At 44.8% G+C, this 144179-nt stretch overlaps 1 protein-coding gene across 5 annotated transcripts; it reads right to left on the bottom strand.

Moving 5' to 3' along the window:
* Positions 1–5366: 5366 nt before the first annotated feature.
* On the bottom strand, positions 5367–107260 carry LOC146354924 (clathrin heavy chain 2-like). 5 transcript variants are annotated; one of them, XM_084832488.1, is made up of 9 exons: positions 13710–13810; positions 13373–13442; positions 9560–9791; positions 8474–8620; positions 7888–8006; positions 7616–7780; positions 7368–7481; positions 6226–6402; positions 5367–6086 (listed from the first exon to the last, which is right to left on the bottom strand). In XM_084832488.1, the coding sequence occupies exons 2-9, from the start codon at positions 13418–13420 to the stop codon at positions 5946–5948; spliced, it is 1143 nt and encodes a 380-aa protein (XP_084688614.1). In that variant the 5' UTR covers positions 13421–13442; positions 13710–13810; the 3' UTR covers positions 5367–5945. The 5 variants fall into 5 exon arrangements, with proteins under 5 accessions (XP_084688614.1, XP_084688611.1, XP_084688610.1 ...); XM_084832485.1 differs by having other exon boundaries at positions 8474–8623; XM_084832484.1 differs by having other exon boundaries at positions 5368–6086; positions 8474–8623; positions 13658–13810.
* Positions 107261–144179: the final 36919 nt, after the last annotated feature.

Consider the following 144179-nt stretch of genomic DNA (forward strand, 5'->3'; position numbering starts at 1 on the left):
ATATATACTGAACAAATTCATCAGTGCTTGCATAAACTAGAGGAGACTGAATCAAAACATTCTTTTTCATAATTTGTTGAAGAATTTTATTTTATTAATGTTCTACCTTTCTTCCAAGGCACTCAATGCCATTTCAATAATTTTCTCTGCACCACCACCACCCATTTTATCCTCACAATAAGACTGTGAGGTAAATTATTTTTATTTATTTCTATTAATTTATTATATTTCTATACCACCCAATAGCCAAAGTACTTAGATAAGGCTGAAAGAGAGTGACTGGCTTAAGGTCACTGAGTGAGCATCAAAGTGGAGTTTGGTTTTGAACCTGGATCTTCCCAGTCCAAGTCTTGGTGCTCTGACCACTACTCCACACTGGTACACCTCAGGAACAGCTTTTCTACACGAGGCTGTTAATTGGCTGACAATCGACTACTTTTGGTTTCATCACAGAATTGAGGTCTGGGCACTACACAAGGAGGGTTTCCTTTCCTGCTTTTCCACTACATAACCTCTAGGTGGCACTGTGATATGGCAGAATAATGCAAATACACAAGAGGAAATCATACTTGCTTTCACTTCTGCAATTTAAATGCTGCATTGCCCCTGCTTGAAAAAAAAAACTCGCTGAAAGTGCTGGTTAGACACAGAAGCAAAAGTGGAGGGTCAGAATGTCATCTAAAGAACCTGTAAACAACTGTGATTAGGGAATGACGAGTGCACAATAACTGCTTTGCGTAGAAAAGCCCAAAGAACATATTTCTTCAAAAAGCACTGGGAAATCTAGAAACCAGTTTGGCAGTCACTCTTTCTTGCACCGATTGTTGTTTGCTTTATTCAATCATTCTGCTGTGCAGCCCCTTCTTCTCACTGCAACATGGACTTTTGCTCCAAGCAATTCATAATTCACACCGGACAATAATGTATCAGTGATCCCTTCCCGCCATCAAACTCCAGTCCATTCACTTCTCTCACTTTCACCCACCTATGATGGCCATCCACAGCTTATAGAACAAAACAAGGAAAATGATGGCTGTATAGTGGTGACAGAACTCCATGTTTGGAGAGGCAAGGGAGAAGCATCTTGGGTATCTAATCGAAGCAGACATATTGAGGTCAAATGCTTCTTGCATTCAACAAACATCAGGGGAAGAAAAGTGGGGTGGGGGAGCCACAGAGACAAGAGGAGGTGGCAAATGCCTGTAAGGTCCCTGTCCTCCCTCTTACCCCATAGGGATATGGTCACGGGCCTGTGTCCAGCTAAACCAAAACAGCTGAGAACTCACAGCACAAGCAACAGCCCTCTGAGGGCAACTGTGCCTAAGATATTTGAAGCAGCACGTGTGCATATTCTACAGGAGTTGCCTTTTCTTGCATTCTAAATCCCTCCAGTCAATTTGATACTCATTTTTTCCCCAAAGGCCAAGCCAAGGTGGTCACTGTCAGGTCTGGGGTGGGATTCTGAAGGATCAGACTTGCCATGGCCTGTAGCTTTTCCGATCTTTCCAGTGGAAGGAACTATACCTGATTGTTCAGTACTACCCTGAGGTGCTGCAGTTCCCTGGAAGGGCAAAACTGACTTTTTCTGACATTCACCAGGAAAACATGACTGAAGGCATGCTGACATCCTGCAGACATCCAGCATTCACAGTTGGAGTGAGGGAGACTTGATTAGAATGTTGCTGAGGTGAAGATAGAAGTGAATCTACTGCCTTCTCAGGTGTACTATCAATAATACCAAGATGCTTGTGAAGACCCTGGGGGCAGAAGAGAGACTGAATGGGTGGGCTCTGTATTGATATTTCCCTGATAGGCAAACCACAAATATTGTCTGTAAGCTGCATGAATTGGGACATGAAAGTATGCTTCTGTGAGTTCTAGAGATGCCAGAAAATCTCTGGTCTGGAAAGATTCTAGAATGGTACAAAGTATCTCCATCCAAGGCTTTGGATCTTTCTCTCGCTCTCTCTTTGAACCAACTCACCCATTTCAGGTACAACATTGCCCTCCATCCCTGGTCTTTTTGGGGACAATGAAGAATATTGAGTAGAGGCCTATGACAGCACTGGCTTGATCCCGCCGATGTTGATGAGGTAAGACATGGCCTGCAGGACGAGGTGGTGCTTCTCCAATTTCCTGGACTTTGGGAAGATGAAAAAGTCATGAGGAGTTTGAAGAAAGTCCAATTCGTAGCCCTCTCTGATCATGCATAGTACCCATGATCTGAGGTGGAGACTTCCCATTGATGATAAAAGGTCTGAAACCTCCTTCCCACTGGGGGAGCTGGACAGACCTGCTTATTGCTGTCTCTGTTGCCCCTTAGGGACTGCATTAGCAGAGGGGTCTGTTGAACCCCTGGATCTGCTGTTACCTGGGTAGGGATCCCACCCCAGGAGAACCTGAATCCTGTGCTGTTGCAGGATCTATAACTGGGGCAGAAGGAATTAAAAGAAGGACTCTGCCCCCCAAGGGCTTACGCTCTTTTTTCTTAGAGGGCAGGGCTTCTTTCTCGTCCTTTGTTTCAACAATAACTTCTTCCAAAGAGTTCCCAAACAGCTTATTGCCCTCAGAGGCATCCAGGACCAAACTGGATTTTGAATGTGCAGATGTGTTCCAATTTTTAAACCATTTTTGGTGCCCAACGGACACAGCTGCCTCCTGGGGTCTGGCAGTGAATTGGCTGGCATCCAAGCTGGCATCGGCCTTGAAGTCCACTGACTTCAGCAGTTAATTAACTCCCTGGTGGAGCTTGATATTCTTCGCTGGAAAATCTTTTAGAATGTCCTTCACCCATATATAGGAGGCCCTGGCCATAATTGATAGTGTTGATGAAGCCCTCATAGCTTATGGGGCAGCCTCAAGAGCCTTATACAGGCCTAGTTTCCCCTTTCTGTCCTCTAGGTTCTTGAGGGTATTGTCCCCATCCTTTGAATGTAGGGCACCAGAAACAAGGGCCTCCACCAGGGGCACCTGTAATTTGTTCATCACTTTTTTAGGCAAATTATAGAACTTTTTTTGTAAAGGAGTTATTTGGTCTGGATGAGCCTGGTTTATCTGATTCTGTCTTTGTCACTTCCATAAAGGTGCTGGGGAAGGGAACAACAGAGGAAGAGTGTGTGGTTGGTTACGTAAAATTTCTGCCACCCCTTCCAGAAGATCAGAGTCCTGCTTCTTTTCCTGTCCCCCCTCCTCTCAGAATTCCAGTCCAGGGTCTTAGCAACCTTATTTAAGAAGACTGGGAAATTCTCCGTCTGAGAAAGCCTTTCTGAGACTGGGTTTTGAGTAGGAACTTCCTCTGCTGAAAGGTCTCCCTGTTCTCTCTCAGACAGGAGTGGAGAAACGCTGCCTCTGAATCCAATGATCTGGGAGCAGGACTTTGTCCTTCTTTCGGGTAAAGGAGAAGAATCCCCTTCCTCTGTAGACTTGTTTTTGCTGCCCCTTGCAGAATAGGCTAGGCTTGGAGGTTGGGGGGGTGAGAGCAACTTCTTCATCCTGCATGGTCTGTCCAAAATGGCAGCTGCACCGAAAAAGGCAGGAACAAAAATGGTGGTGGTGCTCCAGCAGCAGAACAACCTGAATGCCTGACTGGGACAAAATGAGAGGAGAAAAGGACAATTCCCTCGCCTGGTCCGTTATCTCTCCAGTGTTTGTGCCCAATTGGCTGTGAGGATGGCCAAAGGACTTATCCCAGGTGCCAACTTGCTGCGGGGGGGGGGGTATCTGGTGGACTCCCTCCCTTGCAATGATTTGCTGGATCCATTGGCAGAACTCTGGGTTAATCGCTTGGCCGTCGATGATTGGCAGTGGGGACAAATTGGGGGCAGTTGGCTGGAATACGGGCCTCCGTCTGAGTCCTCCTTGGATTGTTCCCAGTCCCTGGGCAGGGTCAGGATACAATGCTGCGTCAGGCCCGCCTTGCTCCTACTAGGCCCACCTGCACTGAGGACAGACTCTGCTTTGGCTTGTAGCTGGATGATGCCAGAAGGCATCTTACCTCCCCACGAAACTCGCTCCTGGAGGCCCCCGAGGCCTCTTCTTTAGGTTCTAGAAAGAAGTCTCCCAACATTCCAGGGCTCTCTATCTCCAAGGTGAAAACAGGCCTGGTCACCACTGCAATTAGAAGCGCTCCTAACTCTAAAAAGAGGGGGAAAGGTTTTGTTTTTTGAAACTAAGGGAGAAGGTAGCGAAGGAAGAAAGAAGTGAGGCTAACTGTAGCTATAAAGGGCTGGAGTGCTTGAGGAGCTACTCCAGCAACCTGCTTGGAGCTGAGGCAGGAAACGAAACTGGAAGTGGGTTGCTCTCCCATGTGAGAGGGCAATTCAGTTAATTTGCATGTTCCCACCTCTCAGAGCGAGTGGGAGGAGCAACCCATATAAGGATACCCTCTTGGCCTGCAGGAAAAGTGGTTCTTGGTTGCAGCAAGGGGTATCAAAGAAGCAAGAGCTGCTTCCATCAGATTCAGCTTTCTCCAGGACTGAGGCAACATCATAAATAGCCATTAGAAGAAGTATTCTAACTTGCTACCTCAAATATTTGCCACTTGGGGCTTGTCCACAAGTTTCATTTTCTGACTGACGACTGTGTACTTCTCATGCCACTACCAACGTGCCTGCCTGCCCTCCAGTTCACACTGCCATTGCTGGAAACTCAGCTCTCCCACTTGATCTGGAGATTAGTGGTCACACCTATGCCAAATTGCTATTGAGCTTATATGTAATACAATTTGATGACACACAGACACCTAGCAAAGCATGGCCATGACATCATTTAATGACAAAGACTTTGGCCCAGTGCAATCTTTTGCTTTGAAAAAACAGCTCATTACGCTTTTAATTTAACGGCACTTTCCAGGCTCTTGTATTCAGTAATATAGGGACTTAATATAGCTTTTAAGAGAGCACTTCCATGTTCCCTAGACAGTGTCCAGGGGAGATAGGGTTGTTCAGTTTCCCAACTACAAGCTCGTAGCTGGGGAAACTGTGCTCAGTGCTCCCCGCCAGCCGGGGTGGAGAGAACTGGGGCAACTGCCCCTCTGTGCCTGACCGTGCTTGTATCATGGAGCACAGACAGGGCAAGAAGGGGGTGTCTCACCCCCTCCCCAAAGCCACGCTTAAGACGCCAGAAATCTGGCATCTAAGGAAAACTGAAGGGCAGCCAGAGCATGGAAGGAATCCTCTCCTCCGTGCTTCAGCTGCCCTGCAGTGGAGAGGAAGTCAGAGGCAACTGTCTATCTCAATAGGATTGTGCCCTGCGAGACAGAGAGAGAGAGAGAGCGCATGTACAGCCAGGTAATACAGAAACACTGGAAGTTTGGGCTTTCTAGCTCACCACATGAAAGAGGAACAGGTGAAAAAACAACAACCAAACACCCCATTCCATTTCTGTTTATTTTTCAAAACAGTGGTAAGGTAGCAGGTCATGATGGAAAGGGCAGAGCTGCAGCTAGAAACTCTTTTGTCTCTACCAGTGACCCAGCATTCCTTGCAGGCAAAAGACACAGCTGACATCCACTGGGCACCCTTTTCTCAAAGGGAAGCCGGGACAGGGAGCCAGAAAATAGGGTGCATAGAGAACATCACCTCCAGAGATACACGTTTGCAACTTCTTACAGCATAAATATCACCTCATGCAGGTACCCTTTTCTGCCCATGAAATCTCCCCAACGTACAAAAAATAATGGTCAAATTTATATTTACAAGAGTCCTTTCTCCGAAGTGTTATCCAGCCTTTCTTCCCTAGTTCCACATTCCACACACCAGCTCAGCAGAGCTGGTGAGCGGACATTACCCCACACTGCCCCTTGCTGCTGCTGCTGCGGACAGTAACCCCACCCACGCTCAGCCTTGAGTGGTTCTCCCTTTCCCCATACTCTATGAGGTCCCCATCAGAAAGATGACCATTTTCGTGACACTGCAGCATTCCACCCTCACTCTTTGGGTCACAAGTCACTCCACGGGAATGGCTTTCGTCCGTGGAGCAGGAATCGGTCGCACCAGTTGCAGTACTCGTTGGGAAAGGTAGAGGCTGGTAGGACGGCGGGACAGATACTGGCAAAGTGCATAGGGGCAGACAGAGATAGAGAGTACCTGGGAGGAGGAAAAAGAGAGAGAGAGAGAGAATGTTTAGGTAACCTAAGAATAGCAGCTCCTGTCCCCACATATCCTCATCCAGCTCATTTTTATCCTATCACTGAACTCCTCTTATTCTACCCCACCCACAACTCACCTTGCCACTGCGGCAGACCCCCAGCAGGCTGTGGGGCCTATCATCATCAGGTATGGTGGCAAAAAGGATATCCCAGGCCAAGTGGATGCGATGAATGGTTTGTGCCGTCTCGACATCAGCAAGGAAGAGGAAGGCATGTTTGGTAAGAATCACCACCACACCCAATTGGGGGAGGAACTAAAGAATAGAAAAATAGGGAGGTAGACATAGGAAGCCTAGAATCAGCTCCCTCTCCACATCATACCAGTACCCTAAAAATAAAGATCTCTCTCCTCCCTACACCCTGAAACCCAAGAACAGCAAGGTAAACATGGCCACTAGCTGTGGACCAAAGTGGTAGGAAAACCCCCCAAACAGCCATAGAGTTAGATGGGGAAAGCTACCAAGATCATCATTAACTGTATGGGAAAGACATTGGCCTGCTCATGTTTAGGGCTAAAGGGGGGTGGGGGGACGTGGGTGTGCACATCAGACCTGGAAGACTTGGGGGCAGGGCTTAAGAGGGCTGTGCAAGCATGTTCAACCGAACACGTTTACAATTCCTGCAACTGCAAACCCTGCCTCACTGGGGTTTCTGTTCATGGGAACTATGCAAGTGCATTCAGCTGAAAGTGCTTACAAGCTCTCTTCAGACCTTTGCACTCAATGTGCAGAAGTCTAACTAGAAGCTGGGGATGGGACTCATGCGCACACCCATGTCCATCTGCACACTTCAGCCCGACACAATCACATTACAAAACTGTGGAATGCTGTGGCACAGAAATGACTGAAGACGTGTGGGCAGCCCCTGGTGAAGTTTCAGGGGGCGTCGAGCAGAGAGGGATTTCCAGTAGTTGGTAACGGGGCTACAACATTTACAGGGCTTCCTGTCATGTCAAGCGGAAGCAGAATTACGCCAAATACAATTCATATAATTTATTTAGCCTCCAGTATTTGACTTTTCTTGGTGCATACTTTCCACACCTACTAGAATTTTAAGCGTTTCCAAGGGGGCAGCAGCATTCGGCTGTTGTAGCAAAACCAATGGAAGTGTCCCGTGGCACTTCAAGGACAAACCAAATTATTCTGGACTAGGCTGAATGGTTGGTCTCTAGACACAGGATATCCATGAGGAGCCTGCCTGAGGTTGCAAGAAAACTCACCTGTGCAGCACTGGGGAAGTCCCCCACTGAAGACCCCTTGAAGGGCAAGGTGCCACGGGCACTAAGCAGGGCTGCATTCCCTGGCTGGTGTGGGCCAAGCTCTACCACATGGAACTGGAAGCACAAGAGGGGGGCATGCTTAGAGATGCCAGGCATATTGGCTCTCCCCCACCTCCCACCATTCAGCAGACGTCCACTACCCTGGACCCAAGCTTCCTCTTCTCTTGCCCTCACCATGACCCGCTCACCTGTCCAGTCCGTTCCTTGCCTCTCCGTGCAGCAGCCAGGAGGGCTGTCGAAGGGTTTGGATTCCTGGAAAATCTGTGCTGGGGCAAAGCCACTGCTTGGGCTTCTATTACCTGAGACAGTGGCCCCCCTCGCCAATAGAGCTGGGTCAGACCCACAACCTGGCCCTGTGAGAAGGGAAGGGGAGAGGAGAGATTAAGCTACAACATGCCAGGGAAGTGATGGGATTAGGAACAGAACAGGTTTATTCCCATGGAGTCAAAGGATTATGCACCTGCTCGAGTCCTAGAGCCAAGAGAGCCATCCACATATGACTGGCATCCTGTTGATATCCTGTCACCTCCATGCCACAGAGCCGTTCATGCCGGCTAAACTGCCACCTTGGTCTGGTACCTTGAAGTCAGAATGTAGACAAGAAATGCAATCAAGGTCTCCTTAAGCTCCATGCAATCGATACCCAAAACTACCCATTTGCCTTTAAAAGTTTCATCTCAGTGTAATCCTAGGCAAAGCCAGTGCAAAACTTTCCTGTTGATTCGTTCCTACACATTTGTTGAACCAATTTACCCATGTATAAAAACTTCTATCCAGTGTATCCCAATTCCTGCTTATCCAGACCAACTCATAAACTAGACAGCCTATCCTTCCCACAATGCTTCTGTCCTCTTCCAAACTGCTCCAGTCCCTTCCCTTACTCCCAACTATATCCATCAAGTGTCTGGTTTCACCACCTCACTCTAATAATCCATCCATCATTTCACCTAAAACCTACCCCAAGCTCTCAAATCACCCATACTTTCCGAGGATTCTTTGTCTCGCCTACCCCACATTGTATTCCCTCCCATCCCTCCAATACTCACGTTTCATGGCCCAGTGGAAGACATCCTCCTCCGTCACTACTGCCAGAGTGTCTGCATTTAGCCATACCCAGTGCTCAATAGCGTGGTCAGATCTCCATTGGTACCTTAAGGAACGCTGATCAACATCATAGACCTGGGCCAGCTGCCCTGCTAGAAGGAAGAGCATAGAATGTTAGGAAGGAGCTTCAGTTAAAGGTGACGTTATTTCCGGACAATCAAGGCCCAACAATGTCTAAACATAGACAATCAAATATATTTTAGGTAATTTCTGGTGCAGATGAATGAGCGCTGCCAAAAGCCAAGTTCTTATCTGTAGTTCTCCTATACGTTTTTAAAAAATTGGGTTATGGGTGCTTCTTTTTCAGTTTAGCAGATGCAAGAGGTGGCACACATCTACCTAAAATATACTGAACTGTCCATGTTTAGAAATGTTGTCCTGAGACAGAGTCCAGAGAACAAATACTCCAACTTCGCCAGCTTTGGAACATCAAGTCAAACAATGCCGTCATCCTAAACTCTGCTGCCACCCTCCTTCTAACACAGGAGTGTTGAACCTCTTTCAACCGAGGGCTGAATTCCATTTCAGAGAAGCTCTCGGGCTGCATTCCAGTGGTGGGCAGGGCAAAGGCAAAAGGGCCAGGGCCCAAATGCCAGCATATTTTAGCTTAGAACTCTTGCTGCCAGTATCTAAGCCTTAGCGCTGGCATTTTAACCTTTAGAAAGGTGGGGGAGGTGGCTATGCAAAAGCCAGGAAACCACCAAACAATAAGCACTTGGGGAAAGGGGTGTGGCAATCTGGGGACCCCAGAGGATTGGACCTGGCCACTAGGCCTGAGGTTCTGCACCCCTGCTGTGACAGATCAGCTGCAACTAAGTCCCAGCTCCTACAGAAAGAAGCCTCATTTCAGGTTGATGACCTCACTGTAATGATAGGATCTGTCTCCCTTCCCTCCTCCATACTGAGCTGCCCCCCAGCATATGCCTCCTTGGAATCTCTGTGCCCCTCTCTTCCCTCCTACTGGTTCTTACTTCCTCTCCTTCTCTCAGCCCTACTATCCAATAACTAGACTTTCTTCCGCCAAGTACCTCTAACAGCCAGCAGTGGGCGACTGGGATTAGCCAGCGCCCCTTGCACTTGGTGTAAAGTCCAACTTGGGGGAGCTTGATCCTCCTTAGGAGATGCCCGGGGATCCAACAGGGTAAGGGAGTGGTGGGAGGAGTCCCCAGGAGGGCTGTGGCGGACACACAGGCGCGAGGCAGAGGCGAGGGTCACACGGGGGTAGGTGATGTATTCTGGTACAATGCCATAGGCTTGAAGCTGCAGAGATTGGGAGAAAGGATTAGTGGAGCTTTTGCTCCAGAGGAGGGTTTCAATGCCTAAAAAACTGGCTTATCACTTAATAATAGACTTCATAGGAGAGGAGCTGCAGTCAAGCACCAGGCTCTAGGCCAGGCCTACAGAAATTGTGACCCATCAATCAACCACCAATCTGGTGGGCTTACTTTTTGCTTACAGGCCAATTAACATAACAGCAAAGTAGGTCCTGCAAGCCTGAAGCTTGCCTATACCTGCCTTACAAGATGCTCAAGCACTGTGCCAGCGCAAACTCTCATGTTCCTTCAAGGCGCTCTCAGGCATGAGGCCCACATCCCAATTATATTCGTATGTATTGGTCTGGGGACATCCATGTGTGGAAGTCTCACGTAAAAATGAAGTTTGGAGCCAGACATGATGCTAGGGAATGGTGTCCCAGTAGCCGAGGTGTAGGACTGGGGTGGTCTAAGTGGTGGTAGTGGGGAAATGGTAGCGTACGGGTGTGGAGATGTCTGCTCCTTGTTCATGCTGCTCATCCACTATTCTTTTGAATAAGGAACTGGGAGCCAGGAAGAATGACATCAGCCCCCCTATGAACAGATGTCCTTCATCTGTAATACATCCAGTGGCCATTTCAGACCAGCAAGGTTAGAAACCTAACAAAGCATCCATTTCCATCAGCCCTCATCTGAATGCAGTAATTCATCCAATATATAACACACACACAGTACAGAACTGTGTATCAATCGACTTCTGACAGTGTATTGACTGTTGTGGAGGATAATATTGGTTTTAATTGTTGTGAAATATATTATTGGTTTTTCAGATCTCATTACTTACCCATCACATTTGTATCCTACATGTCCTCTCCAAAGAGCTCAGGATTACATACATTATTGTTCCATTTTATCCTCAAAACAATTCAAGGTAGGCTGGGCTGAGAGATTTACCTTTAGGCTGTAATACTATACACACTTACCCAAAGTAAAGTCCAATTAATCACAATGGGACTTATTTCCAAGTAGACATGCATAGGATTGCAATGTAGATGAACTCCAGGGCTGAGTGGGGATTTGAACCCAGATCTCCCCTCTCGAAATTGGCCACTTTATTCATTACTCCCACATACCACACCACCATTATTCTCTTTGTATGCCTTTTCAGCCGTTTTCTTGATCAGGCCTGACCTGCTCATTAGGAAATTAACTGCAGCAAGAATAATTGTGGAAAACTGGAAGAAGTAGCAAGCACACACTATTGCTGACTGGTTTTAAAAAGTTAGTATGAAAATGAATACATTGACAAGTTTAAAAAATGGTTTTATGAGGACCTAGTTTTAAGATATTTCTGTCAGGACAGTACTGGGGAATTTCATGTTCTACACTGTAAATCTAAGACACAAATCAACATTTGCAATATGCTGTAAATTCACAAACAATGTAGATCAACAATAAACATGTATATTGCAACCACCACCACCACCACCAACTAGACAGCTCAGATAGAATTACTGATAGCCAATTAGAAAAAAATCTAGGAGTTAAAGTAGAGCAGTACCATTAGTATGACCCGCTAAAAAAAACATTTACAAAGCCGTGAGCAAATTTTTGAGTTGCTTAAAACTCTTCTGTCGGACTGGATGTTAAGTAACCCTACCCTAGAAAACAAAATGAAACAGGCGGGAAAGAGAAAAGGATGTTGCTGGGCACGATGAAGCCCAGTATTTTGGAATAGATTCTAAACTGGAAGAGAGTCTAAATTGGAAAATTGTTACACTGATGTCTGCTCAGAAGTAACATGCACAGCATTGCACCATAAATGCCACTTTTTTCCTTGCATAGGGCTGCAGCCTTAATCAGGGCTTACTTCTGAGTAGACATGTACAGAACTGCACTGCACATTAATTAAGGCCGGAATGCCTTAATTAATTATGCACAGTTACTTGCAAGTTAAGACCCATTGATCACTGTAGGACATGCTGCTTAGTAAACATGCATAAGATTGCACTGCAAAGAGATCTCAGGTTGCCCCAAAGGTTACAGGGACAGAGAGGCATGCCTGCTTACCCTTTTATATTTTCAAGGTATGCAGGTATTTTAATCCTGTCCTTCAGAATGTAAGAGCAGCCCTGCTGGATCAAACCAAAGGTCTATTACCTTCAGCATCCCATTTCCAACAGAGGACAGCCAGATGTTTCCAGAAAGCTCACAAGTTTAAGGAAAAAACCCTCCTTGATTACCCCTGGCCCCAGAATATATATATTTTTGAATAGCTAACACTGCCTCTGGAGGTTCCATAGGGGTAAGAGCCGCTGAGTGACCTACCACAGTCCATGAATTTGTGTAATTCACAGAACAGTCTTTTGACATCCTTCCCCAACCTGGCGCCCTCCAGATATTTTCGAGTTCAACCCCCATCAGCCCCATCCAGCACGTACAGTGGTCAGGAATTATGCAAGTTGTAGCCCAAAACATCTGGAGCACACCACATTGCCTTACTGGATTTCTGCTATTCCCTTTTGTGATCATTACCCATCTCAAGGATGGGAATAAATGCTGAGCTTCTTTCATTTTACTGCTCCATGGCAGTCTTTGCCCAGCCCTTGCCCCTGCCCCAGCAATCAGCCAGGCTTCCCCCTTCTTGGCATAGGCCAAGAGGAATCCCATACATACCTACCTAGAAATAAGCCCCATGGAGTTCAATGGGATTTACTCCCAGTAAGTGTGGACAGGGATGTAATGGCTGTGTTAACACAGGACCAATGTCTATTTTCTGTAGACCTTTCTCCCACACCAGGGCAGAAGTGAGAGCTGACTGTAGAAACCCAGAATTTTCCAGGAGCTGTGATTGGGCAGCAATCCGCTTTCCAAAAAAACAAAGGCAAAGACAGGCATTCATGCTCGCTTTTTAAAAAAAGTTAATTTGTTTCGAGCTTCTAAAATTTTAGAAGTGGAACATCACATATATGCATGCAAATCAATAGAACACAAGGTTTCTGCATGCAATTGAGTGCTAGATTTGGGCTGGGGGGGGCTAAGGTAACTAGACTGAGCTTGACTGCAATTCGAGGGCCATTCTGTAAGGGGGTTGGAAATCTAAGCTGGCATCAGCCTGACACCCAGCCTATAATATTAGTAGTAGACTACACCACAGGGCTGTCATAAGCCACTTTCTCTCAGCCTCTCCCCTTAACCCAAACCAAGGTAGGATACAAAAGGGATAGGTAGGTAATGGGATCTGAAAAACCAGTAATATATTTCACAAGCATGATAATCAATAATATCCTCCCCAACTTGTTGCATGCTGGCCACCCATCACAGCTACCCTAAAAGTGTGGATTTTCCCCTGATTTCTATGGGCAGCTCTCACTGGCTTCCAGTGAAAATCCAGAAGTAGGGTTTTCAAGTCAAGACCAAATGGGGCACTGAAACCATTTTCTGTCTCTATGGCTGTAGGCTACTGCAAAATAAGCCAACCCGCAATCTGACCAACTCCAAATACCCACCCACCCAATCATCTAGAGAACAACAATTTGTTCCTTCACAGTTCTTAATGCCGTCCTAAGCGCAAGGACACCTACTAACCTGGGTCAAAACCTCCACGCGAACAGGAGACACAAGTTCGCTCATCATTAACTTGATGCTCCAAGCCAGCCTACAAGAAAAACAAAAAACAAAACAGGAGCAAATGGTGTTTAAAAAAAAAAAAGTGGGGGGCGCGCGCATGACTGAATTCCTTCAAAGGAATTTTCAGAAGGATTTATCGAGTCAGGAACGATAAGCCAAAGCAGTAGACACGGCTACTTAAAGCAAGCGCTGCAATAACAGATAACCCGGGAGGGGGAGAGCACCCATATCTTTAAAACTTACACCACCGCAGCAGTTCAAGGCGCCTATTAATATTTCACTCCGAGGTTCCTACCCTTTGACTTTCCCAGGTGTACTTTATATTGCTTCCAAAGTTGATCCAATTAGCACTAGGAGCAGGGAGGATCCCTCTGCCATTTTGGCACCGGGAGAGGCGAGTGTCCTTCCGGTTTTCAGGACTGACTGCTGTCCCGCCGGCTCGTCCAATCCCGACCCAGTGGCCTAGGTGAGAGAGGGAGAGGGTTTTTTTTTTTAAAAAAAAGGCAGGCAGAGGTGGGTCAAAGGGATTGTGGAAGGCGGAACCGATTTTGTGTGGGTTATACCCTCCACGACACAGATCTCGGGAGATGCACGCTTTGCACTTGTGTCTACACGTGCTAGGTAAAAAAAAACACGTTTCTGGCTAATGTAATGTCAGATGTAAGCTACTTTAGACCAGCCTTCCCCGGCTCCCCCCGCCCCCCGATGTTTTCGACTGCAACTCCGAGCATTAGCCATGCTGGCTGGGAGTTGAAGTCCCAAACATGTGGAGGGCAACCCAGGTTGGGCAAGGCTGGTTTAAGCATACCAGGAAGAGTTGTAACTAGTAGAAGATATAGATTGCAGAGCAAAGGAATCCAAATCATGCTTGCTGGCCTGTACCTTCAAGCCAAGTGTCTGAGAGTGCAAACGACTTAAAAGTCAAAACGGTTCGACAGTGGACTCTTCCTAACCATATTTTGCTCGGAGTAAGTCCAATTAGGGCGCAATGCTATGCAGGTTTAGACAGAAAAAGTATTCTGTCTAAACCTGCGTAGGATTGCGTCCTTAATTTCAAAAGTGCTCCCCCCCTCCCCAGGCCTAGTTTTCCCTAAGGTGCCTGGGTTGTACCACTTCAGTCTGCAGGTGTGGATTTCAAGTCATTGAATTCACGCCTGTACAAAAAACAACCAGCATGCACAAAGAAAACTAGGTGCCAGGAAGACATCTAAGACAGTATCTTTCCCCTGATATGCCGATTTTCTGTGTGGAGGAGATCTGTGTGTATTAAATAACATTCCATCATGGGAGCCCCTTCTGCAGTTTGAAATGGTACAGTTCAAAGATTGGTTTAGTCGGTGGGAACTAGGCCCAAGTACTAGCCTGAGCCTTTTCAGAAGCCTTGCCGCAGTCAGCAGTATTTACTCTCGAGGAAGTATGCCCTTGATGGAGCCTCAATCCTATGAATTCTTCAGAGCAAGGCCTAGCGAAATGAGAGATTGGCTTTTGAATAAACATGGATAGGACCAGTTTGCATGTACGTTTAAAAAGGAAAAGAGTACAAGTTGATCTACATAGATCCTAAACAGGCGTACTTAGAATTCATTCCCACATATTTCAGTGGTACTTATTTCATGGAAGTTTTTAACATTACGGCTGTAATTAAACTCCAGGCAGCACAATCCACATGGCGGGGGGGAGGACACACCTGTCAACAATCTTAGGGATTGTTGATTTAGAAAGGTCTGTATTGCTTGGACAAAAATCTAAATCTTGTAAAGATTGACATACTTCTCTCTCTCTCTCTCTCAACAATATTAATCCTAATTTCCAATCTTAACTGTCCTCAACTCCAAAATCTGTTAATCACTTCCATCTTTTGTTTAAACAGTTTCCTTTTTTTTTTCCTACTCCAGGGCTCTACCCTAGTGTAGCCTGATCGTATGCATGTTGAATTGGAAACAAGTCCCAGTGGGGTTTACTTTAAAGCATGCATGCATGCATGCATGCTCACATAGAATTGCAGTTGTATAGTTACACAAAGGAAGATTTTTCTAGAGCCCAGATTCTGCCCCATCATTTTTTTTAAAGGTTCTAGTTCAATTAGGAATACTATGTCTTCATTACAGAGTAATGTGTTTAAGGGCGCAATCCTATGCATGTTTAGACTGAAAAGAGTTGTACAACTCCTTGCATTACCCAGCCCAGTCTTGGGCCTCCTGCAACCTTTGAATTTCTTTTCTAGATCTATTTCCCAGATTGTAAACTTTCTCTAGTCAAGTTAGAACTTCCATTTTCCTGCTGAGATCTTGTGCTTCAGTGCAGGGGTTACTGTACTGTCAATTTTTATGATCTAGAATTTTAAAACAAACACTGATGAAATTGTTGTTAAAATCTCTCTCTCCCTTTCTCTGAACTTCCTTTTAAAACATATATTTGCCTAATGTATTCAGTAGCTCATCAGTTGGTTTTACAGTGCAATCCCAGGTATGTCTGCTCAGAAGTAGGCGCTATTGAGTTCAATAATACTTACTCCCAGGTAAGTGTTATTGGATTGCAGCCTCTGCCTTAGTGACTGATTTACTGCTTCCAGAATTCCTGTTATTCTAGCTCCCACCTTTGAAGCTTCTTTGTTTTCATTTTTGTTTTTACTCCCTCATGTTACTTGCTCATCTCTCAGCCCTGTACTGTAATTTAAACCACTTCTGAGGTTCTTATTTCTCTTAGGGAAGATTTCAGGCATTGTGGAATCTACTTCCTTTTTCTTTTTTACTAGAACCCTGAGATCCACCAACTGGACCCTGGAGCATTAGACATTAATTTAGAATTAAAGAATTCTGAGACAGGGAATTGGTTTTGAGTACCAGAACTGAATGGAATTCACACCCCTTCTGCACAAAAATCACCCCTAGTTAACCTAAGCTTTCTTCATTTCAGTAGTATAATTTAGTTTCGTCTATTGTCAGACATCTTGCTGATCTACTACAAATCACCCTGAGATCTACCAGTACAACCAGATCTACCTTCTTTGCACCCCTGTCTTAGTGTACCTGCCAGTCTGGAGCCCCAAAATAATTAGGTTTGTTGGAAATGTTATGGGGTTTGCCAGCTGGGATCACTGTAGTGGATCTAGGCATCCATCCTAGCAAATGAGGTTATCCTCTGTATCCCTCACCTCTAGGACAGCCTTATCTTGTTAAGAGATGTACCTTCCAGAACATCAAGAGCCATGGAATGCATTCTCTCACAATCAGATCAAGGCCTCATCATTCTTTTTCTCTCAAAGATGTAGGGCATGGGGGGCGGGATTAGTGTCTTCCAGATGTTTTTTGACTATGACTCCCATCTTCCTCAACCATTAGGTATGCTGGCTGGGGCTGATGGGAGAAGGTCTTGAGGGCCACAGGTTCCCCATCCCTGCTCTAGGGGTGTGACTGTGTAGTGGCAGTGTTTCCCCACCCCTCCCCCCAAAGCTGCCCATTGAGATTACTTTGTAAATTGGTCCAGGGAAGAATATGGTGGGATATGAAGAACTGTGTAGTAGAGGTAGAAGTTGTGATGAGATCCAAGGGACAGGTTTGAAGAGGATGAATGGCAAATGTCAGGGTTTTCCAGGGAAGTTGTGACGCTAGCCATAGCTTTGTAGGACGTGTGGGGTGGAGTGGGGGCTACTAAGGGTGTTCATTGAAATAAGGGATGTGTGGGAATTGAGGAAGGTATATGGGGTAATATAGAACAATAAACCCTACACATTCCAGAGATTATGGCAATAAAGGTGACATGGCTTTCTGCTATAACAGAGTCCAACTTTTTATTTATTGAGTGTGTGAGGTTTAAGTTTTGGCTGGAAGGATATTCTGGGAGGGAATGAGTGAGCCCTGGGGAGCCTTAACTCTGTGTTAATGAAGTTTGTTTGTTTATGTATGGGCCAATAAATTTCACTGAGTTACTTAAAAGTTAGATTGAATGGGGTTCCCTGTGGTGTGATTATATGGGTGTCATGCAGTTGGATATGGCTGCAGTGTAGCAATATACTTTTCTGTCACACCCATTTAATTCAAACTTCATACTGGCTTTTTTTTTTTTAGTGTTCTGTTGCTGCCAGTGCCAGAGTTTTCTTCTGTTGTAGGGAAGATGGTGCTTGATAGTTCCCCAATAGACTGAATTGTTGAAAAAGGGCCGCTAGCATCAGGGCCCCTGGATGGAGACAGAGTTCCCAGGTCCCGACCCTAAGTGGGCTTCTCCATCTTTAGCTGCAGATAACTAAAAATTCTATAAACTCGCGCTCTTCCCATTGTATTGCAGTGCTGACAGGAGAATGGAATGTCAGCAGTTACAATCCTAAACATGCATACTGTGGGATTTGCTGTCTTGTAAGGCTACAATCCCATGCATGTAAGTACTGTTAAATTTAGTGGTTGGTTAACTTATTTCTGAGTAAAATGCTTAAGATCAGGTTGCAAGAATCCTCTTGTGCTCTGGAGGAACATAGAAATCTTATCTGAGAATTTGAAGGGAGGTTCGTAATAAGTGTGCTCTCACTCACAGTGTGCTCACCCTAAAAATTCCTGGTTCTGGAACTGGATTTTTGGTGATCAGAATTAATAACTTCGCTTTGCTGTATTTGATTCTTTCTTTAAGTGCTTTTTATTACTTCTTACAATCAAGGACTTGGGAAGGAAGAAGTTGATGGATATTCCCCTCTGCAAATGGCCTGGGGAAATTGTTCAAGGCCACTCACATAGCTAGGCAGGGACTTGAACCCAGGTTTCCTTGGTTCAAGTCCAACAGTTTGCACACAAGACCTATTAGCAGAAAATGTCTCTGTAAAGGAAGTACAGGATAAGTTTTGTGTTCAAGGGCATGTTTGATTATTTGTGATGCCAGCAATTTCCAGTTAAGGTAGACTGTGGACATGGATTGTTCTGTGCTATCTGCACATTCAGGCATATAGGGAAGTAGCAATGCTTGAACTTTAGGTGGGACCATTGTTTACAAGTGGGCATTAGACTGTGTCTATCTCCAAAATACATTGCCGAAATTAGTTACTCCAGGGTGCTACTTTCTTTAACTTTCCCCAACACTCTGATGAAGCAAAGGATTTTGCAAACAAACAAAATCTCCCTAGTATCTCATCATGGATCTCACAATGCTTTGGAAGTTCCCAGTGGGTGATGCTTGATTGAGGCGGCAATCCTGTACATACTTACCTGGGAGCAAGTCCCATTGATCTTAGTGGGGTTCTGTATTCTGGGGCCTGATCTATTCAGGTCTGGTTTGACTGGGACCTGAGTAGATCAGGCCCCAGAAGTAATACAGGTTCACGTCTGAGTAGATGGATATAGGATTGCACTGTGAAGAACTGAGTTTGCGTCATAATCATAAGGCTATTATGTGAGGGATTCGGTTTTATGTATCTTGGCAAAAGCCTCTAGTTGAAATAGTCAGAGAGCATGAAATCTATTTGATTTTTCCCAAAAAATGTTAGCCCGAAGTCTCCTTTAATTGCAGTCTTAATTTAAATACTCTTTATGTACAACTACATTTGGAGTTTAGGGAGATGAGTGCTTGAGAATAGCCTGATTTCATTAGGCTAATGGTCTCATACCCCTCCCTCCTATGTCTGAAAGTGGCTACTTCTGGGTAACATTGTAAAGCAACAGTAAAGGAATTTATTCCCCCTTGTTGACTATCAGATAGTTACAGCCTAATTTAGGAATCTTTAGCATGAGGATGCATCTTTGAACAGGGAAGAGCCAGGAAGCAGAGGAGTTGCTATTGCTAATCTCTGCAATTCAGTTGGGTATTAGATGAACAAGGCAGGAAGGGGAGTGATGGTTGCAGAAAGATCTCTTCCCCACCATCACGCCTCTTCCTGCCTTGTTTATCTTCTAATACATACAGACAAAATGTAAGCAACACTGATAGTCCCAGGGCATAGTCTGAAGGCACATGACGCAGCCACCTTGCTGAAGCTAAGCAGGCTTGGGTCTAGTCAATGCTTGGAGGGGAGACCACCTGGGAACCACATGTAGCCACCCTGCGTTCCATGATGGATGAAAGGTGGGATATAAATGTAATAAATAAACAGCACACTATTGATGCTACATAACATTGAAGAGGAGAAGGAGTAACTGTTCTGATATTTTACCATTACTGCATCCTCCGAAAACATTGATTTATTTTCTACAGCCCAGTTGTATGCTGTATGGGGGAAAAATCTCCCCAAATGCTTTTTGTACTGAGTTTTATATCATCTACTTTCTATACTAAGCTTTTTTCTCTGTATTTTCTTAAACTTGTTGAATCAGAAGATTTGGGACGAGGAAGCAATCCTCTTTCATCACTGATCTTTTTAAAGTGGGGATTCGCTGATTTTCCACATAAGGAGAGGATGTATATCCAAAAAGTTTCATATTGCTGATAATTTGATTTTGTTATGCCTTTTTAAAGTGCTGCAAAACCGGAATGATGTACATTCAAGGTGTGAAAATGCATGATCAATTTTTATTATGGTATTTTGGGTTTAATTTGCTATCCATTTTCTTTAGTGGCCCTAACACTGATCCTGTGTATTTGGTTATGTAACTCAAAAGCTCAGGTAGGATTCTGAAGTTACTCCAAATAAATGGCAATTGCTTCTAGTAACCTAAAGCCTTGTTTAGATGTATTCTAATGTAATTTTACTGTCACTGCTGCCAACACAAAGCCAGTTCACAGTAGCAGGGTAACAACTTTCAGAGGGCTGGTTGTGGTAGTCTGTTGCAGCAAAAACAACGAAGAATCTTGTGGCTTCCTAAAGATGAACAGATTAGAAGCTTCTGTGGACTAGAGTCTACTTCATCAGATACATGAAGTGTTATCCTCAGTCAGGTAATATACACATATGGTTATATAGGAAAATCAATTGTAAATAGTGGTGTCAAATGGAAATGAAATGCCAAAAGTACAAACTGTGACAATTCAATTAAAACTTAAATGGATTCAAAATATAGTAATTGGTGGTAACACAAATGTCCTGGCATCGCTAAGTTCATTAACAGGACACTGTTGTCTCTGTTCTCTGTTACCTATGTTGCCTGGAGAGCTTAGACTACAGGGAGACTCATAAATGGAATGAGTTTAAAGCTCCTTTGTTGAAGAATGGCAGCAATATAAGGATGTTGACCTCATCAAGTCATTATGTATATAATTGTGTTCTGTTTATCCATGTGCTATCTATATTTCATTTGGTACAGGTCTGAGTGATGTGATCCACTGTAAGGCCACCACTGTATTCCTCCGTAGAAGGACATTAAAAGATAGTGGATTCATAGGGTGACCAGTGGCAAAAGAAGACTGGGTTCCTATCTCTTTTAAAGAGCTGGAGAAGGAATTTCAGGATTTTCTAACTACATCTACTGAAGTTTTCTTTCCTACTCAGCTGATAGGCACAGAATTCTATCCTCTTGTGTCTGATTATTGTAGGATTAACACTTGTGACTGACCCCCAGCCACACACACACCTAGTTTGAAGTGGCGCCACCCAAAATTCTACCAGTTCATTCCTTGTAATGCTTAGATGAACTCTTAACTGTGAAGTTTAGGTATTCTAAAGAAAGTCCCTATCTTGCAGCCTAGCCTACTTCCAACTGTTACTGCGTGGTTATGAGGCTAAAACAGAATAAGCTTGTATGTAAAATACATCCACCACATCACTGCATGCATCTGAAATAGGCTATTTTATTAAAGCTCATATTAGAGTAAGGCTGGAATAAAACTCATTGAACAGACCTGGACTTACTTCTTCACACGGCGCATACTTAACTATGGAATTCGCTACCACAGGATGTAGTGATGGCTACCATTTTGGATGACTTTAAAAGGGGATTGGACAAATTCCTGGCGGAAAAGGCTGTCAATGGTTACTAGTCCTGATGGCAATGTGCTACCTCCAGTACCATAGGCAGTGAGCAGTACCATATACCAGTTGCTGGGGGACATGGGTGGGAGGGTGCTGTTGCGCTCATGCCCTGCTTGTGGGTTCCCAGTCAACAGCTGGTTGGCCACTGTGTGAACAGAATGCTGGACTAGATGGATCCTTGGTCTGATCCAGCATGGCTCTTCTTATGTTCTGAGTAGGCATGCATAGGAACTGGCTGCAAATTGGGTTCTGAAGTGCTTGCACAGTGTACCCCTTGTCTTTTTGTTAGTAAGGAAAATATTATTGTTTTGCCAGTCTTAAAGGTAGGGGCCTGAGGTTGAATTAATTGTCCATGACTGCACTAGGATTTGAACCTAGATCCATGTCTAAAACCCACTAAAGTACTTTGGATTATTCAATATGTAATATATAACGGTAGTGGTAAAACTTTACTATTTTGTTAATATTCTAGCATGATGAACTGAACTGTGTGGACTCCGGGAATTTATACACACGTATGTGTATGCGTGTATGAGTGAAATCGTTCCCTCTTCCTATATGAATGGAACAGAAGCAGACTGGATCACTTATAGTTTTGTTAAAGGTGGATGCTTTTATAATGTGCATTCCTCCTATTAGCTGTGTGCAGATGTGGGATTTGATTTAGCCAATAGGCACAGGCTGACTGCTTTAATGTTTTTACCAAAATTGTCAAAAATATATTTTCCTTCTCTTAGATGGAAGCTTGAATATTTATGGTAGCAATTGAAATACTTTGATATTTTGTCAAAATGTTGATGTTTTCTTAAAATCTTCAACGTTAGTCTCGCTAAATAATTTTTTCCTACTCCCCCAACCAGCTCTAGTGTGAATCAAGAAGCCATATGTGTTTTATCAAGAAGTGGCACCAGATCTGTGCTGCTGGGATGCAGATGAGAGAGGTGTGAATTCTAGGATTTTGGATCAGGTCCATCTAGTTCCACACTGGTGTCCCAATATTGTAGTAGTGATGTACACAAAATTACTTTAACAGTTCTAATTCTGCTCGATTCAGGGGTAATTGGAGGAACAATCCTGGACTTGAAGGTTTGTTTGTCATCTGTTTGGTATTCAGTAAGGCAGAGTTTGTACCAGCTGATGTGTTTCAAGAGGACAAGGAGAGACAAACTTTTGTAGCTTCTTCTTCCTTGTCTTGGGACTGCAAAACAAAGCACACAATTTGGTTGGGATTTGGGAGTCAGTTCTGGGAGGGTGCTGGGGGTGCTTTCTTCATAGAATCATAGAATCATAGAATAGTAGGGTTGGAAGGGGCCTACAAGACCATCGAGTCCAACCTCCTGTTCATTCTTAACAAGGACCTCCGCTATCTGTCTGATCCAGTTCATTGGAAGCCTTCCTTGCAAGCAGATCCACTGGTGAGAAGAGGTTTCTGGCCTACTGATTCACACTACAGAGCCCTTCCCAGATAGTGGATCTGTTCATGAGGGGGAAGGCTCCTTGGCATGGTAGGCTAATGTGAAGCTGTCCTTTTTGCACATTGATCTGCTTGTGGTTAGGCACATACTAACTTGCTATCTGAAACACAGGGAATCCTGGTCTGTTGTTCCTTGTGGTGGACACAAGGAATACTTTGATGAGTTACTGCTCCTAGCAAGCTAATTTGGAAGTGGAGACTTAACTGTGGACATCATTAGGGTTGTGATGTGAACTGCACTAGGTAGACCAGGACAAAACTGCTGGTATGGATGCTCCCTAAGGATGTGCCAAGATTACCACTATTTTAGGAAAGGAGGGTGATATTTCTGACTCTGCAGCCCAGATGGATGGGCCATGTCATTCCTGCCTCCCCTTTGATTCGCAAGGTTTGTAGATTGGTGCTGGTATCAGTGTGGATAGTGCAGACGTGCTAGCCTCCACTGAGAGAAGAGGTGCCTGCCTTTCCTTAGGGTGCTTCCTGCATTTCCAGATGTGTTCTGTAACACTGAATCGGGAATAAAGGAAGCTGCAACCTGGATAAATCGTATGATGTCCTTGGTCCTTACAAATTTGCTAATGCAGTTTGCCTGCTCCTGTGTTGTGAATAATCAGAAGCTGGGATATAAGTTACTTCATATATTATTCCAAAATAATAATGTATCTGTATATTCAGACATTGGTGTAATTGTGTAATTGATTCTAGCCATTCTGGCTCTGATTCCGTGAAGATGGTGCAGAACAGAATGGGGTTGGCGTTGACAATTCTTATTCTAGGAAGCCACAGGAATTGAGCTCTTTCCCACATCCCACAGCTTCCAGACATTTAATTTCTTTTATTAAGAATACATGATTTAAAACCTACTGATGATGCCAGCTAAATTTTTCTTCCCTCTTCTCCTTGTAACTATTTCCTCCAATCCCCAGAAGGTAGCCATCAGCTCCTTCTCTGTGCACTCCTATCTCTGCCTTACAGCTCTTCCAGAAGCTGTTCTGAGAGTTTGTGTGTGTGTGTGTGTGTGTGGGGGGGGGATGTGTTTGCCACCATACCTGTTTGGTAACCGCCATTTTTGGTCGCATACTGTCAGCATCTACTGCTCTTTGAGCCTCCTAGGATGCCCTGGAGAAAACATGAGCAGATTTATTTATTTTCTAGAACAGCCTCTGACACACCAACTCATGTGGAGTATATCCTGTCTGCTTGCTCTTTCATAAACCACCGATGTGAAGTTACATTTTCTTCTTGTTACAGTTTTAATCTGGCATAAATGTATATTGGGTTGGGGAGGAGTAAATGTGGTGCCCAGTAGCATCTTTATTTTTTTCTTGTTGGCACTGTTGGTAAACTGATTGGTTTTGAAAGGTTGATCTTCTGTTCCCTTCTCCTAAATGGTTGGTGTGTGTTTCTAGTCAATGCCCATTCCTTCTCTCTTCTTGCCTCCATCAGCTTGTAGCTCAAAGATAAACATCTGGATTAATTAATAGATGCTGGCTACAGAGGCTGGAAGTAGGTGGGAGCTGATATCAGTTCCTACAATGATCCTGTTCTTTGCACAGATGCCAGGGTATAATCCAAGGAGATGCAATCTTCAAAGACATGGAAATGTACACTCTGCATCATCAGCTCCACACAGGGATTTAATACGGCTGAAACAGCTTGATGGTATGGCTTATCACTGGCTCGGAAGAGGGTCTGTTTGAAAGTACTCTGCAAACATTGGCTTTGCCTTCCAGAGATGCTGTGAGATGTTGTTATTCTTGTGAGGATACCGAGGCATAATAAACAGAGTCTATGTGCCCGGTGCTCCTTACAAATATTCAAAGAATTAATTTTTAATAGAGGATCTGAGTTCAGATGTAAGGTGCAATATTGTCTTCCTTTGGGTTGGTACTTGGGAAGATCCTGAGGGGTGAGAAATGATTAGTTATTAAAACCCCTCTGTTCTTACAAGGCTAAGATTCTAGCTGAATGTTACATTATTGCAAAGGTACGTAACAAACCCTTGATGAGACTTTTTTTTTAAAAAGGAGAAAATCTACTTCAGGAGGGGGCGATTTGGAACAGAGAAGTGGGTAGGGCTGCTTAACCCTTTCTCTGTTCCAAATCACTCCCCTCCTTCCTGCTTTTCAGCTTCCAGTGTTCCAATCTCTGTGTGTATAAGCATATGTAGTCTGTTCCCTAAATCAATGGCTGTTGGAGTAATTTGTGAGCCTTCTCTCTCTCCAGGGGCAGAACTACTGCATTATCACACAGGTTTTCTGTAACAGTGTTTTTCAGAGCCTCCATAATCCTCTCCCTCTCCAACCAATTGCCTGGCTTTTGGATGGCTGCTCAGAAATGTATAGCTTCATCTCCAGTAAGTGATAAGGACCACCACCACAAAGTGGACTATGTGAGAAGATTCTTAATGCGGTCCGGTATGTAGGGAGGAATTAAGCGGTTCTTTATTGGTATTCCTGCTCTGATACTCTCCCTTTTTGTCTGTGGAGGGGTACCTGGGTAGGGAGCACATATCCTCTCAAGGAAAGGTATGTCTCTTTTGTTCACTGCTAGAAATGTGAAAATCGACAGCTCTGCATACTGATGCCTGCATTGTTAATTTTGTTTGCCTCACAAAACTCTCTCCAAACCAACAACATACCAAAATCATTAATACGATAGGATGCTGGAGATTTTTCTTGACATAATACTAAGTGCTGCTTGTGGGGAAACTTGAAAGGGAGAATTTTTGTTCTACTTGACTGAAACATTTCCCTTGGTTACATACTGATCTGATTGCATGTGTGTCCTGAGTCACACTGGGTTGTTGTTGCTGTGTGCTCTTCTTGAGCAGTGGGTTATGTGTACTGCCTTGTTAATGTAAGTTATCTCTAAACCGTTGAGTTAAGAACATAAGAAAAGCCCTGCAGGATCAGCCCAACAGTCTGATCCGTCCTGCAACCTGTTTCCAAACAATTGTTTTTAAATTTAAAGCATCTGTGAGTCACTTGTTTTTCTATCAATGTACCTAAAGCAGCATCCATCCATAAAAAGAAACTACATCCCAATAAACATTAAGAAATTAAAATGCTCAGAATATTAATGAATGAATAAAACAAGCCATAATAGCAGTCAATAAGGAGCAAATAAAAACCAAGAAACTTGGGTAGTCTGCAAGAAGCCTCCTGGAAATCTGCAAGGAGGTCATGATGGCAGCAGGCCTCCCCTGTGTTAATCCTCAGCACCTGACATTTTGCTTCTGCTTCTGCAGATGGATGTTTTATTTAGCTATTGTGGCTAATACCTATTGCATATAGTGGTGTTTATAGCAGCATCTTATGCTTAAAGCAGGAGTGTTCAACCTCAGACTCGCGAGACAGTTCCAGGCTGCCAGAGGTCCCAATCTGGTCTCCAGGGTTCCCCAGAGGGCCACGCTGCTTCCCCTGGCCCCACCCATTTTCTCTGAGGCTGATTGTTTTATAGTTTCCCAGCTTTTGTGCAGTCCCCCCCGCCCACCCTGAAATGGCTATCCTGAGGTATAGTTCAGGGGTGGGAAACGTCCAGAGGCTTGCCCCCAAAGCCCCAGAGGTCATATCCCTGTACTGTGCCACCGAATATGCTGCTGAAATTTGATGGCATGGCAGCAGCAGAGAAAAAAAGTCTTTTAAAAAGTAGAGATTTGTGGTTTGCTTTGAAATACCCTCTTTTGGCCACTGCTGACAAACCACAATTTTCTGCTTTTAAATGGAGCTTTCCCTGAATTTCAGCAGCTTGGTGGTCACAGAAAAGGTTGGGGGAGGTACATGTTGTTGCCCAGCCCTGAGTTAGTTACTGGCAGTAGCTTAAAGCTAAAATGAGTTTATTATTTATGTATTTATTAAATTTATTAATCGCCCATCTGGCTGGTCACCCAGTTGTATGTTTTGGTATTTTGGCCCTGCCCCCTTTGCCTTTGGCCCTGCCCACCCTTGAGACTCCCGAGAGCTTCTCCGAAATGGAATTCGGCCTTCAGGCTGAAAGAGGTTCACTCCTGGCTTAAAGTCACAAGTCGGTCCAGTTTGGGTTGCATGAAAGTATTTCGATGGTCTCTCTGTTTCCAAGCCAACCTGGCTTCTGTATATGGCCAAAGCAACAGTGAAAGAAGCAAGCGTTACTATTTTTGCCTCATCTACCTCTTATATATGGGATAGGCTGCCAGTATGAACTTGGTGCCATGTGGCTGAGCTGGCTCCATCCCCCCATCATTCCAAAAAGGTTATGAACATTCTTACCATAGCTCAGTCTCATTTAGACACAAGCTTCCAAGGGTAGATTATGAAAAGCAGCTGAAACTGTTATTGCTTTAACTTGGCCCTCATTTCTATAATATACAGCGCTCTCGTGTGCACGCTCTCTCTCTCTCTCTCTCTCTCTCTCTCTCTCTCCCTCTCCCTCTCCCTCTCTCTCTCTCTCCCTCTCCCTCTCCCTCTCCCTCCCCTTCTTGCAAAAACAAGTGAATCAAGAATTAGCTGCAAATAATGAATTGCTATATAATAAGAAGGAAACCTTATCATTCTACATATGCCTTCCTCTGGTTTGGTATTCTGCAGTCACCTCATCAGATGAGAGATTAAGTTGTAAAACTGAATTTGACTTCAGTCTCTTATATAAGCACACACAAGTGAGGGTTTTTGTTTGGAGAAAGCTACACTTGACTCCAGGATAAAGGCCGGAGTTGTTGGGGATGGTGTTGTAATATATCACAACTAGCCAATAGTCTTTAAAGCCCTAAGTTAGGGGTGCACAACCTTTTTGGCCCGGGGGTTGTATTGGCTATGTGCTGGGGTCAGGGGGGGGGGCACATATGTGCACATGCACGCACATTCACATGCCCCACACACCCTCATACACTGGGGGTTCTGGGGGAGGGAGGAAACTCCAGCCTATGTACCAACCAGCCCAACCCAATTGCTGCTTTACTGGGATTTTTAGCCTGGAAGAAAATGCTCTAAGAACAGGCTGTATGGTTCCTGCCATAGAAACCTAGAATGTCCTAGGAAGCAGGCAGGAGCCTTTAAACACTGTTTTCTAGGATCTCTGGGATGCTCTAGGAATGACATTTCTATGGCAGGAGTCATAGAGCCAATTCCTAGAGTGTTTTTCTCTCTTTAGAGGGAAAAAAAGGTTTTTTTTGGCAGCAGTTGGATGTTGGGGGTCACCAGACAGGACTTGTGGGGTGCCTGCACTTTTTTCACCCCTGGGATATCTTAGGGAGTGCTATATGTATCCCTCTCTGTGAATTAAGATAATCTGGGGAAACACTGCTTCGGGTGCTGCCTGCCACCATCTGCAGGGAGGCTGTTCTCTACCAGAAATGGGCCTTTTTCTGTGGTGGCACCAGGAACTGGGAAATGTGCCAGGCTCACTTCACGGAAATGTTTGGGTAGATTAATAATAGTAATAATAATAACATACCCGTTCCACCAGGCCTGAATTTCCGGAGTTCATTCTTTGTAAAATAAATAAAAATACAAAAAAACTGAATGGATTTTTATCATCAGGATGCAGTGTTTGTTGTTGTTAGTCTTAGGAGTGCATAGAACGACGTTTTCCCTATTGATTTTAGGTAACATTTTTACCACGTCAACACGTTTTATTGTGAGCTTCTCCGAGGAGGCTGCCCACAATACCTCGGCTCAATTTACAACTCTAGCCTTGCCTCCTTCCATTCAGGAGCTGTGTTCAGATCAGCAACTTGTTTAGAAACGTAGGTCATGAGCTCCTCTAAAGGTCAGTTAGGTTTTTAAAAAATTCTTGTGCCCTCTAAAAGGTTAGCCTGGGCGTGGGGAGGGGGCTATAAAACTGAATTGTGCCTCCAATTTTAATTTGTCTGGAAGTGTGTGCTCCAGCTATTTCAACTGTATTAGATTGCAAGGATCTCTTGCCCAGTTTGCCAGTTTCTGTCTTTGCTTCCTTTGGAATTTGTGTTTTTTGGCCTTTTCCTTACCAGGCTGTTCATTGTTTAGCAAGAGCCCCTTTTCGTGACAGTTGTCTGAGATGGTAGATGCTGGGCACTGCTGACTGAAGTGAGCTTGCTGAGAGACTCCAGCCTTGTTGGACCCCACTTCCATCTAAACCAGCAGAGCAGAGAAATTGCCTGTTACCTTGGGTCGATTTTTCATGCACTCTTAAATTGCTTTGTATTGACACGCTGTCAGAAATAGATTGTCACATTAACCCACTGAGCCAGGCCTGGGTTCTTGAGCATGTGCAGTTGGAATGATGCCCTTCCAGGCTTAGGACAGAAGTATGGTGGCTTTTTCTATTTCTGTTCTCTCCCGCCTGGTTTTGTCCATCTCTTTTGCTCCAAAGCATCATTGTTTATTTGCTATATTTGTATATCACTGTTTTGGGGTGGGTGGCTGGGCGGGTAAGGGAGGGATCAAGTATGTGGCAGAACACATATTTTGTATGTGAAAGACTCCAGCTTCAATCCCTGGCATCTCCAGTTAAAATGATCTGGTGGCAGGTGATGGGAAAGATGTCTGTCTCAAACTCGGGAGAGTCACTGCCAGACAGAGTACACACTACTGAGCTAAATGGACGAATAGTCTGATCTAATATAAGGCAGCTTCCTAGGTTTTCAACCACAGTGGGTCTCGAAGTGGTTCACAATAATAATAAAGCAATCACAATTAAAATATTGGTTAAAACTACAATTGGCAAAAACAAGGGAGATGGTAAATGAAAGAATAGCACCAAGTCAGAGCTCCAAACTCTTCAGGTAAAAATCAGATAGGAAAGGTATAATGAAATAGGTCCGTGTTCCATTTGGAAAAGAAGGGGGGAATTCCCCAGCTTTGGAGCCACCACCGAAAAAGCCTACTTCTCATTCATGATCTAATTTCCCTAATTGTTGGGATGTGGAGCAAGGCCTGCAGAACAGATTGTAATGTTTTTTGGGGGTGGGAGGGCTCATATGGAAGAAGATCTCCTTGAGAAGTTTGGGATCTTTAAATGCATGTTGATTGTACAGAGGAAAGACTAGATTAGCCTTCTCCAACCTGGTGCCCTCTAGATGTTTTGGACAGCAACTTCTGTCATCCCTGACCACTGGCCATGCTGGCTAGAGCTGTTGGGAATTGTACTCCAGAACATCTGGAGAGCATCAGGTTGGGAAAAGCTGGACTATAGATGCAAGTGTGCTGTAGTGCATGGATTCCGTTGCAGGAGCTATTTAAAATATGGGAATGATTGATAGGGCTGAGAATGGAAGGGCGAATGACATGGTACTTGGAGGAGAGTCTTTTGAGGCCTGCTTCATGTGAAGAGCAGTAGAGGCTATATAAAATGACATCCACATCATAGTCAACTCCGCGTGCACTAGTTTGCAACACCAGTCGGCCCTCCAAGCAGTATTCTCCATGCTGCCAGAATCCACTGACAGGACAGTTATGTAGCAACATGGGTGCAAATGCTGCAGCAAGAGGCAGTCCAAGTGGTGAACTTCTATCCATTTTGTTCTTCTAAAGTAGACCTTGGAGCTCATAAGTTCTTTTTCTGGGTACCAAATGGTATTGCAGATAAATGGAGAATAAGTAATAAGTAGCTTGAGGCTTTGGATTTTTCGTTTTTGTTGTTGATTCAACCCCTGAACACAGCTTCTGACAGCACTCCATGACCAAGCAGGTTGTGCAGTGCTAAGAGAAAGCTGGAAGTGGGCTTTCTCTATGTGGCTTCCCGCACTGTGGTGCTTCGTTCATGGGCTGTTGTGTGAACTGAGGCGAGTCTGTGCAAAGTGAGTTCATTTCTCTGTACCTTTTCATGTCCCCCTCTTACTCTCCATTATTTCCTTTAAAAAAAAAAAAAAATCATTAGATCTTGTAGATTTTGCTGGCAGTCCAAGTGCTGTGTTTCTTGACCTCTCCTTATCTCCCTAGTCATGTTCTCATTTCAGGAAGTAAAGGGAGAGGATTGTGTTTTTTAAAAAAGGAGGAGATGCTTATTTAAACAAGAGTGAAGGGTCAGACAGCTTTATGGATTGCTGCCAAATAAATGAAGGAAATAAAAATGTAACACAGATCATATCACCTGAAGATATGATTGTAAAGATTGTGAATTGGGAGTAATAGTGCTTTACCAGGATATGTAAATCAAGGGTAGGCAATGTACATTAGATGTTCATCTCCTGTGATTCTGCATAGAGAGAGAGAGAGTACTGCAGAATTTTGGCATGTGGTGCAGAATATAAGAAAGGTACAGATTTCTGAGAATCTCAGCTTTCAATTTTTTAAAAATGCAAAATTTCTAGATATGCATGAAGACCCGCAAGCAGTCTGTGGAAGGATTCAGTGTTTATAGCATCAAGGTTGTAAGCTGTGAATTTGTATTTGATTTCTGATCATGTCTCCCTACACTAGGAGTGCAGAACTTCAGGCCAGATCCAACCCTCTCAGTGTCATGGCCCCGGGTGTCATGGTCCCAGGTGTCATGCCGCCACTGGAGTCATCTTCAGAGGAGGGGCCAGAACTGTCAGAGCCAGTTGGCCCCTCAGGAGACCCTGGTACGAGCCAAGAAACTCTGGGACCCTCAGGAGTGATGCCCTTGAATCTGCCTCCTAGAGAGGCAGGGAGTTCAGCTTCTGAGTCCGAGAAAGATGTTGGGCCAACACCTAGCTCCCGAGAATGCCAGCGCCTTAAGTTCCATGATTGGATGGTTGCCACACGAAGGAGTGCTCACTTACTGAAGAGGACTGCTCATGAGTTGGGCTCCCCTCATGAGGAGTACGTCTGATAAACCTCTAACAGGAAGCAGCTGAGCTGTCATATTCCTACGTCCTCTCCCTTCTCAATCAACACTCCAGGAAACAAGGCTTAGGCTAACTCTACTTTATTGTAGTAGAGTAAATAACTCTACTTTATTGTAGACAATGGAACCAATTACCTAGGGAGGTGGTGGGCTCTCCCACACTGGAGGCATTCAAGTCGAGGCTGGACAGCCATCTGTCAGGGATGCTGTGACGGATTCCTGCATTGAGCAGGGGGTTGGACTCGATGGCCTTGTAGGCCCCTTCCAACCCTACTATTCTATGATTCTTCTATGATTATTAGTTAATGACTAGCTTCTTTACAAATGCAGGTTCTAGGAAACTCAGACTGCATAGAAACAGGTAATCCACACATCTACGACTATCAATAGAGGAGATGAGGTGGAAGTTAGAGACCTTGCCAGCAGTCTCAGCATGAACTTCTCTAGTTCTCTAGGCCAAACTTGCTTAGCGGGGATGCCCCTCCCTTAGGGTGGCTCCCTCCTACTTCGGCTTCCATGAGTGGCCAACCTGGTGGAGCGTCTGAGCCCCGCCCCTAACTTTTCCCGCTTCGCTCTGTGAAGGACCCTAGCGTCCCTCAAGTCACGCCCCTCGCCCTCCTCCTTCTCGACTTGAGTTCTCATGGTGGAGGAATGGGGGAGCCATTCAGGCTGGGCCCTCTGTGTGTCAAGGTCTTGGGCAAAAAGTCTCGTCGTATCTGGGCTCACTAGGGAGGCTGCCTCTCTCTGTTCTTGCTGTTCCCATTCCGATTCTGAATCTGAGCTGCCAGGCATCTCCACACGCTCAGTTTCATTCCTGAGATGAGCACTGGGTGGGGCTCTAGTAGCTTTAGCTATATCAGCTCTCACTGGAAACAGCACCTCTGCTAGCTCCAGTATCTGCTACCTTGCCTCCTGTGCTTTGCCCTGTGATTGATGCTCCGTGCTGCCAACCCTTGGACTGTCTCTTAACCCTGCTTCTGTACTGAGTAACGTACCTGACTGATTACTGTGTTTGACCTCTTGTTACCTTGACCACTGCTGCTGTTGCCTGGTCCTCGTTGTCTGACTGCGTTCTGACTTCTGCCTGAATTTTGACCACTTTTGCCTTCGCCTAAGCCCCACTGGACTGTAAACTGTGTGCTTGACCATTTGCTTGACAAATTGACTGTTCTGTTACATACCTCCCTATATTTGCTTGCAAAGAGCCAGGACTCAGTCTAGAGGAGGACACCAGGAGTCCCAGCCTTGCCCTCCAGGGTTTTTCAGATATCCATGCCCCTGCCTGCCCCCTTTTCCTGCAGCAGAGGAGGATATCCTTATATGGGTTACTCCTGCCCCTCACTGCAATAGGCAGGAACGTGCAAATTAACTGAATTGCCCTCTCATGTGGGAGAGCAACCTATTTCCAGTTTCATTTCTTGCCTCAGCTCTGAGTAGGTTGTTGGAATAGTTCCTCAAGCCCTCCAGCCCTTTATAGCTATAGTTTGCCTCACGTCTTTTCTCTTTCTTCCTTTTCTGCCCTTCTCTACCTTCCCCCTTTTAGAAACAAACCAACTTTCCTCTCTCCTTTTTAGAGATAGGAGTTTCTCTAATTGCAGTAGTGACCAAGACTGCACCCACAATGCCTGGTTTCACCTCAGAGATAGACAGCCCTGGAATGTTGGGGGGGGGGGCTCTTTGTGGAACCTATAAGAGGGGCCATGGGGGGGACTCCGAGAGCAAGTCTGGCCAGCTGGATAAGACTCTGCCCAGCACCATCCAAACACGGGCTGAAGCAGAGCCTGTTCTCATAAGTGCTGGTGGGTCTAGTAGGAGCAAGTCCCACCTTCACCCAGGAACTGGGAATGATCCAAGGAGGACTCAGGTGGGGTAGGTCCCAAGGGGCCCCTGTCCCAGCCAACTGCCCCCAATTCCCCCCCCCCCCGGTCATTGGTGGCCAAGTGCTTCAAACGGAATTCTGCTGATGGATCCGGCAGATCATCACAAGGGAGGCAGTCTATGCCCCCGCCCCCGCCCCCACCCCGCAGCAAGTCAGAACCTGGGACAAGTCCTCCTGCCTCCCCTCAGAACCGACTGGGTGCAAGCATTGGAGAGAGAACAGGGCCCAGGGGAAGGAATCTTCTCCTCCTCCCTCTTTCCCCCCAGTCAGGCACTGCTGCCTTTTTCATTCCTGTCCTTCTCAGCGTGGCCACCATTTTGAGCGAGCCGCATGGGAAAAACTGGCCACTCCCCTCCACACCTCCTTCTGCGTCGGCCTGTTCTGCAAGGGCAGCAAGTGCAAGTTCACAGAGGGAGAGGATCCTTCCCCTTTGCCCAAAAATAGGATAAGAAATGCCCATCCTGCTCCCAGATCATCAGATTCAGAGGGATCCATTTCCCCACACCTGTCTGAGGGAGAATGGGGAGACCTTTCAGCAGAGGAAGCCCAACCTCAGAAAGGCTTTATCAGACTGAGGATGTCCCAGTCTTATTAAACAAGGCCATGAAGACCCTGGCCCTAAATTTTGAAGGGGGGCAGGAAAAAAGGACTGATCTTCCAGAGGCAATGACAGAAGTTTTTTCTAAGCACTCCCCATCCTCCTCTGCTTTTCCCTCCCCAGGCGCCTTTATGTAAGTAATGCAGGCAGAATTGGATAAACCAGGCTCATCTAGGCCCAGTAGCTCTTTAACAAAAGAGTTCTATAATTTGCCAAAACAGGTGCTGAGCGAATTGCAGATGCCCCTAGTGCATGCCCCCAAGGCTGCCCTAGTTTCTGGTTCCCTATATTGAAAGGATGGGGATGATACCCCCAAGAACCCAGAGGACAGAAAGGGGGTGGGCCTTGGTAAGGCTCATGAGGCCCCATCACTAGCCATACAGGCCTCCTCCATAGTGTTGTTCATGGCCAGGGCCTTCTGTCTTTGGGTGAAGGACATTCTAAAAGATATTCTAGGGAATAATATTAAATTCTGCCAGAGTGTTAATAAACTGCTTAAGTCAGTGGCCTTCATGGCTGATGCCAGCTTAGATGTTGTCCAATTTACTGCCAGAGCCCAGGCAGCAGCCGTGTCAGTCAGATGCCAAATATGGCTTAAAAATTGGAATGCAGATGCACATTCAAAATCCAACTTGGTCCTGGGTCCCTTTGGGGACAATAAGCTGTTTAGGGATTCCTTGGAAAAAGTCCTTATTGAAACAAAGGATAAGGGAAAAAAGCCCTATCCTCTACCTATAAGAAAGAGGAGTGTAAGCCTTTTTGTCAGAGGTGGGTCTTCCTTTCGTTCCTTTTGCCCAGACTTTAGATCCTGAGACAGCAGAGGGTTCAGGTCCTCCTGGGGTGGGTGGAGATCCCTATCCAGGCAACAGCAGAACCAGGGGATCAACAGTCTCTCCTCTGCCACCAAGGTCTTCCCAAAGGTCTTGGTAGCATTAGTGGCACATCTGCAGAGGCAGCGGATTCACGTCTATCCTTACCTCGATGACATTCTAATCAGGTCTCCCTCACTTCAACAGGGAATTCTGGATGTCTACAGGGTGTTAGCATGTCTTTGGTTACACGGTTTCCTGGTGAATTTCACATAAAGTCAGCTCTGCCCTTCCAAGGAACTGCAGCACCTTGGGGTGGTCCTGAACACGCAAGCAGGTATAGTCCGACTTCCGCCAGAGAGATCGGAAATGCTCCAGACCACAGTAAGACTGATCCTTCAGAATCCCACCCCAGACCTGATAGCCCTAGCACAGTTGCAGGAGTTAATGATCGCTACCATAGATTATGTGCTGTGGGCCAGGAAACACACCAGGCCCCTCAGTGGCTTATCCTCCCATTCCATAGGTGCTCAGAGACACATACCAGTACAGTTATCTGTGGAGGCGAGACAGTCTTTGACCTGGTGGCCCTCCCCTACAATCCTCAGGGGCCGATCCTTCAGAGAGAGCCCCTCAGTCCAAATTACAACAGATGCCAGCCTTCGGGGTTGGGGAGCCCACTGTGGATATGCGATGACCCAGGGGAAATGGGACCCAGAGGAAACGTTGCACAGCATCAACTGGCTGGAGTTGAGGGCAATCTGTTTGGCTCTCCTAACCTTCAGCCACCTGATCCAACACAAGGTGGTGCTTGTGAGAACAGGCAACAAAGATAGCCAAGGTGTATTCAAATCACCTGGGAGGGACCAGGTCATGTTCTCTCATGGGACCACCTCCTACAGTGGCCGGAGTCAAATCCCTTATGCCTGTCAGCCAAGTGCGTTCAACGGGCTTTAAACACCACCGTAGACTGGCTGAGCAGACAGGACATCAACCAGACAGAATGGAACCTCAACCCGGTGGTCTTTCAGGTCATAGTTCAATGTTTCAGCAGACCAGTCGTAAACTTGTTTGTGTCTCCTGAGAACCACAAGGTGAGGCGATTCCTTCCAGGTATGTGATAAAGGGTGTGGAAGACATAGATGCCATGTCCACTCCTTGGCCTACAGGCAATCTGTATGCTTTTCCTCCAGCCTCCATGATAGCTCAGCTCCTGCACAGAATCCAGACAAAGCGGGTGGACGTGATCCTAGTGGCGCCAAACTGGCTGAGAAGGGCCTGGTACTCTGACCTTCTTCACCTCCCATTGGCATCATGGCCTCCAGACCTTCTGTGTTAAGGAAAAATCTTCCATTCATACCACGGCTGGTTACAACTTCATGCCTGGCTTTTGAAAGGTTAGCACCAGAACACAGGGGTTACAATGCAAAAGTTATATCAACTATCTTATCTTCCTGCAAAGACTCCACAAATAGGACATATGAGATCACACGGAGAGCCTTTTGCAGGTGGTGCGGGAGGAAAGGACAGAATCCTATCACAGCTAACATCAGTGTGGGCCTGGCCTTTCTGCAAAATGGGTTGGACCAAGGACTTCGGCCTAGTACTCTCAAAAGATAGATCACAGCCTTATCCTCTGTGCTATCTGAGTCTTCTCATAGATCCCTGGCAGCACCCCCCCACTATAAAACATTTCCTGAGGGGGGGCTTCCTTAATGAAGCCACCACCTATACACAGATATCCTACCTGGGATCTCCAATAAGGTTCTCAAAGCTCTTACCAACCCCCTCTTTGAGCCTCTACGAAAGGTTTCACTGAATTTTCTATTCTGGAAGGTCTTTTTTCTTGTAGCTATCACTTTGGCCCTGCAGGATATCAAGAGTTGGAAGCCCTATCCACTAGAAAGGAACTATGTGTTTTCCAACAGGATGCGGTCACACTTTACCTGGATCTGACCTTCATTCCAAAAATCAGCTGTTTTCCACAGGGCACAGGAGATCATTCTTGTTTGTTTATTTCATTTCTATACCGCCCAGTAGCCGAAGCTCTCTGGGCGGTTCACAAAAATAGTTGAGGACAGGCTGATCTCCCTCTAACATTCTTGCATTTTAAAAGTTCTGCAACTGATTCTGCCATCTTTTTGTCCTAGGCCACATCAGCCTCTAGAGAAAGAATGGCACATGTTGGACATTAAATGTGTGATTAAGCTCTATCTTAAAAGGACTAAAGTTTTTTTGTCTCTGAATCTCTTTTAATTTCTTTTCAGACTTCCACCATAGGCAAGAAGGTATCTAAGTCAACGTTGGTGCGGTGGATTAAGGCCTGCGTTTTCCTTTGTTATGATACTTCTGGTTCCCTGGGAGATCCCTGGAGGGATCTCTGCTCACTCTCCATGGAGCACAGCCACCTCTGCTGCCTTTGGGACCAATTCCCCCTTGTTGACATATGCAAGGCCGCAACATGGACATCTTTGTCTTCCTTTGTGAGGCATTATAAGTTGGATGCCTTTGCTTCAGCCGAAGCATCTTTTGGCCAGAGGGTGCTTCAACAGGTGTTTTTGGTTTGATTATTAGGGTTAGTGGTGACTTACCCTCCCAGTTTAGGCACTACTGTTAGACGTCCCAAGATATCCTCCTCCCCTGCAGGAAAAAGGAACATTGGTACTTACTGTGATACATTCATTTTCTGCAGAGGATGGAAGATATCCTGCCCACTCAGCAGTATTCTGTCGCTGCTGGGGTGTTTTTTTTTTCCTTAATTAGTTTTCTTCTTCTGGAGGTTTTTGTTTTTAATAATAAAGTTACTGAAACTTTTGAGGCTGAGACATCTTCTGAACTGGAAGTAGGTTGCTCTCCCATGTGAAAGGGCAATTCAGTTAATTTGCATGGTTGGAGCGAGTGGGAGGAGCAACCCATATATGGGTATCCTCCATCCACTGCAGAAAATGAACGTATCACGGTAAGTACCAATGTCCCTTTTCCCGCAGCTGTTGTCAGTTTGATTGTTTCGAAGCCTTTGCACATTTTTGTCCCAATTCCAAAAGCATCTCCTAAAGCTTAGTTACTGACAGTAAGAGCTTTAAGCTAAAATATGCTGCTGTTTTTTGTATTTTGGCTCCTCCTCCATTGCCTTCAGCCCCGCCCACCATGAAAGGTGGCCCCAAGAGCTTCTCTGAGATTGAATTGGCTCTTGGGTTGAAAGAGGTTCAACACCTCTGCCCTGGACACACTCATACAGCCTCTGACAATCCTTTCTTGCTGCTATCAAACTGATCCTTGCCCCACCCCCATCCACCACATAATAAAACAATTCAAACTAAAACATTCAAGCGGAGATTTGTTTTAACAATATTTGTGTTGGCTATGTTCAGAGAAAGGGGAGGAGTGAGGAAGCATAGGTCCACTGCAAGGAGAAGATGGAGAAATGTTTGTGGGCGATAGAGAGGAGGTAGAACCGCTCAACTCCTACTTTGCCTCAGTTTTCTTCCACAAGAGACCGGGCAAAAATAGGGCAAAAATAGATCCAAAGATGAAGAGGAGTTGTGGCCCAAGACAGGTAAAGAAGTAGTATTGGAGTACCTAGGCACTCTAAGCAAAGTCAAGTCTTCAGGGTCTGACAAATTGCATCTTAGGATACTAAAAGGCACTTGCAGGTCTGACTAATATTAAAGCATCTGATTAATTTGTATTGTGGTATTTTTATTGTGATATTTATTGTTTTTATGCAATTGTATTTTATGTTCGCTGCTTTGATACCTTTGTGGAAAACAGTATGTAAAATTTAATAATAATATAATTTTTGAAAATTCTTGGAGAACAGGTGAAGTGCCATGAAACTCAAGATGGGCCATCTTCAAAAAAGGGGGGAAAGAGAGGATCCAGGCAACTGCTGACTAGTCAGGTTGGTGTTGATACCTGGAAAGGTACTAGAACAAATAATTAAGCAGTCTGTCTCTGAGCATTTTGAAAGAATACTGTGACTACAAAGAGCCAGTGTGGGTTTCTCAAGAACAAATCATGCTAGACTAAACCCATCTTCTTCAACAGAGTTACTAGCCTGGTAGATCAGGGGAATACTGTGGATGTAGTATATCTTGATTTCAGCAAGGCTGATATTCTTTTTGGCAAGCTAATAAAATATGGGCTAGAGAATGCTGTGATTTGGTGAATTTGTAGCTGGTTAATAAAGAGTTCTCATCAATGTCTCCTTGTCAACCTGGAGAGAAGTCACAAATTGGATACTGCAGGCTTCTGTCCAGGCCCAGTGTTGTGTATAAATGACTTAGATGAAGGAGTAGAAGGGATGCTCATCAAATTTGCACACAACACCAAACTGGTTGTGGTAGCTAATACCCTTGAAGGCAAAAACAGGATTCAAGATTATCTTGACGAGATGGAGAACTGGGCCAAAACTAACAAAATGAATTTCAGCAGAGACCTTTGTCATGCAAATATGTTCAATGCATGTAACTAAAGAGTAAATGGTTCAAGGCTATTACCCGAAGGCCAGCAATGTAGTCCTGGCAGGTCTCACCGGGTCGTTGTCCTTGTACTTTTTTTGAAGCCAGGTCCTAGCTGGGTCACAGGGAGGAAGGAATTCCGCATCCTAAGAAGGGATGCTGAAGTCACCTGGTGGGGGTGGCAAGAGCTGTTGGGGAGTGCCTGCGTGTTGAGGGTCGCTCTGCTCTCCCCCCCCCCACCCTGTGGCTGACCCGGAGGGTGGCGCTGCCAGTGGCTTGCCTCGTGGGGGCTCACTCGCTGCCTGTTTTACTCCACACCTCAACAGTGGCAGCGGCTAGTCCAGTAAGGGAGCACAGGCGCCTCCCCAGCACTTGGCAGGCAAACGTGGAGTGGGGAAGGAGCAAAAAGGGTGGAGGGTGTGAAGAGATTTCCTATGAGGAAGGGAAAGGCAAGGCGGTTCCCTCTTTGTGGTGCGGTTCCTGTTACCTCGCAAGGCTGGGCAAGTGACCCCCGGTGTGTCTTCTGATGACTTCATCTCCTTAGGGAGACTCAGAGCTACAATAGTTCTTCTTTTTTTTTTAAAGTGTTCTGGGGCTCAAGGGTTCCTAGGAGCCCCACCCACTGAACTTGGCAGCCGCCTTGACCCCTACGCTCTGATTCATGAGATTCTTGCATTGGGAGCCTTTTTCTCCCTTTATTCACGTGCTTGGAGCTGCTGGCGCTGAGCTCTGGGGGTCTTGAAGCCCCTTCACTCCCCTCCCCCGTCCCGCTGTCCTCCTCTTCCTCCACTCCCATATGCAGAACTACTCGGGAGCCTAGCTGTTATCGTTGCACACCAATTTGCCTGTTCCCTGCCTTGGAGTAAGAAGAATGGGGAGTGGGAAGCACTGTGTATAAACCATGCTGACCGGCTCCTTCTGTCTGTCATGGGGAGATTAAAGAGGACTGCTAATCTTGCGGGCAGGTTGTGTTTGTTTCTCTTGGTTGTGTTTGTTTCTCTTGCTGTTGTGCAGCGGAGAAGAGAGAGATAAAATGAAATGTAAGAAGAGCGGAAGAATTCAGTCCAGGTGGAGTGGAATGGGTGTGTTTATTTGGGGGAGGAGGGGAGTGTTAAAGTGGAACAAACATTACTTCAATATGTTCATTTATTTAAGGTGTTAGCTGCGTAGTTGTGTGGAAAATAATTCGGATATGTAGGCACCACCATCAGCATTTGAGTTCACTTGGCTGCACCTTGAATTTCTCCAGCCACTGTTGCGGGTTTTAATTTTCTAAAATGAGAGATGGTTGTTGTTGTTCAGTCATTCAGTTGTGTCCGACTCATCGTGACCCCATGGACCATAGCACGCCAGGCCTTCCTGTCCTGCGCTCTCTCCCGGAGTGTACTCAAGTTCATATTCATTGCATCGGTGATGCTATCTAGCCATCTCATCCTCTGCCATCCCTTTCTCCTTTGGCCTTCAGTCTTTCCCAGCATCAGGGTCTTTTCCAGAGAGGTTTCTCTTCGCATTAGGTGGCCAAAATATTTGAGCTTCAGCTTCAGTATCAGTCCTTCCAATGAGCACTCAGGCTTGATTTCCTTTAGGATTGACTGATTTGACCTCCTTGCAGTCCAGGGGACTCGTAAGAGTCTTCTCCAGCACCACAGTTCGAAAGCATCAATTCTTCGGCGCTCAGCCTTTCTTATAGTCCAGCTCTCACAGCCATACATTACTACTGGGAAAACCATAGCTTTGATTAGACAGACCTTTGTCGGCAAGGTGATGTCTCTGCTTCTTACTATGCTGTCTAGGTTTGCATAGCTTTCCTCCCAAGGAGCAAGCGTCTTTTAATTTCATGGCTACAGTCACCATCTGCTGTGATCTTGGAGCCCAAGAAAATAAAATCTGTCACTGCTTCCATTTCTTCCCCTTCTATATGCCAGGAAGTGATAGGGCCAGATGCCATGATCTTAGTTTTTGTAATGTTGAGTTTCAAACCAGCTTTTGCACTCTCCTCTTTCACCCTCAACAAGAGGCTCTTGAGATCCTCTTCGCTTTCTGCCATTAGGGTGGTATCGTCTGCATATCGGAGGTTGTTGATAATTCTCCCGGCAATCTTAATTCCAACCTGTGATTCATCCAACCCGGCGTTTCTCATGATGTACTCTGCATATAAGTTAAATAAGCAGGGTGACAATATGCAGCCTTGTCGTACTCCTTTCCCAATTTTGAACCACTCGGTTGTTCCATGTCTGGTTCTTACTGTTGCTTCTTGACCCTCGTACAGGTTTCTCAGGAGACAGGTAAGGTGGTCTGGTACTCCCATCACTTTAAGAATTTGCCACAGTTTGTTGCGATCCACACAATCAAAGGCTTTAGCGTAGTCAATGAAGCAGAAATAGACGTTTTTCTGGAATTCTCTTGCTTTCTCCATGATGCAGCGAATGTTGGCGATTTGATCTCTAGTTCCTCTGCCTCTTCGAAACCCAGCTTGTACTTCCGGTAGTTCTCGGTTCGCATACTGCTGAAGCCTAGCTTGTAGGATTTTGAGCATCACCTTGCTGGCATGTGAAATGAGCACAATTGTGCGGTAGTTTGAACACTCTTTGGCATTGCCCTTCTTTGGAATTGGAATGTAAACTGACCTTTTCCAGTCTTGCAGCCATTGTTGAGTGTTCCAAATTTGTTGGTATATTGAGTGCAGCACTATAACAGCATCATCTTTTAGGATTTTAAATAGCTCAGCTGGAAGACTGTCATCTCCGCTAGCTTTGTTGTTAGTAATGCTTCCTAAGGCCCACTTGACTTCACTCTCGAGGATGTCCGGCTCAAGTTCAGTGACCGCACTATCATGGCTATCAGGGACATTCAGATCTTTCCTGTATAGTTCTTCTGTGTATTCTTGCCACCTGTTCTTAATCTCATCTGCTTCTGTTAGGTCCCTGCCTTCTTTGTCCTTTATCATGCCCGTCTTTGCACAAAACGTTCCCTTGAGATCTCCGATTTTCTTGAAGAGATCTCTAATCTTTCCCATTCTGTTGTTTTCCTCGATTTCTTTGCATTGTTCATTTAAGAAGGCCTTCTTGTCTCTCCTTGCTATTCTCTGGAACTCTGCATTCAGTTGGATATATCTTCCCCTTTCTCCCTTGCTTTTCGCTTCCCTTCTTTCCTCAGCAACTTGTAAAGCCTCATCAGACAGCCACTTTGTTTTCTTGCATTTCTTTTTCTTTGGGATGGATTGAGTTGCTGCCTCCTGAACAATGTTACGGACCTCCGTCCATAGTTCCTCAGGCACTCTGTCTATCAGGTCTAATCCCTTAAATCTTTTCCTCACCTCCACTGTATATTCATAAGGGATATGATTGAGGTCATACCTGAATGGTTTAGTGGTTTTCCCTACGTTCTTCAATTTCAGCCGAAATTTTGCAACAAGAAGCTCATGATCTGAGCCACAGTCAGCTCCAGGTCTTGTTTTGACTGACTGTATAGAGCTTCTCCATCTTTGGCTGCAAAGGACATAATCAGTCTGATTTCGATATTGACCATCTGGTAATGTCCATGCGTAAAGTCATCTCTTGTGCTGTTGAAAAAGAGTGTTTGCTATGATCAGCGTGTTCTCTTGGCAAAACTCTATTAGCTTTTGTCCTGCTTCATTTTGTACACCAAGGCCATGCCTGCCTGTTATCCTGGTGATTTCTTGACTTCCTACTTTAGCATTCCAATCCCCTATGATGAAGAGGACATCTTTTTTTGGTGTTAGTTCTAGAAGGTGTTGTAGGTCTTCATAGAACCGATCAACCTCAGCTTCTTCGGCCTCAGTGGTTGGGGCATAGACTTGAATTACTGTGATGTTGAATGGTTTGCCTTGGATTCGTACTGAGATCATTCTATCATTTTTAAGATTGTACCCCAGTACTGCTTTTTCCACCCTTTTGTTGACTATGAGTGCTACTCCATTTCTTCTCAGGGATTCTTGCCCACAATAGTAGATATGATGGTCACCTGAATTAAATTCGCCCATGCCTGTCCATTTTAGTTCGCTGATTCCCAAGATGTCGATGTTCAGTCTTGCCATCTCATGTTTGACCACCTCCAGCTTACCTTGATTCATTGATCTGACATTCCAGGTTCCTAAACAATACTGTTCTTTACAGCATCGGACTTTCTTTTCACCACCAGACACATCCACAGCTGAGTGTCCTTTCGGCTTTGGCCCAGCTGCTTCACTCTTTCTGGTGCTACTTGGAAATACCCTCTGCTCTTTCCCAGTAGTATATTGGACACCTTCCGACCTGAGGGGCTCATCTTCCGGCGTCATATTGTGATACGTTCCATGGGGTTTTCTTGGCAAGAATACTGGAGTGGGTTGCCATTTCCTTCTCCAGTGGACCACATTTTGTCAGAACTCTCCGCCATGACCTGTCCGTCTTGGGTGGCCCTGCACGGCATAGCTTATGGCTTCACTGAGTTACGCAAACCCCTTCGCCACAACAAGGCAGTGATCCATGAAGGGGAAAATGAGAGATACAAGAGCTCAAATGTCCTCGGAAGTGAACCTGTCTGAACTAAAAGCTGTTTCCCTGCTGGGAAAAGGTGTGAAGGAAAAGGTGCTTTGTACATGCTCAGAGTCATATGACTGAAGTTAGTTCCCAGTTGAGTCACATTAACCCTGCAGTTCCAAAATAGCCTTCGAACCACCTCAAATTGTATATCCAAACCACCAAGTTTCTATATACTCTGTACCCTACAAGTTTCTGTATGCTGCTGCCCAATCCAAAATCCAAACTTCTACCATTTCTCACACACTTTTCCTCAGATTTTTTTAAACTAGTTTTTTTTTAAACGGGAAAGCAGGCAGGCTGCAAAGTGAAGTGCTGTCCTCCAGTGCCATTTTTATTGGGTTCTCAGATCCTACCCCTGCCTTAGTTCTTGGGCAAGTTACTTTTCTTTTAGTTTCACCAGTTTGCCTTCTGGGAAATGAGTGTTTTGTGACCAGCCATGCCCACCATGGCAGTCATTTTATGAATGGACAACTCCCCCCCTGCATTGCAGCCATTTTATGAGCGTGTCCATAACATACACTCAAAATTCCACATGTTCCCCACTGACCCGAGAAGTTTGGGGACCCCTGTGACCTACAGTGTACCTCAGCTTGTTCATACCACTCAGTGTCTCAGGTTGGACATAGAGAACATGACCCACAATAATGTATGGTTTTATGAGAAACATGAGGCAGCTGTTTCAGATGTAGTCTAGAGCAGCACAGCCAATAAAAACATTGCCAGGTTACCCCTCTGTCTTTCTGAACACTTGATTGTCCAGTGCCATGATGTTTTCTGCGGTAACTTGTTTTATGTGAGTTGAAGTGCTGTTGCAGACATGCACTGTCTGCTAGAAATGGCTTAGGGTGCAATCCTATCCGGGCGTGGCTGTGAGGGGGTGTGGCTGTGACTCATGAAGGGACCCTGCACTTCTGACTTTGCCACTACACTACTGCCAAAGGCACACGATCCAAGAACATTGCTGAAATTAAGCAGGTTTTGGTCTACTCAGTGCATGGATGGAATACTGGCTCTGTATATGCTGTCTTGAATTCCATGGTGGAATAAAGATCGGATGTAAGAGTAGTGAGTAAATTGTTGCTGTAGCCTCATGAAATCATGATATATTCCCAAGAAGATGGAATATTCTTGTAAACACTTGGCATTTCAGAAATAAAAGATTATATGTAAGGATAAAAGGTGATACAACCTTGGTATATTTAATTTCCTTCTTTTTCAGTTATCTAGTAGCACTCCTGAAATCTCTGCCAGAACCATTATCCATGTAAGCATCTCCTTGTCTAAAACACAAATCCTGGTTTTGTTTCTTGAAGTGAAAACATAACACTTGGCACTGATATAGTGCAGGGTTGTTGAACTTCTTTCAATGTGAGGGCTGAATTTCTATTTCATTAGAAGCTCTCGGGGGCCGCATTCCAGTAGTGGATGAGGCCAGAGGCAAAAGGTGCAGGGCCAGAAATACCAGTATAATTTTTTTAGAGCTGTTACAGTTGATAATGAAGCCTTAGGAGAGGAATTTCAGTTTTTTAGAATGGGGGAAAACACTGTACAAAATGATCACTGATAGGGGAAATGGGGATGTGGCCCTCTGGAGAACCTTTGAGGGCTGGATTTGGCCCCCAAGCCTGAGGCTCTGCACCCCTGATATAGTGCATTTCAAGTATTCATAGTGCTCTAATATACATTATCACGGCAATTCTTAGAGCAGCTATGTAAGGTAGGCAGATACTATCTCCGTATTGCAGATGGGTGGGTGGAACTAAGACAGTAGAGTGGATTGACTAGAGACACTTACAGCCTGATCTTAAACATGTTTACTTGATGTCAGTCCCCCTAAGTTCAGTAGGGCTTCCATGTAAGTGTACATAGGATTGCAGTCTTTGTGAATTCATAGCACACATGAGATTTGAACCAGGGACTTTCTGGTTCATCTGGCACCACAAACTGGCAGTTGGTATTAAAAACCTGCTTTCTAAAAATGTGATCATGTAAGTAGGTAGAGGTCAAGGGATCATATATTTGGACTGACAGTGCTATCTATTAAAGCAAAATAAAATGGGTGGGATTGCCTTTTCTCTCACGTGGTCCTTTACACATTGTCCAGAATCCATCAAACTTTAAAACTTTCCCATGTTGATCCTCACAGCATTTTTTATTTAGTCTAACAAGTTACCACCTCAAAGATTATGGAATGTTCCCTGACATCTAATAGTAATACTCCTCACATAAACAAGGAAAATTGTCACAGCAGCAGCTGTAACAAAAATAAAAATGAATCTCATTGTAATGAGATTTTGGTCTCCTCATAAAAGTTTTGACAAATGGGATTAATTTTCCTTGCACTCTATTTATGTTATGTCTATTACTTTTGCATCCCATCCTTTCTCCAAAGAATTCGACAGTGGTATACATGATCTCTCACCTAGCTGACGGCAGCCCCAAACCTACTTAGCTTCTTCGATGCAACTATACCAGGAGCCTTCAAGATAGTTTAGTGTTTTTTCAGCATCGTGCGTGAAGGTAGCAGGTCACATGCAGCCCCCCACCAGGCCGTGTGTGTCCAGCCCGCCTGTGGTGCCCCATCTGCTTTTCCCCACAGGGAAAAGGCCGCTGTTCTAGCACTGGTAATAGCGATGCCGGAACAACAATCCCAACTGGAGTTTGGGTGAGGGGAGGCTAAGCCTTGCCTCTCCCCAGCGACCCAGAAACAGCTGGGATCGCTGCTTTCTTGCTGCTAATGGCATGAAAGCAGCAGTTCAGACCAGGGGGTTGCTGGGGCCCCGAAGCTGTCAGGATCTCTGCTTTCCTGTCACTACCTCTGGCAAGGAAGCAGCACTCCTGTTCAGGGGCGCTGCAGTGATTCCACTCTGCCTTGGTAACCCCAATGCAGCCCATCCCGTGTGTGTGCGTGCATGCGCTCATATAAATGTGCAGCCCTCTACCAACACTAGTTTTGAGGTTTGAGGCCGAGAAGGTCGTTTAGTCCTGCAGGAGATGGGACAGGAAAGGAGATAGGAGAAGAGGACTGCATAAGAACATCCTAAGTGCCCTGCTGGATCAGACCAGAGGTCCCACAGTGGCCAAGTAGATGTCTTTGGGAAGGCTGCAAGCAGGGCTTGAAGGCAACGCCCCTTTCCTGCTGTTGTTACTCCCCTGCAGCCAATATTCAGAGGCCCTGGGCATGGAGATTGCATATAGATTCAAACTGGGAGCCATGGATCTCTCACTCCTTTATACATAAAACTAAAATCCAGCCCACTGGGTTCCATCTGTGTCTGGTTTTCCCAGTAACATTCCTGGTGTCTGATTATTATAAAGCTTTAAAGAATTATTTTGAAAGGCAAAAGGTGATTGCTACATGGAATATTTGACATACACCTGTTTTATCTTCTCTAATTTCCTTGTTCAGATGCTTCTGCTGGTTCCTGTGGTTCTCTTTCTCCCCTCCCCACAAATCCATCATAATTCTTCTCAGATGTGATGTGTTGTGACTGGGCTTGATTGACAGCATTTCATGTCTGCCACACTGCTTAGCTGTGCAGCCAAGGATCTGCATTTGAGAGCAAAGCTGGATTGTGAAGTGCCGTGTGGGAGTTTCTTAGAGGGAAGAAGGAGAGTCAAAACAGTGTCAAGCTGCTTCTCTTTGCCAAGAACGGCAGAAATGTCACCTGGTGTCACTTTGTGGTGGTGAAGTTTCAGCAAGGAAAAGTTCAAGAGTAGGACGGAATGGGTGTAACATGTCTTCCTTGCTTGTCTCATGAGCGATTCCAAGGGCTGGAGGTTCTACACCGGTTGATCTTTACATCGCATTACTGCACAAGAAGGCAAAAGCTTCAGTTTCTGGGTCTCTCCGGTAGCTACTTTCAACTGTTGGCTTTAGTGAATATGGCAGCAGCTTAGACAAAAATGCTTTATGGGCTGGCGAGGTTTCATTCTAAGGATCGTAAATCTTTGCCGTAGCTTAGTTCAGGATTGTGAAGAAATCGACCTTGTGTCAGATTGGGAATTTGCCGCTGTCCTCCCCACCCACCGTGGTAGACTACTTTGCTTCCCCTCCCCTCTTCACCTTTTCAGTCTTATCAATAACAAATCAGGAAAATCATTAGCAGATCCCATTACTATAAAAATAATTATAGAATATCAAGGCGATCATATTATCTGTATTTTGCTTTGATCAGTTGCTGCCCTTTCATCCCATTAAATGCTGGTCTGCTCACTTCCCCCTCCCCGCTTAATGAAAATGTGTGAGCTGTCTGAAGAATGTGACCCCATGAATCCATGGGAAGAGCTTGTATCCTTTTAACCCATCTGCTTCTCCAGTAGTTAGTGTTTGGAGGTGCCAGCCTGACCTACTTCCTTGGGTTCCTCACCTCCATCCTTCAGAGATTGTGGGGTGGGGAATCTGTGGATGATGGCTAGGAATGTATGAGAATTTCATTTCTGTTCACAAATCACTCAAAAATGCCCCATTCAGAACCCTGAATGCGAAAGGGAGCACATGGTCTCTGAAAACGTTCACAAATGTCCAAATTTGTGTTTGATGAGCACTTGAAAAATGCACAATTTTCTCAAAATTGCAGCTTTCTCAAACACTTTCCCCATCTGAATGAACCGAAAACGGTTTGCAAATGAGAATGGGAGTGAGCCGAACCTAGCTTTGAAGAAAGTTTGGAGAATGCAAGCTTGCACGTTCTTGGTTCTCCCATCCTTAGATGAAGTTGAGCAAAACAAGTGCACGAGAGATCAACTGGATGGCAGTAGGTTGAAAAGAGACAAAAGGAAGTTCTGTTTCCACACAATGCATCATTCATGCATGGAATTCATTCCTGCAAGATGATATGTATTTTGTTTTATTTATTATTAATATTTATATACCGATATACCTACTAAAAAGCCACCGAAGTGGAATACCAAAAAATTAGAACAATAAAACCTGGAGGGAGCAATCCTATGGCCGCTTGACAGCAGCTAGACGGCCATAGGATATCCTGTTTTCTGGGAACTGACCTCGGAGCCCGCACTCTGAGGTCGGTTCCCAGAGAACTGGCCTCTTCCCCACTTCCGCGCTGCCTTGGAAGCAGCGTGGAACAGCCCTGTGCTCCATGCTCGCAAGAGGAGCGCAGAGCAACCAAAAAGGGGCGTTCTGGGGGGCATTCCAGGGTGGGGACGGTGTAAATGCCTGTACGAAACATCCAATGTGTCGTACAGCAGCCTCCTCCCTTGTTCTGCCCTCCTGCAGCTAGACAGCAGCAATCAGCTAGCCGAAAATGCAGGACAGGAGAAGCGCGGAGGGAACGACCCCCTCTGTGCTTCTCCTGCCCTGCTTTGGATAGGTGGCCGCCTCTGAGTTTGGAGGTGGCCGCCTATCTGGATAGGATTGCACCCTAACAATAAAAGCAAGAACATGAAAAACAGTAACAAGTACTAAAATGTTAAAACTACATATTTTAAAAGGCTAAATTAAAATATGTTGCTGAAAGTCTGCCACCTCTGCCTCGAACATCTACTCTGGTCGGGTGTGTTTGTGCATGCCATCGTGGAACTGCTACCTCTGCTGTCACCAGATTTTTTACTAAAAGGTTTAAGAGTTCAGATATATCTTGAGCACAACATTGATGGGGGCAGCAAAGAGTCTCCAAGATGACGCCAGACATGCACATGGCGGCCTATTTAGGCTGTGTGTATGTGTGTGGGGGCATCTTGGAGGAGTTTCCCCATCGCTGATGGAGGTTGCAGTTGAGCAGGATAGCTGTTGCTGGCTTAGCCTTTTTGCCCAAAGCATTGAAACAGATATGACAGGCTCAGCAGAGGAATTTAAATCCCTGGTTCCTGCCATTCTTAGTCTGTGGAGTGACTTAGAATCTGAATTAGCACATTGGTTTGAGACCAATGTGCTAATTCAGATTCTAAGTCACTCCACAGACTAAGAATGGCAGGAACCAGGGATTTACTCATGTTCTGGGTATGCCAAAAACACTAATAACCAGCCCACATTGGTTTGAGACCAATGTGGGCTGGTTATTAGTGTTTTTGGCATACCCAGAACATGAGTAAAACATATAGGGGCATGCAGCAGTGCCTTCTGGTTTATGAAGATAATAGTAGTTGCAGGTTTTGGGTTGCGGGGAGATAAACTATTGGGAGGAGAGAAGCTGTAGTGTTTTGGGGGGGGAAACCCTTTGTTTTCAGGCCTTGGGCATATGGGTGCTTAGATGACACAGACGGCAAGTAATCTGGCTTTGCTTATCTGGATAACTGTCTCCTCTGTTGTATAAGTTCATGATGTTTGTTCCTTGTATAGAGTTTACACCTATAAAATCCCATCTGCTGGTTCCTCTTGGGACCCCAGGTGTTGCCTGGAAAACTCTCCGAGAAATAATCATCCCATTCAGATTGTGCCATCATTCATTTTCAGTCCCTGTCACATTCCCCATTTGCTTTTGTGTTCAGCAGAATACCAGAATTATTGGGATGATAGCTTCCTTTTTTTTCTTTTTAAAGTTTTCTTCTTCATTTCCTCCCCCCAGGTAAGAGGAAAGGGGAGGAGTGGACGTTGGAAGGTCACCTTCCCCCAGTTCTGCACACTAATGACCCACCATTCCCTTTCCTGACTGACAGCATCACACTTGGAAAGTGAGTTAATAACCTGCTCTGATCAGTGGCCCAGCTTGAAGCTCTCTGGCCTTGTTACAGCCAGGCTGCAATTGTGCTCTGCTCTCAGTCCAGATGAGTTGAAACCAGCTGGCTTGGAGGCAGGTGAGAAGCTGCCTGTCTCCTGGGTGGGAATGAAAAGCAAGGTGACCCTGTACTGAAAAGCAGGAACCTACTCATGTTTTCATCCCCCTCGCTCCATTTTGGAGTAGACTAAACTGTGATGCATCTGTCCAAATGTAATGCAGGATTACAATATCTTCCAAAATGGGTGAGGCTGGCCAAAGCACACCTTCATCTTTAACATGTGACAGAAACATTAGGGTTTGTTTTCCATAATCATCTATCTTGGGATGATAACCCTTGAACTATCTTCAATCTCCAATTTATTCATTTATTTTAATTTATTCAGTAGGGGTTCCAGGCCCAGTTTTCAATTTATAAATTTTAACAGTTGCAGAGTAGAACTGAGAGTTTCACCCGTGTGTAGCTTTTCCGAGCACAGAGGCACAGTGATGAAAGAAGCCAGAGCTGCTTCTGACACTGTAGAGTCGCCTGTCCCCCCTGCACCCCTCAGTCTATGGAGCTATGAAAGATATAAGAGACTTCTTGAGCTCTAGAGGTGGCGTCTTAAAACATTTCAAGGATGGAACCAGAGGGGATAAGCAGAAAGAGGTTCATCGACCCCTGCCACTTTCAGGAGGACTCTTGACTCATCTGCCTCTGATCCTGGTATAAGTGTAGCATAGTTATCTCTGCTTTATCAGAGTTAGTGTGCATGTGACCCGGTTCTCACGATCGGTGGCAACCACCATGGCTTAAATAAGCCACGGTGGGTTACGGTGCATGCTGGCCACCATTGTGAATATTCAAGCCTCTGTGGGCGGTAACTGTAGCTTATTGTGACATGCGAATCCAAGCCAGGTGGCTTGTTGCCATGGGTAACAAGCACCCAGAATCCATGGGCTGTACTAGGTTTCTGAGGGTGGCTTGTTAACCATGGCAACAAGCCACCCTGCCTGGGTTTGAATGTTGCGATAAGCCACGGCGCCCACCCACCATGACTGGAATATTCACAATGGCCATCAGCATGCATTGCAAGCCACCGTGGCTTATTTAAGCAAACCAGCCCACGCGTGTTGTGTTCATAGTACTTATATACCGCCCTTCAGGCCAGGATTCTCAAAGTGGTTTACATAACATTTTAAAAACTATTGACCTATGAAAAGTGTAATACAATAAAAAAATAAAAGCAGGTTATTAGAACAGAGAGAAAATTAAAAGCCAGGTAAAGCAGCCCAATTGCCATAAAGGTATGAAACAGTGGAAATGTTTTTTTGTTTTTTTTTAGATCAACATATTTTTTTCCCTCTCTGTTGCCCTCTGTGTTGCTCTTCCATTGAGTTTTCAGTGTATTGCCTCTCCTCCCCTCAGGGCAGGGGGTTCCTTAGTAACCTGTAGTGACAGAAGGAAGGGCCACCTTAACTACAACATTGGGGTAGGCAACTTGGTGCCCTCCAGATGTTTTCAACGGCAACCCCATAACCTCTGCTAGCTGGGGCTGATGGGAGTTGTAATCTAAAACATCTGGAGGGCACCAGGTTGCCTACCCCTACGCGGTTGTGTCTTCTTTCTCTTTCCCTCCCCAGTGCAAGATAGCTGCGTAGAGAAACCCAGTTGGCACAGGAATATGTCTGAGGTACTCCTCAGGTTCTCTGTTCTGAAGTTAGCTTGTGATAACTGCCTTGAAATTATAGGAAAAGAATCTCTATGAAGCTTTGGATTACTGTCATTGCTAGTGCAACACTACAGAAAGGGATCTGTAAAGGTGGGAGACCTTGTTGGACCAGGTGCAAGGAAGATAAGTCTTGGGTACCTACCCTCGATAGTTCTGCTGACATTTTGGTGGGTGTGGCTCCTTGTCATTCAGGTATGAAACCCACCTTTGCCCCCAAATCCCTTTTCGACCCTAGTATTAATGATACAGGGGCCATGTCTTCCTTTGCAGTTGGTCACCTTAGAACAGCTTTCCCCAACCTGGTGCCCTCTAGATGTTTTGGACTACAACTCCCAGCATTCCTGACCATTGGCCATGGTGGCTGGGGCTGATGGGGTTGAACTCCAGAACATCTGGAGGGCACCAGGTTGGGGATGGCTGCCTTAGAATGTGCATCTGTCCAAATTAATTCCAGCTGTGAGAACACCAGGGAATTGCTTTAGCTTGGAATGAATCCTGATGAATCCTGCCACTCTTATACCCAACAGGAATGTTGATAAGCTTGAGAATGTCAGTGATAACTGTGGTCCTGGTAAGGGTGACCTTTTTGCAACGAGGCTCAAATAGAGCTATAAAAAGGTTCCTGATTGATAATTTATCTTGGCTAAATATCAGTTCCACAGATTGACTTGAGCCTGCTACTGGGACTTTTCCTACTGAGACGGCGGAGTGGGGGGAGAGAGAGACACACACACACACACATAGAGTAATTCCTGTGCAGGAATTAGCAGTCAGTTCGCACCTGTTACTACAAGAGACTCCAGCTGAAAAAAAGGAGGCACTTCAATTTAGTGCAATTATCTCAATTTTCCCAGGATAAGGATCCTTGAGATATTTATCTGATTTACAAGGGTGTTCTGTCGAGGTGGCAGGCATGAGACCTTAAAGAGGCATTCATCAATTTCATGTGCACAGAGGGGGAAAAATGTATGAGAGAGACGTATGGTGAAAAGAGGTTGGAAAGGAGCAACAACTCTCTGTGCCTGTCTTCAATTATGATGAATTAAACAATTTGCAGGAAATGGGACCAGGAAGAGGGAACATGGAGGTGGGAGGTAAAGATTTTTTTCCCTACTTAGAAATGTAATAAGGTAGTATTGGAGTTCAGAACAAGTCTCTAGAACGAACTATAGGACAGACTTATTTTTGAGCCCAGAATGAGTTGCTTTTGTCAAAACAAATGTTCTCCATTTCTTCCATGTGTGTGTATATATGCTTCCACCAATTCCTCAGGCAGCCTAGACAGATAATACTAGGCAGAATGTTAGTTGTGTGAACATGGGAGCAGTGTCATTAAAATTAGAGAAGTATAGCGTCTTTCAGAAGAGTATAGAAAAAAATGTGAAAAGCTAGTCTGCACTTTGGATGTAGTATAATGGAGTAATAGGTAAGGTCACAGTGACAGCGGAAGAGTGGAATGAAGGACTGTCCTCTCTCTCCCCACCCCCACCCAGTATTTTTCTCCTGTTACACCTGAGAAGACCAGTTGACCCTTGAGGAGACCTGCCGGGGACATCGAGCCCGGTGAGTGGCTGAGACTATTGTGCTCGCCCTTTCCTTCCAAACTGGAAGTGTGTCATCGACCCTTTGGGGGAGGGTGTTCTGAGCAGAGCTATAAAGTCACAGCTGGTAGTGGAGTTGGTTGACTTCAGAGGAGACTGCCCATTTGGGTTACTGCTTGGGGCATAGCAAGTGGGGAAGGCCCTTTCTCCTGCCTCTGTTTTAACTTGTGGTGGGAGGGCAGGTTTGCCCTAATGTTTCTTAGGAGTATGGTGGCCCTTGATACCCTGCACTATGGTATTAATTGGTGATTTGGGATCAGATATTTTCAGTCTCACTCCTGGCTTGTAGAGAAAGGACATGCTTGGTTTGGAGGGTTTAGTTACCTTTTGCCTAGTTATTGATATGTAATAATAAGGCTGTTTTGGCTTTCTTTCAGGTACATAATGAGAGGGCACACCACCTGCTTAGAGGGTTCTGGAGTAGCTTGTTTCTTCTGTTTTCGTACCTGCTAGTCAGCAAAATCCAGTAATGTCTGCTCAGAAGTAAGCCCCAGTGCATTCCATGGGACTTACTCCCATGGAAGTGTATATATGATTGTTTTCAATTCAATTAGTTACTGAATTGAAACTTTATTGATAAGTTATTGCACAATTTTCATAGTTCTTTTTCATTTTTTAAAAATTATTGTTAACTACTTTTGGCTCCCTTTTGGAAAAGGGGTGCAAACACCAAAAGGAAAGGTTTAGATGTGGGAAACCCAGATTCAAACCAGTATTCAGCCATGAAGCTCACAGGATGGTCTTGGAAAAGCTCACTCTTTACGTGACGCTTATCACAGTGCAGATCATGTGGGCAATATTGTACAGATTGCACAGATCTGATGCATGTCAGACCTGCAAGCTTGTAGGGGTCCTGACGAGGCCTTAAAAATATTTCCTACACCAGGCACAAACTAGGCCATGAATGGCTCAGTGACTTTGTCAGCAAGGAAATGGAAGTTGAAGGAAATGGGAGGAGGGGAACAGAGAGAGGAAATACTGTAACTGAACTTGACTGTTGAAGTCACCTAAGGGAGTCATAGACTTGGAGGTCACTGGCCCATATGAGTAAACTTCTGTAATAAACCAAAGCAAGAATTGGTAGGCCCAAGTGAGTCAGCTTGAAAATTGCCGTAGTTGAACTCCCTGCAAATGCAATTTGCCAGGGCAGTTAGAGAGTGCAATGCTCTTGCCAGCTGTGGTAGGGATTACTTTTCCTCATCCCCCTTAAGTTCATCACTCTTTTTACAGTGTGTTGTTACATTGCCATACATTTGCTGAGTGAGCATGCTGGCAGCTGGCCTATCAAAAAGGATTTATGTCTCCTGAAAAAGGCTCTTGGACAAAGCCTCATTTAGCAAGGCAGTTCTTGAAGCCCTATGAGCGACTGGCCTTATTAGTGAAGATAAATAATTACTGCCTTAAAGACCAAAGAAATCCCAGCTCAGGCTCTGCCTAAAGCACTATATTTCCCCCTCTGAGAAAATCACTAACATTGTTTCCTACTTATACTATCTGTTTTGTGTCTATGCAAAATATTGAACTGGTACTTAAAATCTAAGTAACCTGTTGATACCTGTTACCTAAGGCCACCCCTCTGTTACATGAAGCACCCTGATGGTGGGCATCCTCAGGGCAAAAGTAGATAGTATCTTGATATATAGCATCCAGCTATGTATGAAGTTTTTCTTATATAGTGGCATTTCTGAGTAAACATGCACAGTAAACAAGGCGAAAATTTAAGGGGATAACTATACGTTAGAACAAGTAATATATTAATTAAGGGATGCAATGTTGTGTTTAAAAATCGTCATATATGCTATACAAGCCAAACTGAAGTCACACCATCAAATCCCATACAACACAATCATAGTAAGACTGAACCTGATTAAAGGCCCGTCAGTGAAAAAGAAAAGAGGATTCCACCATGTAAACTGGTAATTGGGGTTGGTCATTGTAACCTTCATAAAATTGAAATGGTTTCAGCAATCTTTCTAAAATTTACTGGTGCCAGAAAGAAGGTTTGGTGTTACATACTCTTCAAATGTCAGGAAGATTGGTGAAAATTTGAGGAAGAAAGAGCCATGTTTTTTTTAAGCACTCACTCTGTCAAAAGTGACTTCCATAAACAGGTTGGCGACTGTTTTTTTTAGTCAAGGGCAGCCTTTAAAGAAAAAACCTGCGGTCCTTTTGTGGAGCCTTTTGTAGGGATGTACGAAAGTCACCTTTTCGCAGCTTGGCTTTGCGGTGGGGGGGAGGCACTTCGCTTCTCCCCCCGAAGTTCAGGCAAGGGGGGGGAGGCTTCCTGCCTCGCCCGGCCAAAATTCAGGCTGGGGGGGAGGCTTCCCGCCTCGCCCGGTCGAAATTCAACGCTATTTGCGTTGCCCTTATTTTCGCCGTAGTCTACGTAAATCTTTACGTAGACTAGACGTGCCAAAATAAGGAACGCAAATGGCGGTCCCCATGGGAGCCACCATTTGGTATACGCTTCCCCCCCCCCCCCAAAGTCACCCGTGATAGGCTACGTGATGATTTACGTAGCCTATCACGACTGACTTTGGAAATCTAGCCGTGATAGGCTACGTAAATTGTTACATAGCCTATGCATGGGTGTTTTTTTTTTTTTACTTTAGTTTTTTTTTTTTGCAATGGTGGCGGCGGCAGCCGGTCGGGAGACCGGCCGCTGCCCCCGCCCGTGCTGAACCGCCGGCGAACCGCCGCCGGGAACCGCCACCGGAAGGGACATTCGCCAAAGGTAAGTCCCGTCCCGGGGGGGGGTGGCGGGGGGGTGGCAGAGAATTTCACCGCCAATTTCGGGGGGCCGAATGCGTTGGTGCTCTGCCCCCCGAAGATTTGGGGAGAAATTCTCCGCCATCCCTATTTCAAGGTTCCATAGAACTTAATGAAACAGCATCATCTAGTGGCTGTTTTAATAGTGCAACATCCGAACTTAAATAGATACTTCATTATTTCCGGATCTTTTTGGGATGGAATAACCAGGAAATACCTCTGGATGTGCCCCGGGGGTTGACAATGTCATGAAAAGGATTCTCAGACCTCTGTGAGTGGGCAATCTCAATAGCAGGATAAAAGCTCCATGTGAAGAAGCCCAAGGTAATATGTGTATTACAACAAGAAGAAAAGGTGGAAGACAATAGAAGAAGCCAATGTGGCTTCACAAAAAGCTTAGAGATGACCTGAAAACAAAAAATGACACATATAGGAAGTGGAAAGAAGGCCAAGTAACAAAGGCAGAGTACAGGCAGATAGCACAGAATTGCAGGGATGGCATCAGGAAGGCTAAAGCTGAGAATGAGCTGAGGTTAGCGAGGGATGCTAAAAACAACAAAAATGCTTTCTTCAGCTACGTGCATAGTAAAAGGCAGAGGAAAGAAATGGTGGTTCAGCTATTAAATAAGGATGGCAAAACGATAACAGATGACAAAGAAAAGGCAGAGGTGCTCAATTCCTACTTTGGATCAGTCTTCTCCCCAAAGAAGGTCTATGACCCCCCTGGCAAAGGTGAAGTACAGGCTGAAGGGGCAGGACTGCAGCTTGAGATCGAGGCATATGGTCAAGGAACACCTCATTACTTTGAATGAGTTCAAATCCAGATGAACTGCATCCTAGAGTAATAAAGGAACTGGCAGAAGAACTCTCAGAACCGCTGTCTATTCTCTTTGAGAAATCATGGAGGATGGGTGAAGTGCCAGATGACTGGAGAAGGGCTAATGTTGTCCCTATCTTCAAAAAGGGTAAAAAGGAGGAACCTGGGAACTATAGACCAGTCAGTCTGACATCAATCTAGGGATGTACGAAAGGTACTTACCTTTCGGTGATTATGCTGATGGTGCGGGGGGAGGCGTTCCGTCCCTCCCCCCGGAATCCTCGCTGGGGGGGGAGGCGCTCTGTTCCTCCCCCCCCCCGGAATCCTGGCTGGCCGGCCATGCTCCGCAGCAATTCTGCGGAGCTGCTGGCCGGCTCTACCAGCAGCCGGACATCCGGCCGCTGGCTAGCAGGGATGCAAATGGTGGCGGCTGTAGCCGCCGCCGTTTGCATCCCTGCAGTCAGCCATGATAGGCTACGTAAATCTTTACGTAGCCTATCATGGCTGATTAAAAAAAAACAAAAAAACACGCGCGTACGCAAATGGCGGCGGCCATGGGCGCCGCCATTTGCATTCCTTATTTTGGCATGTCTTAGTCTACGTAAACATTTACGTAGACTAAGACGGCGAAAATAAGGGGAACGCAAATAGCGATTTCGGGGGGCTGAATGCACTGGCATTCGGCCTCCCCGAGATCCGTGGCGGAACTTTCGTACATCCCTACATCAATCCCTGGGAAAATTCTGGAGCAGATGATAAAGCAATCCATCTGTAAGCACCTTGAAAACAATGCAGTGATTACTCAAAGCCAACATGGATTTGTCAAAAACAAGTCCTGCCAGATGAATCTGATCTCATTTTTTGATCAAGTAACCTCTCTTGTGGACCGTGGGAATGCTGTAGACATCATATACCTCGACTTCAGGAAAGCTTTCGACAAAGTGCCCCATGATATCCTGATGAGCAAACTAGCTCGAAGTGGGCTAGATGAAACAACGATCCGGTGGATCCACAGTGGGCTACAGAATCAGACTCAAAGAGTGCTGATCAATGGGACCTTCTCAAACTGGGGAGAGGTAACGAGTGGGGTACCGCAGGGCTCAGTCCTGGGCCCAGTGCTCTTCAACATTTTTATGAATGACTTGGAGGAGGAGGTGCAGGGAATGCTGATCAAATTTGCAGATGACACAAAATTGGGCGGGATAGCTAATACTTTGGAAGACAGAAACAAAATTCAAAGTGATCTGGATAGACTGGAGTGCTGGGCAGAAAACAACAGAACAACATTTAATAGGGATCAATGCCAAGTTCTGCACCTAGGAAAAAGAAACCAAATGCACAGTTACAAGATGGGGAATATGTGGTTCAACAACGCTACAAGCGAGAAGGATCTTGGAATTGTTGTCGATCACAAGCTGAATATGAGCCAACAATGTGACGTGGCTGCAAAAAAGGGCAGTGCTCTTTTGGGCTGCATTAATAGAAACATAGCTTCCAAATCCCGGGAAGTACTAGTTCCCCTCTACTCAGCACTGGTTAGGCCTCATCTGGAGTACTGTGTCCAGTTCTGGGCACCACACTTTAAGAAGGATGCAGACAAACTGGAGAGGGTTCAGAGGAGGGCAACAAAGATGATCAGAGGACTGGAAACAAAGGCCTATGAAGAGAGACTGAAAGAACTGGGCATGTTTAGCCTTGAGAAGAGAAGACTGAGGGGAGATATGATAGCGCTTTTCAAGTCCTTGAAAGGTTGTCACAGAGAGGAAGGCCAGGATCTCTTCTTGATCATCCCAGAGTGCAGGACACGGAATCATGGGCTCAAGTTACAGGAAGCCAGATTCCGGCTGAACATCAGGAAAAACCTCCTGACTGTTAGAGCAATATGACATTGGAACCAATGACCTAGGGAGGTGGTGGGCTCTCCCACACTGGAGGCGTTCAAGACGAGGCTGGACAGCCATCTGTCAGGGATGCTCTGACTTGGATTTCTGCGTTGAGCAGGGGGTTGGACTCGATGGCCTTGTAGGCCCCTTCCAACCCTACTATTCTATGGTTCTATGATTCTATGACTTCGTGGGGCTGGTGTTGAGCCTATTGACTATGTCCATAACCGTCCTGAATCTAGTAAACCTTTCTGTTTTTCTGTTCACTTCTGGGGTGAACTGACTTATATTCAAGAGTTGCACAATACTTTATTTAAATAAAAATGTCAGTGAATGTGGCATTAGTTGTAGTTTGATCTTAGAGGAATGTTGGAGAAATCTTTATAGACCCCTGCTTCTCCCAGTAGTGCTGGTAAAGAGATTATAGGCCTAGTGTATTCACAGGAAAACGCCAGGCCTTCGGGCCTCGCACGCTAATCCATACAAAGGATAACAGAGGTCTAATTAATTCTCATGTCTTGGAATCTGATAACAGCACTGCACACAGGCAAGTCCGTAAGGACTTAATGAGTTTAATCGACTGCACTTGATGATTTTATTTGAAACCCTGTGCCACAAATTAAACTATTAAAAATGCACTTGAACTTGATTGGCAGCTGTAATCCCAACAAAGTCTGTTTAATCTGCTGAGTCAGAGAGTGGGGCCCAGACTCTCATGCTCCAAAGAAGGGAGGCAAGATATGGAGGGAGCGCAAGGTTTCAGAAAGCATGTTTTATGGTGGCAGAAATTTATGAATTTGGAGAAGAGGACTAACTAAGAATCTACTCAAATGTGGGGTTGGCAAAGAAGCAGAAATGATGCAAAATGTGTGAGCTGTTTAGGGCCAGAAGTAGCTAATGTGAAGAACTAGACTAAATATTTTTATTTGATAATAGAAAAGGAAATAGTGCAAGACACATTTTGGAAATTTTGGTGTGGATAGCAGCACATAACACCCAAGAATTATGTAAACTACAGACAAGGATTTGACTTGAAAGAGGATGAACATGCTTTCATATTTCCCTCCAGCTGTTTTGCCTACTTTCATTCATGTCCAGAAATGATGTTTTCGGAATTAGGACAGCTGGATTGCTTAAGCAAGTGATTCATAAGTATGACACAGGAGCAGTGGATTGGGTGACAGGATGCAAAGGGCTCTTGTACTTCTAATAGTTGGGCTGATGAGGGAATTTCATCAAGCACATCTCCCTTCACCATGGCATGACAGTTACATGGTTGAAATGCCCTCTGTTACACAACTCTTTGCATTGTGTCGCCATAGAGGTGGAAGTGTGTCTTAGGATCCCACACACACATGCTTTTCACTTCCAATGATAGCATTGGGTCTGCTTGATAGGAAGCCACACCCATCAATGGTGGTGTTAGTTTGAAGTTTTTTTCTATTGGCCCAGAGAAGGAAGATGGCTGTGAACCATTGGCATCTGTGGTAAAGGTAAATTGGGCTTGGATTACTGTGGGAAGGAATTGCTGAATCTTAGGATATTATTCTTCCCTCTTCTCTGCCCCATTCTTTGTCATTGCCTGTAATTACTTGTCTTGTGGAAGCTTGGTTTCCGAATGAAGAAATTTGGAAACAAAAAGATGTGTTTGGAGAGAGCTGAAGAGAAATGGACTAGGTTTAGCCTCGGTCAACAAGCATCTTCCCACCATAGGGAAAGGCCAGAGACCTTTTAATCCCTGAGGTACATTTTTCATATTGGTTATAATCTAGCATCTGTCTCCTCCCACCACCCATAGGAACAGCCATTGAGGAGACGTTCTTTAATACTGTCTCCACACGTCTCCCCCTTCATGGATCACTGCCATGTTGTGGCAAAGGGGCTTGCGTAACTCAGTGAAGCCATAAGCTATGCCGTGCAGGGCCACCCAAGACAGACAGGTCATGGCGGAGAGTTCTGACAAAATGTGGTCCACTGGAGAAGGAAATGGCAACCCACTCCAGTATTCTTGCCAAGAAAACCCCATGGAACATATCACAAGGCTAAAAGAGATGACGCCGGAAGATGAGCCCCTCAGGTTGGGAGGTGTCCAATATACTACTGGGAAAGAGCAGAGGGTATTTCCAAGTAGCGCCAGAAAGAGTGAAGTAGCTGGGCCAAAGCCGAAAGGACACTCAGCTGTGGATGTGTCTGGTGGTGAAAAGAAAGTCTGATGCTGTAAAAAACAATATTGTTTAGGAACCTGAAATGTCAGATCAATGAATCAAGATAAGCTAGAGGTGGTCAAACATGAGATGGCAAGATTGAACATCGACATCTTGGGAATCAGCAAACTCAAATGGACAAGCATGGGTGAATTTAATTCAGGTGACCATTATATCTACTATTGTGGGCAAGAATCCCTGAGAAGAAATGGAGTAGCACTCATAGTCAACAAAAGGGTGGGAAAAGCAGTACTGTGGGGTACAATCTCAAAAACAACAGAATGATCTCGCTATGAATCCAAGGCAAACCATTCAACATCACAGTAATTCAAATCTATGCCCCAACCACTGATGCTGAAGAAGCTGAGGTTGATCGGTTCTATGAAGACCTACAACCCCTTCTAGAACTAACACCCCAAAAAGATGTCCTCTTCATCATAGGGGATTGGAATGCTAAAGTAGGAAGTCACGAAATCACCGGGATAACAGGCAAGCATGGCCTTGGTGTACAAAATGAAGCAGGACAAAGGCTAATAGAGTTTTGCCAAGAGAACACGCTGATCATAGCAAACACTCTTTTCCTACAGCACAAGAGGTGACTCTACACATGGACATCACCAGATGGTCAATATCGAAATCAGACTGATTATGTCCTTTGCAGCCAAAGATGGAGAAGCTCTATACAGTCAGTCAAAACAAGACCTGGAGCTGACTGTGGCTCAGATCATGAGCTTCTTGTTGCAAAATTTTGGCTGAAATTGAAGAACGTAGGGAAAACCACTAAACCATTCAGGTATGACCTAAATCATATCCCTGATGAATATACAGTGGAGGTGAGGAATAGATTTCAGGGATTAGACCTGATAGACAGAGTGCCTGAGGAACTATGGATGGAGGTCCGTAACATTGTTCAGGAGGCAGCGACTCAATCCATCCCAAAGAAAAAGAAATGCAAGAAAGCCAAGTGGCTGTCTGATGAGGCTTTACAAGTAGCTGAGGAAAGAAGGGAAGCGAAAAGCAAGGGAGAAAGGGGAAGATATCTCCAACTGAATGCAGAGTTCCAGAGAATAGCAAGGAGAGACAAGAAGGCCTTCTTAAATGAACAATGCAAAGAAATCGAGGAAAACAACAGAATGGGAAAGACTAGAGATCTCTTCAAGAAAATCGGAGATCTCAAGGGAATGTTTTGTGCAAAGACAGGCATGACAAAGGACAAAGAAGGCAGGGCCCTAACAGAAGCAGATGAGATTAAGAAGAGGTGGAAAGAATACACAGAAGAACTATACAGGAAAGATCTGAATGTCCCTGATAGCCATGATAGTGCAGTCACTGAACTTGAGTCGGACATCCTCGAGAGTGAAGTCAAGTGGGCCTTAGGAAGCATTACTAACAACAAAGCTAGCGGAGATGACAGTCTTCCAGCTGAGCTATTTAAGTTCCTAAAAGATGATGCTGTTAAAGTGCTGCACTCAATATGCCACACTCACCAGTGGCCACAAGACTGGAAAAGGTCAGTTTACATTCCAATTCCAAAGAAGGGCAATGCCAAAGAGTGTTCAAACTACTGTACAATTGCGCTCATTTCACATGCCAGCAAGGAGATGCTCAAAATCCTACAAGTTAGGCTTCAGCAGTATGCGAACCGAGAACTACCGGAAGTACAAGCTGGGTTTCGAAGAGGCAGAGGAACTAGAGATCAATTCGCCAACATTCGCTGCATCATGGAGAAAGCAAGAGAATTCCAGAAAAATGTCTATTTCTGCTTCATTGACTACGCTAAAGCCTTTGATTGTGTGGATCACAACAAACTGTGGCAAATTCTTAAAGAGATGGGAGTACTAGACCACCTTACCTGTCTCCTGAGAAACCTGTACGAGGGTCAAAAAGCAACAGTAAGAACCAGACATGGAACAACCGAGTGGTTCAAAATTGGGAAAGGAGTACGACAAGGCTGCATATTGTCGCCCTGCTTATTTAATTTATATGCAGAGTACATCATGAGAAACGCCGGGTTGGATGAATCACAGGTTGGAATTAAGATTGCCGGGAGAATTATCAACAACCTCAGATACGCAGACGATACCACCCTAATGGCAGAAAGTGAAGAGGATCTCAACAGCCTCTTGTTGAGGGTGAAAGTGGAGAGTGCAAAAGCTGGTTTGAAACTCAACATTAACAAAACGAAGATCATGGCATCTGGCCCCATCACTTCCTGGCATATAGAAGGGGAAGAAATGGAAGCAGTGACAGATTTTACTTTCTTGGGCTCCAAGATCACCGCAGACGGTGACTGTAGCCATGAAATTAAAAGACGCTTTCTCCTTGGGAGGAAAGCTATGGCAAACCTAGACAGCATAGTAAGAAGCAGAGACATCACTTTGCCGACAAAGGTTTGTATAATCGGAGCTATGGTTTAACCAGTAGCAACGTTTAACTGTGATAGCTGGACTATAAGGAAGGCTGAGCACCGAAGAATCGATGCTTTCGAACTGTGGTGCTGGAGAAGACTCTTACAAGTCCCCTGGACTGCAAGGAGGTCAAATCAGTCCATCCTAAAGGAAATCAACCCTGAGTGCTCATTGGAAGAACAGATACTGAAGCTGAAGCTGAAATATTTTGGCCACCTAATGCGAAGAGAAAACTCCCTGGAAAAGACCCTGATGCTGGGAAAGATTGAAGGCAAAAGGAAAAGAGGACGGCAGAGGATGAGATGGCTAGATAGCATCACCGATGCAATTAATATGAACTTGAGCACACTCCGGGAGAGAGCGGAGGACAGGAAGGCCTGGCGTGCTATGGTCCATGGGGTCACGAAGAGTCGGACACGACTGAACGACTCAACAACAACAACCACAACTCTCCAAAGCTGTTTCCTTCACCCAGCCAGGGGGCATGTTTAACAGATTGGGCTTCAGACATTTTCCATATATTGGAGTATAGCAAGCAGGAAAGGAAGTCCAGAAAGCTTGATGGGAATTAACTTGCATATTTTACATTTTAAGTGTGTTCAGTGGCATTGCTACGCACTTAAAAGACTGGGGGCGCATTCTTTCCATTGGCATCAATGGAAGGTTTTATTTTATAAGCTTAATTGCAATGCAGAGGGGGGATTTAGGTGGGGGGCAAATTGCACAGGGAAGGAAGGGTTAACACTTTCCTCCCTAACTGTGGTCTCCCTGGAAATCCCACCCCATGCAGGGCTGCTAAGCTTAGGAAAACCCTCCCATTGGCACCAATGGAAATATTTTTTTCAAAGTTTAATTGCCATGCAGGAGGCAATTAAGCCAAGAGAAAAACCTTCCACTGGCACCAATGGACACTTAGGGTTCTGTGGAATAGATTTGGGTCCAGTGCCTCATGGATCTGGGCCTAGCAACGCCCCTGAGTGTGTTGGTTTATAAAAGTGTAAAGGACTCCAAAACAAATGACCACCAGTAGTGTATCCAGTTTATAAATTTATAGTTTAAAAAATTTCTGATATACATGTAAACAGATTTAATTTTATTTATTTGTTCAAAACATTTCTTGGCCGCCTTTCAGGACAGAAGCCCTCCCAAGGCGGCTTACAGCAAGAAAATGCATAAAAACATTTAAAATATTAAAAGTGATAAAAACAATAAAAGCCAACAATAAAAGCCAACAATAAAATTTAAAAATGTGAAACGTTTCAGTATGAAACACCAGCTTCAGTCAGAAATAAGAGTATGCTACAATACCACTTATAAGCTGAGCCAGAACCAATCAGGAACAGGCCAGACCTCAGTAGGGAACAGGGATTAACAATCAGCACCTGTACGCAACAGCCAATGAAGCCGCATTATCAGAGCTTGTTTCATCTCATCCTTTACACTGCTATCAGGTTTCAGTTTATCAATAAACATTGCCTCCTTAATCTTTCTCCATTGGAGAAAGTGTACACTTTCAAAGTGTAAAGGAGAATGGATAATGTAAAGTAATGTTATATTATGCTTTGCTGTGTTTTGAAGGGGGGTTATTATATTTGAAGTTAATGAAGGTGTACTGCCCTGACCAAGGCGGGTAGCTAAACCGAAAGCCATGAGGGCAGATGAAGAGAGAAGGGGAAGAATTTCTGTTCTTGGTGCTAGTTCTTGTTCAAAGGACATTTGAATGAAGAAGAGTAGAATAAACAGTGCAGCTGGCTTCCATAAGGAACTAGGAGACTATCCTAGTTTTCTGAGAACTGTGATATATTTTCTTGCTTTCTGGACGAAAGGCTGCTGATCCTGCCTGGACCAGAATCTGCTTTGCTGAGGAGCTGGGAGAGCTGAAGGACTGAGAATCTATTCTACAGACCAGGATCTGGTGGCTGTTACATAGCTGGAGTCTGGTGGCCCCTGAGTCAAAGCTGAGGGAGACTATAGTTTGTTACCTTTATACCTGGCTACTAGACTTTGGTTTGGGACTTTTGTGACCAATCCACCCATGGGCATTTGAGGAATTGTGCTAAGCCACTCAGTTGGGTTTGGTTACCCTGAGAAGGACTCATTGGGGTTGGCTTTATATGATATTCTGCTGGGTTGAGTGATTTATGCATAGTGTGTTCTAATAAACCCTTTGTTAATTGATTTGTTCTTTTCCAGATGCTTGAGTAGGGTTAACTGCTGATTTGTGAGTGAGATTTTTGGTTACACATGGAAGAACGTTTCTGCATTCAGATCCCTAACTGAACGAGGAACTAGAGGAATAACCAATGAGTGCTGTTACTGTACATACAGTTATTGCCCTGATCCAGCTGGCAAAGGGGTATTGCACATAGCCCAAGTCAGAAGATGGTCAGTTTTTTGTCTGAGAGGTAGAACTAACTCCACTCTCACCCTGATCCTATATCCCTCAAACAGTTGATTGCTGATATCCAACATGAGCTACATAAGTGCCGCCCTCACCGCTATCCACATGTATCATTTGATTAGGGCCGTTGCCCGTACATACTTGTGGGTATTCAGTGCTGTTTATCTTTTGCAAAGTTAGTAGTTTTGCGTTTTATTGCTGTTCAACGTGAGTCATTGTTTTCTGGAACTGCAGTAATGGGCTGCAGTGAGTTTAATCATTTTTTTAAAACTGCCATCCCACTTCAAGCTGTGAGATTGTCTGATCTTACAAGCTAAGCAGGTTTGGGGGCTGTTCAGCTCTTGGATGGGAGACTGACAAGAAAAGCGGAGCTCCTGCAGAAAATGTGTTCGAGTATTCCGAAACTGATATTCTGCCTTCTGAATCAATACTAAACCAATAGCCCCGTACAGCAGATGAGCAAGATGTAAAATCCAAACTAAGCTGAAAGTCTTTGAAGTTTGCATTTTTTACTCTGTTACTCTCTTCTCTTTCCACATCCCTTTTGAATATTGTTTTGTTTCATTTGGATTACCAAATATTAATCTGGAAAAGTGCTTTTTGGGCTGTTTCTAAATCTTTAAAAATATCTTTATAAATAAGTGGTTCCAAAACATTGGGTTGAAGTAGCTCAACAAAGCAAGAGGTTGGATTCCCAGGGCATGAATACAATCCCCATGTACTGGCTGCTGTTCCTGCATTTATGCCTTTAGGAAGTGGCAGCTGGTACCCAAGAGATTGGGAGAGTATCTTCCCAGGAGATTAAGAGGTATGCAGTATCACTTGAAAGCACAGATATGGTGAGCTGCATTTAGAAATTGAATTTTCAGTGTCACGGGATATACAACCTGGCAACTGACTTTAAAGTCAATGCAAAAGCATTTATGACTTGGAATATATAGTTATGTCCACTCTACTTCCCAGCTACACAAGTTTTTTTTTAACCACAGAAATCTTAATAGCAGCCTTAGGTTGACTGCTAAATAGAGTCATGAGATCTTAATGAAGTTGACTAAAATATAGCAATCAAATATGGAGAAGTGATTGCACATAAACACAATCACAACATTACTTGGATCAATACATTCAATATAGTGGTGCAATATGTACTCATAAGTCTACAGTAAAAGAATTGCCTGGTTAGTCTAAAACTTCAAATCAGTATGTGAAATTACACACACACAAACACCACCACCAACTTCTCCTCCTACTTACTGTCTCCGTATATTGCTGGCTCACAATGTTTCAGGTAATGGACGGAACCACAATGTTAGAATTTGGCTGTTAGGGCCTGGATCCTAAGGCCAGAAACCTGATGGGTCCCATCTTGTCTGCCCACTTCCTTTGGGGCTTGCATTGGGCTGGGGGAGGCAGCGTAATTGGGGCACCTACCAAAGCCCACACAGCAGAAACCTATTCACCCCCCACCGAGCCCCGTGGCCCTGCTGCTGCTCCAGGCTGTCACTGCCTGTTTATCTACCCTCTTCAAGCAGACGGTGACAGAAGGAGCAGTAGCTTCTGCTCCTCTTTCCCTTTTTCCTTCAGGGGGGCGCTGGTGGTTTAGGCTCAGAGGGAGAGGGCTAATGAATGAGCACAGGCAACACCAGCAAGGAAAAAGGGGCCCCATCAAGAGAGGAGCCTCCTGTGAGCATTTTGCCCTGCAAATCTGAAGCCTGCAGCATTTTGAGTTTTTAGGTTTCTTCAGATCCTCCTCTCTCATATGCCTCTTCTTGCACCAGTTCCTCTGCCCTTGTTTCAAGCTTCATTTCCCACTTTCTCCTCTTTCCAGTTCCTTTTTCCCAGGCTCAAGTTAGACATGACATGCAGTTGTCTTTTCCCTGCTGGAATTGGGGAGGCTGGAAATTGGCAGTAGCATATTTACCATGTAAACCATGTTTAATCAAAAGACTCTCTCCCTAGCAGGTGAGGTCAGGATGGCAGTCTGAATGTAGGTGTTTTGGGACAGCAACCACATGTGATGACTATCTCTTCTATAGCATGTAATTGGGACAACAGTCCTTCAATAGGAGCAGGTTTGTACCCTTAGTTTTTGTTCAGATAGGATGCAGTCCTGTGGTGTCTGTCTATGCATGCTCAAATATTTACCATAAGCTTTATTACTGATCTTCCTCAGCTCTGAGGTATATACATTTTGTAGCATGGAAGGCTCAAAAGGTTAATTTCCCATTTATTTACATTACAGGACTGAGGACTCTCAAGCTTTCTGACAGAATATAACCTGTTATCCTAATCAGCGTCCTATTCAAATCCAAGTGTTATATTCTCTCCCCCCTGCTCCTCACAACACTTAAACCTTCAGGAATAAGAAGAAAACGTTATCTGTATGCAGCTTTTAGCTTCTGCTGCTAATTCCATCAGGAGCAACACCCTAGGGAAGCCTTCGATTTTCAGACTGTCTCAGCCTGTTCAGGCATATCATCCGGTAGTTGATCCAAGAGGCTGGTTCCAAGCAAAGGGGTGGGAGGGAATGGGAAGGTAAGGATGCTGTCATTTCAGATATGCAGTTTGTGAAATAGCTGTCTGTTTCTCCACAGATGATGGAAATGTGTGTTTTGTTTTTCAGGGTGAAAGAGAAATTAGTATTTGGTTCCTGCCTCCTCCCCAATGCAGAGGGACTACTTTTTTCTTATTTGGTTTGAAAGCATCAGGCAAGCTTTTTTCAGCAGGGTTGTGCAAGAGTGCCTAATAGCTTAGTACAAACAAGAGAGCAGGAGGACAATAACCTTGTCAGTATGTATGACTAGGATGTGAAAATTAGGATTTTGCAGTTTTACGATTTTAGATTGTCAACTCTTGGGGCAGGGACTTCTCGTACTCTGTAAATCTTCGTGGCACTCACTTATTAATAAATAAAAATTTACTCTAGGTTGTTCTCTGTAAAGTGTGTTTGGTTTTGAGATGTGTTTGAAGTTAGGCCCACTCTGGAGCATATACATATGTAGATCATATGTATTGAATCAAATCACTGATTCATCTAGTCCAGTATTATCTACTCTGAAGGTGTCATTACAAAGCTTCCTATTAGCTTTGTTAGGAAAGAGAATACAAGGCTGATATGCACATCTGTTCTGTTGTTGTAAGCTGGATTTTTGGTAGTCTCTTCATCCGTGTGAAACTTGTTCTTATGATTCGGTTCCTCATATGTTGCCCTGACATCTTTGCCAGGCAAGATTAAAAAAGTGGGTTTGCCGAGCATACAATGACAAAAACCCATTTGCAAGAACAGGTTTCCATTTTTACTAATAGATAGGAAAAAGTATGTGTGTGCGCGCGCACGTGCACATAAATGTAAGATAGATGAATTCCATAGTGTAAAACCATGCACTATGTAAAGAAGTAATTGCACTGATCTGTTCTGAATTTCCCGTGATTCAGCTCTAGTATTATTATGAGAGAGGAAGAAAAACTCCCTCTTCACTTTCTCCACACCATGCATAATTTTATGCACCTCTATCATATCCACCCTTACTTGTTTTTTTCCTAACAACCCCAAATGTTGTCATCTTTCTTCACAGAGGAGCTGCTCCAGCGTCTTGATCATTTTGGTTGCATTTTTCTGCATCTTTTCCTGCTCTACAATATCGTTTTTGAGGTTCAGTGACCAGAACTCTACACAGTAACTAGGGATGTACGAAAGTTGCTTACCTTTTCGTGGATTCTGTTCATGGTGGTGGGGGGTAGGTGTTCCATCCCTCCCCCCGGAATCTTCGATGGGGGGGGAGGCAATCCGGTCCTCCCCCCCAGAATCCTCGACGGCCAGCTGTGCTCCACGGCGGCTCCGCGGAGCAGCCGGCCAGGCCCAGGCCAGGGCTGTCCACAGCCAGATTTCCAGCTGTGGAGGGCTCTGGGTAAAAAAACAAAACAAACAAAAAAACGTGTACGCAAATGGCGGCGACTATGGCTGTCGCCATTTGCGTTCTTTATTTTTCTCCGTCTTAGTCTACGTCAATATTTACGTAGACTAAGATGAAGAAAAGAAAGGGGAACGCAAATAGCATAGTGGGTGCTATTTGTGTTCCTCTTTCTTTACTTCGTCTTAGTCTGCGTAAATATTGACGTAGACTAAGACAGCGAAAAATAAGGAACGCAAATGGTGGTGGCCGTAGCTGCCATTTGCGTACGCGTTTTTTTTTTTTAACCCAGACATGATAGGCTACGTAAGTCTTTACGTAGCCTATCACATCTATGGGGAAAAAAAAGAAAAAGACCAGACTGCAAATGGCGGCGGTGGCAGCCGGTCGGAAGACCAGCCGCCGCCGCTGCTGGAGCTGCCACCGTCCGGAACATCCGCCCCAGGTAAGTCTCGTCCCGGGGGGGATCTGCGGTGGGCGGGGATGGCAGCAGGCTGTTCTGCGATGGATTTCGGGGGGCCGAATGCACTGGCATTCGGCCTCACTGAGATCCGTCACGGAATTCTCTGACATCCCTAACAGTAACAGCAGGAGAGGACTATTCCCCTCATTGCCCTCATGTCCTGCTTCAGGACTTTCTATCTGGTTGGCCACTGAGAGAAACAGGTTAATGGACTAGATAGGCTTTTGGTCTGATATAGAAGGGCTCTTGTGATATTTACATAAGAATGGGAACAGGGTTTCCCCAAATCATGTGAATCATGTGGATGACAGGGGACTGACCCATGTTTATTCGAAGTTCTCCAGGGAGAGATCTGCTACCTTTGACTAGGGTTGCTTATTCCCCTTTTGGGGAAAGTTGACATAACTCTTGTGAACTTGGTAATTCATCTTTTGTATCCTACCCTCTAGCCTACTACCTTTAGAAGGACCATGAATTTCTTACCTATGCAATTTTCTTTTATTTCTAATTGTCTGGATCCTGTTTTTCCTTTCCTCTTAAAAAAAAAGAAAGTCATATTTTAGGTAAGTAATAGATTGTTCAGTCTCAGCTATGTTACCCCCTCCCCACAAACACTCAGCCCCAAAGCCTTATGATATACTATGCTGTACCCTAAGGTGGTAGGATGATTGTTGATCCAGGAAAGGGAGCTGAAGTATCAGCCCCAAAGGAGTGTAAGAAGATCCTCATCAGCTGCAGGGCACTTCTTCACTAGCAAGGAAAAATGGCATCCACTAAAAATAATAAGGGTTTGATCATCAATTTTGAGTCAGGGCCACAACTAATGGGCCAGTACTGTTGGACTGCCTGTACTGACTTTCTTATGTGAAAGCCCTCTGTGGGAAGCTAGCTAGCGTGATCACTTCCAACAGTAGCTTAAATTGCTTTCAGTGTACATTTAGAAGAGGATATATGTGGCCTTTCCAAAAAATTCAAAGTAGGTGGCCTAAAAGTCATGTGATCTGGAGCTAGGGGTGAGCAGAAAGGTGGCCAAGTTTGCTGATGACACCCAAATTATTTAGGGTGCTTAAAGCAAAAAGGGACAGCTAAGAGCGCCAAAAGGATCTTCCCAAACTGGGAGAATGGGCATTTAAATGGCAAACGCGGTTCAACGAAAGCAAGTGTAAAGTGGTGCACAAAAACACAAGATAAATCCTAACTTCACATATACACTGATGGGATCTCAGCTGGCAGTGACTGACCAAGAAAGAGATCTTAGGGCTGTGGTGGGCAGCTTAATGAAAACATGGACCCACTGTGTGGCTGCTGTGAAAAAGACACATTGCATGTTAGGGATCATTAGGAAAATAATAAAACATAAAACTACCAACTGCATAGAGATCATATGACCACCCCATGTAAAGACCCATGTATTTAGAAAGAAGTGTTCTGACAGATGAGCCTGGTATGGGTGGGAGGAGAGTATTATTTTACACCAGGAATATTACCTAAATAGAAATACGATCAACCATTGATCAGTGTCAGATTACAGGCTAAATGTGGAACATTTTGGTGTATAATATGCAGAAGACAGACAACATCTCAGCCTCTGTGAACAATTTTCTCCATATCTGAAATCTAAAAAAACAAAAATATTTTCCATCCATGGTTTACAGATTTTTGCACTGATCATTCTTAATCTTTTTGGTGATGCTCCCAAAAAACATTTGAGTACCTTATGGATCTTTTCTGATCAATTGGAGCCCTCTTTGGTCCTAATTGAGCAAAATGTGTCACGCTTATAGCCTCAAATGTATATTATGTATTTCCAGCTATTCCTTTAAAAACCCAGTTAACATGTTTTATCAGTGAAAGCTATTCATTACCTATGGTCATCAAGGCTAGTAGTTTTGCTAGGGTCATAGACAACCCCCCTCCCCAAAGACTACCTTGGGTTTATTCACTAGAGATGGTAATGATTAACAGCCCGTCTGGTCCATGGATTAATAGACCCCTTAAATGCAAGTCTGTCAGTGCTTGAACTGAGGTGGTCCCAGATTTCAGTTTAGTTCTCTGGTTACTGGACCACAGAAAACCAAACTAGAAGTGATGGTGGCAGACGTGTGTCAGAATTGGGTCACAACTGATTCCCTATGAACTGCTTGAGAGTAAAGGGGGAGTAACGGGAGAGTAAGGGGAGACATGATAGTGGTGTACAAAATTATGAATGGTGTCGAGAAAGTGGATAGAGTGACATTTTTTCTCCCTCATAATACTAGAAACTGGGGTCATCACATGAAGGTGATTGGTGGGAGATTCAGGACAGATAAAAGGAAGTACTTCTTAACACAGTGCATTGTTAAACTATGGAATTCACTTCCAGAAGATGCCACCAATTTGGATGTCTTTAAAAGGGGGTAAGACACATTCCTGGAGGAGGAGGCTATCATGCTATCTTCAGTATCAGAAGCAGTATGCCTATTTACACCAGTTGCTGGGGAACATGGGCGGGTGCTGTTGTACTTACGTCCTGCTTGTGGGTTTCCTGTGGGCATCTGGTTGGCCACTGTGTGAACAGAATGCCCGACTAGCTGGACCTTGGTTTGATCCAGCATGGCTCTTTTTATGTTCTTACGTAAAGGGCGACATGGGGGAAGAGAGGAGAAGAGTGCAACTGTTCAGGGATTCAGCTCTCCTCTCCAGCTTGCCCATGCTGTGCTTTAAATTTTGCTCCACCCTCCCACCTCTTTATAGAGAACAGAGAAGACTTGGGTTGAGCACTGCTGCCATTCCATCAGGTTGCACCTCTTATTGCCTTTTCCCATAAGATTACTCCCTCTCCAGCCTCGAACATGAAACCAATAACTTGGCAGAGGATACTGATTTCGATACCAATTTGATGGAGACAAATGCTGTTGAGCAGTGTAAGTCAGCCTGCCCTGTACACAAGAGAGGAGGACGAGGAAGGGCACTATAATGGGATCATTCGCAGGAGGTAAGAGAATTGGAATCTTTAGCTAGAAATAAAATCCTTTTTTTGCAGTGAGCAATATTTTAAACCTTAGTTACGTCACTGACATTTACTTAGTTGTTACATGAGGCAGTCAGAATTTCAGCAGAGATGACCAGCTCTGTTATCTGGTTTTAGGTAAAGATGTTGCTGTCCCTGCCCTTCTCTTGGACCTGGAAAGAGGATTTGTTCTTCTGTATGGTGGCGGTCTCTTCAGAAAGCTTCCCTGATTTTTTTAGATGTCACTGTCTGCCCTGGCAGTGATCCTTGCTCTTTGTCATTCTGCCACTGAATGCCTCGTTATCTTCCCTCCCCACCCCTGTGTTTTTGTTTGTGTTTTAAAGGCCTCCCAAGGACAAATTGCTCAACTCTTTTGCGAGCAGTGAGCGAACTCTCCTGGGAAGAGTGCACGGGGGTGATGAGAGTGTGATCACACCCCATCACAATCACATTTTCACCTGCTCATGCGATCGGGCACAGCTGTGACTTGCCAGTAATTGCCTGTAGCAGAGACAAGGCTCCCAGCTCTAAAAACCAGCTGTTTTATTCATGTGTCCGTGTTGTGCTCCTAGTTTCATTCGTAACTTTTGGAGAGCTTTTGTGTGTGTGTGTGTGTGTTCGTGTGTGTATGCGCGCGTATACATTTTGCTGTTGAGATTGATCGCCTGCTGCTCAGGTTCCCAGCCACTTTGGTGGCCTTGTGAAGGGCCTGATCCTGATGCACCAGCAGATCCATTAAGCACGGTGGTCTGTCAGTCACAGTGCTAGGCCCAGTTGACTCTACAGCTGAGCTGTATCACAAAATAACTTCCAAAGATGCCTTGGGGATGGATCACTAGGCCACTGGTTGTATTATCAAAATGAAGAGGCAAGTAGGGTTGCTTTCCACCTCTTACCCTGGACACAAGATGGATGCAGGGGGCGGGGACAGGGCTGTCACAGCTGTTCCTACCTCTTCCTTCCCTGGTCCTCTTATTCTCCATCTGTCACCTCCCATGGGAAGCAGGTGTCCAGGAGTGCTGACAGGGGAAATAAGGGAGCAGCACCAAGCACTAGAGAGCAAAAGAGAGAAAGTTGAAGCCTAAAAACGGTACTGAAAAAATAGGAAATTTTAATCAAGTATTTTGATTAAAATATCAAATATCAAAATATCAAATTATCATGAGATATCAAGCCCAACATGTTTTGGTGAAAACCTTATTCAGGGGCCCAATAATTTTCTTTGTAAGGCAACACTCTTAGTGAGGAATGCTGCACGTCAGCTGAGGAAGGTGGGCAGATGACCGGACTGGGAAATGAATAGGCAGGAGCAGTTGCATTTGACTCATCTCCCATATGCCTCTGGAGATGTAAAGGTCTCTGTTCAGTGCTTGGGGTAAAACACAACAACCTGACAGCTGGGTAAAATTTGCCAAATTTTCTCAAGGGTATACTAGTAAGATTAATGCTGGTGCTTAACTTGATAATTCAGAGGGCCAGCTGGGTTAGTGGTTAAGCCTAGTGGCTTCTCAGCTCCAGGCAGTCTTGTGTGATACTGATTATTTGGAGCCATTCTAATCTGGCTTCTGGCCTGGTTTTGGGATGGACCCAGTCTTGGTTGCCCTGGTGGATGACTTATGCTGGGTAATGGATGGAAGCAGGGTGGAGTGCAGTCCTGTTGGTTCTCCTGGACCTCTCAGTGGTATCTAAAAGGAAAAGGATACTATGGTATCTTTCTGGGCCATCTTGATAGGATGGTCTTAGGAGGCACAGTATTATGGTGGCTCTGGTCCTTTTTATAGAGATGGATTTGGAAGGTAGTGCTGGTAGACGTCTGTTCCACTTCATGGCCTTTGGAGTGCCTCCGGTTTCCATCTTGTTTAACATCTACTTGGAACTGCAGGGAAGAGTCATCTGGAGGTTTGGGTTGCAGTGCTTTTCCTTCTATCCCAGGGAGGCTGTGGAAATTCTGAACAGGTGTTTGGAGGTGGTTTTGAGATGGATGAGGACAAACAACCTGAAGCTTAATCCAGAGAAGATGAAGGCACTGTGGGTTGGGAGATTGGCTGATTTGGCTGTCACTGGTTTTGAATTTGGGGTTTGCACTCTCATTGAAGTCCCAACTTGGCAGTTTGGGGATCATCCTGGACTCGACGTGATCTTTGAAGGTATCGATGGTGTTGGTTGCTATGGATGCCTTTTAAGGGCTTAGACTGGTTTGCCAGTTGTGACCCTATCTAGAGAAACTGGACCTTGTCTCATGCCTTAGTTACTCCCAGACTAGACTATTTCAAGTCTTTCTAAATGGGGCTGCTTTTAAAGATTGTTCATAAATGTCAACTGATACAGAATGCAGCTGCTGAGATGCCTACGTTGGTTGCTAATAAGCTACCCAGCCATGCTGAAGGTGCTTATGATGACATGTAAAGCCCTACATGGCTTGGGGCCTGGATACTTGGTGGAGCGCCTTCTCCCTTACATGCCTGCCTGGATATTAAGATTGAGTGAGGATGCTGTCTTGACAGTGCCACATTTGCCTGGAGTTCGATATGAGAGGGGATTCTCGATACTAGCATCTTGACTGTAGAACTCCCTTCCCCCTCATATATGGTTGCTACTGAGTCTTACAAGCTTTTGGTACCAACTAATGACCTATATGTTCACCCAGGCTGTTTGATGTTGTTTTTATTGGCTGCATTGTATAAACTGTTATTTCTTTGTGTTCTTCCCTGTTTGATTATTTTGGGTTGATGTTGTATGATTTTGTTGTGTTTTATAGATTGTGCCCTGCTTTGAATTACATTTCATAAATAAATATTGCATCTATACTATACCGGTTGCATTGGTTATCTGTTCATGTCTGGTCCCCATTTAAAGTATTGTTACTGACCTTTAAAGCCCTAAACAGTTTAAAGTTACTTAAACGGCAATGCGGTTTATGAACCCATATAAATTTGACCAGGCTGTAAGTTTGGTCTCAGAGACCCTGCTCACAGGCCTCCCGTGGGCAAACCAACAGGGCTTTATCGCTTGTGGATGTGTCCCCATCTTAGTGGAACTTCTGAACGTCTTAAAAGCTTTTTCGTTTCAATCTCTTTTTAGTTAAAATTGTTTAATTGTATAAACTGTTGCTGTTTTTAGTTTTGATCTGTTTTATCTGAAATGCTGTGTTGGGTTGTGTAGTGTTATAGATGGCTGTCTTTTACTTTCCTAGCTGTAATGCGGTTGTTTTATCTGTATTCTATGCTTTTAATTTTTGTTTATGTAAGTCGCCTTAGGAGAGCTTTGCCCTGAAAGATGGTCTATAAAATAAATTTTGTAAATAAATATAAGAGATAGCTGTGAATCAGGAAGTCCCCACTTCTGATATGATCTGTCATCAGTTCAATAGGTAGCCTTAGGCAAACCATGCTCTTTCAGCTTTATCCCTACTCTTTGCTATACAAGGATAATAATACTGATCTACTGTACAGGGTTGTTTGTAAAGTTTACTGAGATAATAGAGGGGAAGCCCTTTGAATACTTGTAAGTGCTGTCTAAATGTCATCAAAATGCCAAGTCTTATTATTGTTTCTTTCTAATGGTGCTGCTAATACCCACTTGCTCACTTTTAAAGTGAGGTGGTATTGGGAGCAGAGCTGAAAAAGACAAGGTGTGCACATGAAACTATTGAGAGAAAGAGAACTCTGAGGGTCCTAGAGTGGCAGTCAAATGGACAGGAATCACTCTCAGGAGATGAGGGAGTGAGGTGTGCTGAATACGAATTATGTCCTGTGCCCAGAAGGGCAGCAGTCCTGCGGGTTGTTTCCTTTCTGGAAACCTACTGTGAGATAATGAAGTAGTCCTATCAGGTACTTGTTATGACTTCTTTTATTTATAGGTCCTTATTATCAATTAATATGCGGTCTGTACTGTTGAGCCTTTACCGATAATACGTGTAATATGTTCACAAGAATACTGAAGTGATAATATGTAATATAGCCTGTTCGTGTGTGTATTAAAACAGCAATCTAAAGTATTGCTATTGCAGTTCAAAGTACAGTGTTTAATGGTGTTGTATTGTATGGCCTTAATTAATGCATTTACTGCTAAAAATAAAACCTCTTATTTAGAACCTAAATTTCTCATCTTCAGAAAGAACATCAACGATACTCGAGTCAAGGGCCATCCACACCAGTAATCAAATCAATTGCTTCCACGACAAAGCTTCTACAGTCTGTTACTTTCATGATGTAGGATCTGAAAAATACGCTTTTACATCCTTTAATATCATATAGTCGTCCATTTAGAAATAAGCGATAACTCTAGCGACATCCTGCCTCCTGTACTAGTATGTGTCATCCATATGAGGGGGAAGTAAACAGCCTTTGTATTGGGAGGAGAGTGATTAGGCATGGCTTTGGTATATAAACAGAACAAACGGATGTCTTCATCTCCCAGGTAAACAGATCCTAAAAACAGTATCTTTCAAATTAAACAGCAGCACAGAGGCAGCTGCAGAGTCTTTAGGATTGCACTCAGTGTGGTGGGATAGGGATTCAGCAGTAGGAAACTAGAGCCATGTTTTGGAAACAGTAGCTGCTCCCAATAACACTATGCATTATGGGTATCATTATGGTTCCAGCCCTTGCCCTGCAATCTGTTCTTTCTTCTCGTTCTGCAAATACCAATCTACAGCTGCACAGCATAATTCAGCGACAAGCGCTTGGCCAGTTGTGTGTGCGCATGTGTGAGCAAGAGATCATGGTGGCTGAGATGCAAACGAGGGCATCAGGAAGTTAGCCACAGCAGTTTGTTTACACACCCCTGGAAGCAAATACCAGGCTGTGGCCATTACCTTCATGCTCTGGCTGTGACCTTGCAAAGTATGCAGAATAGAGCTTTACTGGGAGAGCCTTACTCTGATCCAGTAAGGCAGTTCTTATGGACTCTGAGGGTAGGCTGATGCATGGTAAAGTAGTATGAGAATACAACTTCTGAATTCGTATGGGCTGCACATAGCACACCAGTGGTGCTGAACCTGTTTGGAAGGGGCGGGGAAGAAGCAGCTGGTGGTATCTTAAGTAAATGTGCAGATAGGAATGGAAACGTAAGAACTTGCATTGTACCAAGTCAGACCATTGATCTAGCCAGCTCTGTATTGTTTCAGACAGGAGCCTTTCCAAACTGCTGGAGATGTCAGGGGTTGAATCTGGGAGCTTTTGCCTGTGAAGTGTGTGCTGTACCACTGAGCCTACGGTCCTTATCCTGAAGACAGGAGAGAGGCTGGCGGCTCTGAAGAACCTTTAGTGCTAAGGGCCAAATTCAATTTCAGAGAAGCTCTCAGGGGCTGCATTCCAGTGATGGATGAAGTCAAAAACTAAATGGGCAGGGCCAAAATGCCAGCATATTTTAGTTTAAAGCTCTTACAGCCTGTAACTAAGCCTTAGGAGAGGTGTTTCAGCCATTCAGAATTGGGGGGGGGGGCGGTGATGGTGCAAAAATTGGGAAACCACCAAATGGTAGGCGGTCAAGGGGAAAAATGGGAACACCTGGTGACATGGGGAAGGGTGTGTGGCCATCAGGGGAACCTCAGGTGGCCTGGTTTTGACCTTTTGGCTTGAGGTTCAACTGCTTTAGTGGATTCTCTCTGCAAAATGTTTGAGAACTTCTGGTTCAGGATACTTACGCTTGTTCGGTAAGGGAGAGAAACAAGCAGAGTTGAAGAACAGAAGTTGAAGAACCTGGGGTTGAAAATGTGTGTGTGTGTGTGTGTGTGGGGGGGTGGGTGGGGGGCGGCTTCAGTGTGTCTTCAAAGCTTCCAGCAGAGTACTGGATTAGTACTTGTCACAATTATCTTGAATTAAAGACTCTGCAAGGTGTGATACTTCTGTTGAAGGTTGAGGATTACCTGCATATCTTTTTCATATGCGAATTCTAAAAAGATTTGTGCAGCTAAGGCTGCCATCAGATAGAAAGGACTGTTCTGCAGTCCTATGCCAGTTTATTGTTGCTGCAGTGCTAATCACATTTTGTGACATTGTGGTGCTGTAGTTAATAGTATGCCCCACTTTAAGTGGTTCTGTGTCATTGGGCTGTTGTTCTTCAGTTAGTAGCGGTGGTCCAAAAGAAGATGTTATCGGAGCTGGTATACAGTGCTTATAGAAGGGCTCTGAGCCAAGTGTTTTCAACCAACTTGTAGGAGTCCACCCCTTTATTAAACAAAATACTCCTGAGCCCATCAGATCCCTCTGTGGTGTCCTTCCTGATAGGCTCCTTTTATGTATTTGTATTATATATATTTGTATATATATCAGTTGGAGTATCCTATGTTCAAGAGGCTTCTCTCATACCTAAATCCTCCTTTAACTGCAAGTGGCAGAGGGCTCCTTTATGCAGAAATGGATGTGCAAAATCTGAAGGGAAGTGTGGGATTAACGGGAAAAGATTTGTTCATACAAGCCTTTATGAAAGATGGAATTGAGGCTTTGCAGGCAGTGTAAATGGAATGGCAAGATTAGCTATGGGCTTTCCTTGACAAGGGCTCATATTAAGAAGAGAGCTGCCATCTCATGGTAAACAGAGAAGATGTGAATGTGATATTAAAGAAAGGGTGGGTTTTTTTTTTTACTAGGGACAGCAGTGCTGCTAGCTGATTAGAGGGCAAGGGGCAAGGGAGAAAGCCATTTGTAAGGAAAAAGTAATATCAACTGGGTCTTTATGTCTGTCTCCTCCCATGTCAAAGTGAGGCCACGGGAAAGAACTTTACATTAAATTCCAAATATTTGGGGTATTAGCTTTTATATTTGAATTTTAAAAATTTATAGCAGATTTTTTTTAATGCACACCCTCCCCTTTTCCAAATTTTAAAATGGCATTGCTAAAATGACCCAAGGCAACATGTAGTAAATATGTATTACAAGGTCATAGATCGCTTTTGTTGTTGTTGACCGCTAACATTAGCTAAATAGTCAGAGGCAGCATTGGTACTCAAACGTGTTGCTCAACTGACTGGCAGAATAATGGTCTGCTGCCTTTTATTCTATGGATGATTAAGTGCCTGTTATTTTTAAAGTGATGCTAGACCCATTTCTCCTTCCATGTAGTGGAACAATAGCACATAGTGGCGCAGATCTTCGATTTCATTCATGGAAGGGGGCAAAGGCCAAAACGCTTACTGGTGTCTTTATAGCTGCTGAATTGGGTATGTGACATTCAATTCTGTAATCTCACACACTATGGTCTCAAAGAGTTACGAACACTGTTGCTAAAGTATGCAAGTAATCCTTTAGTAGTCTTGTTTGAATAGGCTAGGGAAATATTTAGATAATGTGCCCCACAAAAAGTTGTTCTTTTCAGCCGCATCCCCGTGGTGCATGCAGTGTCTGCTCCCACTCTTAAGAAAGCTGAGATAAGATGTTTTTCCAATACTGTACACATGTGTAAACAAACTGTCCTGTTTTCAGCTGTCTCCACTGCCCTAGGGGTAGAATTAAATGAGCTAATAGCTTTCTTAAGAAGTTATTCTGGACTATGTCAGGCTTTAGTTTAAAGTTCCAACCTTCAGATTCCTACAGCAGCTGACCTTGCAGTTCTTTAATTGCCAGTTGGACCAAATTGGTTCCATACAGCCTGCATTAGCACTACAGCCTGCCTTAATCTTGCTATCAGAAATGTTCTCAAGGGTCTCAGTCCAGCTATCTGTCCTAGAGGAATAAAGTCCTAATACGAGAATGTACTGAGTCTAGTGTCTATTACTATCCTGTGAGTATTTTTGGGATAGGAGCTTCTCCCCCACCCTTTAAGTGATTCTTTTTCTGTATCACAGTTAATTGTAAGATTTTTGTCTGGCAGAAGCAAACTGGTCTAGCGTTATTTTCAGAACCAGCTAGTAATAAAACCGTATTGCTACATATAAGATAAGATCCAGCTTTTGGAGTAGTGAGGCAGAAGGATCTTTATTTAAAATCTTCTCTTTCACTCTCTCTCTCTCTCTCTCTCTCTCTCTCTCTCTCTCTGTGCATGCATGTGTGTGTTACATAGTCCTACCTGAACTATTCTGTCAATCCTGACTTTAGTTCTGGAGTTATTGTTATGACCACAGCTCACAACCTGAATTATATCTGTTCTTTTATTAAATATTTGCATGCGTTATTTTGTGTAAAACCCAACATAAGTCCTACCTAGAGTAGAACCATTGAAATAAATGGGAGGTAGGCTAGCTATAACTAACTTCAGCCCTATTCATTTAAATGGGTTTACTCTAAGTAGGGCGTATGTTGGATTTTATCTTTTTACCTCATACCTCTCTACCTGTTTTCTACTTAGTCCAAAGTGGGCTAAGTGGACAGAAAGCCTGATTTACATGTTACGCTGAGTGCAAGGTGGGGAGGAGAAAAGTGTGCCCTGCCCCTCCTCCCAGCCTTCACTGGTATATCTGATCTCCACATGCACGTGTAGAATCTATGCAGATGTTCATTGGAACATAAGGAGTTTAGGGACAGGAATTGCACGTGCACTCCTGCTTCCCTCACAGTGCATTGAGTGAACATGTGAAGAGGGCTAAAATCCACAAGTTACCATGAGGTTTACTCATGAATACGTGCAACATATTTTGATACTGGATATAGGAGTATGTAAAACTGTTTTAATTTATGAAATACTCTTCCACTAATGCTCCCTATAAGATTGTGCTTAATCTTCCTAGTTAGGCATCAGCCTAGTCTGAAACTTCCCTACTTAAATGTCAGTTATATTAATGATAACATTTAGGGCAGGGATGGGGAACCTCCGGCCTGCAGCCTGATGAGGCTCACCAGGGTTCCAGTTGACCTGACAGCTTCTTGCCCTGGCTCCTCTGCCACAGATAGAAAAGCTGATCAGCAGCTGATTGGAGAGAATTGCTTTCCCTATGTACAAGCACATTCTATGTTTTGAAGACTCGGATATTCTGTGTTTATTAGTGGCCATACACTGATCAGACTTGAATATTGTTTGGCTAAAATTGCTGTCCTACCACTTTGGATCAGCACAAAATACTTCATCAGGGCTAGACACTTCTAGAGATGTATTTATTTGTGTGTGTGCCTGCCTGTGCATTCATATTCAGCCTTACCCATGGGATTGTAAGCAGATCCAGGCTTTTATGCTAGTGCAACTGCTTCTTGCCAGTGCCTCCACATCAGCAACAGACACCATCTTTAGACATGAGACAACACAAAGCTATTATGAAACCTGATGGGGAGAGAATGCTGGTTGGTCTGGAAGGGAATCAGGACTGTTGACTGCTTGGCTATATGCTGTTCTAAAGACATCCGTGTCTCTTCCAATTTACATGCTTAATAGTTGGTTTTAGTAACTGCAAACTGTATCAGTATATATAAATAGATCTACATTTTCCAGACACACTGGAGCAACTTTCTTTAGATGCTCACTAAGGAACATTAAAGATTTAGTTGTCCACTAGATGTTGAGAGGGCAAAGTAGGGAAGTGGCATACCCATAGGAGCAATGCCGCAGGATCTTTTGGTTGCAGACTGATAATTACAGGTGCTAATTAAACACATCCCAAATGAACTCTGTAAAAATAGAAATCACAGAAGGTAGGGTAGAGGTTGCAAGGAAGAACTGGAACCCTTGAATAACTTCGTAACACAATTTTTGTGAATATGATACAGAAGGCTTTTTGGAGGACAGGGAATTTGAGCTGATATCTTCCCCCACCCACTCCAAAAGCTTTTTTTTTTTTTAAAGAGAAACAATAGTTACATTTTACAGGAGATGATAAATAATAGAGCTGTATCTGGACATACCCAGTTTATGGCCTGACATTTTATTTTTTGGATTTGTGTAGAGAGAAAGGATGGACTTCCTGGTACCAGAAGCATTGCAAGACTAGCATCCCCACTTATTCCTGCCAAATCTTACTTCTCTTGCCTAGATGGCCTCCTCTGGCTTCTTCAGAAAGGTAGCCATATTGGTCTGTTGCAGCAAAAAAACACCAAGGCTTGGACCCTAGGACTGGTAAACTTAAGGAAGTTTCCCATCTCATCCTCCTCCCTTCAGTCACCTGCTATCCCTAAAAGTCTCTATGGAGGGTCAGGAGGACATAATGAATAGTGTAGGATGAGGTGTGGACAGCTGCTGCAGGAAGGAGGTTATGGGAACCTTTCCTTCTGGGAACGTTCACCTTAATTTTACCGGGTTCTAGTCCCCACTCAGCCATGGAAGCTCACTGGGTGACTTTGGGCCAGTCACAGACTCTCAGCCCAACCCACCTCATAGGGTTGTTGTTGTGAGGATGAAATGGAGAGGAGGAGGATAATGTAAGCCGCCTTGGGTTCCTTGCAAGAGGAAAAAAGGCGGGGTATAAATGCAATAAATAAATAAATAAATAAATAAATAAATAAATAAAAACTAGTCTGTGAACGTCCTTAAATTAACTTACCTTAGAATCCAAGCCCAAATTGGGATTATTCCCCGCCTCCACTAGCTACCCCCCAGCCAATCCCATATTGTGCAGGAGGGCCTCCTGACCTATAAAGAGGCTTGTTGAGGGATGCTGAAGACAGGAGGGGATGGAAAACGTTTCTTCTTCAAACCTCCTTAAGTGAATTTATTTTAGGGTCTATTTTAGGGTCTAAGCAATAAGTTGTGTGGCATCTTTAAAGAGTAGCATATTTATTGTGGCATAAGCTGACACCACAGTAAATGTGGTCTTTAAGGTGCCATAAGACTTTTTGGAAGCTTCTAGATGAAGCTTTTATTGCCTTGGCTGATTCACAGAATTTTATCCGGGTGTGCGTGTGTGCGTTCAGACAATGCCATCTTCCACTTGTAACTCTCCCATGTTTCCCTGCCACTGCTTCCATCGTTTTTCTTTCCACCGAAAATCTGTCAAGGAGGGAAAGAACAGTTCCATAGTATCTTGACTGGCAGCGCTAGGAGCCTCTATCTGGAAGCACCATTTTGTTGTTTATCCTCAGCTGAGCAAATGAATGCCAGCCAGAGCTCTGTCCTCTCCACGTCCCTTCTACTCTTCCCCAGACTTCCAGCCCTTATACTCCTTTCTCCCTTTTGTTTAGTTTTTCAATGTATCTTTAACATTTCCTCCCCAAATCCCTCTCCTCTAAATTTTCTATTCTCAAAACTATGTTTTAAGGAGGAAGTCAAGTCTCCACCCATCCTTTGGCCAACTATTCCTAGGTCAGATTTTATTCCATTATGGAGATGTTAGTATAATGTGGATGGTATAAAGGTTTACTGATTTGTCTCACTTCAGATAAATTCTTTCGACTGACATAGAAATACAGACTTCATTTTGTGTCAAACATCTAAATATAAAATAAGGGACATCTATTTTTTTTTCATTGAAAGGGGAACATAAAAATTGACAGGCTCTATAAATTAGTGACATTACTTTGTAGAAGGTTTGCTAAGCTCTGAGAAGATGGCAAGGAAGTCCTCTGAAATACCTTTCTTGCTAGAATATTCTATTACCAGAACAATAATATACTAGAGCCTGACACTCACCATTACTTCCTAGTTATCTGTCAGAAATGTAATCTGACCATAGTTGCTAACAAAAGTAATAGTTTCTCTGGCCTTTACACAAGGCACACAGTATAAAGTTCATATATTCCATGGAAAAAATAGTGTAAAAGCATTTAGCTGCATGCTGGATTATTGACACTTATTGGTAATACTCCCTATATTCTGAGAGGATTTTCATTTTAAATTGTTTTTAAAAACATGCAAAATTTGTTAAAGGACACAGATTAAAAGAATGAAAAGGGAATAATTCCATATTGGAAAAGAAGATGTAATGATCCATTTGCATGTTACACAATGATCATAGGAGACCGGTTATGTTCAGTAAACATCAGCTTGTTGTCTTTTCTCTTGCCCAAATATAAATGATTAACTTGATGATTTTTGCCACGTCTCACGGCTAACTCATTTATGATTAGTACAGTTCTACTTACCTTTTTTTTTTTTTTGAAGCTAGGACTTTCACAGAGATAAACATATTAGCAACTAATTCAATATGATTCTTTCCCTAACTGATGGCTGTAGATACCACAGTAAGATAATAAGTGGATTTGATGTTATCAGATATTCTGTTATCTCTTTAATTGTTCTAAGAACATTTCCCTAGACAATTTGAATAGGTCAACCCCCTCCTCCAGTATTAAGAACATAAGAAAAATTCTGCTGGATCAGACCAAAGGACTGTTCTAATCCAGCATCCCATTTCCAACAGTGTCATTTCTTTAAAGGTACCTATTGAGAAATTGAGAACTTAATGCCTTCAGCTTTGCCTCCTTTGTCAATATATTGTTTCTTTTAAAATACAGTCAGGGCCAGAAATATTGGAACAAGGATAACTGTTTTGGCAGTTGGCCTCTGTACACCACCACATTGAAGTTGAAAGGAAACACACCCAGATGGGAGCGAAGTCAGGACTTTCAACTGTAATTCAAGGGGTTTGACAAAAGTGGGGCATGAACCATTCAGGAAGTACAGCCAGTGGCATACACACACCCATGGTTGGTGGCTCATAAGTAATGGAACAAACCAACATCATTTCAAACTTAAGGATTGCCTTTAATACCTGGATGAAAATCCTTTGCAGTCAATGACTGCCTGAAGTCTGGAACCCATGGACATGACCAAATGCTGAGTTTCCTCCCTCGAGATGCTTTGCCAGGCCTTTACTGCAGCTGCCTTCAGCTGCTGCTTGTTTGTGGGTCTTTCTGCCTTCAGTCTTGTCTTCAGTAAGTGAGAAGCATGCTCTATTGGGTTGAGAGCAGGTGACTGACTTGGCCATTTAAGAACATCCCACTTCTTTGCCTTGAGAAACTCTTGCGTAGCTTTTGCTGTATGTTTTGGGTCATTATCCATCTGCAATATGAAGCGGCGTCCTATCAGTTTGCTGAATCTCAGCAGAAAGTATAGCCCGATACACTTCAGAATTCATTCTGCTGCTTTTATCAGCAGTCAGGTCATCGATAAACACCAGTGACCCGGTTCCATTGGCAGCCATACATGCCCATGCCATAACACTGCCTCCACCATGTTTGACAGATGAAGTGGTATGCTTTGGATCATGGGCTGTTCCTTTCCTTCTCCATACTTTTCTCTTCCCATCATTCTGGTACAAGTTAATCTTGGTTTCCTAAGTCAAAAGAATCTTATGCCCGAACTGGGCAGGCTTTTTTAGGTGTTTGCTGGCAAAGGCTAATCTGGCCTGTCTGTTCTTGAGCATTACCAGTGGTTTGCACCTTGTTGTGAAGCCTGTGTATTTACATTCATAAAGCTGTCTCTTGACTGCAGATGTTGACAATGACATGCCTACCTCCGCAAGAGCATTCTTGACCTGGCTAGATGTTGTGAAAGGGTTCCTCTTCACCCTGAGCAGAATTCTGCGGTCATCCCCTTTAGTTGTCTTCTGTGGTCTTCCAGGCCTTTTGCTGTTGCTGAGCTTGCCAGTTAATTCCTTCTTTTTCAGGATGTTCCAAACTGTTGTGATGGCCACTCCCACTGTTTTTGCTATCTCTCTGATGGGTTTATTTTGTTTCCTCAGCCTAATGATGGCCTCCTTCACTCGCATGGACACCTCATAGAATCATAGAATCATAGAATAGTAGGGTTGGAAGGGGCCTTCAGCCTCTTGCTCACTCTTATGCAGGTTCCCCTGTGATTCTTCCTCTGCAGGCTGTCCTCCAGTCTCATCCTCAAGTACCTGGAATCGGTTCCACAGCTCCACTGCTTCCACTGGTGCAGAGTGGCATCTAGTTCTTCTTCTCCTAACTGTCACCCTTTTCCAAGGAGTATCCTCTACTCCATTTTTCCTCACCTCAGCATTTCCCACTTCTGCCTCATCTTGCTGTTGCTCTTCAAGCTTCTGGTCTTCACTTTGCTGCTGTAGTTCCCCCATTCTGTTCAAGAACGCTTCGTGTTCTCTTATTCCCCGGAGGGTCGACAGTCGCCGTTCCAGTCCACTTGCTTTTTCTTCCAGCAGCATGATCAACTTACACTTGTTGCAGGTGTAGGCCATGTTGTTCTCAGACAAGAAAATAAACATTGCACACACCTTGAAGGTCACCACCACTGGAGAGTCTTGTCCTTCCATAGCCTCTATTCCGTTTTTGTGTCTAGCTTTGTGATTGTTCTAGACTAGCCTGTGCCTGCTCCTCTACTCAGTAGAGGTTAAAAGCAGAGTCCCACTGGTGTGAAAGTGTGTGTTACAAGACAAATAAATGAAAAAAAAAAGTTTGTTGAAAAAGAAAAAAAAAATGTTAGGGGCCTCCCCCTTGACCTCCCCTGCCAAAGTCCCCTGGCCAACTCCTGTTTGCTCCCCCTGTTCACTCGCTATGGTCGCTCGCTGATCGCTTGCTTGCTTCTGTAGTCCCTGGACCAGCTGCAGCAGCTTGCTCTGCTCTGCTCAGCTGGGAGGCGGGAAACAGACTGAAACGTCCTGCCCACTCAGCTGCTGGGAATACTCAGGCCACACACCCCCAATTGAGTTGGAGCTCTCAGAAGCACCTGGTGAGCTCACAGCCACTCAGAAGGCTAAAGGGCAGCCCCCTGGGCTTCCTGCAGCCCACTTACCTCTTTGCCTCTGTCTCCTTTGTCTTTGGACCTCATGTTGGGAGTTCCAGTGAACAGCTACCAAATGCAAATGTAACACTCAGAACCACCTCCAGGCCTTTTATCTGCTTGATTGGTCATGGGGTACCAGGAAACAGGCCACACCTGGCCATGCAGCTGCTTGTCAGCCATTCGTTCCATTACTTACGAGCCACCAACGAGAGGTGTGTGTGCCACTGGCTGTCCTTCCTGAATGGTTAGTGCCCCACTTTTGCCAAACCCCTTGAATTACAGCTGAAAGTCCTGACTTCGCTCCCATCTGGGTGTGTTTTCTTTTGACTTCAATGTGGTGGTGTACAGAGGCCAACTGCCAAAACAGTTATCCTTGTTCCAATATTTCTGGTCCTGACTGTATGTACGTATCTATTTAAACATTAGAATATAGTGCCTTTCATTCCAACATCACATGTGAGCATTGCAGTTGTTGGATTTTATGGTAGGGTTTGTTGGTTATTCGCCTTCAGGCATTGTATATTTCGATGTTATTCCATGTACAATGCATATACACTGTGTAATACAATGTACATAAGGTTTGTATCCAAATTAGAGTTCAGTGGTTTAATTGCAGAGGCTGTATACTCTTTAGCACTTGTTGGTTGGTTGTATTCGCTACTATTGATCTCATTTTGTTTTGACAGCAGTGGGCAGCCAGAATGTTCTGGAAAACCCAGAAGCAGGACATGAATACAACAGCCCTCCCTCACTATTGCCCTCCAGAAATTGGTATTCAGTGGTATTTTGCCACTGAACATGGCAGTATTATATAGCCGTCCTAACTAAAAGCAATTGATGGGCATATCCTTCATGAATATATCTAATTGACTTTTAAAGCCTTCTAAGCTGCCACTTTTTGTGGCAATGAATTCTATAAATTAATTATTTGTTCTTGACAATCATGCATTCCTCTAAATGTTATAAATTCTACTAGGAGTTAGGTGCCACAGGTATAACATTATGTTAACAAAATGGGATCTGGCTGGAGCCTTGGCAGGCACATAATTTTAGATTTCCTCCCAAATACAAATCCTAACATCCCCCCACCACTTGCTCTTAACATTATTGGCAAGATTGCTTTCAACTAATAGTAATAACTTGTCATACCTTTTAGGTTAGAACTCCTTAAATTTGCAACTTGCAGAAAGTATTTCAGATACAGTTGGAAGCTTCTGTATTTCCCCACTACCCAAAAATCAGGGCATCTAGGAAGCTTCTTTACCTTACATAAGATTGCGTAAGATTAATTCATTTGCAGTACAAGCCTAAGCATTTTTACTCTCTCTGAAGTAACTCTGAATTCAGTGGACTGGGGTGTGTGTGTGTGTGTTTCCACCAGTGATTTACTCTGAGCTGGCTGCGTTTGGAAGTCATTAGGGGTAGATGACGTGGCCATCCAGCAATCACCCCAGAGCTTATCAGGGGAAAAACAGATTTCCTGAGACTGCTTAAAGTCCAGTTATTTTCCTCAAGTCAAGTTCTCCCCGGTATTGTTACTGTGTCCCCCAACTCCTGCATTGACCTCTGGTATACTAGCCCTGCCTAGGGATGTGCCTTTCACGATGACCCTGGTCAAGGGATGTTTCCTGTCATTGTGCTGAATGAGGCTTGCTGTCTTAATGCCAACAGAACTTACAGAGAACCCCCTCAATTGACAAGGCACAGTGTGATCTTGAGGCTCCGATTCTCTTTTGTTTGGTTTATTGCAATAGGAAGACACTTCGACCCTTTGTTATAGAGATCCTGCGGGTTAAAATGGGAGTTGGTTTCCATCTTTGTGTTTATGCTCTCTTTCCCACAACAAACCCATTAAAGTGTCTCCTCAGAAGTAATTCCCATTGTGGTCAATGAGGCTTGCCCTCTTAATGCCCACAGAACTTACAGAGAACCCCCTCAATTGACATGGCGAAGTTTAAAGCCCAAATTTCTTAAGTTCAGTAAAGTGCGATCTCAAGGTTCTGATTCTCCTTTGTTTGGTTTATTGCATTAGGAAGAAACTACTTCCACCCTTGGTTATAGAGATCCTGCAGGTTAAAATAGGGGCTGGTTTCTGTCTTTGTGTTTACTACTCTCTTTCCCAGCACAAGCATATGTGTGTCTACTCAGAAGTAACTCCCATTGTGGTAAACGAGGCTTGCTCCTGAAATGCAGGTGCAACTGGAGTTTCAGGGGAAGGGGGGGAGAGGGTGGAAAGCCTCACTTATTGGCTGACCAGCCTCTGCCAGTCAGATGATGTTCACTCCAACCCCCACCAGGAAGTATGTTCTGTGAAGCGATTTCTACTGCTCCAGAGAACCTGCTCATGGAGCCCTGCTTGCAGCAAAGCCAATTCCTTAAAAAAAATCCGGTACTCCTCCATTCACTTCTCCTTCCATTGTCATGGAAAAAGGGCCAGGGTGCTGCCAGATGAATAGCTCCTGGAACTACCATTCATAAGGTAGCAGTGCAGCTATTCTGCCTTTCCTTTCTTAAATGATTTTAAGGATGCTTCCAGGTCTCACTGTGCAATTTCACGGCCTCATTCATAGACTTATGGGGGTTCAGATAGCATTCTTTTCCATTTGTAGTCTTCCTGTGTTTTTCCACTGCTGCTTCTGTCTTGTTTTTTTAGCAGAATGAATGCCTTTTGCACAATGCCTTTTGATTATTAGTGATAGAAGCCTCTGTCTGGAAACACCTTTATTCCCTAGGATTACAGCCTGTAGGCTAGGACATAAAAATATAGGAAAGGAAAGGGCCCTACTAGATCAGATCAAAAGTCCATCTGTTCCAGTATCCTGGTTCCTATAGTGGCTGACTTGATATCTCCAGGAATTACAAGCAGAGAGCATAAAGGCAATAGCTAATAGCTCTTGATAGACCTATCTTCCATGAATGATATGACCATCTTTAACCTAGATGGTACAACAAGTAAAACCAACAAAATAATAAAAGATCAATAAAATAAGCACATAAATAAAATGGCAGGTATAGTAGCTGCGCAGTGTCACATCAGATATTTAAATCAAACGCCTGGGAAAATAAAAAGGACACTGAAAGGACACCAATAGGCACCAGGTGAGTCTCCCCAGAGAGAGCATTCCAGAAGTCATCCTGCCTATGCACCGAGGTAATCTTCATATGCTACAACCAAGAGGACTTGTCTTCTCAGTTAAGAACATAAGAGGAGCAATTTTGGATCAGACCAAAGGCCTATCTAGTTTAGCATTCTGTTCATACAGTGGCCAACCAGCTGTGTGTGGGAAACGCATAAGTAGGACATAAGTACAAAAGCACCCTCCTACTCATGTTCTCTAGGAACTCCCGATAGTAGAGTAGCATATCACCATCAGGACTAGTAGCCATTGATAGCCTTATCCAGTAATTTGTCCAATTCCCTTTTAAAGTCATCCAAATTGGTGGCCATCACTACATCTTGTGGAAGTAAAATCCACAGCTTAACTATGCCCTGTGTGAAGAAATACTTCCTTTTATCTGTTCCAAATGTTCCACAATTCAGCTTCATCGGATGACCCTGGGTTCTAGTATTATGAGAGAGGGAGAAAAATGTCTCCCTGTCCACTTTCTCCTCACCATGCATTATTCTGCACACCTCTATCCTGACTCCCCTCACTTCTCTTTTTCCCAAGCTAAATAGTGCCAAATGTAACCTTTCCATATAGATGAGTTGCACCTCAGCTCACCTTGGACACGCAGAGGGAGGCCTCAGAGGCAGGATGATGCAAGACATCTAGTCCAGCTAATACACAATGATACTGATGCAGCTAGGCTATCCCCCTTCCCTTATAGTCCCAAGGGGGCATACAATCAAGTGGCAATTTTACAGTCATTTTGTTGCATTGGTAATCACGGCTTAAAAATTCTTAAACCAGGCATTATCAACTTTCAATTGAGATAGCAAACAGTGCAATACTGAATTTGAAAAGCTGGACAATTATCATACGATTTCTTCTGTATCATCTTCATAAATACACCCAAAGCCTTATGGGTGGTACAAATGTGATAATCATCTTTTGCCTAGAGTCAATATAGAGGATGGAATAGGAGCTATAGAAAAGTAGCATTGGTCTGGGTGTTCATCTTCATTCGTGCTGTTATGTCCAATCATGGTAAATTTAAAGCAGACCATTTCAGCAAGACCTTAGAGATGTTATTTATTGATCCCTTACAATTAGATATAAGAAGTCAGAGTAATTTCAAATTACTGCACATCTCATTGTGGATCAGTGATCTGTCAAGGCAATTTAACAAGAGTTTAAAAATATGTATCAGTGTGCCCAGGGCTGTACCAAATTGACAAGGACAATTTCTCAGCCATTTCATCCTCCTCAAAATCAGCTGTTTTGTTTTGGCTTTATTCAGGGATGAAGAGAACTGGAGAAGCCACCATTTTGTTGCTGCCCCCCCCCCCCCTGGAAAACCCTGTTTGGAAGTGTTTTTTGAATTTTGGTAGAATCAAAATAGCTGCCAACATAAAAAAAAATGGCTTCCTTCTTTGTCATTCACTGGGGTCTATCATTATAGTAGATAGCAGTTGAATATATACAGCAAAACACACATTTTAACAGAATGGGCAGATCATTCCTCCAGTAGCTCAGTTTATTTGAGAGGTGCACAGTGTTAAATATCCCTCCGAAGAAAGGGCAGTGATGGAAGCATATAAAAATATAAAGTCACAATGTGCCATTCAGTGCAACCCCATTTTTAAACCTGAAATACTAGGAAAAGCTCCTTTTTACACTTGGATTTCTTTTTTTAAAATATAAGAATGTATTGCAAAAATCCAAAGATATTTTATTCAAAAGCAACCCAAAGTTTAAAAGGTGTCCCATGCTGTATTTTTGAGTAGCTGAGGGATTGGAGATTACCAGTGCAATTCTATGCATGTATAATCAAAGGTTCAGTGTGACTTACCCACAAGTAAATGTGCTCATGAATCAGCAAAAGGACTCAACAAGTCAAAGCTGTAGGAGACAGTGTCACGAAAAAACTCCCTTCTCTGATTACTGGATCAATTTCACAGAGTTTAATTGAAGCACTGGTTCTCTACAGCCCTATTAGGTACGCAGATGTGAGTCTGATGATACCTCCCTCTTGTGTGTGGATAGTGTCGTTTTGGCTACGTAAACCACAGCACTCTTACTTGAACATTGGAAATAGAGGGAATGATATATGATTAATTTTAATGAAGACAAAAATAATAACAAAAGCTACCTTAGGATAATAATTTATTCTTTTGGAAAAAATTTTTTTTTAGCAGTTTAAAATAGGACAAATGAGACTCCAGTAGCAGGTGGCAGTGAATATACTATTGCAAGGTCAGATGCTTATAATTAGTACTTGACCCTTTATCTTCTGTGGGTGAGTACTAGGGATGGACGAATGTCACTTACCTGGTCCCGCAGCTTGCTTCGCGGTGGGGGGGAGGCGCTCCGTTCCTTCCTGCCGAAATTCTGGCCGGGGGGGAGGCGCCCCGTTCCTCTGGCCGAAATTATGGCCGGGGGGGAGGCGCCCCGTCCCTCCGGCTGCGAATCCTCCTGGCTGGCCGGGACGCAAATGGTGGCGGCCGTAGCTGCCGCCGTTTGCGTCCCTGCAGTCAGCCGTGATAGGCTACGTAAATCCTTACATAGCCTATCACGGCTGACTTTGAAAAAAAAACGCGTACACAAATGGCGGCGCCCATGGGCGCCGCCATTTGCGTACGTGCTTTCCCCCCCCCAAAGTCAGCCGTGATAGGCTACATAAGGATTTACGTAGCCTATCACAGTGTTTTTTGAAAATCTAGCCGTGATAGGCTATGTAAATCTTTACGTAGCCTATCACGTTTGCTTGTTTGTTTGTTTTTTTTACTGGGAAATGGCGGTGGTGGCAGCCGGCCGGAAGATTGGCTGCCGCCGCCGAACCGCTGCCAGGAGGCGCCAGGGACATTCGGCAAAGGTAAGTCCCATTCCGGGGGGTGGCAGGGGGGTGGCGGACCGTTTCTCCACCAATTTCAGGGGGCCAAATGCGTTGGCATTCGGCCTCCCGGAGATTCGTGGAGAAATTCTCCGACATCCCTAGAGTACCCAGCTTGCTGGGGGAATGGTAGCCATGACTGGGGAAGGCAATGGCAAACCACCCCACTACAGTCTGCCATGAAAACGCCAGCGCAAGCGGCGTCCCTCTAGGGGTCAGTAATGACCCGGTGTTTGCACAGGAGGAACCTTTCCTTTTTTTCAGGAAGGTCAGGAGCAAAGGTCTCTAATTCCAGAGCATGGTTTCTGATGGGGAGTTGTATCTCAGGGCTGCTTTGTATGTTACATTTTTTTCCTACTCAGAAAGAACTTCCAGGAACCTGCACTGAGATCATCATGTGCAAAAAATCCTATAGGTGTGTATGTACAGATGCTGTGAGTTTGTGATTGACTGTGACCCAGTACTTGTATAACATATGACCATGCAGCAAAATGTGTATAAGTGGTAGATTGTACGTGTCAGGTGTTACATCTGATGCCGCAATTTACATGTTATTTCCTGCACAAGATAGAATTGCGTTCTCTGCAGAAACAAACAAACTTCACATATGCAGTGGCCCTCGTGTATGTTCATTGTTTGCTACTCACAACATTAGATAGAGGGTTCCACACACATGTAATAGATCAAACTGCAGGCAGATGTTTCGTAGCAAATATAGTGGTTTTTGATGAAGGTAATTCACAAGTTCAACTGCAAGTCAAGTAATGAGACATCAAGTAATGTGTATGCATGCATGTGTGAGTCATCTCACATCTGGAAATCAAAATGTGAGATGTGTGAGAAGTGGAGTGGGTTTCATGGAAGCCATCAACTAGTTTGGTATATCCCTTGCTGATACATTTTAACCTACCTCTCTTATTCTCTGATTTTGAAAGCCTACCAGATGGCAGATAAGGAGGTATCCCTCATAGGATGCCCCCAAATATATAGTGTGTTTCTACATATTTGAGCATTTTCATCTGCTTCTAAGCAAATAAAGCCTTCTCATCAGGTAATGAGTTAAAACTGACAGCAATAGAGAAGGAAGTAGCCATTCACTTAAGAAATTGCATACAAATAAATTAGTAAGTACCCTACTAATGGCCATAAAGCTTCAGTTGGTGCAAAATGTGTCAGCTGAGCTGGTAACTGGTGCATGATAGCATGATCGCATCACTCCAATACTGAAAAACTTGCACTGGTTGCCAGTCGTTTTCTAAGCTCAAGGGGGGAGTCTCCATGAACAATTTACTCTGAGCTGGCTGCGTTTGGAGGTCATTAGGGATATATGACATTGTGGCCATTCAGCAGCCACCCCGGAGCTTATCAGGGAAAAAACTGAGTTCCTGGGACTGCTTTAAGTCCGATCCTTTCCTTAAGTTGGGTTCTCCCCAGTATAGTTGTCGTGTGCCCCAACCCCCGCATTTACCTCTGTTATGCTAGCCCTGCCCAAGGGTGTGCCTTTCACTGTGACCCCAGTCAAGGGGTGATTCCTGTCTCTACACAAATCAGTTAGTGTCTACGCAGAAGTAACTCCCATTGTGCTCAATGAGGCTTCTCCCTGAATGCCCACATTAGAACTTATAGAGATACCCCTCAATTGAAATGGCACAGTTTAAAGCCCAGTTCCCTAGGTGCTGTAAAGCATGATCTCGAGACTCCAATTCTCCATTGTTTGGTTTATTGCCTTAGGAAGTAACTACTTTGACCCTTCATTATACTTTGACCCATACATTGATCCTGGGCAGCATCAGGTTACAATGGGGGCTGGTTTCCCATCTTTATGTTTAGTGCTGTCTTTCCCACAACAAACCCATTAGTATCTCCTCAGAAGTAACTCCCATTGTGCTGAATGAGGCTTGCCTTCTGAATGCCTACATCAGAATTTACAGAGATCCCCCTGAATTGAATACACAGTTAAAGCACTGATTTCCTGAAACCTGTAAAGTGCTTTACCACATCTGCAATTCTCTCTGGCTTGGTTTATTGCCTTAGGAAGTAACTACTTCACATCTTAGTTATAGAGATCCTGCGGTTAGAAAGGGGGCTGGTTTCACATCCCTGTGTCCCCCCGCCCCTCTTTCCCAGCACAAGCATATGTCTGTCTACTTGGAAGTAACTCCCATTAAGCTCAGTGAGGCTCCTAAAATGCTGGTGCATCTGGAGTTTCAGGGGAAAGGGAGGGAGAAGCCTCTCCTATTGGTTGAGCAGCCCCTGCCAGTCAGATGACGTTCACTCCAGGAAGTATGTTCTGTGAAGTGATTTTTACTGGTGTGGAGCGCTCGCTCGTGGAGCCCTGCATGGACCAAGGTGCAGTAAAGCTCCTTCCGTTGTCATGGAGACACAACTGTGGTGTTGGTTTTAACCTTTTAAGCTCTAAACATGTTAGGGCCTGGCTATCTGAGGGAATGCCTGTCTTGGTATGAACTACTTGGTTGTTAACATCAGCAGGAGAGGCCCTTTCCAAGGCACTCATGCTTGCAGCCTGTTTCCCAGGCATGCAGGAAAGGGTTTTCTCTCCTGCTGCTCCCAAACTCTGGAACACACACCCTTTGGAGGTTTGACTTGTCCCCTGGGTTCAGGGAGCAGGGTCAAGACTTCTCTTTTTAACTAAGCTTTTTAACTTGTTACGGGTTTTAAGGTTGTTTTAAGTGTTTACTATGTTTTTATTTGATTATTGTTTTTATCCTCTGATTTTTTTTAAAAAAAACTCCACCTTGGTTGACTTTGGAAAGGTGGAAAAGAAGTACCATAAAATAAAATAAAGGGTTGATCCCTTTCACACAGCCCTGCAACATCAGCCTTTTGCCTCATGGTGCAATCTCAAATAAATTGAGTAGTGAACAAAGGAAGCAATCCAGCCTTTGTTGATAATTTCTAACCCTCATTGACTTCTAACAAATGCTTCAGTGTCTCCCACCGAAATCAATGGAACAGTTACAAGTGCCTAACTTGGCTTGGATTGAGTCCATTGCTATTAAAATCATTTCCATGGCAACTGTCACGGAGGATAATATTTGATGATTAGAACAGTGGTAGAAGAGGTTACCTCTCCTGTGTTCTGTTTCTGTTTCTGTTCACTGGTAATAAGTGACCTCTGGCAAGTTGCTGGGTTTACTGGGCTTCAGTTTCCTGGTCTGTAAAATGTTAAGGGACTGTTGGCTGAACAGGGGAATGAGCTGGATTTCCTTGCTTGCTGAATTTGGGAAAAGACTTTCATTAATTTCTACAGGTGGTTCGGATTAGGCTCTGGATGTGGTGTACAGTATGTGAACCTGAAGAGCTTTCTATTGCAGGTAAAACCTCCTTCAAAACCATTAGCCACTTAAAAAAAAAATTAGCCAGAAACAAAATTTTAGGCATTTTCCTCCTGAATGATCATTGTTTTGAAATTGCTAGCTTCAGACTTCAAATGACTAGGCTTGCTTCCAGGTAGAGGGTTCCTACTAGTACTCCCAATCAGAAGTTATTGTGCAGCTATTCCATCTGTTGTTCCTTAATGGATTTTCAGCAGTAAGAAAAAAGAAGGAAAAAGTGGTGGGAAAACCTGGGGGCGGGGTTTACAAGTGTAAGATGACAATGTCTGGACCCCCTGTAAAAGTCCATGCATGAACCAGGGCGATCGCTCATTGTAATCTTCCACCCCCACTTGGAATTCCCTGTTCCCTCTGAGCTTAGTTGCAATTCTCACAGTAGCTGGGTGGAGGGTGGGGGGGAAATTTCCCCAGCAACAATCCTGTTGTAATGCAAAGTATTTTGAGGTTGCTTAGAATCATAGAATCATAAGGTTGGAAGGGGCCTGCAAGACCATTGAGTCCAACCCCCTGGTCAATGCAGAAAGCCTGATTTCCAGGCAGTCTCCCATCCAAGTTAGGGATGTACGAAACACCTACCTGGCTCCATCCCTCCCCCCGGAATCCTCCCCAGCTGGCTCTACTCTGCAGCAGCTCTGCGGAGCCGCCGGCTGCAGCTGGAGTTTTGGCCGCGGCCAGGCTGCTGCAGCCGCAAATGGCGGCCATCGTAGCAGCTGCCATTTGCGTCCTTGCAGGGCACCGTGATAGGCTACGTAAGTATTTACGTAGCCTATCACAGTAAAAGCAGCCACGCAAATGGCAGCCGCTATGCCATTTGCATGGCTACCTTTACCGTGATAGGCTACGTAAATACTTACGTAGCCTATCACGGTGGCCTGCAGGGATGCAAATGGCGGCCGCTACGACGGTAGATCAGGTATATCCAGTCCTTTGCTCGCCTTGTTCTTGAATGATCAATTAAGACCCATTCACTTAACAAAGGACGTGGTCCTGATAGAGATGAACCTTGTGTTGGGTACCCGGGACAGATTAGGGATTCTGTTGGTGTACCGCCCACCCCGCTGCCCATCAGACTCCCTGCCTGAGCTGATGGAGGTGGTCTCGGACTTGGTGTTGAGGACCCCCAGGATGATGGTCCTGGGGGATCTCAACTTCCATGCCGAGGCCGCTGTATCTGGGGCGGCTCAGGACTTCATGGCCGCCATGACAACCATGGGGCTGTCCCAACATGTCATCGGCCCAACGCATATAAAAGGACACACGCTTGATCTGGTTTTCTCGACTGGGCAGGTGGATGGTGATCTGAAAGTGGAGGAATTAACATCTGTCCCTTTGTCATGGTCAGATCACTTCCTGCTGAGGTTTAGACTTCTGGCGGCCTTTCCCCTCTGCAAGGGTGGGGGACCTATTAAAATGGTCCGCCCCCGGAGATTAATGGATTCCGATGGATTCCAGAGGGCTCTGGGGGATTTTCCTGCTGGTATGGCTGGTGCTCCTGTCGAAGCCCAGGTCGCTCTGTGGAATGCAGAGATGACTCGGGCGGTTGACATGATCGTGCCCACGCGCCCTCTCCCTCTGAGCAGAGCCTGGCCAGCTCCTTGGTATACACCTGAGCTGAGGGCAATGAAGCAAGAGGGGAGACGGCTAGAACGCAGGTGGAGGAAAACCTGTGCTGAGTCTGACCGAACACAGGTAAGAGCCCACTATTGAGCCTACTCTGTGGCGGTGAGGGTGGCAAAGAGGCAGTTCTTTTCCACCAGCATTGCATCTTCTCAGTGTCGTCCAGCGGAGCTTTTCCGAGTGGTTCGCGGCCTGTTACATTCTGGGCCAGGGAGAGAGACGGTGGAACCCTTGGTAGCACGCTGTGACAAGTTTGCGCGGCACTTTGAGGATAAAGTCGCTCAGATTCGTCATGAATTGGACACCACCATTAATGCAGTTCCATTGGTAGAGGCGTTCAGAGCACCGTCTGGTCCAGTTTTATTGGATGAGTTTCAGTTACTGAGGCCTGAGGATGCGGACAAGGTGCTTGGCCAAGTCCGATTGACCACTTGTGTGCTTGACCCTTGCCCTTCATGGCTTATTAAATCAAACAAGGAGGGGTTGTCCGGCTGGGTCCAGGAGGTTGTAAATTCCTCCTTGAGAGAGGGAGTGGTGCCTGCTGCTTTAAAAGAGGCAGTAATTAGACCACTCCTGAAAAAGCCTAACCTGGACCCAGAGGATGTTAACAATTATAGGCCAGTGGCCAACATCCCCTTCCTGGGCAAGGTGCTTGAGCGGGTTGTAGGACAGCTCCAGGCACTCTTGAATGAAACGGATTATCTAGATCCATTTCAATCGGGCTTCAGGCCTGGTTTTGGAACGGAAACTGCCTTGGTCGCCCTGTGGGATGACCTCTGCCGGGAGAGAGACAGGGGGAGTGCGACCCTGTTGATTCTCCTGGACCTCTCAGCGGCTTTCGATACCATCGACCATGGTATCCTTCTGGATAGGTTGTCTGGGTTGGGAGTTGGAGGCACTGCACTACAGTGGTTCCGCTCCTACTTGGATGGCCGATTCCAGAAGGTGGTGCTGGGAGATTATTGCTCTGTGCCATGGCAATTGTGCCATGGGGTTCCACAGGGCTCTATTTTATCCCCCATGCTGTTTAACATCTACATGAAACCGCTGGGGGAGGTTATCCGGAGGTGTGGGCTGAGGTGCCATCAATATGCGGATGACACCCAGCTCTACCTCTCTTTCTCATCAAACCCAGGTGAGGCAGTGGCTGTTCTGAACCAGTGCCTGGGCACGGTAATGGACTGGATGAGGGCTAATAAACTGAAACTCAATCCAGACAAGACGGAGGTACAGTTAGTGGGTGGTTCATCTGCCCGGCTAGGTGATATTCAACCTGTTCTGGAGGGGGTTGCACTCCCCCTAAAGGATCAGGTTCATAGTTTGGGGGTGCTCTTGGATCCAGAACTGTCACTTGAGGCACAGGTGAACTCAGTGGCACGGAGCACTTTTTATCAGCTTAGGCTGGTATACCAACTACGCCCTTATCTGGACAGAGATAGCCTAGCTACAGTTATCCATGCTCTGATAACTTCTCGTCTGGATTACTGCAATGCGTTATACGTGGGGCTGCCTTTGAAAATGGTCCGGAAACTTCAGCTGGTCCAAAATAGGGCAGCAAGATTGTTAACAGGGACTGGCCTGCGAGCTCATATTACGCCAGTACTTTTCCAGCTGCACTGGCTGCCAGTCCATTTCCGGGCCCGATTCAAAGTGCTGGTGTTAACATTCAAAGCCCTTAACGGCTTGGGGCCAGGTTACCTGAAGGATCGCCTCCTCCCATATGTGCCTGCCCGGACCTTAAGATCATCATCAGCGGCCCTTCTCCGTGAGCCCCTGCCAAAGGAAGTGAGGCGGGTGGCTACTAGGAGGAGGGCTTTTTCTGTTGTGGCACCCCGGCTGTGGAATGAGCTCCCTAGTGAGGTTCGCCTGGCGCCTACATTGTACTCCTTTCGGCGCCAGGTGAAGACCTTTTTATTTTCCCAGGCATTTTAGCTTTCTAAATTTTTATCTTTGCTGTTTTAAATCTGTATTTTAAACTCCTGTACTGCTGCTAGGTTTTATTGTGGTTGTATTGTTATATTGTGGTTTTAATGTTCTATATATTTAAATTGTTTTATTGTGTGTTGTTTGGTTTTAATTTTTGTGAACCGCCCAGAGAGCTTCGGCTATTGGGAGGTATAGAAATAAATAAATAAATAAAAATAAATAAATAAATAAAAGATGAAAACAGCTAGAACTGGTTTGTTGATACAGAACAATGCAGCTGCCTGAATTTTTGGACTCTCCTTGGGGGCGTGGCTATGGGGACTGTCATGATGACCACCAGCACTTCAAAATTTACCTCTGCACCACTGCCTACAAAGAATATTCCATAACCTGCTCTTCAAAGTGGGCCCACCTCCTCCTCCTCTATCCATCAGTGATGGTCATGGAGATACCAAATATGCTCTTTCTAATTTTGAAAGCAGAGCCCATCAGTCAACTGCAGAATGACATGGGCTTTATGGTCTCTGTGAGGATGGCTTAAGCTGTGCGTGCCACAAGACTTTGTATTTTATTTAAGGCCTGGTTTCCTGGAGATAGGCAGTAGTGAGAAAGCACAGAATGTCCTTCCAACAGGCATGGCTACACCGAACTTAAGGGCTTGGCAGCTTTTCCTCTCCACCTCGTTTAACAGAAGGTTGTTTTCCATGGTTCCTTCTAAGTGCTTTTTACTCTAATTCAAACAGATCTGGCTGGCCTAGGCTCAGTGGAGCATTCAGAGCCGGGCCGTCTGCAGGTGACATTATGCAGGAAGGATCTGATAATTGTATGCATGTTTACGTACATCTGCATTCCAGATCGTCTCCAATTTGTGCATTTGTCAAAACCAGTATACTTCCATTTTTTAGCAATTTTGCTAACACTTCCTTTCCCTTAACCTCTTCTGCTCCTAGGCAGAAAATAGCTGTTTCTGTAGAGCCAAAAGAGCTGGCATCTTGTATTAGAGGGCTCGCTGACCCGAATGCTTTCAGGATTGCCCTTTTAGAAAGGTCACATGTAGAAATCCACTTTTTATGGATAAACAGGTTCATTAAAGGTGGATTATTAAGAGAAATTTCTCAGCTATATTGTGACTTATTGGGGATAGAGGGCAGAAATCATGAAGCCCTTTTCTTCTTCATTTAAATTCACCTCTGTCAAAGATCAAGTCCCATTCCAGTTCTTCTGAGACTTGGCCCCAGATACACTCTCGCTGAGTGCTGGTGACAGCATGAATCATGAAATTCCGTGCTGTTACACTTCAAAGTTTAAAAATGTGCAATGTCCAAACACTTCTGGATTTTTCCCTATAACATATCCAAAATAAAATGTGATTTTAAAAATACATTAAAATACCAGCATATTGTAGCTTAAAGGTCTTGACTGCCTGTGACTAAGCCATAGGAGAGGCATTTCAGCCTTCAAGGAGGGACAAGGAAAAAGCTGGGAAACCACCAAACATTTAGTGGTTTGGAGAAGGGGTGGGGCCATCTGGGAAACCCTAGAGGGCCAGATTGGGGCCAGATTTGCCCCCCAGATTTGGTTCTCTCTCCCCTGACCCCTGTGTTTGGGTTTTCATCTTATTTGGATTATTTGAATTTTGGAAACCCCAGGAAATTTTGAAAGGCATGCAAGGTGAACATATGACAGACAAGGCTTTCATGGAGACGACTTGTTAATGGAAAGTAAACAAAGCACAATTGTATGGGTACAATACTGCAAGAATATCACTGAGCACAGTTTCTAGAAAACTTATGTCTCTCTTCGACCCTAGGGGGGAAAAACACTGTAGAGAGTGAAGGTGAGAGAAACACAGAAAGGTAAATCATTTAAGCACGGCTGTCTGGGACATGCTAGGAACTGAAGGACATTTTTCTGTCTAAACATGCGTAGGATTGTGCCCTAAGTCACTGTATTCCTGCCAATGAAACCTTTGCTTGTGGGAGAGGGTATAACAATATACTCTTGAGATATCCCTGCCTAATCTTTTTAAAAAAACCCTGCTTCTTGTAAGTGTGTGTGTGTGTGTGTGTGTGTGTGTGGGGTGGGAGGCCCTGAGAAGGCCTTGAAAGTTTGAGTTCATCACAAAATATTATAAGAAAGTTTTTGCTTACTTTGGCATCAGGACCCGAGTGTGGGGTGTGTTCTGGTTTTAGAACAAGCTTCCTCACCTTGGTGCGCTCCAGATACATTGGACTTCAGCTCCCATTATCCCTAGCAAGGATGGCTGTTGCTATACTAGCTGGGGCTGATGGGAGTTCCTGTCTAGCTCATCTGTTGGGCATGCAGGTTGGGGAAAGCTGTTTCAGTAAACCATTCCGTAGAACCAAGATGGATGTGAAGGAGAATCAGGAGCTGTGTCTGCCCTGTGTGTCCCCCTGGGCCAAAAGACTTCAAGTGATTTTCTGTCTCAGCAAGGGACCACCTGGCCCTCCTCCACTGAAAGCACACCAGTAGAGCAGTTTGTATGGATTGAGTATCATGCCAGAATTGAAGTGATGTACTTTCACAGGGGAATGCTGCATCCAGAAAACAGCCCTCTCCCAGGAAGAACACCCTGCTAGTCTTTAATTCATTTCTCCTGCTCCTTTCTTGAGTGCTGGAATTGGAGAGGGAGGCTGGATTAGAGGCTGTGCCTAGTCCAGGGTTTAGTTTGGTGGACCCTCCAAATATCTATGGGCTCTAAGCAGTTGTCTAAAACTTGCTGGCTGCTGGTAGTGGCAGTGAGGGGAATGCTAGCAAGAGCTAAGTATCATTACTGATGTCTCAGAGATGGGCTCAGAGATAGTGTTGAGGTTGACTTCCATTAGCTCTGTCTGTCACACAGCTACCCCCAGAAGGCAAAGAGCACCACGGCTCTCCAGGTGTTGCAATCCCACCCCTGGCTACAGGCTTCTGCTTCTGTTGCGAGGTGCTTTGAAGTTCGGGGGTTAAGGCCTAGCCTCATGCTCAGATTATCGCAAGCATCAGCCAGATGTTTTAGACTACAACTCCCGCCCACCCCAGCCATGATAGCCAATGTTCAGGGGTTCTGGGAATTGTAGTCCAAAACATCAGGAGGGCCCCTGGCCTAGAGGAAAGTGAGGAAGGAGAAGCTGATCCTGAATGCTTAGTTATGTCCAGCATGGGATGTCTTTCCCTCTACTGTATGGTCTATATTGATTCCCAAGGCATCCATGATGAGGCTGTTGATTTATGACACCACCAGTTGTGCAGCCTCCTTTTGCCCAGTCATGGTGCTTGCTGGAGCTCTAGAATCAACCTGGATATTGCAGGGTCCTTGCTGAGCTACACTGCAGTGCTATTACTTCTGCCCGTGATAATGTTTGACGGTTTGCTTTTCCAAAACTGTACATTTCCAATGGATTTTTAATTTGTTTTGTTCTGGTGTCATTTCTTCTTAAAGTTAGCATGGGGTGCACTGAAGCCACTACTACTTCTTGCCTGACCAGTAATTAATTAAGAAGGGATCAGCACTGATAATGCTCTGTAATCCCTTCTTTCAGATCATTTTGCTTGGTAATCCCTTTAATGCTAGCGGCTCTGATGGGCGACAGAGAGGAGGAGAAAAGAAGACATGGCGAACCTTTCTTGCATATTGCTGTGGTTGATAGCTTGCATTGCCCCCTCCCCAGTTGAGGGCTTCAGACTTATGATGTGCAAATAACAGAGTTAAGAAAGGTGTGAGTTAGAGAGCAAAGGGCCCAATTTAGTCAGGGCGTAGACATAAAAGGGGTATCAAAATTCTGTTTAGGGTAGCAAAATGCTACTGCAATGAATTAGATGCTACTGCAAAATGCTATTGCAATGAGTAAACATGCATAGAATTTGGCTGCAAGAATGTTAGCTGCCTAAACGTTATACATATCTGACATTGACTCTGTATTATTTATTTATTATTTATTTCACTTCTATATTGCCCAATCGATGAAGCTGTCTGGGCGGTTCACAATTTTTTTTTTAAAGTATGATTGATTCACTGCTTCTGCCCCTAGGATTCCTGAAACAGGGTCAAGAAAACCTGACCAAACTGAACAAGCTGAGCCATTGCTTCATTGTAAACATAACTGATATCCTGTTCACACCTTTATGTTTTGAGGCATTTTAGGTCCCCCTTCACCCTTCTACTGGCTTTCTTCTCAATGGACATGAGTTGTTGCTTGCTAGAGATGTGGCCCCTTTGTCCTTCCAACGAGGCTTTCAATATTCAATCACCCTGTCTCACTCACAGAATTTTATGGGCAATCCAGAAGTCATTATCCACTTATAATCCTCCCATGTTTTCCTTCCTAACACTTCTTCTGTGTGTTTTCTTACTTCGGAAAATCCATCATGGACGAAAAGATGGAATAGCTCCATAATGCCTTCTGGTTGGTAGCATCAGGATCCCTCCATCTGAAACCACCCAAACCGTGGAAAAGGTTGCCATCATAGACTGGGCATCCTGCAATTTGCCATGGGATCTGGGACACCCCACAACTATGTTTTAGGAGTGAGGTCACAGATGTAAGGAGTGGGCATTGCTTGAGCATATTTACCACTCTTTCACAGAGAACAGCTACTCCACTTCCCCTCAGGCGCATGCCCCCATCCACATCCTTTCAACTGTTATTTCTCTGACAGTCAGTTGGAGAGATACAGTTCTGGAGATTACAGCAACTAAGTAGCTATGAAGGGCCTTTTGTGTGATCAGAGATGCAATTATTAACTCGGACAGCCACAGACAAAGAACTCTCCAGTGTAGGCTTTACTGAGTTAAGGTGCCTTTGATGCAAACGTCTCTTCATCTTTCTTAAACAACAGATAAATTCTGTCGAGGCAGTGGAGGCAAGGCTAAATAATTGAGTACCAGACATCAAGAGTGTCCATGTGGCTGGAGCACTTCTGGGGTGGGTGTTGTTTCCAAAGGCTAAGTGATGTGGCATCCTTTCCTCTGGGATCAGTGTATGTGTCGGACAAGTGCGACTTCCTCCCTTTGGGGTGGATCAAGGACTGAGACGTACTGGCAAGTTCTTTGTCGTAACAGGCAGCTGAATCCGTGTACTAATTGATATGCTGATGTGGAGACCGTTTGCAATGAAAATCCCCCAATCCCCCTTTGCTATGTATTTAATAACGCAGATGTCTGTAAAGCAAATGCCAGCTGATTATTGGAAAACATATTTACTAAGCACGAAAGGTTTGTGATCATCAAACACTGCTGAGAAGCATTTGTACATGGTCTTATAGCAGAGGTGGGGAACATGTGGCCCTCCAGATGATGTTGGACTGCAACTCCCATCAGCTCTAACTGGCATAGCCAATAGTGAGGATGATGGGAGCTGTAGTCCAGCAACATCTGGTGGGCCACACATTCCCCATCCCTGCCTTATATCTTCAGAGACTTTGTGGTGCTCCTGGTAAAAAGAGAATGAGATTTAATCTGTCCAGCACTAGGCTACCAGTGCGAATGCACCCCAAACGACTAGGAGCGGAGACAGACGACCCTCTAATTCAGCAGTGCTTAAACGTGTTTGGCATTGACAGATACATTCGGTATGTTTTGCCACCAAATTTGTCACTGCAGCAACGCGGACAAGACATTTGCTCTTTTTATTTTCTAACATCAACAGACAAAATAATGTATCCTAAAAAAAATTAAATTCTATTAACATTTTTAAAGGATTTTTGCAACTGTTTCCCCAAGACTTCCATTTATTTATTTATTTATTTATTTATTTATTACATTTATATCCTACCTTTCTTCTGTTGTGGAACTCAAGGTGGCTGGATGCAGTTCCCAGGTGGTCTCCCCTCCAAGCACTGACCAGACCCAGACCTGCTTAGCTTTAGCAAGGTGGCTGCTTCATGTCCCTAGTCATCTTATGTTATTTTTATTTCTGTGCACTCTGTCACTTCTGTTTATTTTATTTTTTTAAAAAAGCTGGGCTGTGATCTCTCTCTCTCTCTCTCTCTCTCTGACAGTTGAGCACAATCGGGCTGACAGAGGGGTCAGGGACGTCCTCTTCCCCAGATGACCCTGTAGCGCCTACTGCAATCGGCCAGCTATTGTTCAAAACAGGAGCCTGGGCGCACCTCCCACATACCGATCCAGCTGACTCTCTCTTGACACTCCTGAAACAGGAACGTTCTGGTCTGTGGGGTGCTTACATCTTACTGTAAATTCTCAGGGCTGAAATGTTGCCTGGATGATGAGTGCGTCTCACATAACGCTAAACCATATTTTAGGGCAGCCTTCCCCAAGGTGGCGCCCTCCCTCCAAATGTTTTGGACTACAGTTCTCATAACCCTAACCCCAGTCATGCTGTCTGGGGCTGATGGGAGTTGTAGTCCAGAGCATCAGGGGGGCACCAGGTTGGAAAGGCTGGTTAATTTTTATGTGCACAAGCCTTGAGCGCATACACTCCCCTCTCCCCCTCCTCCTCTGGCTGCAAGGAGGAGGTCAGAAGCTTTTGCTTCTGTTTTCAGCTAACCTCTCATTTTCAGCTAACCTCTCATTATGGTTGAACCTTGACAGCTGTGTTAGTGTTAACTATGGTTTATTGAAACAAGCCAGATTGATACCATGGTTAACCATCCTGGCTTATTTCAATAACAGTTACCACAGTTCCTGGTTTGGACATAATGAGAAGTTGAAAACATGATCTCATCCTTGTAGCCACACTGGAAAAGGAGCAGGGCGGGGGATGCACATGAGCCTGAGCCTTGTACATACAATGCTAAACTATAGTTTAGTGTTTTGTGTGAATGAGGTCAATTCAGGGAAGACTTCCTTGGTTGTGTATAAGGTAATGTACATAATTGCTATCAGTGGGGCCATGTAGGAGTCCCTAAAATTTAACAGTGTATTTTATTTTAAATATGTATACCCCACCCTATCTCCTGGAAGAGATCAGATGGCATTGTCTGTTCTGTCGGAGAATGTTTGGGATGTTTGGATCACCTGCCCACTCCATTTGTGTTGTAACGTATCCAACTAGTGAAATGCCCTTAATGGAAAGAGGTTTTCTTGAAACCAAACAACCCCCATTACCAATGATGATTATCAGACTCATGTTAAAGCTATAATAGACCGAGATGCCACAGTCCCTATGGAGGACATGCCTCCCAGAGCATCTCCTTTAACAGCACAAGCTTATAGGTGTCTGCTCAGAAGGAAATATAGGAGCATAGGAGGCCTTATAACCGAGTCAGACCATGGGTCCATCTTGCCCAGTATTGTCAACACTGACTGGCAGTGGCTCTTCAAGGTTTCAGGCAGGCTTTCCTTGCCCTACCTGGAGGTGCTGAGGATTGAACCTGGGGCCTTCTGCACGCAAAGCAGGTGCTCTGCCACTGAGCCATGGCCCCTGCTAGGGTTTTAACAGCAGTGCTGGCTTTATCCTAACAAGCTCCAGTGGCTCTATTGGTATATGTGTTGTTCAGATTTCTTAGCTTTCCATTCGCCTCCTCTGGACCTGTTAACCCAAGTGTGAATGCCTGCTGCTGTTCAGGTTCTTTGATTGCATTCAACTCACCATCTGATCTATCGGTAAGTGTGAACTTGTTCCCACTCGTAGAGCTGTGTGGAGAACTTGTTGCTGCCCTATCCTAATCCCATACAATATAATAGTATAATCCGAATGAATTGGATGTTGATTTTATTTATTTATTTATTGCATTTATATCCTGCCTTTTTTCCTCTTGCAAGGAACCGAAGGCAGCTTACATTATCCTCATCCTAAGTTGATCCTAACTTCTCACTAAAAAAACAGTCTTTCCCTCCCCCTTTAATGTGGAGTTTGGTTAAAAACGGGGCTGGGGAGGTACATGAAACTGTATGTCATGTCCACTTTAGAGCTGAGCGTATGAAGAATTAAGGTCACAATGCTGGCAAATGGGACTAAGAAAGTAGAAAGATTACATGGGAATGGCTCTGCATAATTGTGGGGATGGCGGAAAATTCCTCCACGGATTTCAGTTTCGCCCCCCGAAACCTGTGGCGGAATGGCCTCCCACCCCCCACCCCCCCACGGATTCCCCCCTAGGACGAAGCTTACCTGGGGCAGATGTTCCGGCGGCGGAAGCTCTGGCGGCTGCTGGTCTTTTGACCGGCTGCTGCGGCCGCCATTTGCGTCTGCTGTTTGCCATGATAGGCTACGTAAGTATTTACGTAGCCTATCATGGCAAGCAAAACAAAAAACCAAAAACCCGCATACGCAAATGGCGGCGGCTACGGTGGCCGCCATTTGCATTCCTTTTTTTTCACTGTTTTGTTGTTGTTGTTCAGTCGTTCAGTCGTGTCCGACTCTTCGTGACCCCATGGACCATAGCACACCAGGCCTTCCTGTTCTGCACTCTCTCCCGGAGTGTGCTCAAGTCCATATCCATTGCATCGGTGATGCTATCTAGCCATCTCATCCTCTGCCAGCCCCTTCTCCTTTTGCCTTCAATCTTTTTAGCCTACGTAAATATTTACGTAAGCTATTACGGCGAAAGAAAAGGGGAATGCAAATAGCGTAGTGGGCGGTATTTGCGTTCCTTTTTTTCTCCGTAATAGCTTATGTAAATATTTAAGTAGGCTAAAATGGCAAAAAATAGGGAACACAAATGGCGAGTGCCATAGCCGCTGCCATTTGCGTATGCTGGTTGTTTTTTTGCCTGCTGTGATGTAGCCTATTCCGGCACCCTGGCTGGACGCAAATGGTGGCCGCTACGGCGGCCGCCATTTGCATCCGCAGCAGCCCGTCCTTGGCCGGAACTCTGGCTGCGGACGGCCCTGGCTGGCTGCTCCGCAGAGCTGCTGTGGAGCAGAGCTGGCCGAGCAGGATTCCGGGGGGGAGGACCAGATCGCATCCCCCACCTGTCGAGGATTCTGGGGGGAGGGACGGAGCACCTCCCCCCCACCATGAATCACATCTGCGAAAAGGTAAGTGACTTTTGTACATCCCTACATAATTGTTGACAGTGCAAAATTACTCATGTATTCAAGTTTCACTCTTGACAGTGCGATCCTGTGTACATCTACTCAGTAGTAAATCCCATTATGTTCAATGGGACTCCCAGGTAAGTGTGTTTAGGGTTGTATCCTCAGTCACCTGTTGTTGTTTTTTCTACCCCACATTTCAGATCAAGTCCTCTGAAGGCAGTTTACAATAAAACATGTTAAAAGCAATAAAACAATGGAACAGATAATAGGTCATAATCCCCTTCTGTGCTTTTTTCACACTTCCACATTTAGCCATCCCATAGAGGAGTGCTACCTGACCAGGTATGGATCTGCATATGCACAGACAAGGCAGCAGCTGCCTCACCTCTCCAATATTTCCAAGCACACTGGATCAAAGGCTTTGGGACAAATCATAAAATAGTAGGGTTGGAAGGGGCCTATAAGACCATCGAGCCCAACCCCCTGCTCAATGCAGGAATCCAAGTCAAAGCATCCCTGACAGATGGCTGTCCAGCTTCATCTTGAATGCCTCCAGTGTGGGAGAGCCCACCACCTCCCTAGGTCATTCGTTCCATTGTCGTATTGCTCTAAAAGTCAGGAAGTTTGTCCTGATGTTCAGCCAGAATCTGGCTTCCTGTAACTTGAGCCCGTTATTCCATGTCCTGCACTCTGGGATGATCGAGAAGAGATCCTGGCCTTCCTCTCTGTGACAACTTTCAAGGACTTGAAGAGCGCTATCATATCTCCCCTCAGTCTTCTCAAGGCTAAACATGCCCAGTTCTTTCTGTCTCTCCTTATAGGGCTTGGTTTCCAGTCCCCTGATCATCTTCATTGCCCTCCTCTGAACCCTCTCCAGTTTGTCTGCATCCTTCTTAAAGTGCGGTACCCAGAACTGGACACAGTACTCCAGATGAAGCCTAACTAGTGCTGAGTAGAGGGGCACTAGTACTTCCCGGGATTTAGAAGCTATACTTATATTAATGCAGCCCCAAATAGCATTTGCCTTTTTTGCAGCCACCTCGCATTGTTGGCTCATATTCAGCTTGTGAGCTACATTCCAAGATCCTTCTCACTTGTAGTATTGTTGAGGCAAGTATCCCTCATCTTGTAACTGTGCATTTGGTTTCTCACCCTCTTTACAAGAAAAAAGCTGGTGGAAATCATAGGGAAGACCCAAGTTCCAGGAACAAAGTTGTGAGGGTCCTGAGAGTTGGGCTGACCGAGCAAATTGATCTGAATCTGTCATCTTGGCAGAATGTGATGTGCTCTTCCTATTGGAGTGAAGATCAAAAGAACATTGGAGGAATCTGTCCCATATAGGGTGGCCTCTTACACATTGCTAAAATAGAGGATAAAAGAGGACACCTATCGGAATACAGTTTGCATAAGTGATATGCATATGTCCAAATTAAGACATAGTGACTAGTATTTAATTAGAAACAGAGTGCATCTCACCCTAGTGGGGAAGACAGTGACCACGTGACCTGTGGGCCTGTCTGCTCTCCGGGTGCTCACTGTTGATGGGCAACCTCTAGACCCCCTCCCCCGCTCTCCCTTCTCGTGGTTCTTTATCTTTAAACTGGACTTGGACTGGGCAGCTGTTCAGAGAGGACATGGCCACCCTAGTCTTATACCAAGTCAGACTATTTTTCCATCTAGCCAAGTATTGTCTGCTCTGTGGCAGCAACTCTGAAGGGTGTCAAACAGAGAATCTTTCCTATCACCTACTACTTGACCCCTTTAACGAGAGATGCCAGGGTCCAGGGATTGAACCTGTGGTCTTTTGTATACAAAGCATCTGCTCTACCACTGAGCTATGGTCCCTTCCCAAAGAGCCTGAAGTTGGAACTGTGTGTGTGTGTGTGTGTGTGTGTGTTTGTGAAGTGAGAGCAATGGTGCAGCCACTGTAGTGCAGCAATCGCTATTTCAAAGCATTTCTGGTTTTGCTTTTCCCCCTCCCTCCCCCAGGCTTGGGACCATTCTAACTAATAATTTCTAAGGTCATTTCTGTGCCAACAAATGTAAAGTGGCTTAATCGTCATTCCCTTTCTCCAGGGAACCTTGGGAACTGTATCTGTCTGAGAGGAGCTTGGGATTGCTAAGAGAGAATTCTCAGCTCCCTCTCTCAACTACAATTTGCAGAATTCTTTTGGGGGACTATGATGGTTAAGCTGGCACAAAACCCATAAAAATGTGTAGGGTATATAATAGGGTATATAATGCAATAAATAAGTAAATAAAAATAAATACCCTAAGAAGAAGGCTGCTGCATGAATGGGACTTGAATGTACTAATTTACAAGTAGGGTGACCAAGTGCAAAGAGGAGAGGGCAAAGGAGTCACGTTGGGACTAGGAGAGATGCCACTTCCTCCCCAGCCCCCCAGCAACTGTCGATTTTCTTGCTACTGTGCATGAGGATCCACCGAACCCAGTTTCCCATTCATAGCAGTGAATTATTACCATCATCATCATCACCATCATCATCATCATCTATATCTCACCTTTTCCCCAATACTGGGACTCAAAGTGGCTTTACAACATTAAAAACTTGTACAGTTAAAATATATACATAGAAATACACAAAAGTTAAAAATATAACTAAATCACCAATAATATTAAAATTGTATAAAATTTGTTGTTGTTGTTCAGTCGTTAAGTTGTGTCCGACTCTTTGTGACCCCATGGACCATAGCACGCCTGGCCTTCCTGTCCTCCGCTCTCTCCTGGAGTGTGCTCAAATTCATATTTGTTGCATCGGTGATGCTATCTAGCCATCTCATCCTCTGCCGTCCCCTTCTCCTTTTGCCTTCAATCTTTCCCAGCATCAGGGTCTTTTCCAGTGAGTTTTCTCTTCGTATTAGGTGGCCAAAATTTTGAGCTTCAGCTTCAGTATGTGTCCTTCCAATGAGCACTCAGGGTTGATTTCCTTTAGGATTGACTGATTTGACTTCCGTGCAGTCCAGGGGACTCGTAAGAGTCTTATCCAGCACCACAGTTCGAAGGCATCAATTCTTTGGCGCTCAGCCTTCCTTACAGTCCAGCTCTCACAGCCATACGTTGCTACTGGGAAAACCATAGCTTTGATTATACGAATCTTTGTCGGCAAGGTGATGTCTCTGCTTCTTACTATGCTGTCTAGGTTTGCCATAGCTTTCCTCCCCAGGAACAAGCGTCTTTTAATTTCATGGCTACGGTCACCATCTGTGGTGATCTTGGAGCCCAAGAAAATACAATCTGTCACTGCTTCCATTTCTTCCCCTTCTATATGCCAGGAAGTGATGGGGCCAGATGCCATGATCTTCGTTTTTTTAATGTTGAGTTTCAAACCAGCTTTTGCACTCACCACTTCCACCCTCAACAAGAAGCTCTTTAGATCCTCTTCGCTTTCTGCCATTAGGGTGGTATCATCTGCGTATCTGAGGTTGTTGATAATTCTCTCAGCAACCTTAATTCCGACCTGTGATTCATCCGACCTGGCGTTTCTCATGATGTACTCTGCATATAAATTAAATAAGCAGGGCGACAATATACAGGCTTGTCGTACTCCTTTCCCAATTTTGAACCAATCGGTTGTTCCATGTCCGGTTCTTACTGTTGCTTCTTGTCCCTCATACAGGTTTCTCAGGAGACAGGTAAGGTGGTCTGGTACTCCCATCTCTTTAAAAATTTGCCAGAGTTTGTTGTGATCCACACAATCAAAGGCTTTAGCATGGTCAATGAAGCAGAAATAGACATTTTTCTGGAATTCTCCTGCTTTCTCCATGATCCAGTGAACGTTGGCGATTTGATCTCTAGTTCCTCTGCCTCTTCGGAACCCAGCTTGTACTTCTGGTAGTTCTCGGTTCACATACTGCTGAAGCCTAGCTTGTAGGATTTTGAGCATCACCTTGCTGGCATGTGAAATGAGCGCAATTGTGCAGTAGTTTGAACACTCTTTGGCATTGCCCTTCTTTGGAATTGGAATCTAAACTGACCTTTTCCAGTCTTGTGGCCACTGTTGAGTGTTCCAAATGTGTTGGCATATTGAGTGCAGCACTTTAACAACATCATCTTTTAGGATCTAAAATAGCTCAGCTGGAATACTGTCATCTCCGCTAGCTTTGTTGTTAGTAATGCTTCCTAAGACCCACTTGACTTCACTCTCGAGGATGTCCGGCTCAAGTTCAGTGACCACACTATCATGGCTATCAGGGACATTCAGATCTTTCCTGTATAGTTCTTCTGTGTATTCTTTCCACCTCTTCTTAATGTCATCTGCTTCTGAAGGTCCCTGCCTTCTTTGTCCTTTGTCATGCCTGTCTTTGCACAAAACGTTCCCTTGAGATCTCCGATTTTCTTGAAGAGATCTCTAGTCTTTCCCATTCTGTTGTTTTCCTCAATTTCTTTGCATTGTTCATTTAAGAAGGCCTTCTTGTCTCTCCTTGCTATTCTCTGGAACTCTGCATTCAGTTGGAGATATCTTCCCCTTTCTCCCTTGCTTTTCGCTTCCCTTCTTTCCTCAGCTACTTGTAAAGCCTCATCAGACAGCCACTTGGCTTTCTTGCATTTCTTTTTCTTTGGGATGGATTGAGTCGCTGCCTCCTGAACAATGTTACGGACCTCCATCCATAGTTCCTCAGGCACTCTGTCTATCAGGTCTAATCCCTTAAATCTATTCCTCACCTAAACTGTATATTCATAAGGGATATGATTGAGGTCATACCTGAATGGTTTAGTGGTTTTCCCTACGTTCTTCAATTTCAGCTGAAATTTTGCAAGAAGCAGCTCATGATCTGAGCCACAGTCAGCTCCTGGTCTTGTTTTTACTGTCTGTATGGAGCTTCTCCATCTTTGGCTGCGAAGTACATAATCAGTCTGATTTCGATATTGACCAATCTGGTGATGTCCATGTGTAGAGTCGCCTCTTGTGCTGTTGGAAAGGAGTGTTTGCTATGATCAGCGTGTTCTCTTGGCAAAACTCTATTATCCTTTGTCCTGCTTCATTTTGTAAACCAAGGCCATGCTTGCCTGTTATCCTGGTGATTTCTTGCCTTCCTACTTTAGCATTCCAATCCCCTATGATGAAGAGGACATCTTTTTTTTGGTGTTAGTTCTAGAAAGTGTTGTAGGTCTTCATAGAACCGATCAACCTCAGCTTCTTCAGACTCAGTGGTTGGGGCATAGACTTGAATTACTGTGATGTTTAATGGTTTGCCTTGGATTCGTACTGAGATCATTCTATCGTTTTTGAGATTGTACCCCAGTACTGCTTTTCCCACCGTTTTGTTGACTATGAGTGCTACTCCATTTCTTCTAGGGGATTCTTGCCCACAGTAGTAGATATGATGGTCACCTGAATTAAATTCGCCCATGCGTGTCCATTTTAGTTGGCTGTTTCCCAAGATGTTGATGTTCAATCTTGCCATCTCATGTTTGACCACCTCCAGCTTACCTTGATTCACTGATCTGACATTCCAGGTTCCTAGACAATATTGTTCTTTACAGCATCGGACTTTCTTTTCACCAGCAGACACATCCACAGCTGAGTGTCCTTTCGGCTTTGGCCCAGCCGCTTCACTCTTTCTGGTGCTACTTGGAAATACCCGCTGCTCTTTCCCAGTAGTATATTGGACACCTTCCGACCTGAGGGGCTCATCTTCCGGCATCATATCTTTTAGCCTTGTGATACGTTCCATGGGGTTTTCTTGGCAAGAATACTGGAGTGGGTTGCCATTTCCTTCTCCAGTGGACCACATTTTGTCAGAACTCGCTGCCATGACCTGTCCGTCTTGGGTGGCCCTGCACAGCATAGCTTATGGCTTCACTGAGTTACGCAAGCCCCTTCGCCACAACAAGGCAGTGATCCATGAAGGGGTTGTATAAAATATCAGAATTTAAAAAGACGACAACATTATAAACAATAATACCAGTCCATCATATTCTCATAGGTCCAGACTTGTTGTTGTTCAGTCGTTCAGTCGTGTCCGACTCTTCGTGACCCCATGGACCATAGCACGCCAGGCCTTCCTGTCCTGCGCTCTCTCCCGGAGCGTGCTCAAGTTCATATTCATTGCATCCGTGATGCTATCTAGCCATCTCATCCTCTGCCGTCCCCTTTTCCTTTTTCCTTCAGGCTTTCCCAGCATCAGGGTCTTTTCCAGGGAGTTTTCTCTTCGCATTAGGTGGCCAAAATATTGGAGCTTCAGCTTCATTATCTGTCCTTCCAATGAGCACTCAGGGTTGATTTCCTTGAGGATTGACTGATTTGACCTCCTTGCAGTCCAGGGGACTCGTAAGAGTCTTCTCCAGCACCACAGTTCGAAAGCATCAATTCTTCGGCGCTCAGCCTTCCTTATAGTCCAGCTCTCACAGCTACTGGGAAAACCATAGCTTTGATTAGATGGACCTTTGTCGGCAAGGTGGTGTCTCTGCTTCTTACTATGCTGTCTAGGTTGGCCATAGCTTTCCTCCCAAGGAGCAAGCGTATATGCCTTGCGATTCGGGGTCATTTGGGGCTCATCTTCCGGCGTCATCTCTTTTAGCCTTGTGATACGTTCCATGGGGTTTTCTTGGCAAGAATACTGGAGTGGGTTGCCATTTCCTTCTCCAGTGGACCACATTTTGTCAGAACTCTCTGCCATGACCTCTCCGTCTTGGGTGGCCCTGCACGGCATAGCTTATGGCTTCACTGAGTTATGCAAGCCCCTTCGCCACAACAAGGCAGTGATCCATGAAGGGGTAGGTCCAGACTATCTATCCCCAAAGGCTGCTGGAACAAAAAACAGTTTGCTTGCCTGCGGAAACATACCAAGGAGGGTGCCATGCCACTCCTGCCTCCCTGGGAATGGAGTTTCAGAGCATTGGGGCAGCCACTGAGAAGCCTGTGATGGTGGCGGGACTGCGAGAAGGGCCTCCCCTGAAGATCTCAGGGCACAAGCAGGCTCATAGGGGAGAATACAGTCTTTCAGATAACCTGGACCTGAGCTGTATAGGCTTTATAGGTCATGACCAGCACTTTGAATTGTGCCCGGAAACAGCCAGTGAAGCTGTTTTAGCAGGGGAGTTGTATGCTCCCTGTAGTCAGCCCCAGTTAACAGTCTGGCAGCAGCTCTTTGAACCAGCTGAAGTTTCCGAACACTCTTCAGAGGCAGCCTCACATAGAGCATGTTACAGTAATCCAAATGGGATGTAACTAAGGCATGAATGGCACAAGTGTCCTGTCCTTCTTTGTAGCATAGTCAGTCTGGCTACAAGAGGGTTTTGGATTGGTTGCGGGTATTTTCCCTCAGGTTCACATTGCCCCAATTGGGGGTTGTCATTTGTGCAACTGAACACTTTAAGATTTGCACATGCAATCCTCCTTTTTGAAAACGGAGCCTTCAGTGTCTTTTATAATATGAGTCACTGAAAGTAGAGCACAGACTTCTATATTTAATTTCGTATTGCCTTAAAAAATCAGCCTGATAGCCTTTTGAAAGAAGAAATCCCTCTCTCTCCAACTCCAGTTACCGATAGGCTATAGAAGAAGGGAACTGTGTGTGCAGAATAAATGTTCTGCCTTAGCTTGAACTTTCTGGCAGGGTCAAATTTCCCCATTGCCATAATGAGAGTTTGTTAGAAAATCTAGAACAGCAAGTGATGCTCTTTTCTCTTGGATCTCTGCATTTCAAGAAACATGTGGAAGGAGGGTGGTTGTGGGGAAGCGGGAAGCTGTGAAGATGGGTGGAATGAAAAACACCTTGAAGGTTTAGATATTTTTTTTTATCTAAGGCACCAAAGATCAGCAAAAAAAATGGATAAAGGGAGCAGGAAAAAGAAGGAAACTCAGAAAACAATCAAGGATCTTTTACTAGTGAACTTTTATTTTACTCCTTTGTTACATGTTAACTTGAGGTTCAGATTCCATGAAGCAAGAGGTCTGGAGTGTAGTGGAAAAAATGTCTGCTACCCCAATTATACCAGCAATAAATACATGTTTGGTGGCATTTAAATTAAAGAAATAAGGATCAGCTGCAAGCTCTTTTTCGATTTGAGAGGAATAAGGTACCGAATTGTTAAAGCAAAAGCAAGAACAGGCAGCTGGCCAGGAGCTGTTTGAAAGGCAGGTGAGAATTTTCTGAAGTCAGAAATATCAGTTCCATGTTAAATTGAAGTGTGCTAAATGAAGATGCTGTAGAGTTAATAATGCAGTGACTCTTGTGGAGGATGGTAGCCAAAGTTAAAGTTTGTGAGTTTTCCCACCGCTACAGGCCTATAGTCCAATGTGGCCATAGGTCTTGGAAATGTGGAATAGGGATGGACAAATCTGTCAATTTTGGGTTCTCTCAGTATCTCATTTTTCTGATCTTAAGTTAGGTTCATCTCAAATTTTGCAAATTTCTCCAGTTTTAAGTTCAGTTCTTCTCAAACCTTGGCAATTTTTTTAAAAAAGAAGTCTGTATGAACATTCATAAGCATTTGGGGGGGGGGGTTCTCCTACTATATACATTTTTGTATACATTTTTGCAGGCAATTTCCTGCATATAATGCATTTTTGAATATTTTTTCCCTTAATACACGCTTTTTTGGTATATATTATTTGGTTAGAGATCTTCGCAAATTTGGAAAAGTGCAAATTTTGAAGAATAAATACGTTCCAGTCTGCACAGCGGTTCGAACGTGCAAAATTAGGCAAAAAAATTTCTCCTGCATCCCTGTCCTCCACAGAAATATCAGTTTAGGGCTCCTTCATGGTCTGTAGGCAGCAATTCAAAACAGGTTTGTTTGCCTGGGTTTTTGATGAATGATCTTTGTTTTAGTTGTGGATTGATGGGATTTAGTTGTACGTTGTTTTGATTTTTTTTGGTAAACTGCCTTGCAGAGGGTCTGTTATTACAGAAAGGGGTGGCTTCAATGTTTGAAATAAATAAAAAGATTCACAACTGCGTAGGGTATTCACGTAGTACTGTCAGTGGAATTACTCCCAGTTCCCCCAGGGCCAGTGTGTGTGTGGGAGGCGTTATAGGGACCTGCCTTATATTGAGTCAGACTGTTGGTCCATCTGCCTTAGTATTGTCCACAACAGGTGTAGGCAGGCTTTCAGGACCCACTTTATTTTTTTTTACTAGCACCCTAAATTGCATCAGCCAAAGCCTGGTGCAAAAGAATTAGAGAATTATTAGCCCAGGGATTTGTTTTGAGTACCAGAAATGACCAGGGCTCACAGTCTCCACGTAAAAGTCCACACCTACTTACCCCATACTTTCTTCATTCCAGCAGCAGTATAATTTATGGCGGAAGTGAAGGGACTCATTTTGTCGCTGCTGTTGTTAAACAATTGGGAATCAGAAATCCTCACTGATCTACTGCATATCACCCAGAGAAGTACCAGTAGATTGAGATCAACCTTCTGCCCAGCCTTGGTGTACACTGGCTGGTAAGTGCTCTCCAGCATTTCAGGCAGGGTTTTTCCCAGCCCTACCTGGAGATGTGGGGGATAGAACCTGAGACCTTCTGTGTGCAAGTCATGTGCTCTGCCACTGAGCTACAGCCCTCCCGCTTTGACGCTTGCTGCTCTGTTGCTGAAGAATAGTAGCGGACAAAGGAAGTGTGCTGGGCTAGAAAGGAGAGATAAGGGGCTCTTCCACGTGGTCCTGCTAGTAGGAGACACCAGGCAGGGGTGCTGCCAAATCCTGGGTGGTCTAGTATGCTACGTTAAATATTTTTCCTATGGTAATAAGATATCTAAGGCTGGCATTGTCTATATATGGTTGCATGGCTACTATAATTTCAGAAAGGTTCTAATGTTCAGTGGGGTCTTCAACATGGGGGTGGGGCGGAATGAGTGCAACCGTATGACATCTCAGTCAAAATATGTCCAGCTGCAGTAATTACTGCGTATTAAACAAAACAGCAATTGGTTATTGGTTAATTTAAATGCTCTAATGAATATCTTGGTGTGAATCTCATGGTATTTAATTAACATGCAGTAGCTGTCCCTGTGTGACACTTTTCTGCATTTATGTGTTAATTTGTGCTTCCTTTTTCTCCCTTAATTTTGGTGAACTGCCAGCAGTATAGGAGGAAACTGTGAATTAAATATAAGTGAGAGAAAGAATTCAAAGAGAAACTAACAAAGTTAAGGGTGGATGAATGACTAGAAACCAGTATTATTTGGGGCAGGAATCTCTTAAGTAATGTGGCACTTCTGGATGCCACGGTTCTGAACAGTAACATCCTAATTTAATCCCAGGGTGATTGGTCAGACATAGATTGATCAATGAACAGACCTCCCAGTATGGATGTATATTAATGACGAGCACAGACTGCTGAGCTCTGCTTCCTTACAAAGTTGCTTCCAGAGGAGGCTTTAATCACATGACCTCCCTGCTTCATTCACAGAATTTTACAGGGTATCTAGATGTCGTCATCTTCCACTTGTAACCCTCTCATGGTTGCCCACTGGTTCTTCCATCTTCTTTCTTTCCACAAAAAAAAGAATAAGTTAAGGAGGGAAAGATAGAATAGCTGCACAATGTCTTTTGATTTGTAGTGCTAGGATTCCTCCATCTGGAATCACCTCAAGGCCCACCACAGTGTAGGGAGGCTTGCATGGAAGCTTTATTTGCTACAATTAGGGATCTACAAGAAGTTGGTTTTAGTTCGTTCTTACCAGAATTTAGCCAATTTGCATCTCCCAGAACTGAACGCAATCTGCAGTCGAAATCCCTACATTTCCGAGCTTACAATGTCATTTGTGCAACTCAAGAATGTGCTCAAAATACATATATTTTTTAAATGCCCAAGAAACGTGCATACGTTTGAAAAACATACACAAACACATTTAATCAATGAGAGAAAAATGTGCACATTTCAAAATGGTGAAAAAATGATGCATACATTTGAAAAAATGTGCATAAAAGTGCACATGGATTTTCTTTCTGCTAATCATGAAATTTTATTTCTCATTTTTTGCCTTGTTGGTTTTAATATGTGCAAAAATAATGGTTTCTTGAGTTTTACACAAATGTTAGAAGTATTAATTGTGCATAGGTTAAAATTGGTTGTGAAATTTATATAATTTTATAGTAATCATTTATTTTAGAAGTGTTTGAGATGTTTTTATATGTTCTGGTGTAACATGGAATAATTAAGATGATGTATGTATATTTTTATTGTAGCCCTTGAAGAAGGAAATCAATATTTCCGAAATGCATCGGGCCAATATAAAAGAACTATAATAAACCTGTTTCTCTAGGCACCTGGGATTTCGTCATTTCCCTTTTTCCCATCATAATAAATCACAATAAAAGGAATTCACTAATTATAAATCTAAGTAGGAGCTCAATTTCTAATGCAAGTGCTACAACATATGAAAGGAGCATGCACAGGTGTATGCCATGTTGGGTCTTTGTGCATAGTAATCAGAATAAACACAGGCAACAATATTTTGTTGGAACTTTATCAAAAGTTTAAAGTGCCTCAGCATAGGAAATGAATGGAAACCATGGTGTCATATTAATATTCATCACATTAGGATTCCTTGCTCACTGCACTTACTGAGTAAGTTTATACATACTCATAGTCTCTCAAATTTTATTAATCCATTTCTGTTTAGTTGGTTGCTTTGGAGACTTCCAGTTACAAGCTATACATAACTTTGCAGCTGTATGTCATTACCTAAGAAGGTCTTTATGCAGGAATCCGGGATTGTTGGGTTCAGAAAGATGAAGCAGCATTGCTTTAGGAGCTACCAGTAGTCTAACTTGAAGAAATTCCTGACAGTAATCAGCACCCATGTTCCAAAATTCCTGCAGAACATTCCCACCAAAGATGAAAGTATGAGCCAATATGACCACACCCTTCCAACAATATTGACTGTAATTTGGATGTATTGGGTGAAGCCTTGCAGGAGTAATGTACCGCCTACTCAGAACTTTGTATTGTGCTTCCTTTATATTAGTGTTGATTGATAAAGATGCAAAAGAAGTCCAAATACGCTGCCAACCATCTTCTTCCAAAGATTCACCTGTCAGTCTCCCATGCCTGCACATAGGATGGCTTGTCCTCCAGTAATGGTGTTTGAAGGGTTTTGTAAATAGATGATATCAAACCTTTATTTAAAGTAACAGCAGCTTCTATAAAAGATTCAAAAGAGGTAAGTTGGCGCTTTGCTGCCTTCTTAATATGATTCAAGCTAAGAAAGTGATGCAATTGCAGATACTGATAAAAGGGTAGTATGGCTGGTTCAGTTCTTTTCAAAACATCTGCATAGGAGAGAAGTTCCCCTTTATCAAATAAATAAAAAAATCTATAAACTTTTGCTGCTAACAATCCCCAAGCACAAAAACCTTGGGGATTGTTATGTGCTGCAAAGTTTGGATGATGCAACACTAACATTAGTGGAGACAGATCAAGAGCCAGCTTTTCCACCAGTGTTCCCAAGTAAATATAGTGCCTCTAACTGGTGGATGCTCAAAGATGCACTTAGGCCTATCACAATGCCTGACCCATATCAAAGCATCAAGAGGGTAGTTGCCCAGTGTTTGTTCCATGAGTGTCCAGTGGTGCTCTGAGGATTTTCATGTCAAAACAAAAAAACAACGCAATCTGATACAGGCACAAGTCAGAAAGAACTTCAAGGTGGAAACTGGAGAACTTCAGTGAGCTTGAGTTTTGCTAATTCACACATCCCTAGCTGTAATTAGGTTGATGAGAGCAGTCTTTAAATGAACATGTGGACTCAATGTGTTACTTGCGTCACTTAGAGAACAGTGAAATGGTCCAGAGGCACCATGTTTGTTTTCTATTGGAAGGAGGTCACTGGATGCTTATGATGTTTTGTAATGTTTACGTTTATTTACAAATATACAGATTGAGCATAGTGTGAAGGCACAACTTAAACACTCTAAGGGAGCAATCCTATGTCCCCTAGACATAGACAGCATCTGGGGAATATAGGACTGTTTGGTTTCTGGGGTCCGAGATTGGAAACAGGGCTCTGACCTCGGAGCCTAGAAACCATACTCTCCTCCCCCTCATAGCCAGCGCAGTTCTAGCTTTGTCTCCATGCTTGGAAATGAAGCATAGAGATGGGAAAAGGAGGCGTTCCCAGGGGTGGGAAGGGGAGAACACTGCGGCGGCAGCCATAAGACATCTCCTATGGCTGCCCCAGCCTCCTTTCCTCCCCCTCTGAAGCATTGCTGCTAGATGGGCAAAATCGCCCATCAAGCAGAAATGTGGGGCAGCTGGAGCACTGAGGTGAAGATCACCTCCATGCTCAAGCCGCCCTGCATTGTATACTCGGCAGCCTCCGAGTTTGGAGGCTGCTGACTATCTTCATAGGATTGTGCCCTAACAGACTTAAACACAACTTAAACTCCACCACCACTGTCACTTTCTAGAACCTGCTCTCTCCCTACTGCTCTTTGTGCGTCTTTGTTGGTTTGTCTCATTCCTGCACTCAAAAGGGCATTGTTTCTTTTCACACAGATACCTGGACTACATCATCCTTAGCTTGGGTGGGTGGTGGTATGTCCACTCCACTCTTCCCTGATATGTTTTCCTATTTAGAGCATCTCATGGTGGACCTGTATCAAGAAACCATTGTCCTGACAGGTACCTCCTATGGAAACACATCACCTGAATATCATGGGCTATTAACACTCCTTTGTCAAGTCCCAGTATCTAGCCAGGTATTGTCCTAAGGCAAACCCATAGTGATAGTTGTATTCAGAGAAATCTGATAGCAAAACCAACAAACATATTCTGATAGCTGTGTGGACCCCAACCCACCTGAGAAATGTTGTTAATCTTTTCTCAAACCTTTTCGGAGGGGTTGTTTTTCCTTTCCTTGAAATTCTTTGGATGTTTCACCTGAGGAGGAACCTCCACATTTACCCTGAAATCTCACTTTAGGGATGTGCAAAACCCCCTTACCTGGCGTCCGCGGGGGGGGGGGGAATCCGTCCCTCCCCCCCGGAATCCTCACCGGCCAGCTCTGATCTGTGGCAAGTCCGTGGAGCTGCCGGCCGGCTCTGAAGTGCCAGTGATACTGCTGCCATTGCTATATTGCTGGCTGGGAAGATTGACTGTGGTGCAGCTGCAAATGGTGTCCGGGATGCCATTTGCGGCCGTAAAGGCCTTAGTTGAAGGTAAATGCAGCCATTTGTAGCTGCAGTCAATCTGCCTAGCCAGCGATACGGCAATGGCGGCTGTATCGTTGGCACTCCGGAGCCGGCCGGTGGGGAGGATCCAGCCGGCGATGATTTCTCTAGGAGGCGGAGGTAAGTCTTCTGATCCTCCACGGACTCCGGGGGGCCGGATTCTTTTGAATCCGTCTTCATTGGGATCCATGGAGGATTTCTCCCCATCCCTATCTCACTTTAGGCAAAAATTGGGGGCAACTCCGATGATGCAGTAAAGAATTGACACTGCCTGTGGGCTCCTGGGTTTTGTGCTAGAATAGAGAAATGTTGAAAAGTGTTTGGTTTGAGGGGAACTTGCAAATGCCATATCTCCAAGATCTTGTGGTAGAAGGTGGGCCTAAAGGTATTTCAAAAATCAACTGGAGATAGTGTCGCATTTTGTTGTTCATTTATTACAAGATTATTTTCACACAGGGGTCTCTCTAGTGAGTCACACAAACGCATACCGTTTCAGACCTGCTCTAGATTAGAGCTGAATTTGTTCAGTCTCCCACTTCTCTTCGCTGCCCTCCCCACATGCTGCATCTTTAAACTGCATAATCTAAGCAGCCCAGCATTTCTGAAGCCCAATTTAATGCTAAGCCATAAATTGAAGAATCAGAATTGGCTGGGATGATGAAACCCTGGTCATGGATTAAGGAGTTTGGACCAAACAGACCTAGAAATGGAACTCGAGCGACTGGACTAAATCAATTTGATTCACCTAAAGGGCAAAACCACCATTCAAATGCATGCGGCAGAGAAGGGCAGGAGCTCCCATTACCATCCACCTAAATGGTGGATGAGACGTTCAAAAGTGCAGGCTGACCTTTTCTAGCTGAAAGGTCCCAAGTTCTCACTTGACTCCCTGTCTGCCTCTTTTATTGCCTTTCTCCTCATCCCACCACCCATAGCTCTGTCAGTATTTTTAGGCTCCTGAGTTAATGATGCTGCCTAAGATGCAATCCTTTTTGCTAGAAAAACCCTTAAGCAGAGAAGGGCAGATCCGATTGCATAATTAGTTACCTCAGTGTGAGATCAAGATGAGTTTTTGAAAAGTGCACTACGAGAAGAGGATGGATGAAAGTGGAGTAGTGGTGCCACTGCATTAGTGCACTCTTGGGTGACTTTCAACCATGAGAAAAAAAGGAGGGCACTTTGTACTGAGCTGGCATTTTCAAAATTTCCTTGACAACCAAGTAATACTGGAGATTCTCAGAAAGTGGAATGAATACCATGTCGTGCCTGAGGTTCCGTGCTGCATGGAGCCCATGTGGTTTTGTACATTATAAATGGCAGTATACTTAAAGACCCAGGGAAGTTCACATGGTACACATCAAAATAGGTATGAGGCTGATTCTCATTCTTCTTGGAAACAAGCTAGTTGGAAGTTCTCCTTTGCAAAACCCACTGAGATGAGCAGGACCTATGCAAGAGCATAATGCACATCTCTCCTTCGTTTTGGTGGGGTTTGGGGGTTTGCAAAGGAGAATTTCCCACTAGATTGCACTCTGTGACTTTCTGAAAATAGAGCTGATTTATGTTTAAAAGTATACTCTGCAGGAGAGCGGGGCAGTTCACATGTAATGTTTTGAAAGAACATCACTTACGGATGTGCCTAAAAGTTCCTTATTTTACAAACTTCTCAGACTGCTCTGTAAAAATAGATACCATAACTTCAAATTGTGCTTTAGTTTTTACTGATGGATGTGGCCTTCCTCTTCTTTGCAATATCTACAAACTTTGCCAGAAGTAGAAGGGTTGAAACAGATCTTACTAATGAAACGAAACCTTTAGTACTCCTGGAGGAACTGCAGGTGGGTCAGCTTACAAAACATACCAAGTTTGGGGTGTGCAGGGGACTTGCATAGTTTCTAGTCACGCATATGCATTCAGGTGCACAATAAACTTCCAGTGCACGGTTTGATTAAAACTCTAACCTATTCTTAGAACTATGTCTTTCTTCCCAAACCCTCCATGAGCAATGAAGACTGACATCTATTCAAAATATTAACAGCTGCTGCTAGGAAACTGATCAGCATGTTGCAGTTAGCTAGCTACATAGGCTCTGTAGATTTAAGGGGATTTTAGAGAGCACAAATTCAGTGCAGGACCAGTTCAGTGGTGAAGTTTCCACATCTCAAACATAGATAAGGACACAAGCCATTGAAAGCATTGGCTACCTCTGGGCTCCTGTGCCTTTTACAGCTGCATAAATTCAACAAGCCAGCTATCTCCATCTCTGCATCTACATGCAAGAAATGCTATATCTACCAATGTATTTAACTGTTATAGAAATGTTTATACTGCTCTTCAACAGGAATTCCCAGGACAATTTTACATAAAGGGACAATTCAAAGAACAATTAAAACACAGGGAAATCAGAACCTCCATAAAACACAAAGACTAAAAGGGCAGCAAGATTTTAAGAGCCTAATTAAAAACAATCTGTAGGGTTAAAATTAAGTCTTAAAGCTCTAGAAAATAAAGTTTTCCCTGGTGCTGAAAGGACAGCAAAGTAGGCACCAGGCAGACCTTTCCAGGGAGAGTGTCCACCTTGCAACTGGCATGGGAACTCTGCTACAGAAAAAAACAACTCTAGTCATGTTGTTTATTTGTTCAGTCGCTTCTGACTCTTTGTGACTTCATGGACCGGCCCACATCAGAGCTTCCTGTCGGCCGTCGCCACCCTCAGCTCCCCCAAGGTCGAGTCTGTCACCTCCAGAATATCATCCATCCATCTTGCACTTGGTCGGCCCCTCTTCCTTTTGCCTTCCACTTTCCCTAGCATCAGCATCTTCTCCAGGGCATCCTGTCTTCTCATTAGGGATTTACGAAAATCACTTACCTTTTCGCGGATCTGCTTCACAGTGGGGGGGAGGCACTCCGTCCCTCCCCCCGGAGTCCTGTCCGGCCGGCTCCGCTCCGCGGGGATTCCGCAGAACCGCTGGCCAGCTCCACCAGCAGCCGGACATCTGGCCACTGGGTAGAAGGGATGCAAATGGCGGCTGCTGTAGCCGCTGCCGTTTGTGTCCCTGTATTCAAACGTGATAGGCTTCATAAAGACTTACATAGCCTATCACGTCTGGGTTAAAAAAAAAAAAAAAGCATACGCAAATGGCAGCAGCTACGGCCACCGCCATTTGCGTTCCTCATTTTTCGCCGTCTTAGTCTATGTAAATATTTACATATTTACTATGTAAATATTTACATAGACTATTACGGCGAAAATAAAGGGGAACGCAAATAGCGTAGCAGGCACTATTTGCATTCCTTTTTGATTCCCTGTTTTAACCTATATAAATATTTACATAGGCTAAAACGGGGAATCAAAAAGGAACGCAAATAGCGCCCACTACGCTATTTGTGTTCCCCTTTATTTTCGCCGTAATAGTCTACGTAAATATTTACGTAGACTAAGATGGCGAAAAATAAGGAACGCAAATGGCAGTGGCCGTAGCCGCCGCCATTTGCGTACGCGTTTTTTTAAAACCCAGACGTGATAGGCTACGTAAGTCTTTACATAGCCTACCACGTCTATGTAAAAAAACCCACACAAACGAACAGACTGCAAATGGCGGTGGCGGCAGCCGGTTGGAAGACCAGCCGCCGCCGCTGTTGGAGCCGCCACTGTCCGGAACATCCGCCCAGATAAGTCTCAGCCCGGGGGGGATCCACGGGGGGTGGGGGGGTGGCAGGCTGTTCCGCCACGGATTTTGGGTGCTGAATACACTGGCATTCAGCCTCACCGAGATCCATGGTGGAATTCTCTGACATAGGGATGTCGGAGAATTTCTCCATGAATCTCCGGGAGGCCGAATGCCAACGCATTCGGCCCCCCGAAATCGGTGGGGAAATTCTCCGACATCCCTATGTCAGAGAATTCCACCATGGATCTCGGCCGACATCCCCGCCCCCCCCGATGGGATTTACCTCGTGCGAATGTCCCTCTCGGCGGTGGGTCCCGGCGGCGGTTCGGCAGCGGTGGCGGCGGCCGGTCTTCCGACCGGCTGCCACCGCCGCCATTTCAAAGTAAAAACAAAACAAAACGTGATAGGCTACGTAAAGATTTACGTAGCCTATCACGGCTAGATTTTCAAAGTCAGCCATGATAGGCTACGTAAATCTTTACATAGCCTATCATGGCTGACTTTGGAAAAAGAAAAAAAAAGCGCGTACAGAAATGGTGGCGCCCATGGGTGCCGCCATTTGCGTTCCTTATTTGGGCACGGGTAGTCTACGTAAAGATTTACGTAGACTACAGCGAAAATAAGGGCAACGCAAATAGTGCCTGCTACACTATTTGCGTTCCCCTTTATTTTTGCCGTAATAGTCTACGTAAATATTTACATAGACTAAGACGGCGAAAAATAAGGAACGCCCATGGGCGCCGCCATTTGCGTACGCACTTTTTTTTTTTTAAAGTCAGCCATGATAGGCTACGTAAAGATTTACATGGTCTATCACGGCTGACTTTGAAAATCTAGCCGTGATAGGCTACATAAATGTTTACATAGCCTATCACGTTGTTGTTGTTTTTTAACTTTACCTTTTTCTTTCGTGGCCGGGGAGGCGGGGCGCTCCCCCCCGGCCAGAATTTCGGCAGTGAGGGATGGGGCGCCTCCCTCCTGGCCAGAATTTTGGCGGGGAGGGATGGGGCGCCTCCCCACCCACCAAGAATTTCGGGGGGAGAAACGGAGCGCCTCCCCCCCCCGAAAAAAGCTGCGGGACCAGGTAAGGGACTTTCGTCCATCCCTACTCTGACATTCCTACTTCTCATTATGTGGCCAAAGTACTTCAGTTTTGCCTTTAATATCATTCCCTCAAGTGAGCAGTCTGGCTTTATTTCCTGGAGTATGGACTGGTTTGATCTTCTTGCAGTCCAAGGCACTCTCAGAATTTTCCTCCAATGCCACAGTTCAAAAGCATCTATCTTCCTTCGCTCAGCCTTCCTTATGGTCCAGCTCTTGCAGCCATAGGTTACTATGGGGAATACCATTGCTTTAACTATGCAGACTTTTGTTGTCAGCATGATGTCTCTGCTCTTAACTATTTTATCGAGATTTGTCATTGCTCTCCTCCCAAGAAGTAAACGTCTTCTGATTTCCTGGCTGCAGTCAGCGTCTGCAGTAATCTTTGTGCCTAGAAAGACAAAGTCTGTCACTGCCTCCATGTTTTCTCCCTCTATTTGCCAGTTATCAATCAAGCTGGTTGCCATAATCTTGGTTTTTTGGAGGTTTAACTGCAACCCAGGTTTTGCACTTCTTTCACGTTCGTCATGAGGTTCCTCAGCTCCTCCTCGCTTTCAGCCGTCAAAGTGGTATCATCTGCATATCTGAGATTGTTAATGTTCTTCCAGCAATTTTAACTCCAGCCTTGGCTTCATCAAGCCCAGCACGTCGCATGATGTGTTCTGCATACAGGTTGAATAGGTAGGGTGAGAGTATACAACCCTGCCGTACTCCTTTCCCATTCTTAAACCAGTCCGTTGTTCCGTGGTCTGTTCTTACCGTTGCAACTTGGTCATTATACAGATTCCTCAAGAGGCAGACAAGATGACTTGGTATCCCCATACCACCAAGAACTTGCCACAATCCACACAGTCAAAGGCTTTAGAATAGTCAATAAAACAGAAATAGATGTTTTTCTGAAACTCCCTGGCTTTCTCCATTATCCAGCGGATATTGGCAATTTGGTCTCTAGTTCCTCTGCCTTTTCTAAACCCAGCTTGTACATCTGGGGACTCTCGTTCCATCAATTGCTGGAGTCTACCTTGCAAGATCTTGAGCATTACCTTACTGGCATGTGAAATAAGTGCCACTGTTTGATAGTTGGAACATTCTTTGGTGCTTCCCTTTTTTGGTATGGGGATATAAGTTGATTTTTTCCAATCTGTTGGCCATTCTTGTATTTTCCAAATTTGCTGGCATATGGCATGCATCACCTTGACAGCATCATCTTGCAAGATTTTAAACCTTTCAGCTGGGATACCATCATCTCCTGCTGCCTTGTTATTAGCAATGCTTCTTAAGGCCCATTCAACCTCACTCTTCAGGATGTCTGGCTCTAACTCACTGACCACACTGTCAAATCTATCCCCAATATTATTATCCTTCCTATACAGATCTTCTGTATATTCTTGCCACCTTTTCTTGCTCTCTTGCAGAGCCAGGGCCTGCAGGAGAAGCCACCACCACCACCGGGGAAGAGGCACGCCTGCTGCTGCTGCTGCTGCTGCCGCCGCCACCGCCGCCTCCGCCACCACCAGGCCTTCCCTGTGGACTTCTGCCTGGCAGCAGAGAGATGTGTGACAGCACAGAGATGTGTGAAGTTCAAGTGCAGATTTCTGTCTTTTGTGCCTTTTAGGGATGGCGGAGAATTTCTCCCCGAAACTTCGGGGGGCCGAGCGCCAACGTGTTTGGCCCCCCGAACAAGTTTCGGGGAGAAATTCTCCGCACCCCCCCGCCCCCCGCATCCCCCCCGGGACGGGACTTACCTTTGGCGAATGTCCCTCCCGGCGGCGGGTCCGGCCGGCGGTTCGTCGGGTCTTCGTCAGGGGCGGGGGCGGCAGCCGATCTTTCGACCGGCTGCCGCCGCCGCCATTCCAATAAAAGAAAAAAAAAACGCCCCTGTGATAGGCTACGTGATGATTAATGTAGCCTATCACGGCTAGATTTGCAAAGTCAGCCGTGACAGGCTACGTAAATCGTCATGTAGCCTATCACGGGTGACTTTAAAAAAAAGAAAAAAAAGCGCATACGGATAATGGCGGCCCCCATAGGGAGCCGCCATTCGCGTTCCTTATTTGGTCGCTGTAGTCTACGTAAAGGTTTACGTAGACTACGGCGAAAATAAGGGCAACGCAGCGTTGCCCTTATTTTCGCCGTAGTCTACGTAAACCTTTACGTAGACTACAGCGACCAAATAAGGAACGCGAATGGCGGCTCCCTATGGGGGCCGCCATTTGCATACGCGCTTTTTTTTTTTTTTAAGTCACCCATGATAGGCTACGTGACGATTTACGTAGCCTATCACGGCTGACTTTGCAGATCTAGCCGTGATAGGCTACGTTAATCGTCACGTAGCCTATCACGGGGGCGTTTTTTTTTTTTTAACTGTTTAGTTCGCGGCCGGGTGAGGCGAGGCGCCTCCTCCCTGGCCTGAATTTCGGCCGGGCGAGGCGGGAAGCCTCCCCCCCCCCGGCCTGAACTTCACGGGGGGAGCAGCGAAGCGCCTCCCCCCCACCGTGAAAAGCTTCGAGGACAGGTAAGGGACTTTCGTGCACCCCTAGTGCCTTTACGTTGTAAATGTGAGGCCTACATTCTGTGCAGACTTACTTGGGATGAAGTAACGTTGAACTCAGTGGGACTTTCTCTTGGGTCAACATGAACAGAATGAAACTGGTCAGATGTTATGTCACTTTTTTGTTTTGCATAGGGACTAGCATGCTGTTGGTGCTGAATTCATGTTAAAAAAATGTAGTAGCAATTATCATTGTTGCAGTTGTAGACACCACTTGCAAATGGATACTTATATGGATATTTGGTCTGCCTTTGTTGAAGTGTATGTATAATTCTTAGAAAACTGTATTTTCATACATATATATACATATATATACACACACACATACACATACACACATGCACATACACACACATTTCATATGCATGTATCAAAACTGATAAATTCACATCTATGTAGTGCCCATTGTTTCCCCTCTTTATGGTTTTGTTATGTTAAAATTTCACGTAAAAATTAATTGAAAATCATTGTTGTAGTTGTAGTGAAAGGGAGGAGGAAATTATCTGTGCCTGGACAATTTCTTCGGGGCATTTGGTTTAATATTTATTGAAGGCATTCATAAGTCTCCTTCTCTGTCAAATGGTGTTTGAAGCAGCATACAATAAAAAACCAAAACAAATAAAACAGCAATACAGACCTTCTTAAAGCAAAAATTCAAAATGACTATGTAAGAAGATGGAGTTGTTTTATCCCAAAGGCAATTATGAACACAGGGAGCTGCCTTCTACTGAGCATGGGTTTATCTAGTGCAGTACTGTTGACGCTGGCTGGCTGTGGTTCTCCAGGGTTTCAGGTGGGAGCTTTTACAGCCCTGCGTGGAGATGCCAGGTATTGAACCTGGGGCCTTCTGCATGAAAAGCTATAGGCTTAGTTGGAGGCTGATTTACACACTACGTTTGCAACACACACCCCTGTGTGTCAGTTGCCAAGCTGCAGTGGTCACACACGTGCATCTCTTTTGCAGCATGAGCCCATGATGGGGAACCAGGGCTAGTTGCAGGATGACAAATATGTTCCAGTCAGTGTTGGTTCAGAGTCTGTTCAAATTCAGCAGCACACTGCCAGAGCTTCTGATTATTAATGGTAATTAATTAATCAGGAACCCACTCTGCACTGAAGATGTATAGCTCCCAGCTTTCTAATCTGGGATGGGCAGGCACGCTCGCCTGTTGTTACAGAATGAACACCTAGCACAACAGAGACCCTGCCAGAGGGCTCAATTTCTCCGGGGGGGGGGGGCAGTCGATAGGCTCCAACCTTGGTCAGCTTGCACAGCCCCCCTCCCGCCGCCCTTAAAATGCAGTGTGGAGAAACCTGGGACGGGCTGGGGGAGAGGAAGAAGGCGGCTCCCCAGCATGTCTCACACAGATGTAATTAAAACCTTCTCTGTCTGCCACTGAGCATATGGGACATGTTAGTGGAGTAATTAAATTTTGTGAAGTGAGTCTTTCTCTTGGAGAGCTGGAGGGTGGGTCGGCGGAAGGCAGGGGAGCAGTGGCGCTGCCATATGCCCGCCTTCGAGAGGGAATGCTGTGCGATTTGCCACCACGGGCCTGATCTCGAAATTGCTCCTTGCATGACAAACAGGGGAAATAATTAAATGCTGGCTCATTTGCATTATGTATTGCTTTTATACATTAAAAAAGGAGAAGAAGAAAACCACGATGGAAGAAGCTGGTCAGAATTCAGAGCAAAGCAGTGTTGCCACCTGGCTGGCTTTAAACTGATCAGCTGGTTTTTGTAACCAGATTTAGCTCTTTCCCCCCCTCCTTTTGTTATGGGTCTTACTTGCGCAGCATCCGTGTTAGGCAATGGGCAGTTTCAAATTTGTATCCATTTTAATTCTATTTACCAATAGAAAAACTCAGATTTCTCACCTTCAGGAAGCATATCCGGGTTGGAAAAGTTATATCGGCGCAAGGGTATGGGGAACTGTGAGGCAAAGTAACAATGATGCCTAGCAACACAAATGGCCTCCATTCATTACAGCTTTAGGCTCTCTTAATACCGTTGATATCAATGGGATTAAGTGCACAACTATGCGTTGAACTGTGGCCAATGAAGCAACTTCACTGTAAAGTTAGGAGGAAAGAGCATATGCTCTAACCCAATTTCCTGGCAATTCTCTCAGTTAAATTTTTATTTTCTCCCTTTTTGTGAACCGCCCAGAGAGCTTTGGCTGTTGGGCAGTAAAGAAATGTAATAAATATATAAACAAATAAACACATTTTGCCTCTTGTGTAGAATTTGGAGATGCCCTTCAAATGGGGGGGGGAGGTGTTTCTCATTGTATATACATAGAAGGGAAGCTGGTGCATCTTACTGTACATCTCTTCCCCATAACTGCCTATCCAAACAATAAATGCTGAACTGGATTTTTTAAGGACTGTTTTGAAATGCCTCCCCTGGTTTCACCAGCTTTTCACAGGCTGGAAATTTGGAGGTGGGATTTTGTTAAGCAGGGTGGGGTGCGGGGGTGGGGAGCGAACCATTAACTTATTGCCAGTGGGTGATGATGGCTGTGGGCCACATTTTTCCTTCCAGCAGGACACAGAGCACAGGCAGCATCACCCTCCCTCCAATTGGCTTCATGATCAGTGGGGGCAATACTTCCTGACCTCACCCTGCTGGGAAGGGGGAAAATGGCAGGTGCCAGCCGCTGGGGCTCCTGGGAGCAGTGGTGTAGTGGAGTTGGGGCTCCCAGGGATGCAGCACCGGTGCTTTTTTATTAGGTGGGACACTGATGTCATCCCCACCCCACCCCACCCCTCAGAATTCCCTGTTCCCTCTAAGCTTAGTTGCAATTCTCATAGTAGCTGAGGAAAAAATGAGTTTTCCCAGCAACAATATAGAGTTGTGAGTTATCCCTGTTGTAATGCAAAGTATTTTGGTGTGGCTTGATCTTGAGTGGGCAATCAAGACCCGTTAGTTTTATAAAAGACCTGCTCCTGGTGGAGATGAGAATGCTAGAACTGGTTTGTTGATATGGATCAACACAACTACCAGCATTTTTAGACTCTCCTTGGGGACACTGGATATCGGGACTCATGATGAGCATGCGCAACTTCCAAATTTGCCACTATACCATTTCCTTTGCTACCACCACGGCCACCACAAATTAGGAGATGGAACCAGCAAAAAAGGTGAGCTGGGGGACAGTTCCATGGAATCACCCTACCCCACCACTCCGGCTGCTTCAAATTTCACTTGAAATGGTTTGAGAAATTCCAGCTTGGCCCTAGTTTGAATTGCAGCAGTATTCTACAGTAAATACAACCCCGATCCGCTGTGAAATTAAACTTCACAGTCAAGACTTTACTTGTTATTTTTTAAGGGAAGCTGTTATTGTCAGTAACCCCTGCTTAAGAAGCTAGTGCTGCATAGATTATTGCAGAGTACATGAATACAATGTATGACAGGCAGAGAAGAGCCTTCAGCAATGTGTAAAAATGTAAAAATGGAAAAGGGTGTGTGTGTGTGTGTGTGTGTCTGGGTGTGGTGCTCAGGCTGTGGTGCTCAGGCTGTGATCCTTTGCAGTGTGAGAAGCCCCTGTTTTCAACTGTGGTGGAGACAGATGCTCTACCCAGTTTCACCTATTTTGATAGATACAGTGCCTGTTTGCTTATAAATCCAGCCCATCTGGGGTCCCCATCTGGCCCACTGGGATTTCCCAGAAGGCCATGCCCTCTTTCCCCCAATCATTCATTGCTTGGTGGTTTCCTGGCTTTTTGTGCAGTATTTTCCCCATTTGAAAAGGTTGAAGTGCCTCTCCTAAGGCTTAGTTACTTTCGGTAAGAGCTTGAAGCTAAAATATGCTGGTATTTTGGCCCTGCTCCCTTTGCCTGAGGCTCCGCCCACCACCAGAATGCAGCTCCTGAGAGCTTCTTCAAAATGGAATTTTGAAAAGAGGTTCTGCACCCCTGCTTTTATAATGTTGGAATAGTGCCGTGTGTGTGTGTGTCTGTAGGACATCATACAATATACTCGGGGTCTTATCTAGGACCCCTTCCCAGTGCCAGCTCCAGTTTCTGTGGTGCCCTTAGGTAACATGTCCTCATATGGCCCCTCTGAGAGCTTTTCTACAACAGTCTAAAATCCCGCAACTTTACTGGGGTTTTCTGCTTCCATTTTAATTTAAATGCAGGATCATGATGGGCTCCCTTTACACACGCTTCCCTTTCCCCCCTTATCTGCGTGTTCTGTATGTTTCATTATACAGCCACTAGAAGGTGCTGTGGTCTAGCTCCTTTTATTGCTGGATTTCCTGTTTTCACGAGGAAACTCAATGTGCTGTGATTTGATAGCTCATTATCTCCGATCTTTTAAAAAAAACTTTTAAAAACTGGGATAAAGGCTGCTTAGCATGGGAGATGCCCTGGAATGTCATGCAGCGGACCCACAAACTTCGGTGAGTAACCAATCTCAGTAGCAGGATAAAAGCCTTGTGTGGAGAAACCCTGAGTGTTCTCACCACCATCACTGTGGCCCATTCACTTGTCCCCTCTCTTTGGGCTCACTTCACATGACTGCCCTGAGGGAAAGGACAAGGGAAGTGGAGGCTGGTGCTCTTCTAATAGCTACTGTCACTACTCACTTGGTCAGAGAGGCCTGGTGAACAGCAATGGCAAGGAGGAGCAACAGGATGGCCTAGGAAGTTCCAGGGTGTTGACCATGGGCCCCCTCCTGATGCTGCTCCTACCTTTTTGCCAACAGCAGCACCCAGTGTTGCATTTAGGCTGGTCACCTACCCGTCACGAAAAAAAGAGGAAAGCCGTCACCCAAAATGAGGACAAGAGATGACACAGATTTGCATAAAAATTGCATAGGCTAATTTATATGTAGAGTTGCAAACTAGAAATCATTACTAAAATTTAAATAGAAATACAGTGCATCTCGCCATAATAGGGAAGACTGACCAGGTGACCTCTGTGCTACTCAATCTGCTGTCAAGGTGTTGTTGATGGGCAACTTCAAAGCCCCTGCTCTCCCTCCTTATGGTTATTTATCTTTAAGCCAGATTTGGGTTGGACAGCCCTTCCGAATGAAGATGCCTTCAAATAGAGGACTGTCTTCTGCAAAGTCAGACACATATTCATCCTAGTTAGATTCCAGACTATTGTGGGTAACTTGCCACAACATGAATCCTTCCCTGCATCTACTCTTGGCAAGTTTGAGAACTAGAAACATTATTCTTTTAAAAAAGAAAAGAGGACATGCCAGGATGCCATATGATATGTCCAATATCAGATTCTATGATTGCACATGGGACACAGAATAAACAGTCCTGGATATGGAATTCCCTGGGAATTCATAGGGAATATGGAAAAAGATAAAATTCATCTTTGAAATATTGCAGGTAGGGATGTTGCGAGTGTCCATTTGGGGGCTCAAGCTCGGCGGGTTCCCGCCAGTTCGGCCCCCCCAGATGCCAGTCTGAGACCTCCTGGGGCAAGCACGGTGGCCCCTGCTCCTTGCCTGACAGCAACGGCAGGATGGGAAACCTTCCTATCCTGCCACCGAGAGCAACTGCGCCCCTCTCTGCCAGTGCTCGGCAGAGAGGAACGCAGTTGCTTGTGACTGTGGTGGCGGCGGCGGCGGCGGCAGCGGCAGCGGCATCAATTGCCAGATCCCTGTGAATCACCAGCTGGCTTGAGTCCCAGTGAGCTGGGTCCAGCAGTGGGCAGGGATCTGGTGAGTGGGTCTCAGGGTGGACTCGCGTGAGTTCGCACAACCCTAATTGCAAGGAAATGTTGCAGTTAAGCCCCATGTTAAGAGTTAAAAGATTAAAGGCGCAATCTTATGGGGATAGTTGGATGCCTCCGAACTCAGAGGCAACCGACTATCCAATGCATGGTGGTGGAGTGCAGAGGGGATCTTCTTCTCTGTACTCTGGCCACCCTCCATTTGTGGCTATAAGGCTGATTTTGGCTGTCTAGCCAGGGCGCCTTGGAGCGGGATGGGGGAGGCCGGATGGAGCATAGGAAGCATCGTAATGGCGTATGTGCTGTCTCCTCCCCACCCCCAGGAATGACCCCTTTTCCACTGCTCTGCACTTCTGGGCGCGGAGCCAGGAGCGAACCATGCCCCCTACAAGGCGGTGGGGGAGGGGGCTGGGAGTTGGTTTTCTGGGAACTGGCCTTGGAGTGCTGGCTCCTTGCTCAGTTCCCAGAAAACTAAAAATCCTATGGCCATCTAGGCGCTGTCTAGCGGCCATAGGATTGTGCTTTAAGCAGCTGTGCTTCTGTGGCCTTTTTTTGGAACATACTTACAGTGTAAAATTTTCTCATATTTTCATGATATACTTGACTGAATCCTTCAAGGGATGATGTGAATGCTCAGCCTGGGAGGATCACAATCAAAATAGAAAAACGGAATTGTAAGTGAATCACTTAGATTGGCTCCAAACCACCGGAGTTCATAGTGTCACAAGGCCCTAAATCCTCAGCGCTTTCTTCTGCAAAAAAGGTCATGCTCTCAGTTGCCTTTGTTCTCCTTTGCTTCTGCATACCTGTTTGAGAAAGGGAAGGTTTGTTTACTGGGAGAATGGATTAAGAATTTTTATGGAACTCTGTAGTAACTATTTAAGAATCATGATCTGTTACTTTATCCTTCAACTCTTTGGCTACCACAGTGCGTTCATAACTTGCAACCCCACCCCCCACCCCAAATAATGTTCTTTGATGAGCTGATCCAATTACATTTCCTCTAGCAGTACTAAAGATTGTATTCCATCAGTATCAAGAGATATTTCCCATCTCTGGTGGAATGTGTTTGGCATGTGGGTCACAAGGTCTCTCTCCATCTGACACTGACTGGGTAGCAGAACTCTTAGAACTGTCATCTTGGGAGTGAGTGACATATATATGAAGGAATACCTTGCATACATTTAGTGGCATATGGAAAATCTTTCTGTAGTCTAGAACTGGCATGGAATCTTGGCATACCTCCCAAGGGCTCTCTGACTCCACCATCCTTGTAAATATAGTGAAGAAGCATAAGAACCAAGCAGTATCTGAGATTAGGTCAAAGAAGCTGAATTCCACAAAGAAAAAGGTTATTCAGGGGCAACTGAAGGGACCATAAATCAGGCATACAAGAAAATAAACATTAAAAAGAGAATGTGGACTAATACACCAGGCCTGCGCACCGTTTTTAATGCACACTCTTAAAGCAACTGTGCCCTCTTTGGTCTAACTCCTTGCACAGCTCACACACAAAAGCATACTGCCCTCACCCTTTTCTTCCCATCTCTTGTTTCCCTTTTATCTTCTGTCTTATTCATTACCTTCCTGCATACCTGATTGCAAACAGAAGTTCAGATTTTCAATAATTCTTCAGAGGTCCATGATTGTAACCACAGGGACATAATTAAATTATCTGAAGCCTCTTTTCTTCCTGATAGTTATGCACCATCCAAAAGAACATTATATTCTTTTCTCAAAACATTCCATTTTTGTTCTAATTTTAGTTATAATACTCCTTCATTCTGTTATTATTCATTGTTATTGTCACTGATAATTAAAAAGCCTTAATAAATTACTGATTAAAAAAAGGTGTGCATAAAAAAAGGTGTGTGGGCTTGGTGTACTAGCTCACATTCTATTTTAATGTTTATTTTCTTATATGCTTGATTTACGGTCTCTTCAGTTGCCCCTGAATCTTTTTCTTTCTTTGCAGGATTCAGCTGTCTGACCTAATCTCATACACTGCTTGGTTCTTATGCTCCTTTGCTATATTTAAAAGGAGGCTGGATGATGAAGTTGGAGAGCCCTTAGGGTGGTATGATGGGATTCCATGCCAATTCGTAGACACTCCCGTGTTCTATTAACCAAAGATGTGGACAGCGGTATGTGGTATGGTAGTGGCAAATGTGAAAGCTATATCAGTGCAAGTGTAAACGTGGTGCAAGTGTGAAAGTTAAGTAAAAGACAGTGCATAGTAGACTGTGCATAGTAAAAGACAGAGGAAAGAAATGGTGGTTCAGCTATTAAATAGATGACAAAGAAAAGGCAGAAGTGCTCAATTCCAAAAGCCAGAAGTGCTCAAAGTGCTCAGTCTTCTCCAAAAAGAGGGTCTATGATCCCTGGCAAAGGTGAAGTACAGGCTGATGGAGCAGGATTGCAGCTTGAGATCGATAGGCATATGGTCAAGGAACACCTAATTACTTTGAATGAGTTCAAATCTCCAGGGCCAAATGAACTGCACACTAGAGTAATAAAGGAACTGGCAGAGGAACTCTCAGAACCACTGGAGGAGGGCTAATGTTGTCCCTATCTTCAAAAAGGGTAAAAAGGAGGAACCTGGGAACTACAGACCAGTCAGTCTGACATCAATCCCTGGGAAAATTCTGGAGCATATGAAGCAATCCATCCGTAAGCACCTTGAAAACAATGCAGTGATTACTCGAAGCCAGCATAGATTTGTCAAGAACAAATCCTGCCAGATGAATCTGATCTCATTTTTGGATCAAGTAACCTCCCTTGTGGGCTGTGGGAATGTTGGGAACATAATACACCTCAACTTCAGCAAAGCTTTCGACAAAGTGCCCCATGATATCCTGATGAGCAAACTAGCTCAAAGTGGGCTCGATGAAACAACGATCCGGTGGATCCACAGTTGGCTACAGAATCGGACTCAAAGAGTGCTGATCAATGGGACCTTCTCAATCTGGGGACAGGTAATGAGCAGGGTCCTGCAGGGCTCAGTCCTGGGCCCAGTGCTCTTCAAAATTTTCATTAATGACTTGAATGAGGAGGTGCAGGGAATGCTGATCAAATTTGCAGATGACACAAAATTGGGCGGGATAGCTAATACTTTGGAAGACAGAAACAACATTCAAAGTGATCTTGACAGGCTGGAGTGCTGGGCAGAAAATAACAGAATGAAATTTAATAGGGATAAATGCCAAGTTCTGCACCTAGGAAATAGAAACCAAAGGCACAGTTACAAGATGGGGGATACGTGGCTCAACCACACTACGAGCGAGAAGGATCTTGGAATTGTTGTCGATCACAAGCTGAATATGAGCCAACAATGTGATGTGGCTGCAAAAAAGGCCAATGCTCTCTTGGGCTGCATTAATAGAAGCATAGCTTCCAAATCCCGGGAAGTACTAGTTCCCCTCTACTCAGCACTGGTTAGGCCTCATCTGGAGTACTGTGTCCAGTTCTGGGCACCGCACTTTAAGAAGGATGCAGACAAGCTGGAGAGGGTTCAGAGGAGGGCAGCAAAGATGATCAGGGGACTGGAAACAAAGCCCTGTGAAGAGAGACTGAAAGAACTGGGCATGTTTAGCTTTGAGAAGAGAAGACTGAGGGGAGATATGATAGTGCTCTTCAAGTCCTTGAAAAGTTGTCACAGAGCAGAAAGCCAGGATCTCTTTTCCATCATCCCAGAGTGCAGGACACGGAATAATGGGCTCAAGTGACAGGAGGCCAGATTCTGGCCGAACATCAGGAAAAATCAGAGCAATACGACAATGGAACCAATGACCTAGGGAGGTGGTGGGCTCTCCCACACTGGAGGCATTCAAGATGAGGCTGGACAGCCATCTGTTGGGGATGCTCTGACTTGGATTCCTGCATTGAACAGGGGATTGGACTCGATGGCCTTGTAGGCCCCTTCCAACCCTACTGTTATATGATTCTAAGTATATTTCTATATTTATTATAGAAGTTAAGTATACTAATTAAGTATGTTTCGATATATTTCGATATTAAAGTCAGCTCTGGATCTGGAAGGTTTTGATGTGGAAAGTGTGTTGGTTCATCTGGACCAGCCAATGACCTAGGACAGGGATACCACCTAAAAAAGCTTACAGCTGCCAGGAGAAGTTATTAAGGTGCAACTCAGAGAAATATACATGAAGGAAACAATCCTGCTGTCTGTGACCTGGTTCACATGTAACAGCCAACTTTGGGTTAACTATCCAGTGGGTTGTCACTTGTCAAGGCCATGCAGGAGCGAGTGAGCACACTGTCTCCTGCCCACTCACCATTTCTGCTTTGCATCTCTTTTAGAAAACAATCCATGAATATCCCAGGTTAAAACTCTGGGTTGTTTCCCCTTCAACAACCCAGAGTTTCAGGTTTGCATGTCACGCCGAGCCACCCAGGAATGGATGTTCCTTGGTTGTTTTCTAAACTGGATGTAAACCAGAAGCAGCGAATGGGCGGGAGGCAGTGCATTCACTCACTTCTGCGTGGCCCCGAAAACCCATTGGTTAAACGACCTGTTACGTGCAAACTAGGTCTGTGGGTAGAAGTTGGGATAAGAGGCTCCCACATGCGAGGCAATGTGTCGTGCCAAAGCACAGCAACCAAGGACTCTGTTCTTGCTACTGGAGCATGCAGCGCCGTAGGCCTCTGCAACCATGTTAGTCAAGGCAGGAGCAGGCAGACGTGGTAGAACTAATGCCATGTATCGCCTTGAGGAGTGGCAGCTACACAGCTGGGCTCCCAGCACTGGGAAGGAGGAAGTATGCTCAGCCACCCTTTTCCTATTTTTCTTCACCTGCCATTCAGTGATGGAAGGTTGTTATTTGTGAGGAGAAGGAGGGAGAAGAAAGCCATCTCAGCCTACCCCTTCCTCTCCACCAGTTTTTTTACCCCCCTGCACCCTGCAAACAGAGACCAGGACTGCACCCAAAATGCACAGCTAAGCCCTAGTGAGGAATCACACTAGCGAGAACTATCACTCAAGTGCATGAAGATCTTCTTATGCGCTTGGGAACTTGCACAGTATTTGCAAGATGTAATTCTTCATTATAACTGGGGGCAAGGGAGAATGTGTGTGTATTTCATAATTGTCTGCACGTTGTCATCAGGCAGACATCCTTGAAAAATGGTGACAGACAGAGTATGTTTCTAGGAAGAAGAACATTTTAGGTTAACAGCATTTGTTATATTTATGACTGCTGCGTGTATAATTTTACATCTTTAAAAATCTAAATATCTGGACATTAGAGCTGACAGTTTATTTTTCAATTTGCTTTCCGAGGCGCACTGCCCTTTTAGCTGTAATTAGCAGTTTGGTATGAGGCAGAAGTCAACGTTTGAAGGAAGGAGTGGTGGCAGATGCCAGGGCTGTCGTTGACCTCATCTAGATAGGGTTCATTCTGTGAATCGGCCACACATCTTTCCTGTTTGGTAGGGTGGATTCGTTTGTGCCTGGTTCAGAGAGCAAGACTTCCCAGAAGAAGGGTAAGACTGTATTGTGGACGAAATGCTGGGGGCAAACTGGTGGGGCTCAGCCCAGTGCCGTGGTCAGAACTAGTCCCAAGTAGAAGGCCCAAGGTAAATCACAAAGCAGCTGTCACCAAGAGCCAATCTGGGAGTCCATGCAATGTGATATCCTAGGAGCTCCAGGCAAAGCAAACTGAGATTAGAACTCCAGGTGGTCAGTTCACACTATTCTCTCTCTTCAGGACTGGGAAACAGATGAAAAAGCAGGTCTGGCAGGGGGGGTTCCAGGGTCAGGCAGAGCAGGTTAGGCAGAGATTGACAGGCAAAAGAACAGAGGCCAACCGGGAGCCCTAAACTCACAGAGCCACTGCAGAGGCACCTTGGATTCTTGAGCAAAGCCTATTTGGATATCCAAGGGGGGTTGCTTAAAGATCTCCAGAAGCCTATCTGGTTGTACCTGATTGACAGATAAGCAACAAATGGCACTGGCAGAAATAGGACCAAAGAAGGGACTTGTTCCTCACGCTAAATTACATGAGACCACCTGAATCACTGGAGGCCTGAGTCCTGTGGATAGTGCTTCTGAAATTTTGAAATTGAACAAAACAAATGGTAGAATTATGAACTAGTAAGTAGAGAGTGATAGTAAGTTGTTGTTGTTCAGTCGTTCAGTCGTGTCCGACTCTTCGTGACCCCATGGACCATAGCACGCCAGGCCTTCCTGTCCTGCGCTCTCTCCCGGAGCATGCTCAAGTCCATATTCATTGCATCAGTGATGCTATCTAGCCATCTCATCCTCTGCCGTCCCCTTCTCCTTTTGCCTTCAGTCTTTCCCAGCATCAGGGTTTTTTCCAGAGAGTTTTCTCTTCGCATTAGGTGGCCAAAATATTTGAGCTTCAGCTTCAGTATCTGTCCTTCCAATGAGCACTCAGGGTTGATTTCCTTGAGGATTGACTGATTTGACCTCCTTGCAGTCCAGAGGACTCGTAAGAGTCTTCTCCAGCAACACAGTTCGAAAGCATCAATTCTTCGGCGCTCAGCCTACCTTATAGTCCAGCTCTCACAGCCATACATTACTACTGGGAAAACCATAGCTTTGATTATATGGACCTTTGTCGGCAAGGTGATGTCTCTACTTCTTACTATGCTGTCTAGGTTTGCCATAGCTTTCCTCCCCAGGAGCAAGCGTCTTTTAATTTCATGGCTACAGTCACCGTCTGCGGTGATCTTGGAGCCCAAGAAAATACAATCTGTCACTGCTTCCATTTCTTCCCGTTCCATATGCCAGGAAGTGATGGGGCCAGATGCCATGATCTGAGTTTTTTTAATGTTGAGTTTCAAACCAGCTTTTGCACTCTCTTCTTTCACCCTCCACAAGAGGCTCTTTAGATCCTCTTCGCTTTCTGCCATTAGGGTGGTATCATCTGCGTATCTGAGGTTGTTGATAATTCTCCCGGCAATCTTA

This window comes from Heloderma suspectum, chromosome 2, assembly GCF_057233095.1.
Source record: "Heloderma suspectum isolate Gila_16-S chromosome 2, 16-S_ref, whole genome shotgun sequence".
NCBI classification, from domain to species: domain Eukaryota; kingdom Metazoa; phylum Chordata; class Lepidosauria; order Squamata; family Helodermatidae; genus Heloderma; species Heloderma suspectum.

What these genes read in the sequence shown, in the direction of transcription:
- LOC146354924 (XM_084832485.1), bottom strand. Translation starts at nt 13,420, where the DNA reads ATGATGAGCGAACTTGTGTCTCCTGTTCGCGTGGAGGTTTTGACCCAG. An exon ending in GCAAGGAACGGACTGGACAG is followed by an intron (nt 7,482 to 7,615) that starts GTGAGCGGGTCA and finishes TTGTGCTTCCAG; the next exon opens with TTCCATGTGGTAGAGCTTGG. An exon ending in ACTTCCCCAGTGCTGCACAG is followed by an intron (nt 6,403 to 7,367) that starts GTGAGTTTTCTT and finishes TCTATTCTTTAG; the next exon opens with TTCCTCCCCCAATTGGGTGT.